The following is a 144,179-nucleotide window of genomic DNA, read 5'->3' on the forward strand; positions in this document are numbered from 1 at the left end:
AACTGAAATGCAAATATATTTATGATAGGCATGGAATAAACCACAGAAGTGAATGCGTTGGTTTAAAATGAAGAGTTATAATTTGAGTCCACCAGAAAGAACTGTGTTTATTTTCTTTATTCATCATTGTAAAAGCTGCAATCTACAATTTTTAGTATCAATTCAAGTGGATCTGATGAAAAAAGATCTGTTGGGCAAATTTTTGGGGATTTAGCTGGAAATGCTTTATCATACACAAATAGAAACACAGAATAAAAACAATGAAACTGGAAAGACTATTAAAGGTTCGTTTTTTATTTTCTAAATAGGTTCCTATAAGCTAGTGCATTGTTGGTTCACTTACCTTTTCCTTCGAGTTCCCTTCTAAATTATTTTTTCCTTTGTCTGAATTTCTCACTTCCTGTTCCTCCTCGGTAAGATTTCCCCCATCATCCGAGCCGTTCTTGCTGGTGGTTAGTCATCCAGAACAGCTTACTGAGGAGAAACCGGAAGTGAGAAATTCAGACAAAGAAAAAAAAAAGAAAACATTTAGAAGGGAAATTGAAGGAAAAGGTAAGTGAACCAACAATGCACTAGCTTAAAGGAACCTATTAAGAAAATAAAAAAACAAACCTTTACAACCCCTTTAAGCACTTCAATACTGGGCACTTTTACCCTTCCTGCCCAATACAATTTTCAGTTTTCAGTGCTGTCACACCTACTATGCAGTCATGAAACCCCTTACCCAAATTACATTTTAGCATTTCCCCCCCCCACACACACACACACACACACACACACACACACACACAAATGGAGCTTTCATTTGGTGGCATTTAATTACCACTGGGCTTTTTATTTTTTACAAAAAAATATTAAAAAGACAGAAAATTGTAAAAAACGTTTTTTTTTGTTATACAATTTTGCAAATAAGTTTAATAAAATCTCTTGTCCGCCTATTTTTTTCTATATCTCATTAAAATATATTTTCTTTTGCATACATTGTGAGGCTTGTGAAAAGGTTGTGTATGTCATAGACAGTATGTGTCAACTAAGTTTCTCACCTACACGTAATGAGGGTCTCTTGGGTTTATGGCAGAAAACAGTTTATTTTCTCAGATTTAAAGTTTTGATCTACTGTATGTCCTGGAGCCCAGAGGCCTTGTAGAGCTTTGGGTGAATTAAAGGGGTTGTAAAGGATTTTTTTTTTTTTCATAATAAGCATCCTTTACCTGCAGACATTCCTCTTTTCACTTCCTCATTGTTCGTTTTTGCTCAGAAGTTGCTCTATTTCTTCTCTGTTCACTTCCTGCTTGTCCGATTGTAACTCACCACAGTGAAGGGAGGCTTTACTGCGGTGGTCAGTGACGTGCTCGCCCCCTCCTGGGAACTACATCTGTGCGGCAGGACGTTCTCTATGTGTAAAGGTGCAATTATAATAGATGGTCACTAGATGGTGCTACCCCTTCTATAATAAAAAAAATAAAATAAAACTACCTGTAGTTTCAATTGAAATTACTAAAATGAAAATTTTCACAAAAAAAAAAAAAAAAAAAAAAAAAAACTTCAGAAGGTCCAACTCTCATAAACAGAGCTCATCGAAGGCCCCCTACAATCAGCACAAATACAAACTAAAGTGTGTTTCTTTAGTACTACATTTGTGCTGTAAAAATTTACATTTGTGCTGCTTTTATTTTTAACATATTAGCAATTGTTTTTTCCAGACTATGACATCACCTAGCCCCCCTGCAACAGCCAAATGGCACAAAACCAGGCTGGTTGGTTAGTGCCACATTTGTGCTTTTAAATAATTAACAAAGCCCTTCTGTGTACGGAGATATAGCTCCTACACTGAAAACAGACATAACAGTGTGAGAATATTTCATGTGTCCACATACTTAGAACCTTCCTATATATAATAACCTACATTTACTCTAAAGGCACAACATCATATAATGATCAATGGTGTTTTGTAAGCTGGCCCTAAACTGTGTAATCTAGCAATCTACAGTTGAGTTCATAAGTTTACATACCCTGGCAGAATGTATGATTTCTTGGCCATTTATATGAATGCCAACACAAAAACATTTTTCACTCATGGTTAGTGATTGGCTGAAGGCATTTATTATCAATCAACTGTGTTTACTCTTTTTCATAATGGCAACAGAAACTACCCAAATGACCCTGATCAGGACTGGTGCAAGGATTCTTGACACCCTAGGCCAGGGGTGTCAAAACTTTTTTCCAAGAGGGCCAGATTTGATGAAGTGAACATGCATGAGGGGCGACCATTTTGCCTGACATTCAAACCATTAAAATAAATGCAAATTAACTAATACACTGCCCAAAAAGAATTCTCTTGCCTTTGTGGCTGTGTGTGGTAAAGAGTCCAAGGTTGAGCTCAGGCATGTTATTTGGATATACCGTATAACAAGCACTTTCACTTTAAGAAGGCCATTTCAGGAAAAATATAACATTTTGAATAGAGAACTGTGAAGCAAAATAAGGGTTAGTGCCCATCAATGCAGCCTTATCAGTGCCCATCTGCATCCTTACCATTGCCATGAATTCAGCCTCTGAATTCAGCCTCACCACTGCCATGAATGCAGCCTCTGAATTCAGCCTCACCACTGCCATGAATGTAGCCTCACCATTGCCATGAATGCAGCCTCACCATTGCCATGAATGCAGCCTCTGAATTCAGCCTCACCATTGCCATCAGTGCAGCCTGATCCATGCCCATTTGCAGCCTAGGAGGGGACAGGGAGTGGGGCGAGATGAGCGCCAAAAGATTACATACAGGAGCATCTCCTGTTTACATGGCGGCCTCTTTAATACAAAGTCCAGCCTCCTATGATCGACAGAACAGTCGTCCAATGCCAGCCCAGGAGGTAGGACTTCCTATTACAGAGGCCATCCAGTAAACAGGAGATTCTCCTGTATGTAATCTGACGGCACTCGTCCTGTCCCCTCCGAGGCTGCAAGAACGATAAATACGGTATATATGTTTTGAGGCACAAAAGATTATATATATATCCAAATTACCAGTGGGGCCACATTAAACCGAAACGCGGGCCGCAATTGGCCCCCGGGCCGGACTTTGGACATGCCTGCCCATGTAAACCCCAACTTTTTAATGAAGTGTCCATCAAATGCAGCCTCACCAGGGGCCATCAATGCAGCCATACCAGCACCCATTAAATGCAGCCTCACCAGCACCCATCAGCAGTGCCCATCAATGCAGCGTAACCAGCGCCCATTAATGCAGCCTCAGCAGTGCCTATCAATGCAGCCTCACCAGCGCCCATCAAATGCAGCCTCACCAGCGCCCATCAAATGCAGCCTGACCAGCGCCCATCAAATGCAGCCTCACCAGCGCCCATCAAATGCAGCCTCACCAGCGCCCATCAAATGCAGCCTCACCAGCGCCCATCAATGAATGTTTGCATGCTTCCATTCATTAGGGAGTCGGGACATAGACAGTCCTCCGCCACCTCTGCGCTTCTGACACTATGTGCAAATGGAGTGGCGGCTGCCTGACGATGCTGAGACTTAGTTGCTTGCTACAGAGAGAAGAGAGTTGGAACACCAGTGTCCGGGCGCCTTAGGCAGCAAGAGCGCCCTAGGTGACTCCCTAGTTTGCCTAGTGGTAGCACCGGCCCTGACCCTGATCAAAAGTATACCTACCCAAGTGATTTTGACCTGATAACATGGACACAAGTTGACACAAAAGGGGTTTGAATAGCAATTAATGGTAACCATCCGCACCTGTGATCCAACAGTGAACACAGAAATAAAAGTACAAGTTCCAACTGTATGTTGCTAAATGGCTCCCTCTAGAGTGCAGTTCAGAGTGATACACAATTGTATAGCAGTAAAGCCTTGTGAAAGAATAGAGTATTGAAAGTTCCTCCAGTTCCAGTTTTCTTGTCTTCAGCTAGCTTAACCACTTAAGGACTGGACCAATGTGCTGCTACATGACCCAAGGGGTTTTTACAATTCGGCACTGCGTCGCTTTAACAGACAATTGCGGGTCCTTTTTTCCCCACAAATAGAGCTTTCTTTTGGTGGTATTTGATCACCTTTGCGGTTTTTATTTTTTGCGCTATAAACAAAAATAGAGCGACAATTTTGAAAAAAATGCAATATTTTTTACTTTTTGCTATAATAAATATTCCCCAAAAACATATATAAAAATTTTTTTTCTCAGTTTAGGCCGATACGTATTCTTCTACCTATTTTTGGTAAAAAAAAAAAAATCGCAATAAGCGTTTATCGGTTGGTTTGCGCAAAATTTATAGCGTTTACAAAATAGGGGATAGTTTTATTGCATTTTTATAAAAAAAAATTTTTTACTACTAATGGCGGCGATCAGCGATTTTTTTCGTGACTGCGACATTATGGCGGACACTTCGGACAATTTTTGGGACCATTGTAATTTTCACAGCAAAAAATGCATTTAAATTGCATTGTTTATTGTGAAAATGACAGTTGCAGTTTGGGAGTTAACCACAGGGGGCGCTGTAGGATTTAGTGTTCACTTAGTGTGTGTTTACAACTGTAGGGGGGTGTGGCTGTAGAAATGACGTCATTGATCGAGCCTCCCTATATAAGGGATTACACGATCGATGCAGCGCCATAGTGAAGCACGGGGAAGCCGTGTTTACATACGGCTCTCCCCGTTCTTCAGCTCCGGGGAGCAAACGCGACGGAGCGGCTATAAACAAATAGCCGCGCCGTCGTCCCGGATCGCTCCCCGAGGGAACCCGACCGCCGCATGTAGCGGGGGGGGGGGGGGGGGGGTACCGATCGGACCCACGTCTAGGCAGGGACGTACAGGTACGCCAATGTGCCTGTACGTGCCATTCTGCCGACGTATATGTACATGCGGCGGTCGGGAAGTGGTTAAAGGGGTTGTAAAACGAAAAAAAATAAAATGTTTCCCTAAATAGCTTCCTTTACCTTAGTGCAGTCCTCCTTCACTTACCTCATCCTTCCATTTTGCTTTTAAAATGTCCTTATTTCTTCTGAGAAATGCTCACTTCCTGTTCTTCTGTCTGTAACTACACACCGTAATGCAAGGCTTTCTCCCTGGTGTGGAGAAAGCCTCTTGAGGGGGGGGGGGGGGGGGGAGCTGGCAAGTCAGGACACTCTCTACTTTGCAGATAGAGAAAGGAGCTGTGTGTTAGTGGGCATCCAGGGAGAAAGTCTTGCATTACTGTGTGGAGTTACAGACAGAAGAACAGGAAGTGAGCATTTCTCAGAAGAAATAAGGACATTTAAAAGCAAAATCGAAGGATGAGGTAAGTGATGGAGGACTACACTAAGGTAAAGGAAGCTATTTAGGTTTTTTTTTTTTTTTCTTTTACAACCCCTTTAATTATACTGCAGTGTGAGGAGGTGCACATATTTGTAATCCAAAATAGCAAAGGAAACACTAAACACTAACTTGCAGCATGGGGAAAAGGAAACAGTGCCGCTCCTCCCGGTATGCTGGAAGGCCGGTGGCTTCAAAAGCTCTGAAGCGCTGGCTGGTTCTCCTGCTCGATCAGCAGGGCTGCTCACAAGGATCCCTCTGAGGCAGGTGATCCACTCTCTGCTGTAGGCCGCAGGCTCTCCCAGCCCTGGGCACACACACACACAGGCCTATTGCTGGTTGTTGAATAGCCTGTGTGAAATGGGCCTTGGCTGGCTCCTAGATTCACAGCAAATGTGCCAAGCCCTGCTGTGCCTGATTGGTGTAAACATACATTGTCCGATCTGCTTCATACCTGGAATATACATACCCCTAAACTTTTTGAGATGGGAATGAGGGACACCTATTAGAAAAAGTAGCATAGGACACACCCCCTGCCACACCCCCTTAAAAGGAGAATAATACAAAAAAATTACTTAAAGCGATTTTAAACATGAGCTCAATCATATACTGCTAAGTGTAACACAAGTTAAAACGGATGTTCCCCCCCCCCCCCCAATCTGTACAGTACCTTACTGTAGGCATCGTTTCCTGTCTGCACAAGCTGCGGGTATTCTGCAGGTAGTGAGTCACTTCCCGTACCCACAGTGTGCCCTGGGAGCTTCTGTCATAGCTCCTGTTATTCATTGCGGAGCCTTGCTATGAAATATCGCGTGACTTTGTAAACCGGAAGTGACGCGAGACATAAACAAACTAAGGAGGGCGTTTCAAAAGACACCATTAGCAGCAGGTATATTTACATCACAACGGGCGGTAACTTTACATAACGCCGCCGCCCGTTGGGATAGCAACACGGAAGTTAAAGTCCCTGCTCGCCGTTACAACGGAGCATGCGCGGGATCGAGCGGTGAATGCTGGGACATCAGCATTCACTGCAACAAGGAAGTGACTGCTTGTGGGCTTCTACTGCCCACAAGTAAAATGGAACCAGCGCTACTACTAGAATACAAATTATCATTGCACACAAAATCGGAAAGCAGAGGACTTTCAACAGCTAACTAGTGAGTACATTTTAAGTATGCTAGAAACAATTGAATGACCAAAAATAAATAAAAAAAATTTGGACGTGGGAGATCCGCTTTAAGGAGTTGTAAACCCTCGTGTTTTTTCACCTTAATGCATCCTATGTATTAAGGCATAGCTCAGCCATTGGCTCCCGCTGCTGTCAAATACAATGATGCGGGCGCTGGGCCAAGCCCGGCATTCGTGTCTATGAATGCCGAATGCTGGACACGGGAGTGCGCCCGCAAGGTAAGCCCCCCGGGAGATCGCTTTGCCTAGGGGGGTTATCTGATGCGGGGGAGGAGCTGCGAGAGCCACAGAGGGACCCCAGAAGATGTGGATCGGGGCCACTCTGTGCAAAACGAGCTGCACAGTGGAGGTATGTGTGATATGTTTGTTATTTAAAAATAAATAAAAATGTTTACAATCACTTTAACCACTTAACATCTGCCCGCCATCAAATGACGGCGGGCGGAATGCTCTATTGTTCCGACAGGACGTCATATGATGTCCTGTCATTTAAAGCCTCTAGGGCGCGATGGCCGCCAGGCACCCACGTTTGCCCAGTAACTGAGCAGGGACGTGGAGCTCTGTGTGTAAACACAGAGCTCCACATCCTGTCAGGGAGAGAGGAGACCGATCTGTGTCTCTTGTACATAGGGACACAGATCGGTCACCTCCCCCAGTCACCCCCTCCCCCCACAGTTAGAACACACCCAGGATACACATTTAACCCCTTCCTCGCCCCCTAGTGGTTAACCCCTTTCCTGCCAGTCACATTTATACAGTAATCAATGCATATTTATAGCACTGTTCACTGTATAAATGTGAATGGTCCCAAAAATGTGTCAAAAGTGTCCGCTATAATGTCGCAGTCCCAAAAAAAAATGCGGATCACCGCCATTCCTAGTAAAAAAAATCAAAAAAAAATCATTATGTCCCCTATTTTGTAGGCAATATAACTTTTGCTCAAACCAGGTTATTGCGATTTTTTTTTTTACTAAAAATATGTAGAAGAATACGTATCGGCCTAAACTGAGAAAAAAAAAATATATTTTTGAAAAAAATGGGATATTTATTATAGCAAAAAAAATAGTGTTTTTTTTCAAAATTGACGCTTTTTTTTGTTTATAGCCCAAAAAATAAAAACCGCACAGGCGATCAAATACCACGAAAGGAAAGCTCTATTTGTGGGGAAAAAAAGGATGTCAATTTTGTTTGGAAGACCATATCGCATGACTGCGCAATTGTCAGTTAAAGCGGCACAGTGCCGGAAGCTAAAATCTCGTCTGGGCAGGAAGGGGGTGTATGTGCACAGTAGGCGAGTGGTTAAACCCACAAGTGCTTCTTTTTACCATTACTATTCCTTTATATTGGCTTTTGAAATTTACAAATGCAGCAATTTAGAAATCAGATGAAAGGTTTAGCACCGTAAAACACTAAAAGATAAATAGTTTATTTAATATACAATAATATAAATCAAACCATAGGCGTGCACACAGGGTGTGCCAGGAGTGCCTGGGCACACCCTAATCACCCTGTGGAATGCAGATTTTCATGGCAGCTACAGAGAAAGCGACTGGGAAATCTCTGTCCTCAGTCCCTTTCTTTGCTATTTCACCAGTGCCCCTCAATGGGGCTCCTAATATATATATATATATATTTGTTTTTATTAATTTTGTTTGTTTTTTTTTCAATTTTTTAAAAATATTTTTTTCATAATTTTTATGATAAAATAAAAAAAATAACAAAATAAAATACAAACGAAAAACTTCTGACACCAATCTCATCCCGACTAACACTATCCACTGCTCTATTGCGCATTTGTGTTTGAACTTTGGGGTCCCCCTCTCAATGCAATAGGCTGCGCACACCTATGGATCAGACACAAATGAGGGACACACAAGGAAGAAAAAGGGACATTGCTAAGAATCAGGGACAGTTGGAAGCTATGTGATGTATATAGTAAGAAGCAGAGCTTTTTTTCTCAGAAAATAGGTGCAGGAACCACGACCCTGTTCAGATTTCACAAACAGTAGAAGGGTCTTAAAGGGTCTTAAAGGGGCATTGAATACCAGGATTGAATTACATACAGAATACAGAGTTCAGGTGGTTACACACAGAGCGCCAAGCTGTCACTTGTAAACACAGAAACCAGACTTCTGTGTTTACAAGTGATTGTGGTGAGCAGGCACCAAAGGGTCTGAGCCAGAGGTGGTGGAACTGAGTTCCCCCTGAAAAAAAGCCCTGGTAAGAAGAACCCAGAAGCTATACAATATAATCTAATAATACATGAATGATAAGCACCCCGTGCACACAGCAGTCAGCCTTCTGCTCTCCATCATACAGCCTTTGACCTAGATCAGACCGAAATAAATCAACACAAATCCGGATCCACGCCCGTAACACTCAACAGAGCCAGTGACCCGACAGAACGCCGCGTTCAGCAAGGTGTGTTCTCTATACTCTGATAACCTGAGCTCCGCCCCCATCCGGCATCATTCCAGCATCCCTCTACTAATACAGAGGCGTGGCCGTATTCGTGATGGGCGGGGCTACAGTCAAAGCGCTCCAGCTGGGGACACGCGTCTGGAGGGGGCGGGGCCGGATCCCGGAAGTGTTGGTTGTCAGGCTATGCCAGGACAGGAGCTGAGTGGTACTGAGTGAGTATATACCCTGTCCTTGTCCTAGAGTCAGTGTACGGTGCCAGGCTGTGTGTAGTCCTCCCTCCGCCGTGTATGTGCCTTCTATATACTTCTCACAGTGAGAGGAGAGCTGGGTGTCATGGCTGTGGCTGGGCAGCAATGATTTATAATGAAGTGTAATGTGTAGCTGGACCTACAACCACCTTTGCTTGGTGCTGTATAGACTGGGGGAAGTGTTGGAACCCCTGGCAGGGTTTTATTGGTGTCTGTAGACTCTCCCTCTTCATATGTCCTAGTTATTGTTGACATTGGAGGAACTATCCATTGTTTTGAGATGTCACCAGAACAGGAATAAAAGGAAAAGTCTTCCAATGGGGACACTTGACAGCCAATCACATCTGGCTACCCAAAGTAAACATGCCAGTGCCTAGAGGAGGTGACTTAGAGAGGGCAGTGCTGGATCCCTGGACAGGTAAGTGTCTTGGTATTAAAGGGGTTGTAAACCTTTGTGTTTTTTCAGCTTAATGCTTATTATGGATTAAGGTGAAAAAACACCTTGCAGTGTCCGGCCCCCCAGCCCCCCCGTTTTACTTACCTGAGTCCCAAATTTCCATGGGTGCTGCTATCCCGTGTCGCTCTCTCCACGGCTTCTTGGCTCTTCATTGGATAGATTGATAGCAGAGCAGCCATTGGCTCCCGCTGCTGTCAATCAAATCCAATGACGCGGCGAGTCATACACCAACTGTATGACACGGGAGCCCGTCCGCAAGGTGACCCCCTCGGGAGAGCGCTTCCCAGAGGGGGTCATCCATTTCAGGAAGGAGCTGCGAGAACCGCTGTGGGACCCCAGAAGAGGAGGATCGGAGCCACTCTTCCAAACGAACTGCACAGTGGAGGTAAGTGTGACATATTTGTAATTAAAAAAAAAAAAACATTTTTGCCTTTTACCTACAGGTAAGCCTATAATAAGGCTTACCTGTAGGAATAAAGAATATTTCCTAAACCTGTACGGTTTAGTCCCCATTCACATCTAGGCGTTTTGTCGCCTGTAGTGCGACGCCGCTGCCGCCAGAGGGATGAAAAGACATTGCCCTCTATGGAGATGGTTCACATCTCCACGCCGAACACCTGCCGCCTGTCGCCTGCCGCCTGAAAAAAGGTCCCGGACTGGGTCCCGGACCTTTTTTTCAGGCGGCTTTCGGCGTTCGTGAACCATCTCCATAGAGGGGCACATCTAGGCGGACAATCGCAGCGTTTTGTCGCCGCAAATCGCGGTACAAAACGCTGCTATTTGCCGCCGCAATTCGCGGGACAAAACGCCGCAAATTTGTCTGCCTAGATGTGAATGGAGCCTTAGGAGATATTCCCCCCGCAATGTGCCGCTGATTGTAGCGGCGCATGCGCAGCGGGATCCTCGGCTAAAGGACCGGCAGCCGCCGGACCTTGCCGAATTGAAGTCTCCCGCGCACATGCGTCATCGCCGATCCAGCCAATCACAGCGCTGGAGCGACGATACCCGGAAGATACGCCGAGTCAAGATGATATCTCGCTCGGCGTGGACCAGGTAAGTACCTCGTTCTGAGGTAAGTATTTCATAATGAGCTAATATGCGGTGCATACTAGCTCATTATGACTTTTGCCTTTCAGGTGAAAAAATAAATAAATAAAAAATTATCGCGGGTTTACAACCGCTTTAAGCAAAATCACTGCAATTCTGCCTGGAATCTCAAATCGCTTTATAATCACAAAACGCACGTTTAGCTACCATTCATTTTCAATGGCACCTAAAATGCAACAGTGTTTTGCTGCGATTATCCTGTCAAGCTGCAAAGTGCGAAGCTTGTCACCCACCTGACTTATATGGGTTGTAAACCCTCAGGGTTCTTCACCTTAATGCATTAAGGTGAAAAACCTCCTGTGCTGCAGCTGCCCCCCTTTTTCTTTCCTGAACTCGATCTTTCCAGCGATGGTGACGAGCACACCAGCTCCAGCCGCTGTCTCTGGTCCTGATTGGATAGATTGATAGCGGCAGGAGCCATTGGCTCCCACTGCTGTCAATCAAATCCAATGATGCAGGGGGTGGGGCCGAGCCCTGATGTCTGTGTCAATGGACACAGCAGCAGGTCTCGGGAACGCAACTGCAGGAGTGCCCCCAGGGAAAGCGCTTCTCCGGGGCACTCGAGAAGAGGAGGAGCCAGAAACGCCACGGAGGGACCCCAGATGAGGAGGATTGGGGCCCCTATGTACTTCCTTTGCACAGAGGAGGTAAGTATGACATGTTTGTTATTTAAGAACAAAAAAAAAAGTGACTTTACAACCCTTTGAAACCACATGCCGACCGTAATACCTGTATATAGTTGTCAAGTAGTTTACCCATATTATGGCTGACGATATTAGCCATAACACCAGTATTATTTTTTTACAGCTGGCGGCTGGCTTTTTCATGAAAGCGGTTGGAATGCTTTCAGAAGCTCGCCAGTTCACCCGAGAAATGATCCGACAGTGCCGCCGGTTGGCCATACAGGCGATCAAACAGTAGATCTTTTTTGATCTCCTCTATGGCCTTGGAGGACCCGAGTGACATCACTTTCGGTCCAGGCTGGAACAAAACACTTTTTTAAGCAAAAGATTAAAAAAAAACGAGCAAGATGTCAGACATCGCATGTGATTTGCACCACACTGCTGTGCAGATCGCATGCAATGTCTGTGCGATGCAAATTCAGCCATACAGATTGTATGGTTGAATTTGCATTGCATTCTAACCAAAAATTGTGCCAGACTTTTTTTTTTTTTTTACCCGTCATGAGTTTTTGGACTCAACAAAAGATGGATGTGCTGCCATGTTTGGTGTGCCATTAACAATTAATGGTACCAAAAGTGCAACTAGTTCATTTTAGGTGTATAAAGGTGGCCATATGCTACATGATCTGATTGGACAATTTCCTTTAGATTTACCAAAACAATACAATATCCAATCCAATCATTCTGTATCCAATCAGACAGGCCCTTACACTACATAGTTGATGGTAGATCTAAAGAAGATTGTACAATCAGATTGTGTAGTGCAGTGATCTGCAAACTGTGGTCAACAGGCTGGATGCTGCCCTTCGCTTGCATTTACCTAGCCCTTGGGGCACTCTTCCTCCCGCTGACGCTAGTCATGGGGCACTCTTCCTCCCGCTGATGCTAGGGATGGGGCACTCTTCTTCTCGCTGACACTAGGGATGGGGCACTCTTCTTCCCGCTGACGCTAGCAATGGGGCACTGTTGGGGGCTCATATGAGCTGTTTTCTGCCAATAGAAGGGAGTGTTTTTACTCTGCATGTGTTTCCTCTCATGCTGGATTTGATTAGCCAACTTGAACACTAAAGCCCCATTCACACTAGAACACGGTGCACAAAATCTGTGATGAATGCACGTTTCCTGCACCACGTTTAAATCGCATTGCCCTTGCAATCTGCAGCGGGTGTCAGTTCCGCGTTAATGACTTCTTAAACGTAGGTTGCAAAGCAGTGTATTTGCCTGCACTGGATTGCACGGTACAAAGCGACCAAGTGCGTTTCTAAAATTTGCGCATGTCCTACTTTTGTACAATGCGGTGCAATTTGAGGCCATTTAAAATGAGGCAGAAAAACGCAGTAAGACATTATTTCTTGATTACAGGGCCTTTAAATTTGTTGTAAACCCCGTTACACCCCTTGTACCTACAGGTAAGCCTATAATAAAGCTTACCTGTAGGTACTGTAAATATTTCCTAAAGCTCCACGGTTCAGCATATATTTACCATATATGCTTGCGCCAATGTCATCAGCGTATGCGCTCTGAAAAAAAAAAAAAACGGCTTGATCGTGAAGTTTCTAAAGTGCCTGTGTCTTGACCGGCGGCTCCGACGTGCATGCACGGGAGTGACATCATTGCGGCTCTGGCCAATCACAGCGCCGGAGACAGCGAACCCGGAAATTACTCCGGGAGCCATGTCAAAGGTCACAACGCTGTACGGGGACCCCTGCAACGGCTTTGTTCTAAGAAGTATTTCATAATGATAACGATGCATACTAGCTCATTGTGCCTTTGTCTTGCAGGTTGGTGTTTTTTTTTATATATATATATATATATATATATATATATATATATATATATATATATATATATATATATATATATATATATATATATATATATCATTTTTATTTATATATGAGGGTTTACAGCCACTTTAAATGTCACTTTAATGATTAGCTATACTATAATTTCTTTTTTCTTGTGGTATCAATATCCAGAGTTTGTAACTTGTTTCTCATTATATGTTGCTTGTAAATATGTTCTGCTAGCATACTGTCTTTACTTTAAGTTGGAGAGTAATGACGTGTCAGTATTGGAAGCTTTGCTAAGGTATGATGTGTAAGAGGATAAAGAGGTTTGTGATAAAAGCAGCAGATCAGGAAGTACAACTTTCTTTTATTGGTGTAACAAAAGGTGGGTGTGTGGTGTTTTTTTTTTCTTTTCTTCCCCCGTCTTCCTCATTGGCCTTGGTGACAAATTTATTTTACTACAGAAATAATTGTACCATATTATTTTAATTACATTTTATACATTTTTAGTCATTAGACATTTTATCAAATTGTGCATGTGTATTAACATGTTTGTATTATTATCATTGTTAATTTGTGATCATTAATTACTATTTATTTCTTGCCCAAAAAAATAAAAAAAGTATTCTTTTGTTTTATTTTGGATGATTTTTTAGCAATTTGCGTATGTGTTGTGTTAATTAAAGGCTTGTACACGCTTTAAAAAAATCGGACAAGCATTTTATTCCAAGGAACAATTGTGGGATTTTTTGATTGTGTGTACACAACTTTCAACAGGTGATTCCGACCTTTTAAATGAAAATTTCTGGAGGGAAATTTCAATATTTCTGATACGGAACCAAATGAACAGTTTTTGTATGAGAAAGATCAGAAACGAAAGACTGCGCATGATTGGAAACAATAAACCACAAACAAAAACGCCTTTGTTGTACGAGAATTTGTACATTATCCTGCCTTGGTTCCAACTTGCTGTGAGGCAATGAAAAAATCGGACGGCAGTTCACCCGATTTTAATAGTGTGTCCCCTCACTTAAAGGGGTGTTCCAGCCTTTTTTTAAGTTCATTAAAAGTCAGCAGCTACAAAAAGTGTAGCTGCTGGCTTTTAATAATCAGACACTTACCTGCTCCACGGCTCCAGCGACGCGCCGGCCGGGGCTCCGCTCCTCGCCCCCCCTCGCCGGCCGGCATCTTCATTCCTAGTGTGGGCAACCGGCAGTGACGGCTTTCGGCTTCATGGCCGGGCACCCACTGCGCCGTCCGATTGCACAGGCGCTCGCCTACAGGGAGGGGCTGCAATAAGGCGAATAAGCTAATCGCCTTACCAGCTCCTCGGCGGAAGGAGGAAGTGGCACAGGAAGTCCCCTTCTCCTGAAGCCCCCACTCCCCCCCCCCAAAAAAATTACATGTAAGGGGGTGAGGAGTGGGTTAAGCAGGAGTTCCATTTTTAGGTGGAACTCCGCTTTAAAGGAAAGTCCATCAAAAAAATCCAGAAATGTACGTATATTTGAAGGAGAAAAAGTACATTTATTTTCACAGGAGCCTGCTACGCTTTGCACCCTCAATCAGCAGAATCTTCTCCAGCTGCCTGCTTGTACCTTCATACAGACCTTCAGTTAAGCTTAGTACACACGGGCCGAATGTCGGGCGGCATCGGCTGGTTTAATAGAAACCAGCCGGCATTTGCCCATATATACTGCTGCCAGTCTGATAGAAGCCAGCTTCTGTCGAAGGGGCATGACCGAAATGGGTCCGCCGATCGGTTCTGATCAGCGATCTCAGCCAATGGCGTCCACATTCGCCCTCCCAGAAAAGTAAGCCTGTGCTTTAGCCGTCATTGGAAGAGGAGGATCCAACATTGACCAGAAGAAAACTGGTTGCTTCTTTTGGGAGACTTCAGATGTGGTTTTGCAAAATATAGCCAGGCTTGGATGTTTTTCAGATATTCCTGCAGCTCCTTTAATGTTGCTGTAGGCCTCTTGGCAGCCTCCCTGACCAGTTTTGTTCTCGTCTTTTCATCAATTTTGGAGGGATGTCCAGTCCTTTGTAATGTCACTGTTGTGCCAAATTTTCTCCACTTGATGATAACTGTCTTCACTGTGTTCCATGGGATATCTAATGCCTTGGAAATTCTTTTGTACCCTTCTCCTGACTGATATAAGAGCCACCTGATGCTTTGGAAGTTCTTTGAGGACCATAGCGTTTGCTGTAAGATGCGACTAAGTGCTAGTTCACACCAGACGCAGTTCCGTTCAGTTCCGTGTGCTTTTTTTTCTGCACAATATGCATGCACAGTGTTTTCCATGTATTCCAATGGCTCTAGTTCACACCATGCTGTCAGTTTCTGCCCCGGAAACTGTCTGCATACAGTTTTGTGCGCATTTTTTCTGCACTAAAAATGCATGCACAGTGTTTTCCATGTATTCCAATGGCTCTAGTTGGCTCTCGTTCACACCATGCAGTCAGTTTCCGTTGCAGAAACTGACTGCATGGTGTGAATTAGAACAATTGGAATACGTAGATGCATTTTGTGCAGAAAAAAAGCACACGGAACTGCGTCTGTGAATTAGCACTAAGAAAATATCAGGAAAGACCTACTAGAACAGCTGAACTTTATTTGGGGTTAATCAGAGGCATATTAAATGATGATGTGTGTACTGACCAATTTAATATGAGTTTGAATGTGATTTCTTAACCACTTAAGGACCGCCGCACGACTATATACATTGACAGAATGGCACGGCTGGGCACATGGACATATATATATATATATATATATATGTGTGTCCCCTTTAAGAGCCCTGCCGTGGGTCGCGCTCGTGACCCAGTCCGAAGCTCCGGGACCTGATCGCCGCGGGTGTCCTGTGATCGGGTCACAGGAGCTGAAAAACGGGGAGAGGTGAGTGTAAACACACCTTCCACGTTCTTCTCTATGGCAATGTCAGTGATCGTTTGTTCCCTGATATAGGGCAAGACAATCACTGATGTCACACGTCCAACCCAGCCCCCCTACAGTAAGAAACACACATGAGGTCACACTTAACCTCTACAGCGCCCCCCTAGTGGTTAAACCCTTCACTGCCATTGTCATTTTCACATTAATCATTGTAATTTTAATAGCACTTTTCGCTGTGAAAATTACAATGGTACCAAAAATGTGTCAAACGTGTGCGATGTGTCTGCCATAATGTTGCAGTCACGAAAAAAATCGCTGATCGCCGCCATTAGTAGTTAAAAAAAAAAAATAAAAAAAAAAATATATATTAATAAAAATGCCATTTTTTCCTATTTTGTAAACGCTATAAATTTTGCGCAAACCAATCGATAAACGCTTATTGCAATTTTGTTTACCAAAAATAGGTAGAAGAATACGTATCGGCCTAAACTGAGGAAAAAAAAATTTTTTTTTTTATATCTTTTTTTTGGGGATATTTATTATAGCAAAAAGTAAAAAATATTGAATTTTTTTCAAAATTGTTGCTCTATTTTTGTTTATAGTGCAAAAAATAAAAACCTGCAGAGGTGATCAAATACCACCAAAGAAAGCTCTATTTGTGGGGAAAAAAAGTATGCCAATGTTGTTTGGGAGCCACGTCGCATGACTGCGCAATTGTCAGTTAAAGCGACGCAGTGCCGAATCCCAAAAAGGGGCCAGGTCCTTTACCTGCATAATGGTCCGGGTGAATTCTGGACACAGCTACATCACCATTTATAAGAGGGTGTGCACACTTATGGCCCGTACACATGATCCGAATATCGTACGGCAGTTTTTTTGCTTACTAGTCGCAAGTAGAAATTTAATAGGTTACTAAAGTCACAAATTCTCGTACGACAGAAAAGAAAAATCGAAAGTGATGTCATGTGTTGTAATGTATTTGTATTGTATTTTTGACTATACTGACTAAACAAAAATTGTATGATCTGATATCGTACGAGGAAAATCTTTGTGCTTGTCCGATTGAATAATATCAGATGAACTGTCCTGAGTAGTGTACACACGATCCAATTATCATACGATTCTTCCTCGCACGACAGATTTCGTCCGACATTCGGATCGTGTATACGGGCCATTGTGCAACCACATTATTTTTTTTCTTTATTATTATTTTTACCCCCCCAATAGATTTCAGTTTATTTTTCAATTGAGTTGTACAGTTTATCTGTCACATTAAAGGTGGAAAAAGTTCTGAATTGTATCTTTTTGTCTCTCTTATTTTTTATTTTTTTTTTCTCACAGAAACCTGACCGTTTTACAGGGGTGTGTAGAGTTTTTCTATCCATTGTATGCTGCATACAGTTTGTAAGAAATTGCAGCGTAAATACCTTTTTTACGTTTCTTCCGTGTGACCACAAAATATAAATGTGCCGCTACTACAGTTGGCGGGAGGAAACTCTTCTCCCCCAGCAATGTGTCACAACTCTGTGTAATTCAGTCCTGTTGGCTCACACGTTTTCACAAGGTATCTGGAACTTTGTGGGCACTTGACCGCTTAGAAGATTATTTATTGAAAGCATGTATAAGGCTCGGGTCACACATCTGCGATGGCAAAGTAGTGGGGTGGAAACTTGGTAAACATGGGTTATTTTAGCTTTTTTGTTCCCCTGCCTTTAGGATCAGTTCCCACTGCTGCGTGGTGCGAGATTGCATGTGATTTGCGAATTCAGCCATACAGATAGTACTACCAAACTCGCACAGGACCCTTTTTTTGGTCCGCAGCAGAATAGGATCGCATGGGTGTTCACATCCATGTGAGCTGATTATTTTTATTTTTATTTTTTCTGTCCGATTTTTGCAGATCGCACTGCAATATGCAAACTGATTTGGGGTGTCTCATTAACTTTTTTTGACATTCCCAGCAGCTCGCAAAGGGCAGTGTGAACAAAAAATGAAAATTGTGAGGGGGAAAAAAAGTGTTTTTCTTTGTTATAACATTTTACAAATAATCTTTTAGGTAGATTCAGGTACCTATGCCTAACTTTGCAGGGGCGTAGCTTAAAGCGGGGGTTCACCCTATCGACAGGAAAAAAAAATTTTTTTTTCTTTTACCTTTAAATCAGGCACTGTAGCGCGAGCTACAGTATGCCTGTCCCGAATTTTTTTCCCCCCATACTCACCTTGTAGTCGTCCATCGAAGATACCGGGGAATGGGCGTGCCTCTGGAGACGGAGGATGATTGACGGCCGGCTCTGGCGCGTCACGCTTCTCCGGAAATAGCCGAAATAGGCTTGGTCTTCACGACGCGTGCGCATAGCCTGTGCGCACGCGCCGTGAAGAGCCGAGACCTACTCCGGCTGTCTTCGGGGAGAGTGACGTGCCAGGGCCGGCCGTCAATCATCCTTCCCTCTCCATAGGCACGCCCATTCCCGCGGGAGCCGAAATCTACGATGGACGACTACGAGGTGAGTACGGGGTTAAAAAAAATCGGGACAGGCATACTGTAGCTCGCGCTACAATGCCTGTCTCGATGGTAACATCAAGTACGAGAGGGTGAACTACCGCTTTAAGGCATTTAAGCTACGCTGCCGTAAGTAAGCTAGGCAAGTACATGAATCACAATGTACTTACCTGCTAAGTTACGGCGGCGTAGCCTAAATCGGCGGGCGTAAGGGCGCCTAATTCAAATGTGTTTGAGGGGGGCGTGTTGTATGTTAATGGGGCTTGACCTTACGGTTTTTGCGAACTGCGCATGCGCCGGGCGCCTACATTTCCCAGTGTGCATTGCGGCCAAGTACGCTGCACGGGCCTATTGATTTTGACGTGGACGTAAACCCCGATTCACGGACGACTTACGCAAATGACCTAAAAAATTCGAATTTCGACGCAGAGCGGTGACCATACTTGACATTACTATTCCACTAGGGCCTAGCTCTAACTTTACGCGGCCTATCTCTTATGTAAACGGCGTAAAAGTACTGCGTCGGCCAGGCGTACGTTCGTGAATCGGCGTATCTACTCATTTACATATTCTACACCGACCGCAATGGAAGCGCCACCTAGCGGCCATCCAAAATATTGCAATCTAAGATAGGATGGCGCAAGCCGTCCTATCTTAGATATGTTTAAGCGTATCTCTGTTTGAGCATACACTTAAACATAAGTTGGCGTAGATTCTGAGTTAGGTCGGCTTATCTACTGATAAGCTGGCCTAACTCTTTCTGAATCTACCTATTTCTTCATAAATTTAGGCCAACATGTATACTGCTACATTTCTTTGAAAATAACCCAAATCTGTGTATTTTATTTAGTCTGTAGAAAGACTAGTCCAAAAACAATATGGTGTGTGTGTGTGTTTCAGGCTGGGTTCACACTATACTACACAACACTTTCATCCTACTTTGCGCTGCTACATTGGTCCGACATCCATCCGACTTTCATGAACAGGATACTACTTTGATCCGACTTTGTGATAGTCTGACTTGTTCTTTGACCAATCAAAACAATCCCAGAGTGAGATAAATTCCTTTTACTGCTGCTGTAATCACAATGTCAGATGTCAAAAGTCGGATGGTTAGGACAAGGCTCCTACCTTGGTCCGACTTCAATGATATTCAATGGGCTGAAGTAGATCAATGTCGGACCAAAGTAGTACAAGGAGCATTTTCAAAGTCGGACCGACTTGTGTCGGACCAGTTAGGACGGCTCTCATAGGGAAACATTGATTTTCACACGTCATGCGACATGAGCTCCTAATGTCGGAGCGTTTGTCGGACAAGTGTGAACCCGGCCTTAAGCAGGGATATGCAATTAGCGGACCTCCAGCTGTTGCAGAACTACAAGTCCCATGAGGCTTAGCAAGACTCTGACAGCCACAAGCATGACACCCAGAGGCAGAAGCATGATGGGACTTGTAGTTTTGCAACAGCTGGAGGTCCGCTAATTGCATATTCCTGGTATAAAAGGTCAATGAGTTTCTAGACTGCTGACAGACCCTTGCACCTTTCATCCAGTGCTGCACTGACGTTTCTGGATTCTGAGTGAAAAAAGATTTTATCATTCATTCTCTGAAAAATGGCCAAGAAGTCATAACTTCTGCCAGGGTATGTAAACTTATGAGCACAACTGTGTGTGTATGTATATGGGTGTGTGTATAGGTTAGGGCTGCAACGTTTTTCGGATCCCCACCATATATAGTTCCCACTGTAATGTCCACATCTCCCCCACTGTAATGTCCCCCACATCTCCCCCGTCAGTGCGCCGCTTTAGGGAGCTCCCCTAGGCTGCCGCCGGGTGTACCAAGATGGCTGCTGCTCCGGAGCTAGGCCGAAGCCTCAATCTGCGGATCGCGTGGTGTGCCGATCCGTAGGCGTTGACCCGTTCGGATCACGGATCAATGACGATCCGTTGCACCCCTAGTATAGATAGTGAGACAGGATATGGCTTCAGGTATGCTTGGGACAAACATAAACCTATACTCTGAGATGACTAGTTCACACTAGATGCAGTCCAGTGTGTTTTTTGATGTAAAAAAACAAAAATGCATACACCGGGTTTTCCATGTATTCCAATTGCCCTAGTTCCCGCAAGCGCAGTTTCCAGTAGGGGTTGTCCCGATACCACTTTTTTAGGACCGAGTACAAGTACCGATACTTTTTTCCATGTACTCGCCGATACCGAATACTGATACTTTTTTTTAAATGCAGCCTTGTGTCCCCAAATGCAGCCTTGTGTCCCCAAATGCAGCCTTGTGTCCCCAAATGCAGCCTTGTGTCCCCAAATGCAGCCATGTGTCCCTAAATTGAGCCATATCCCTTAATTCAGCCATGTCCCTAATGCAGCCTTATGTCCCCTAAGGCCCCATACACACGAGAGGATCCATCCGCTGGAATTGATCCGCGGACCGGCTCCAGCGGATAGATCCCCTGGTGTTTACGATCCAGCGGATCTGTTTCCGCAGATTTTTATCCCCTGGGATGGATTTCCAGCGGATAAAAATTTGAAGACATGCTTTAAAATCTATCCGCTTGAATCCATCCCAACGGATTGATCCGCTGGTCTGTACAGACTCACCGGATCAATCCGTCCGAATCAATCCCCCGCATGCGTCGTAATGATTCGACGCATTCGTGGAATTCCTTATATGACAGCGTCGCGCACGTCGCCGCGTCATCATCGCGGCAACGGCGCGACACGTCATCGCGATGGGATTTCGGCACGGATTTCAATCCGATGGTGAGTACACTCCATCGGATCAAAATCCTCGAGAGGATTTATCCGCGGAAACGGTCCGGTGGACCGTATCCGCGGATAAATCCTCTCGTGTGTATGGGGCCTAAGACAAAGCCAAGTCAATCCTCCCCCCGCTGCTGCCGACATCTAGTTACTATGCGCTGGGGGAACACAACAGTTGTCATTTGCATTTGAATAGCTGTTGTGTTCCCCCGCCGCGCCGTCATGTATAGCCCCTCCTCCTTGTCCAGAAACTTTGATAGACAGGTCACCCGTCGGACGGGTGACCTGTCTATCAAAGTGCTCGGGCAAGGGGAGGGGCTATACATGACGGCGCAGCGGGGGAACACAACAGCTATTCAAATGCAAATGACAACTGTTGTGTTTCCCCAGCGCATAGTAACTAGATGTCGGCAGCGGCGGGGGGAGGGGGGGGGATTGACTTGGCTTTGTCTAAGGCGGCAGCAGCTCTCCTCTCTCCTCTCCCCCATACGAGGACTGCTCTGCTCCGCTCTCCACCCCCTCTCCACCCGCACTCGGGAAAAAAAAAGTATTCTACCAGGCATCGGGAGTATTTGCGCGAGTACAAGTACTAGCGCAAATACTCGGTATTGGTCCCGATACCGATACTAGTATCGATATCGGGACAACCCTAGTTTCCAGTGCAGAAAAAAAAGTAGAACTGTACTGAAACATAGCAAAACACACAAAAAAAAAAACTGTAACCAAAAAAGTATCCAGTGTGTGGTGTGAACTGTAAGCAAAAATGTATCCGGTACTGCTTTATGTACAACAGGCTGAATTTATGCTCCTAATATATCATATGCTAATGACGTCTTTCACTGGCAATTATAATTTCATCATACTCTATTCTTTTTTCTAATAAAAAATAAATAAAAATCAGAGTACAAATTACAGCCAGGGTACCTTAGTACCACACAATAGTACATAGTCAAAACATGTCGAATACATACTCTGAAAGTAAGCAACTTTTATATCTTATAACAAAGAAAAGTAAAGGGAAACATCACTATCTAGGATATTACCCGCTACTAGCTAATGCTAAGAAAAAAGGAAAGAAAGCAATTATAATTTCCTATTGTCCTTTATGTACTCTGTACCTATGCCAAGTTTTTCAATTAAGGAACATTCTCATTGTTTGTTTAAAAAAAAAAAAAAAAAAAGTAAAAGTATCTGGATTAGGGTTGCCACGTCATTCCTTTAATCCAGGACACACATTAATTACACCGGTTCTGTGGCTGAATGAGGTGGTAATTATCTGCATTAAATCGGCCTGTAATTAATGTGTGTCCTGGATTAACCCCAATCTGGAGTGCTTTTTTGTGGCGTGAACTGACCCTAGAATGGTTTACAAGCAAACTTATTTAGTTTTATTCCAACATTTTTAGTTGTGTTTTCTGATTTTGGTACAATAAATTAAAACTCTTCTAAATCTGATGCATAAATCCTTGTGTGTACAGTGTACACCATTCTGCTCATCAAGGCTTCCTGCTGCAATGACTCCAAATTTTTGGAGCCAACAGCTCTGCCCACTCAGTAGACCAGGGATTGCTGATCATGGTCTTTTGACCAAGGGTGGCCATACATGGGCACATTTCTCAATAATAGCATGATAAAATGATATATTTGTCATCAAAAACATTGCATAATTAGACATACATTGAAAGACTACATGCAAGGAATATACAGTATGTTGGGAATTCTCAGAGAGCAGCAGTTGGCGATTTAACCACTTGCACACCGGGCACTTTCACCCCCTTCCCGACCAGGCCAGTTTTTAGATTTCAGCACTGTTGAATGACAATTGTGCAGTCATAAAAGACTGTACATAAATGAAATGTATTTATTATTTTTATCACACAAATAGAGCGTTCTTTTGGTGGTATTTAATCTCCACTGGATTCTTAATTTTTTGCTAAATTAAACAAATAAAGACCAAAAGTTTTGCGCTGATGGGCACTGGTAGGCGGCACTAATGGGTGACATTGATGAGGAGACATTGGTGGTCATTGATTGGAAGCAGTGGTAGGCACAGACTGGCAGAAGCTGATTATTGGCTCCTTTCTCCTCTTCCATACGCAAACAGCGTGAGAAGGAGCAGTGAAGAAACTGGCAACTGGTTTCTGTTGACCTCGTGATCAGCTGTGATTGGACACAGCTGAGCACATGGTAAAGAGCTGCTGAATGTCTCTGCTGATTGTCGCTTCTCTGCAAAATTCCCAGCTGCAGTGGGGACATGGACAAAAGGGGGCGATAGAGAATAGAAGGATCAACCAGTTTTTTTTTTTTTCAAAATATGGGACGACGCTCTCGAGGCCGCAGATGAAGGAGAATCTTGTCTTCTGGTTCTGTTGGACCTGAGCGCAGCCTTCGACACAGTAGACCACAAGCTTTTATTGACTCGGCTAGCTGAAGTAGCCAGAGTCGCAGAAGGCGATTTATCTTGGTTCTCCTCTTTTTTGGAAAACCGATCGCAAATAGTGAAGTTAGGACCTTTCACTTCTGAGAAACGCACGGTATCGTGCGGAGTCCCTCAAGGATCCCCCCTGTCGCCGGTGTTATTCAACATCTATCTTCGCCCTCTTTTTGAGATTATTAACAGTCAAAAACTGCTCTACCACTCATATGCAGACGACACGCAACTATATTTCCGCATTTGCAATAAAAAGGATCATCACCTCAATCTAGAGACATGCCTCTCTTTGATAGAGGACTGGATGACAAAGAGTTATCTTAAACTCAACGGAGAGAAAACAGAACTTCTCCTGTTTCACGCCAAGCGTATGAATCAACCTACAACAACTTGGACCCCCCCGCCCATTCTGGGCAAAATCATCACCCCTAGCGCCAAAGTCAAAAGTCTCGGGGTCATCTTTGACTCTCACATGACATTGGACGCACAAATAGGGTCAGTAGTCAGCGGATCTCACCATCTGCTGCGCCTACTACGCAGACTTACTCCTTTTATTCCCAAGGAAGACATAGCGGTCGTGGTGGGAGCTATTGTAAACTCAAGATTGGACTATGCAAATGCCCTTTACCTCGGACTCCCCAAGTACCAAATCGCTCGTCTACAAGTCGTTCAAAATACGGCCGCTAGACTTGTGACTGGGAAAAAACCTTGGGAATCAATCTCACCTTCACTGAGAGCCCTTCACTGGTTACCAGTAAAAGACAGAATCACTTTTAAAGCACTCTGTCTAACGCATAGATGTATCTATGGGAATGCTCCCCGTTATCTATGCGAAAAAATAAAAGCTCATAATCCCAATCGCGTTCTGCGATCCACCAATCAAAATTTCCTCCAGATACCCAAAGCCAGATACAAGTCCAAAGGAGAAAGGAGATTCGCGGTCCAAGGGCCTAGACTATGGAACGCTTTACCAACCAGCATTCGGTTGGAGGAGAATCACTTAGCGTTCAGGAGAAAGATCAAGACTCATCTCTTTTGATACCAAAGGAGACAGGAACAACAAGCGCCCAGAGGTGATTAAGTTCGCATGTGCTGCGCTATATAAGTTTTCATTCATTCATTCATAATACGGGAAACAAGTGACAGTATGAAAAGCATGTAATCCGTGTTTATTTTGACTAAAATGCCATTTTGGCTTTAGTCCCATTTTAGTCATCTGCAATTGTTTTAGTCCTATTAAGGGGAATAAAACCTTCAGTACATTATAGTTGACTAAAATCTAATGTGTTTAGTTAGAGACAAATATATTTTTTTATTATACATAAAAATAAGAGAACAAACAAGGTAAATCCTCATATCCATCTTTACGTTGTATAGTACAAATTATGTATCGAAAAGATGTATAACCTAATCCTAGGTAGCGTACCAGAAAAGGTATATACCCCAGGCAAAATAAGAATATAAACATATAACCTAGGGTAAGGAGGGCCAAAACCTGAGGGTGGCACGTTCGAATATGTCAAGGGGAACAGAAAAAAGGAGAAGAAAGAAAAGGAAGAGAAGAGCAAAAGATCCCGATGAGGTCAGGGGGAAGGAGTGAGAAGAGGATTTGAGCGAACCTTGGAGGGATAACCTATAAGTAGTGGTAAGGGTGTGGTATCTAATGTGTTTAGTTAAATTAATGTGTAATGCATTATTTAACGTGTTTGTTAACCCAAAGGGTTCAAATAAAGATCCTGTTCCCTAAAGCATCTTGTACAGCACAGTGCTTGTGCTGTGTCATTTGGTCCCCTCTATCACCTGTAATACCTGACCTGATCCTGCCAGTTTCTATCCTCCCCTCTCTGCTGTGACTCCCTTGTAGCAGGGCTTTAGGCTGGATTCACACCTATGCAGGTTTAGTGCTTTTTGCATTTTGTACACATTCTGTAGTGCAAAAAGCACTAAAAATGCATAAGTGTGATTCCAGCCTAATGCCTTGTACACACGATTGGAATTTCCGATGGAAAAATTCCGACTGACTTTTCCATCAGATATTCCGATCGTGTGCAGCCCCATGTGAGTTTTTTCATCGGAAATTCAGATGAATTCCATCGGAGTTTAGATATAGAACATGTTCTATTTTTCTCCGATGGAATTCCGTCGAGATTTGGCCGGGCAAAAGCCTGATCGTGTGTATGCGGCATTAGAGTCCTGACACTGTAGTGTGTGTGTGTGTCTTGTCATACGCAGCCTGCTCTGCTCCTCCCCCTCTCTGCCTGACTGCTCTGTGTCTGCGCCGCCCCCTCATGTCCGGCCGCTCAATTTACTGTCTTTAGAATACAATCCTAGCTTAGTGGTTAGCACTTTCACCTAGCAGCAAAAGGGTCACTGGTTCGAATCCCGACCATGACACCATCTGCTTGGAGTTTGCATGTTCTCCCTGTGTCTGCGTGGGTTTCCTCCGGGTACTCCGGTTTCCTCCCACACTCCAAAGACATGCCGATAGGTTAATTGGATCCTGGCCAAATTGGCCCAGTATATATATGTGTGCACGACTGTGTGTCCCAAGCGTGTCAAGATCCTACTGGGTAAATGACCACACCAGCCAGGAAGACACTGGCTGCAAAAAGCGCCTAGAGGCGATTCAGTTTGCATGTGTAGCGCTATACAAGTCATTCATTCGTTCATTCAATCCTTTGTTTATTCCTGTACTGTTCCCCTTTGACTGCTTTATGAAAAGAACGCTGTATATACCTGGTATATTGAGCCCTGATCAGCGCTGATTGACCCACCGCTTCTCTCCTCCCATGGCCCAACAGATGCAGCGGGCGGGGCCACCTCTCTGCTCCTCCCCTCCTGACTGACGTCATTGGGAAATCCTTGGCCCTGCCCACTGCTTGGGAAGAGAGAGGAGAGAAGCGTGGGTCAATCAGCGCTGATTAGCACTCAATATACAAGGTATATACAGCGTTCTTTTCATAAAGCACAGTCCGGGAATAAACAGAGGATAATAAAAATAAGATTGGTGGGTTAACAACCACTTTAAGCATTTCTCTAGAATTTCAAAACTCATACACTCCTGGAGTAAAAAAATCTAATATGTTATCTATGGTAAGGTTTAAACAAACTACACAGACACATACTTAGCTGATATATACAGTATCTCACAAAAGTGAGTACACCCTTTTACATTTTTGTAAATATTTTATTATATCTTTTCATGTGACAACACTGAAGAAATCACACTTTGCTACAATGTAAAGTAGTGAGTGCACAGTTTGTATAACAGTGTAAATTTGGTATGCCCTTTAAAATATCTCAACACACAGGAATTAATGTCTCTATACCGCTGGCAATAAAAGTGAGTACAGTACACCCCTAAGTGAAAATGTCTGAATTGGGCCCAATTAGCCATTTTATGTCATGTGACTCAATTGTTTTACAAGGTTTCGGGTGTGAATGGGGGGAGCAGGTGTGTTAAATTTGGTGTTATCATTCTCACAGGTTCACACTGGGCTGCGGGAGTGAAGCCGTGTGAGTTCAGCTTAAAGCGGGAGTTCACCCGAATTTTTTTTTTTAACATTAGATTCATGCTCATTTTGTCAAGGGGAATCGGGTAGTTTTTTTTAAAAACAAAGCAGTACTTACCGTTTTAGAGAGCGATCTTCTCCGCCGCTTCCGGGTATGGTCTTCAGGACTGGGCGTTCCTATTTGATTGACAGTCTTCCGACAGGCTTCCGACTGTCGCATCTATCGCGTCACGAGTAGCCGAAAGAAGCCGAACGTCGGTGCGGCTCTATACGGCGCCTGCGCACCGACGTTCGGCTACTTTCGGAAAATCGTGATGCGATAGATGCGACCGTCGGAAGACTGTCAATCAAATAGGAACGCCCAGTTCCGCAGCCCATACCCAGAAGCGGCGGCGAAGATCGCTCTCTAAAAAGTACTGCTTTGTTTTTAAAAAAACTACCCGATTCCCCTTGACAAAATGAGCATTAATCTAATGTTAAAAATTTACATTTCCGGGTGAACCTCCACTTTAACTTGCACGATTTCACTCCCGCTGGCAGTCCCAATTTCGGCCACGATTTCAGAGACATCTGTGCAGGTTTCTGCACAGATGTCAATGTAAATCGTGGCCTGAAATCTCAAAAAGTAGTACAGGAACTACTTTTTGAAATTGGTGCAGCCCTGCAGATGTGGCGTCGCACCGATTAGGACGGTGCAAATGCCGCCGATTTGAGATGCGATTTGACATCTCAAATCGTATCAGTGTGAACCAGGCCTTATACTGGTCACTGGAAGTTCAACATGGCACCTCATGGCAAAAAAACTTAGGATCTGAAAAAAATAATTATTGCTCTACATAAAGATGGCCTAGGCTATAAGAAGATTGCCATGACTGGGAAACTGAGCTTTAGCACGGTGGCCAAGACCATACAGCTGTTTACCAGGCCAGGTTCCACTCGGAACAGGCCTCGCCATGGTTGACCAAAGAAGTTGAGTGCACGTACTCAGCGTCATATCCAGAGGTTGTCTTTGGGAAATAGACATATGATTGCTGCCTGCATTGCTGCAGAGGTTGAAGGGGTGGGGGGGGGGGGGGTCAGCCTGTCAGACCATACACCGCACACTGCATCAAATTGGTCTGCATGGCTGTCGTCCCAGAAGGAAGCCTATTCTAAAGATCATGCAAAAGAAAGCCCACCGTTTTCTAAAGACAAGCATACTAAGGACATGGATTACTGGAATTGTGTCCCATGGTCTGATGAAACCAAGATAAACTTATTTGGTTCAGATGGTGTCAAGCGTATGTGGCGGCAACCCGGTGAGGAGTACAAAGACAAGTGTGTCTTGCCTACATAGTGGTGGGAGTGTCATGGTCTGGGGCTGCATAAGTGCTGCCGGCACTGGGGAGCTACAGTTCATTGCGGGAACCATGAATGCCAACATGTACTGTGACGTACTGAAATCAAGCATGAACCCCCTCTCTTCGGATACTGGCCCGCAGGGCAGTAATTCAACATAATGACCCCAAACACTCTTCTAAGATGACCATTGCCTTGCTAAAGAAGCTGAGGGTAAAGGTGATGGACTGGCCAAGCATGTCTCCAGACCTAAACCCTATTGAGCATCTGTGGGGCATCCTCAAAGGGAAGGTGGAGGAGCGCAAGGTCTCTAACATCCACCAGATGGAGCAGTGGAAGAGGACTCCAGTCAGTGTCAACCTGTAAAGCTCTGGTGAACTCCATTCTCAAGAGGATGAAGGCAGTTCTGGAAAATAATGGTGGCCACACAAAATATAGACACTTTGGGTCCAATTTGGACATTTTCACTTTAGGTTGTTCTCCCTTTTGTTGCCAGCGGTTTAGACATTAAAGCGGTGGTTCACCCATAAAAACGACTTCCCCCTATTACACTGCCCCCCCCGCATTACAATACGAATATGCCATTAATTTTTTTTTGGCTGCTGTACATACCTGGGTACAGCTATTCAAACCGTGTCCTCCGGGTTGCAAGTCCTGTGGGAGTGGGCGTTCCTACCATGGCGATGATGGACGTTTTGACTAAAAAACGAGCTCCCCCCGTCGCGTAAGCAGCGTCACGATTGGCGGAAGGAGCCGAACGGCGAGTCGGCGCTATACTGCGCCTGCGCATCGCAGTTCGGCTCCTTTCGCCAGTCGTGACGCGGCTTACGCGACGGGGGGGAGCTCATTTTTTTGTCAAAACGTCAATCACCGCCATGGTAGGAACGCCCACTCCCGCGGGACTCGCAACCCGGGGGGGGACGGGTGAATAGCTGTACCCAGGTATGTACAGCAGCCAAAAAAAAATTAATGGCATATTCGTATTGTAATGCGGGGGGGCAGTGTAATAGGGGGAAGTCGTTTTTTATGGGTGAACCACCGCTTTAATGACTTTGTGTTGAATTATTTTGAGGGGACAGAAAATGTACACTGTTATACAAGCTGTACACTCACTACTTTACATTGTAGCAAAGTGTCATTTCTTCAGTGTTGTCACATGAAAAGATATAATAAAATATTTACAAAAATGTAAGGGGTGTACTCACTTTTGTGCTATACTGTATTTATATTTTTACTCTGTAAAACCAGGTTTTGTTACAAAATATTGCTTTCTTGAATCACAGCTATATTCCTTGCTATAAGTGCATGCTACTTTTCTGTTGCTGATTGAACAAAATAAACCTGAACACATATATGTTGTTGACCCTTGAACAAGTAGCCCACCCGCACACTGCATAGTCAGTTAATCACTGTGGACACATGGCTGTGTGGGGCATACGTAAAGCCCCATACACATGGCAGAATGTCAAGACATTTGCTGGTTAAAAAAAAATAAGTCAGACGTTTTGCCCGTGTATGTTGGTCTGTCCCCCAGAAGCTGGCCTTTCAGCTGGCTTCTGTCGGACTTACATGCTGGAAAACCAGCAGCCGACTGACTTCCGATCAGCACTCTCAGCCAATGGCAGAGAGCGCTGATCGGAGTGTTCTGGTGTCCCCCTGTCAGAAGACAACAGCGGAGGGGGATTGCTGAACTAACCTTGAAGTGTTAGTACAGCGGTTTCCGACCTGTCTTTTTTTTTTTTTTTTTTTTTTATGCAACCCCCGCGGGGGGGGGTTGGGGAAATAAAAATAAAAAACAATTAATATGTACCTGGCTTTAGACTAAGAGGAGGATCCCTTTTTTTTTTAATGTTTGTGTATATGTTGTTATTGACGTATTTTCCGGCGTATAAGACAACCTTTTACACTGCCAAAAATCGGAGGTCGTCTTATACGCCAGGTGAAGCAGCTGCCCGATGGATATCGGCCCGCCGGGTGCTCTGTAAAGCTGTATGTATTCTGTATATGCGGCGCTCAGCCAATCCCGGCGAGCGATGCACTCTGTTGATGAGTAGAGCGTGCTCGGATTGAAGTAACAACTTCTGCCAATCCGAGCACGGTACATTATGTAGCCTGCTCGGATTGGCAGAGGTTGTTGCTCCAATCCGAGCACGCTTGGCATGCTCTGTAGTCATCAACAGAGTGCATCGCCCACTGGGATTGGCTGAACGGCACATATACAGAATACATACAGCTTTACAGAGCACCTGGCGGGCTGCGGCCTCTTTGTTTTTTGTATAACGCATTACTACCGCACAAGGGGGGCGTCTTATACAGTGAGTAGAGCACAAAACCACAGTTTTAAGCTGAATATTAGGGGGTCGTCTTATATGCCCAGCCGCCTTATGCGCCGGCAAATACAATTGAATCTCGGATGACGAGCATAATCCGTTCCAGGAGTGTGCTCTTAATCCAAAGTACTCGCATATCAAAGCGAGTTATCCCATTGAAGTCAATGAAATCGAAAATAATTTGTTCCGCATTGACTTTAATGGGATGCAATACCGAATGCGGCCAGAGGTGGGGGCGCCAAAAACGGCCGACATGGCCTGAGGACACTTCGGCTCGTTTCCAACGCGCCCCCGTACCTCAGGCCAAATGAGGTAATGCAGGCCAATGTTTGGCTTTTCTCGGCTCCTGCGCCCCCTTACCTCAGGCCAAATTGGGTACTGCAGGCCTATTTAGCTTGAATTCTGCTCGTCTTGCGAGTCAACACTCGTAAACTGAGTCAGAAGTAAAAAAAAATAAAAAATAAGCTTGCAAATCAAAACGCTCTCAAGCCAAGTTACTCTTAAACCGAGGTTTCACTGTACGGTATTTGTAGATGTTTATAATGCTTGTTATGTTGTATCGATGATGATATGTTTAAAAAAAATAGAGATACATTTCAGAATTTGCTTTGGATTGACCTTACATGATATTTTGGAAATAAGGAATTTATATATTTAATAGTGAGCTCAGTACTATACTCTCCAATAAGAATCTGGTCTGTAATGATGAAAACTTTTAATAAAGAAAAAAATAATAATAATTATATATAATCTCTATCATTAAAAAAAGAGGATCCTAAGGCCTCATGCACACTGGAGTTTTTTTTTTTTAACGTTTTTACAGCAGCTGTTTTTGGCTGTAGGCATTTTTTTTCCTACAGTCATTAATTTCTCCATCATGTTATCCTATGTGTCAATGCACACATAGGCTGTTATCAGCAGTTTTGAACAGTAAAAAAATAAATAAAAATAGTGGGTACCGAGAGGTTTTTCAGCTGTAAACGCTGATAAATGTCGATAAACTCGGCTCACCCACATTTTCGGACGTTTTTGATCCATTTAAAAAAAATAAGTTAAAGTGGAGGTTCACCCTCAAAAAAATTCTGACATCACACGGAGTCGAGCCATCCTACCGACAGAATGCCGGTGTTTTTTTTTTTTTTTTTTCTCAGCACATACCTCGTTATCCTGATTTTCACCTCACGGCAATCCCGCGGGAGTGGGCGTTCCCAAGCACTGCCTGTGATTGACAGGCTTCCGAACAGCGCATACTGCGCGTCACAGGTTGCCGAAAAAACCCGAACGTCGGTGCGGCTCTATACGGCACCTGCGCACCGACGTTCGGGTTCTGTCGGCAACCTGTGACACGCAGTATGCGCCGTTCGGAAGCCTGTCAATTGCCGGATTGCCGTGAGGTGAAAATCAGAATAACGAGGTATGTGCTGAGAAAAGAAAAAAAAAAACACTGGCATTCTGTCGTGGAAAAATGATAATAAACGCTGTTGAAAAACTCACTGCAAAGCTACTGGAGTTTTTATAACGCTATTTTAACGTCCAGTGTGCATGAGGCCTTATGCCTTGTACACATGAGCGGAATTTCCGACGGAAAAAGTCAGACGGAAGCTTTTCATCAGATATTCCGTCCGTTTGTATGCGCCGTTGGACTTTTTCCAGCAGAAATTTTCGATGAAATTAGATAGGGAACATGTTCCTTAATCGGAATTTCCGTTCATCTGGATGCAATTCTGACGGACTAAAAACCGCGCATGCTCAGAATCAAGTCGACGTATGCTCAGAAGCATTAAACTCAGCTCGTCGTAGTGTTGTACGTCACTGCGTTCTTGACGGTCGGAATTTGGTGTGACCGTGTATATGCAAGACGGCTTGAGCGGAATTCCATTGGAAAACCACCAAAGTTTATTCCAACGGGAAAACCAGTCGTGTGTACAGGTCGTTATAACAGACAATAGGAGTAATAAGGTGGCAGAATTTAAACACACCGCAGCAGTGAAACCACCCAGCTCTAGTGAGGAAGACTCCCCCATGACAGAAAGTGGTTTATTTACTAAAGCTAAAGAGTGAAAAATCTGTTCCACTTCTAAATAGAAACCAATTGGCTTCCAGGTTTTATTGCCAAAGCTTAATTGAACAAGCTGAGGTTAGAAGTGTGACTAATTTTGCCCTCTTTAGATTTAGTAAATAAACCCCAAAGTGACTGTGAGACTGAGCCCAAAATTGATGATCTGCAGTGAGACATTTTTATTCTTTTACATGATGAAAGTCAATTATCACATCGTTATGAGATGACTGATTTTGGGGCTTCTTTACTGGTGTATCTGTTATTTTTCCACTTTATTTGTATCTTCTATAAAACTATTCCCATAAGCAGGGCTGGGGAAAAAATCAATTTGAATCGAGTTCGGAGGTCAAATCGATTCAGATTTTGACCAAATCAATTTTTTATTTTTTTTTCATAGGACCGGCGCTTCGCGGACTAGGCCAAAGCCGCGACCTCGCCGCAGCGATCCTGGGAGAAACGCACAAAGCCAGACACCGTGGACTAGGCCTAGTTCTCGGCCTTTACCCAGGATCGAGGCGAGCTGCGGGCAGGATTTTTTAGGCGAGGCTTCGGCCTTTTCTCAGGATCGCAGTGGACTAGGCCAAAGCTGCGGCCTCGCCTAAAAACTCTTGCCCGCAGCTCCTTGGGACCAGCGCGGTGTCCGTCCAGAAAAAAAAACTTGATTCGGATAACAAACACTTTAATTTGCATTGTGAACGCTCTTATACAACGCCTTGTAGAAGGACTAGCCATTCTTGATAAAAAGGTGCTGCCACAAGTGAGGTCTGAATTGATACTCTATTATAAGAAAGCCGTATAGGAAAGGTGATAAGATAAGCAAAACAAGAGAATGGCTCCATTTTCCATTCTCTGCATACAGTGCTTGAAAGTCACATGCTGATTACCCTTAGTACCGTTTGTGCATGAAATGTGACTACTTCTTTTCTACACCGAGGACAACCAAGAAGTGATGTTTAGCCTGAGACCTTTCAAGCAGTAGCCAAAACCATTGATAGCAGGTATTTGTTGTGGTCTTGTCGGTGATATGTCGCACTACAGGTGCACAATATATTTGTGTCTGTCTGTATACCTCCAGGCCCCCCCCCCTTTTTTTTTTTTACACTTTTGTAAAAATCGTATTTTTTGCTAGAAAATTAGTTAGAACCCAAGGGCACTGACTGGAACTGACAGATGGCACTGGCAGGTGGCATTGGCTTGGAACTGGTAGATGGCACTGGCTGGCGGTGGTAGGTGGCACTGACAGATGGCACTGATTGGCAGTGGCACTGACAGGTGGCAGTGGCAGGTTTCACACTGAGCCGAGTGTAACTAACTGTGTGAAACTGACAAGTAACAGAGAGGAGAGAGAGAGCTGTCAGAATTTAGCTTGATGTGGGTGTGGGCAGGACCCGGCCAGGTTGGGCGTGACCCAGCAGATATATTACACCAGCCAATGATTGGGCTGCTTAAGAAAGGGGGCGGGCTACATACACATAGCAGCCAAACACCATCTCATTGGCTGGTGTTTGGCTGCTGGGTCCCGGCTACCCCGGCCGGGTCCAGCCCACCCCGACATCTCACTTACTCAGCGCGGCGCTTGATGCTTGCCAGAGCTGCTGAGTGTGGAGGAGGAATGGCGGCTTTATCGGTCGGCCTCTATTTTATATGGTACCATTCTTTAGAGTGGATGATCGGCTTTCGCTTTCTTGTAATAACAATTGATGCGGCTAAGCAGCAGCTCAGCCGTTATCACAAGTAACAGGAGTGAATGTCCTGCCACCACGCCGATTGCTTTGTTCGGGTCTCAGGTCTAGTAACCCGAAAATTCATGTCATGACATCACTTCCGTATTATTATCACCCTAAAGGCGCCAGTTTTAAAAAAATGGAAAGTATTCAAAAATGCAGATATTGGCATTTTTAATAATTTTAAGCACAGTGGGGTGTTTGGGGTCTTATAGACCCCAGATCCCTCCATAAAGAGTACCTGTCACTGCCTATGTCACAATATATGTAACGGGACAGTGTAAAAATAAAAACTTTAAGGGCTGGTTCACACCACAAAAAATGCACTCCAGATTCGTTCCAGATGCGTTTCTCGTGCGCGTTTTTGATGCGTTTCCGGATGCTTTCCAGGTGCTCTTCTCTTCCTGTTGTTGTTTTTTTTTTTTTCACAATACTAGCGTCCAGTGCGTGTTTTATTGTGTTCCAGTGCAGGAAAAATGCAGAATGTTCTATTTGTTTTTTTCTTGAACTGAAAAGCCCTGGAACTGACTGCACTGGTGTGAATTATGCCATTGAAAACCATATAACCTTCTTTCCACGAGTTCTTGATGCACAACAAAAATGCACTGGACTGAATGTGGTGTGAACTCTCCCTAAATTTACAGAATATCAGTACCTGATATAGACCATCTGCCTTAAAGGCAGACAAAAAATCTGTATCGGCCCTGAAAAAATATTGGTCGACCCCTAATCTTAACGCTCGCTAAACTAGATCAAGCCCGGATCTATTTAATCTTTCCTCCAGTTCTCGATCATTAGAATGAGACCTGTTGGTGACAGCTTGTCCTCGGTGCTGGGAGCACATGAATGAAAGCCCACTTCATGGAAGCCACATATGTGTTAGGTGGCCTTAAATAGTTTAGGATTTTTTGTACAGTAAAAAGAATCACAATCAGCAGTTAGTATTGTTAAGTTATACTGCATATAACCTTTGTATGAGTGGTCTGTAGAGTCTTTAAATGGGGTTACTTTTTTGGTTTGGGCTTATGGAGGACCACACATCATTGGTAATGAAACAAATGATGTTGCAGTGTACGAAAACACTTGTCAATGAACACAAATGCATTCATTGCACAAATCCAGCTTATGGGGGGCAAGTTTGAGGACTTGGCCTTTCTGAGACCCTGTGACACTGAACATTCATCTGTATAAGTTGGGGTTCGACGAAACCCAGGCGCCAGGTCGCAATTGCGACTAGAATTGGCAACCTGGGGCGGCACAGCTGGTGTATCCTGCGTCTCCGTGCGCCCCCACCTCCCCCACTATTGTGGTTCTTCTGTTCATGCTTTGCTGCTATCCTGCCTTTTTGCTTTTTTTTCCTTCCATCATTGTCTTCAAGTGTGACTGAATCACTATAATTAATAACCTGTATTTACAGCCCCTATTACAGGATACATATTATTTCATTGTGCTATTTCCATAGTGTCTGATGCCAATTATGCTTGTTATTTAGATGAGCCCTTGTGCACAGCTTTCAACATACTGCTCTTTATTATTCCCTATAGGGGACCTGGTCAACCTAATTGGTTGATCCAATTCTATTGCAGTCTAACCAACTGGAATCCCTTTTACAGCTGGTCATTCTGCTTGAGTACTGCATGCATGCACCCTGTGATCTAGTTGTGCTTTTAATAAAGACAACGTTGTCTTATTCATTTTATTGATATACTGATGGTGTAGGGTTTTGAGTGCCTTTTTATGAATATGATTTTGCATTTTTTTCTACCAATAAATTCCATTTTTCTATATGACATGGTCCGCTCGTGGCCTCTTTATCCAGGGAGGGTTCTCTTTCTGTTCTTCCCAGGGCTGTTTTTGCATTGTTCATAGGCCCACGAAGACCGCACCCTAATGGTGAGTTCGTAATTCATGGGACACTGTGCAAGGTTTTCATAGCCTGCCCAGTAGTTTGATATTTAGTGAGCAGAGGACCTACCCTTTTCTCTTTCGCATGTTTTGAGTTACAGGGCTAGAATTATTGCTCTCGCTCTACCAGTCGTGGCAATGCCTCGCAAACACCGCTTTCATATGCGGGCGATACTCACGTATGTGTTCGCTTCAGCGCGCAAGCTCGGCGGGACGGGGCGCATTCCTGGCTCCTAACTTTTTTAGCTGGCTCCTAGATTCCAAGCAAATTTGTCAAGCCCTGGTGTCTTTCGCGCTACTTTTGAGTAAAAGATGAAAGTCAATAAATAAAGTGTGAGTGAGATAATATACCAAAACTGCAAAATCTATAGTGTTCACTGTACACAAAATATAAAATAAAAATGAAAGTGATCTTGCGCTAAGGAAAACACTCTAAAACCACCCTAATAAAATCGTGCACAACAAGTGACTATAAGATAAAATAAAGTAAATAGGTGAGCAATAAAAAAGCTGGTGCACATAAACATCAATAGGAATGGATGATGGAAAGTCCACTTATAATGAATATAGACAGATGGTCCTAGGAAAGGGATGGCTATCTGAATAAGTGTGTATCCCAAGGATGGTTCCCTTGGGGATATTCCAATGGGGATGATGGATCAGGGAGAAAGGATAATGAATAAATGCAGAATCCTCTGACTAGTCTCTCAGAACTCTCACCTCTATTCTAGTATGTATACATGTATATTGGTGACCTTGTACACTAGCCTCGAATGTTACGCTCTCCCATTTCTCTCCTTTTTCTTCTCCAATGGTAGATATGAATATAACCGTTACCTCCTTCCACACCCGTGGGTCACCCGGTGTCTCTGTTATTAAAACGTTCGAAATGGAGGGACATAAGAATAGGAGAAAGAGAGGGGAAGAAGAGGCCTCCAATGGTGCATATACCGTTAAAATAGTAACGTTTATTGAATGCTAAAAGGTGGACTCGTACATATGAAAGATGAGTGATATGAAAAACAGCATTCTGGACGCCTTCTCACATAGATTCCGGCCACTTTGCGTCAGCCTTGCGTGCCCTACGTCGTTGCGTCACGCACCTCGTGACTTCATCAGGGGGCGCTGTTTTTCATTTGTTTTGCATATCACTCATCTTTCATATGTAAAAGTCCACCTTTTAGCATTCAATAAAAGTTGCTATTTTAATGGTACTGCACCATTGGAGACCTCTTCTTCCCCTCTCTTTCTCCTATTCTTATGTCCCTCCATTTGGAACGTTTTATTAACGGAGACACCGGGTGACCCACGGGTGAGGAAGGAGGTAACGGTTATATTCATATCTACCATTGGAGAAGAAGAAGGAGAGAAATGGGAGTGGGTAACATTCGAGGCTGGTGTGCATGGTCACCAATATACATGTATACCTACTAGAATAGAGGTGAGAGTTCTGAGAGACTAGTCGGAGGATTCTGCATTTATTTATTATCTTTTCTCCTCAAAGCGGTGGTTCACCCTAAATAAAAAGTTTCTACCTTGCCATTCAGCATACTAGCGTCAGCTAAAGTATGCCTTTATTTTTTTTTCTTGCGCCGTACTCACAGTTTAATCCCCTAGTTAAATTTCAGACACCCGCGGGGAATGGGCGTTCCTATGCAGAGGGGAACATGATTGACGGCCGGCTATGGCGCGTCACGCTTCCTGAGAAGAGCCGGAGTAGGACTCGGAAGAGCCAAGTCCTATTTTGGCTATTTTCGGGAAGCGTGACGCGCCATAGCCGGCCGTCAATCATCTTCCCCTCTGCCTAGGAACGCCTACTCCCCGTGGGGAGTCTGAAACTTAACTAAGGGATTAAACTGTGAGTACTGCGCCAAAAAAATAAATAAAGGCATACTGTAGCTCGCGCTAGTATGCTGGATAGCATGGTAGAAATGTTTTTATTTTTTTAGGGTGAACCCCTGCTTTAATTCATCATCCCCATTGGGATACTTGCTTTTTCAGATAGCCATCCTTTTTTATAGGACTATTTGTCTATATTCATTATAAGTAGACTTTCTATCATCCATTCCTATTGATGTTTATATGCACCAGCACTTTATGGTTATTTATTGCTCACCTATTTACTTTATTTTATCTTATAGTCACTTGTTTTGCACAATTTTATTAGGGTGGTTTTAGAGTGTTTTCTTTAGCGCAAGAATACTTTAATTTTTACTGAACATTCATCGAAATCTAAAGAATGGGGTATCAAACAATGCGCCCTGCTAATAACCCACTACTGCGCCTGTCTGGAAAGGAAAATAAAGCGAACCTAGCTGCTGTTTAAATAAATAATAGATAGAAAAAAGAAATAAGTACTTAATCTTAAACACCAAGTGTCAGTACAAATTCACAGCGCTGATAGAATATACTAATACTCTACTCCAGGTGCACCTATGTGCACAGTGTACATAATCATAAATTAATCAAAAAAAACTTATACGTGAATATAAACTTATAAATATATCACAAACATGCGATTGGATGAATGAAAGCATCCGTGATACTACTAAAGGACGTGAAATAATAGAAAAAAGTTCATATATGTGTAAGCAGTAATTGATCCACTCTTCAAGGACTTCCACCACACCTCAGTGTTCAGTGCTCCAGTCACCCATCAAAATGGCCACTCACCGCAACAATATGCCTCACACTCTCGTGCTTGGCTAACGAGCATATACCCCAAATATCTCCGATTTGTCACCAATTTATATAATCCAGTGTTGAGGTCCACAAGTTTTAAACTATATCAAATTGTAGGCATTGTATGACAGCAGATATCTGTACACTTCAAATCCTTAGCTGACAAATGGTGGTCACGGCGGACCCACGATCAACCAGTCCTTGGTAGAAAAACGGTACTTCAAACGTTGATTCGGCCACACCCCGACATGTTTCATCACTTCCTGACTTATTCACTTCCATGAATAAGTCAGGAAGTGACGAAACATGTCGGGGCGTGGCCTAATCAACGTTTGAAGTACCGTTTTTCTACCAAGGACTACTAGTAGCTACTTTTGGGCTTTTTTGGATTTTCGAGCAAGCAGGTGTCGTTCGAGTGGGGTGCTGTGCCAAGTTTGCGGTGAGAGTGTCTGGTTGATCGTGGGTCCGCCGTGACCACCATTTGTCAGCTAAGGATTTGAAGTGTACAGATATCTGCTGTCATACAATGCCTACAATTTGATTTCGTTTAAAACTTGTGGACCTCAACACTGGATTATATAAATTGGTGACACATCGGAGATATTTGGGGTATATGCTCGTTAGCCAAGCACGAGAGTGTGAGGCATATTGTTGCGGTGAGTGGCCATTTTGATGGGTGACTGGAACACTGAGGTGTGGTGGAAGTCCTTGAAGAGTGAATCAATTACTGCTTACACATATATGAACTTTTTTCTATTATTTCACGTCCTTTAGTAGTATCACGGATTCTTTCATTCATCCAATCGCATGTTTGTGATATATTTATAAGTTTATATTCACTTATAAGTTTTTTTTGATTAATTTATGATTATGTACACTGTGCACATAGGTGCACCTGGAGTAGAGTATTAGTATATTCTATCAGTGCTGTGAATTTGTACTGACACTTGGTGTTTAAGATTAAGTACTTATTTCTTTTTTCTATTCATCGAAATCTGATGGATAAAATGGCTAAAAAGCGTGCCATTTGCTGAAGTTTATGGTTTTATAGTGATTTTCGGATTTGTCTTTTGAGCTTTAACAACAATCCATGTGGCTTGACAACACTGATCTTTGACGATTTTAAGGCTAATTTAGCCCATTGGATTTTCCCAGAAGCACAAGCTTTAATTGTCATTACTCATCATTCAGCTTATGTATAATTCATGTACCTCCAGCTGTAAATTGGTACATTTCTGAAGACGCCCTCTAGGTAACACCCAGAGACTGATTTTCCTGAATGGCCACATTGCATACATGTTTATCTCATCTTTTCTCCTTCTCTTACACATAGTTCTACAGATCTTTTGTTGCAGTCGCTGTTAAGTCTCTTGCAGACTGAAGTAGGAGAGGTCTGTGTCGGTACGTTGTTGACCTGTGAGTGGATTCTGTATACAAAGAGCTGCTGTTTGCTCTGGCTTTTCTACTGCCAGCATGAAGCTCGGTGGAGGAGGCATGCTCTGCATCCTGGAACAGTGTGCTGCTGTAAACAGATCCCTGGATTAATGCTCCATCCTCCAGAGAGCAAATATGCACCATCCAGGCTTCTATGTTAGCTTGTGAGGTCATCATCTCCTGCATACAGTGATCTCTCACATACATGGTTTTGGTGACTTGGCAGTACACTTCCAGAGCGGCTCCTCCTGTTGCACACTTTGAGTCTTTACTATAGAAGCAGGAAACTTGTCATCCGTAGCCTGGATGATGCCACAAAACAGCAAGACAGACTACAGGACTGGAAAGGAATCTAAACTCAAACACACTTTTCACACAGGAGAAAACGTAATCTAGCTATGTCTCACCATGAGAAAGAGGAGGAGGCATTGCCTAAAAGTACCCCGTCCGTATGTATAGACTTTTTCTTTATGTAGAAACTTATAGACATATTTAATCGAAAAATGTTTAACGCTCAGTTCACACTGCAGCGACATGGGATCCAACTTGCGAGACCTCCAAGTTGCATGACATGTCATATTCAATGTTTTCCTTTTTAACCACTTAAGGACTGGACCAATATGCTGCTAAATGACCCAAGGGGTTTTTACAATTCGGCACTGCGTCGCTTTAACAGACAATTGCGCGACGTGGCTCCCAAACAAAATTGGCGTCCTTTTTTCCCCACAAATAGCGCTTTCTTTTGGTGGTATTTGATCACCTCTGCGGTTTTTATTTTTTGCGCTATAAACAAAAATAGAGCGACAATTTGCAATATCTTTTACTTTTTGCTATAATAAATATCCCCCAAAAACATATATAACATTTTTTTTTTCCTCAGTTTAGGCCGATACGTAATCTTCTACCTATTTTTGGTAAAAACAATTGCAATAAGCGTTTATCGATTGGTTTGCGCAAAATGTATAGCTTTTTCAAAATAGGGGATAGTTTTATTATTTTTTTTTTTTTTTACTACTAATGGCGGCGATCAGCGAATTTTTTTTCGTGACTGCGACATTATGGCGGACACTTCGGACAATTTTGACACATTTTTGGAACAATTGTCATTTTCACAGCAAAAAAATGCATTTAAATTGCATTGTTTATTGTGAAAATGACAGTTGCAGTTTGGGAGTTAACCACAGGGGGCGCTGTAGGAGTTAGGGTTCACCTAGTGTGTGTTTACAACTGTAGAGGGGTGTGGCTGTAGGAGTGATGTCATCGATCGAGTCTCCCTATAAAAGGGATCACTCGATCGATGCAGCCGCCACAGTGAAGCACAGGGAAGCCGTGTTTACATACGGCTCTCCTCGTTCTTCAGCTCCGGGGAGCGATTGCGACGGGGCGGCTATAAACAAATAGCCGCGCCGTCGTCCCGGATCGCTCCTGAAGCCACGGGAACCGTCGCATGTACCGGGGGGGGGGGGGGTCCCGATCGGACCCCCGACCCACGTCAAGCAGAGCACGTCAGGTACGCCAATGTGCCTGTCCGTGCCATTCTGCCGACGTATATGTACATGCGGCGGTCCGGAAGTGGTTAAAGTGGTTGTAAACCCTCTCTGATCGCTTGCACCTACAGGTAAGCCTAGATTAAAGCCGCGTACACACGACCATTTTTAATGTTCTAAAACAAAACAACGTTTTTTTCAACGTGATTCTTGTCAAGCCTGCCTTGCATACACACGATCGTGGAAAAAAAATGCTCGAGCAAAGCGCGGTGACGTACAACACGTACGATGGGACTATAAAGGGGAAGTTACATTCAGATGGCGCCACCCTTTGGGCTGCTTTTGCTGATTTCGTGTTGGTAAAAGTTTGGTGAAAGGCGATTCGCGCTTTTCAGTCTTCTTGCTTTTCAGTCTGTTACAGCGTGACGAATGTGCCTTCTCCATTACAAACGCTAGTTTTACCAGAACGAGTGCTCCCGTCTCATAACTTGCTTCTGAGCATGCACATTTTTTTCCTGTCGTTAAAGCCTACACACGACCGTTTCTCACGACGTGAAAAACAACGAGAAAAATTAGAGCATGTTCGAAATTTTTAATGCCCATTTTTCACGTCGAGAAAAATGCTCTGGAGCCCACACACGGCCGTTTTTAATGACCATTTTAAAAAATTGCGTGTGTACGCGGCATTAAGGCTTACCTGTAGGTAACATCTCCTTAACCATGTAGGTTAAGGAGATATTTGCAGAGAAAATTACACCGCTGTCTACGGCGCAGGCGCACTGGGAATGGCGGTTTTTAGAATGGATAATGCCGGCTTTGACATCATCGCTGCTCCGGCCAATCGTAGCGCCGATACCCGGAAGTAACCTCTGGAGAGATGTCTGCAGCCGGAGGGGGACATGAGGACAGCTTCGGGGGCTTCGATCTAAGGTAAGTAATTCATAATGAGCTAGTATGCTAGTCATACTAACTCACTATGCCTTTGTTTTGCATGTTTTTTTATTTATTTTTTTTTATTTAATTTTTTGGGGGGTTTACAACCGCTTAAACTGATACTACACAAGTCGCTCCGACTTCAGAAAAGGTTCCTGCTCTGCTTTGGTCTGACTTGCGTAGAATTTCAGCCATTGTACAGGCTCCAATATAGCAAGTCGGAAGAAAGTCGCAGGCGTACAACTTTGCCATCGCAGCTCTTTGAACGGAGCCTTGCAGGTATAACTCTGCTAATTGTACATGGATAACTATGCTTATTTGTTTTTTAGCCTCTTCCAATACACCATGGCGAGTATTTCCAATAAAAATGGAATTAAAGTGACTGTATCAATAATATAGCAAAAACACCATACAAATATCCCGTTTGTTTTTATTTTTTTTATCTACAGTATAACACATGGTCCCTTTATCCTAGATCAGCCTTTCTCAACCCTTTCAACACAGGGGAATGCTTGAAATGACTTTCCAGTCTTATGCCCTGTACACACAATCAGAGTTTCCATCAGAATAAACTCCGACGGGTTTTTCCGATGGAATTCCATTCAAGCTGTCCTGCATACACACGGACACACCAAATTCCGACCATCAAGAACACCGTGACGTACAACACTATGACGAGCCGAGAAAAATTACGTTTTATGCTTCTGAGCATGCGTCAAATTGTTTCCGAGCATACGTGTTTTTTCTCCGTCGGAGTTCCATACAGACGAACGGAATTTCCGATATAATTTTTTTCCGTTGGGGGAAAAAGAGACATGTTCTCTTTCTAACTCTTTGAGGTTTAAAAAAAAAAAAAAAAAGTTTTTATTCTCATTAAGTCTATTTTTTTTTTTTTTTAGCCACCTAGTATATATTTGATTATTGCCCATTTTGAAAACTTTAGTCCTACTATAAAAGTTATACAGTTTTTATTTTGTTTTACTGACGAACACATATATGAGCTCACAAGAACAAAACACATTATTGTTGTAATAACTGAAGAGAAATGTTTTAAATAAAAGATAAAATGAAAGGTAATGGCATAAATGCTGCAAGCTTGCAATATTTGCGGAGCATATTTGCAGAGAAAAAAGAATGTGCTTTTTTTTTGTTCCATTTGAAATGCTCTGTTTGTATGAAACTGTTTGCATTCCAGTATTCATGACTGATTTTCTTAAAGCGGTTGTACACCCGCTGAACTTTTTTTTTTTTTTTTAACCCTGTAAAGCAAAAGGGATACTAGCTCATTATGAAATACTTACCTTAGAGTGAGGTGTTGGTACGCTACCTGGTCTGCACAGAGGGAGATTACATTTCCCCTCGGCGTGTCTTCTGGGTATCGCTGCTCCAGCGCTGTGAGTGGCTGGAGCCGCCATGACGTCATTCCCGGCAAGGTCCGGCGTCTGCCAAGCCTTAAGCCGAAAATCCCCTGTGCACATGCGCCGGCTTATTGCGAGGGGAATATCTCCTAAACCGTAAAGGTTTAGGAGATTTTTTTACCTACAGGTAAGCCTTATTATAGGCTTACCTGTAGGTAAAAATTGAAAAAAATCACTATACAACTGCTTTAACTAGGGGAGTGTCGGGTACAGTGCTATACAGATTACCCTAGGAGACTGAATACTAGTTGCTATAAATTATTTTTGCATTTATTTTTTTTGTGTGTGAAAGATAGATAGATTATTTTCTTTAAAAAAAAAAAAAAAACGTAATTCTTCAGGGCATTTAGATGCCAGTGACTGGACTGGAACAGCCAGAATCTGGAGCAGCCGTGCATGCAAAGCTGTACCCATTTATTTGCCACCCTCTTTTCTCCATGGCCTTCTAAAACACACCTATCAAAGGCTGTTTCTGAGCTGGCAGGATCGGGAATCTGGCATCACACACTGCACAGCATTAAGAGGAGTGCTGAGTGTAAACTGAGACCTGAGTGGAGGGAATAAACACACTTCCACACATACAGTCTCCTAGGGAAACATGCACAGCTAGGGAGTGTTGGGGAGGGGAGAGATCAGAGTTCTCTCCTCATATTCTTAGGTGTCGGAATAACCTGTCAGTGAGTAATGCAGATAGCAAAGAGAGGAGAGAGAGGAAAGAAATCACACTTTGGATTGAGGCCTGTACACACTATAGAGGGATATGCACAATTTGTTTATAATTTTAGAGGTTTACAAACACTTTACCTGAACATGTTAAAGTTAGAAGCTGTTAATATGTAAGGGGAGAAATTGGGGGTGGAGAGCTGCTGTTTGAGCAGAAAAAGTGTGACAAAACACTCACAAATTTTCCGGGTTTTTCCATTAAAGTCCATGGGGCCAAAAATGCTTGGAATCTGCCAAAAATAAGCTACTGTCCTTTTTTGAGCAAAACTGCTAAATACACAATTGGAATGCATACATGTTTACAGATATATACTTACCAATTTGTTGGTTTGTCATTTTTTAGCCAGTGATTTAACCACTTCAGCCCCCGGACCATTTTGCTGGTCAATGACCGGGCCACTTTTTGCGATTCGGCACTGCGTTGCTTTAACTGACAATTGCGCGGTCGTGCGACGTGACTCCCTAACAAAATTGCCGTCCTTTTTTTCCCACTAATAGAGCTTTCTTTTGGTGGTATTTGATCACCTGCAAGACGGCTTGAACAGAATTCCAACAGAAAATTCGGATTTTATTCCATCGGATTTTATTGACTATACCCTGATGCAGGACAGCATGTTGCGTTAAAGGAGTTGGTCACTAAGCCTTCTGTGTGCAGCAACCACCCCAGCACCCCCTTACCTGAGCCCCAGCGATGTCCATGATTGTCTCGACCCCCTGAGACTATCCATCCTGATTGGCTGAGACACAGCAGTGGCGACATAGCCTCCCGCTGCTGTCAATCAGAGCCAGTCAGCCAATCGGGAGAGAGGTGGGGCGGGCCGCAATTCCATCTCTGAATGGACACAGGGAGCTGTGATTTGGTTTGGGTGCCTCCATAGCAAGCTGCTTGCTGTAGGGGCACTCGACAGGACGGAGGGGCCAGGAGCAGCGAAGAGGCACCCGAGAAGAGGAGAATCCCGGCTGCTCTGTACAAATCCACTACACCAGGGGTACTGAATTAAAATTCACGAAGGTCCGGTCGGAAAAAAAATTCTTCCAGCAGAGGTCCGAGTGTCATATTGGTGCTATGACACATGAAATCCTCCACATCTCAGCCTCCCGTGCACATCACAGCGCCCCCCCCCCCCCCCCCCACACACACATCACACTTTGTGCTTTTTTTCTTTCAACTTTATTGAAATGTAAAAATACATTTCATTCATTTTTATGCACTGCAGCTCAGTTGCGGTGCATAAAAACGAATCGATTAATCGACAACTAATCGATTATTGAAAATAGTTGTCAACTATTTTCATAATCGATTGATTAATCGGCCAGTTGATTAGTTGGCCTGCATATAGAATGCATTATTTGTTTACATATCAGGAAATACAGTGCAGCACACATACAGCTCAGTACACCATCCATACATGTAACTAAGTGCCTGAGAATTTGTGAATGTGAAAGTGAGGAGCAATGCCTCATGGGACATGTAGTCCTGGGCAAGAAGTGAGTGGTTCTCACCCGGTTCTAAAGACAGAAGTTTTTTTTACCTTGCTATAGCGGGCGCTCTATACTATACTTTGCAGCTTGCTATTGAGGTACTCTGAAGGCAGGAGGAGCCAGAAACATCATTGAGGGACCCCAGAAAAGTTATCCTCTATTGCATTTAGTGGCCAGTACCACCCGCAGAATGCATTCAAGTGAATTGAGACACACTGCAACTGCCCCTTGGCTGCGTGCAATGCATGCATTTTCTGTGCGGTGGTGCTGGATTTTAGGGGTTAAAACGGGCAGTAAGGAGGCGACATTTTGCCTGCTAAACGCCCTCTGAAAAATGATCCACTACAGATAGCTCTTCAGAGGGCAGAGCTTGTGTAAACCTTTCCAGGGCATTGACAGACCCAACACACACAGTTCTTTTCCTGCTGCAGCAAACTGTACTGATCCCTTTCTTAAGCTTGAAAACTTGCAGGGATGGACGAAATGTCGCTGCTGTGATATGTTCGTGTGAGCAATAAAGCTCTCCTTTGTTCTGCAACACGTTTCGCTTAGTTTGTTTGTGGTGGTTATGGGGACCTACCTGGTTGTGTTCTGTCAATGACGCCGTTTACCTTTTATTAATATTGTGTACCAGAAGATTAGTATATAGCCACAAACCTATGTACACAAATATCCTGGGTCCCAGCAAAGTATTAGAAATGACTTATGAGAAAAGTCTGCCAAGAAATGTCTGAAATCAATAAGAACCATATATCAGATTTGTGCCGTTTTGCATGCAATTTTTTGTCATAAAAAGCTGTAGTAAACCGCCAACGTTTTTTTTTTTTAACCTGCAAGGTAATGTGCTAGTTTGCATTGCATACTAGCACATTATGTGAAACTTGTCTTGGAATGAAGCACTTCCAGCGGGCTGGAATGGCTTCCATCTTCATGTCGTCGTCCTTCCAGGTTCACAGACTCTGGCTGTGTGACTGGCCAGAGCCGCAATGACATCACTCGCGCGCACACGCATAGGAATTGGAAGGAACGGTCCGGGTGGCCGTTCCTTCAGAGCGCATTCGCCAGTGATGTCAGCAGTTGCATGTACAGAATTAGGAGATATTTACAGTGCCTATAGGTAAGCCTTATTGGGTAAAATGCATGTATGGGAGTTTACATCCCATATGGAACGTGTGAGAAAAGACTTGCCATAGTATAGACCAGCCATTCTCAACCAGGGTTCTGTGAAATGGAGGGTTCCTCCAGGGGTTGCTAGGGGTTCCTACAGCTGTGGCTGATTGACCTCTCATATGATGGTGCCTGTCTAATTCCCAGCGAAAGTGCTATTTGGAAAAACCAGTAGCACAACATTGTTATCTCTTCAGCTATGTCTTTGGTCGCATTGAATTGGTTTTTGAAATCATGCAACTTGAAGCCGCACGATTTCAAAGCCACATGTCAATGCATCTTCAAGTGCGACTTGGAAGACATCTGTGCGATGACTATGCAAGTCGCACCTGAACTTGCATAGAGTAGTGCAAGAACTACTTTCAAAATCAGTGCAACTCCTATGGAGTTGGAGTCGCACCGATTTTACCGCTTCCATTGCGGACAATAGAGTGACATTTTTTTTGTTTTTTTTCATGCAATTTTCATATCAAATCACATGGCAAGTCACACCAGTGTGACCGAGACTAAGGTTTGCTTTCCTTCCTGCTGACCACCAATGTAAGGACCATTTCCCTTATAACACCTAGGGGTGCAACGGATCAAAAAACTCACGGATCGGATCGATCCTCGGATCAGGAGTCACGGATCGGATCATTTTCGGATCAGCAAAAAAAAAAAAAGGGTCCGTTTTTTCATTGGTCCAAATATATATATATATATTAAAATATTTTTTTTTTTTTGGACCAATTAAAAAAAGGAACCTTTTTTTTTTTTTTTTTTTTTTGCTGATCCGAAAAAAGAGCACAATAGCAATTCACAGGGGTGGATTAAAGAGGAAGCAGGTGAGGCTGTTTGGGACTTAAAGTACAATCTTGATGTTTTTACAGCAATATATATATATATATATATATATATATATATATATTTTTTTTTTTGCTGTAAAAACATCAAGATTGTACTTTAAGTCCCAAACAGCCTCACCTGCTTCCTCTTTAATCCACCCCTGTGAATTGCTATAGTGCTCTTTTTTCCCCCTTTCCCCCCCCCCCTCCTCTCACACCAGTGCTTCACTCCTAACATTCCCATTCAGCTTGCTAGAGCCCAGTGCACAGCGTGACACGCCTCCCCGGGGAGGCGGGGAGGCGTGTCACGCTGGGCTCTGGCAAGCAGACTGGCCGCCGCTCCGGAGCTAGGCCGAAGCCGGGGACTTTCCTAGGCCTAGGCTCCGGAGCGCTCCGCGGATCGCGGGGTGTGCCGATCCGAACGGGGTGGCCCGTTCGGATCACGGATCGGTGACGATCCGTTACACCCCTAATAACACCTAATAAATTTGATGTAGTAGCGGTTCCTGAAGACCTGAAAATTTTGCCTACTTGCCACACAATCATGTACATATATGTCATTGAATGAATGAATGACTTGTATAGTGCTACTCATGCGAACTGAATCGCCTCTGGGCGCTTTTTCCAGCCAGTGTCTGCTTGGCTGGTGCGGTCATTTTACCCCGTAGGATCGTGACACGCTTGGGACACACAGTCATACACACAGATATACATATATATACTGGGCCAATTTGGGCAAGATCCAATTTACCTACCAGCATGTCATTGTCTTCAAGTTGCTCTACCTGGGCCATTGCTGCTACTGTCAGCCGTAACTCTGGTATTAAAATTCTCAGACGCCGATTCCCAAACCTGTAAAAGTGATCCAGCAGCTGATTAGCTGCTGGATCACTTTTACAACTCCCCGCCCCTGCAAGTTCTCTTTCTGGACTTTGCTGTACAATCCGCTTCCTCTGGTTGGCTGAGTGGGAGGGACAGGCTGATGTCACACTCTAACTCTACCAATGAAAAGCTGCCTATGAATGGCTGAGTCCCACTCAAACTGTTTTGTTCCGTGTGTGAGATGGGAGGTCTCTGTCCCACAGTACTGGTTTCCAGCTGTATGTAGCTGAAGTTACATGCAGTACAGTACATACAGTGCTTAGAGACAATGCAGAACCTGGTGAAGCAAATGGTTAATTTGGACCAGCTTGGTCCCAAATGAACTATTTTTAAAGTGACCTGAAACATGGACATCAGCTTAAATATTGTGAATATGCATTACTTTAAGTTGCCTTTTCTTCAGGAATATTTACTCTACAAATGGTGATTCTCGCCTTCATCAGGTATACTAAGTGGCTTTCCTCTGCAATTAATTTGCCAATATTTAAGATCTGTTTTTAATTGTTTACAATGGTGTTCTACCAAGGACTCTATACTCTGAATTACAGTAATTTATTAGTGTGACTTAAGTGTGACTTAAAGAAGTTGTAAAGGCAGACGTTTTTTTATTTTAATGCATTAAAGTGGATGTAAACCCAATTTTTTTTTATTTATTTTTTTATGTCACAATGTACAGTATAAGATTTCCTATCATCTGTGCCCAGTCTTGCCACACAGTTAATCCAGCTCTGAGCAATCCTCTTTTATTGTTCAGTGAAAGAAAACGGACTTGCAGAGAAAAACCTTGGTCCGTTCCGCCCCCTTGCTGTGAATGACAGGTTATTTACATATCTCATGCAGTAGCCTGGAGACAGGATTTTTTTTTTTTGTTAATTCCCAACCCCACTCCTTTTCTGAAGCCATGTGGTTATTTTTCTGGATTTTGACTGGATGTTAGTGATCATAGCAGAATTTAGTGTAAGGAATACATAGGGAAAAAATGCATGTTGACAAGGGGAGTGTAGAGGAGGGTGGGGAGTCTACTGACATCACGACTCAACCCACAGAGCTCCAGAATTTTGCCATCATATAGTTTTTGCCCAGAGGTCAAAATTTCCCCAAGATCATGACCTGTGAGCAAGTGCTGGTCTTCCATATAAGGAAAAGTCTGCGCTTTCCATGAATGAGAAGTTACCCTTTTCCCTGTTTGCTGCTGTGAAAAAAAGACTGGGTGCTGGTGCACTCCTTACTTTGTTCATTTAACACCTTCCCGCCCGGCCGTCATTTTACTATAGGCCGGGCAGGAAGGGGTTTCATTGTTCTGACTGGACATCATATGACCTCCTTCAGAACAAGCTGTTTGTATGCGCCGATCGGTGGTGCGGTGTGTCGCTCACACACACTGCATCTCCGATCATGGTAAAGAGCCTATGACAGGGGTCCTCAAACTACGGCCCTCCAGTTGTTCAGGAACTACAATTCCCATCATGCCTAGTCATGTCTGTGAATGTCAGAGTTTTACAATGCCTCATGGGACTTGTAGTTCCACAACAGCTGGTGGGCCGGAGTTTGAAGATCCCTGGCCTATGACTTAGGCTTATTACCATGTGATCAGCTGTGTCCAATCACAATGTAAATTGGAAGTGCTGGTTACCAGCATTCCTCTACTCACGCTGACAGCTGATAATGAGTGCATTGATTATGATTGCAGTCCCTAATTAGAAAGGAAAGCCTGGGGCTGCCCCAAACATGCCCCTGGCACAAAATGGAAGATGGAGTATGTCGGTACCCAAGGATTTCACAATGATTAGAAATAAGAAATAACAATTTATTGATACAAAAATTGCAGTCCCATCAGCGATGCCTGCCAGTGATGTCTTTCAGTGCTGCATCTCCGTGCCCATCAGTGCTGCATATCCGTGCCCATCAGTTCCGCCTCATCAGTGGAACAAGAGCGGTCAGTCCAGCCTGACAGCTAACAGCACTGCAGTGTCGGGGCTGCTAGCACTACAGATTACCTTTCCTTTGCTCCCTGCCTTGCCATTCAGTGCTTAGAGGGAAGAAAGACAGCCCTGTGTAAGCTCTAGGTTGCTCTAGCCCACAGGACCGAGGATGATACTTATGCCTGTGTGACAGCATTGGACTGATTTCCTGAAATACAAAGCTGTGCTTTAGGTTCCTGTGCCACAAATCCTGTTGGGTGTTTTGTTTGTTGATTGGGAGCTACTTTGAAGAAATTGACGCCGCCTTGTTCTCTGCGTGTAGCTAATAAATAATAATTAAAAAGGGGTGTCTAATAACCTTTACATTAAAATTGTCATTAAAATATCAGGTAAATAGTGTATGAAAGTATTTTTATTTCAGATTACTGTTTTTTTGTTTGTTTTTTCATTGGGTTACTTTATTTGATGTCAGTGTTATTGACCTTCCCGATCACCTTTTATGTGCAGCGTTTATTGATCTTGTGACATTCATTGGACTTCTATGAGTTTAATTTTCCTCCTTTATCACTTGTGATAAAGCAACACTCCATGCCTGGATTGTGGAGAAATGTCTTGCAGTAAATAGTTCTAACATTGATGCTGTGCCAGAATCTTGCACTAAACACACTGGTAACCGAAAATAAATGTATTTATTTTCCCAATGAAATGAGTAATTTCTTAGAACATTGTATTTTTCCTTTCTTGTAGGTCTCTCCAGAAAGCACAATGACATCCCATCTCAAGTACATCTCTTTAGGCATCCTGGTGTTTCAGACGACCAGCCTGGTTCTCACTATGCGCTACTCCCGCACGCTTAAGGAGGAGGGTCCTCGCTACTTGTCTTCTACTGCCGTAGTGGCTGCTGAGGTGCTGAAGATTGTAGCATGCATCATTCTGGTCTATAAGGACAACAGTAAGCAGATTCATTCATCCTTTTTTTTTTTTTTTTTTATAATACGATAGAACAAGAAGCTAATGGCCAGAGTGCATAGACAAAGACATGACAGTAGCATCTAGTATCAAAAAAGGGGAAGTACTTCCCCATAGAATTTCATCCTTAGGGTTCCACTAAGGCCGCGTACACACGGTCGTTCCAAACCGATGAGAATGGTATGACGGGCCATTTCCATCGGTTCACCGCTGAAGTGGCCTGATGGTCTGATGTGTGTACACACCATCGTTCCAAAAAACTATCGGGTCAGAACGCAGTGACGTCAAACACACGACGTGCTGAATAAAACAAAGTTCAATGCTTCCAAGCATGCGTCGACTTGATTCTGAGCATGTGCAGGTTTTGAACCGATGCTTTTCTGTACTAACCATCGGTTTGGACCGATCAGGCAGCGGTACTTCGGTTCGATTTTAAAGCATGTTTTAAAATTTTGGACCGAAGGACAACAGACCGATGGGCTATACACACGCTCGGTTTGGACCGATGAAACTAAACCTCGGTCCATTCTCATCGGTTTTGTCCGACCGTGTGTACGCAGCCTTAGACTTCAGACAGTACAGGGGGTCCCCGACTTAAGAACGCCTGACTTACGAACTACTCCTACTTACGAACGGGACGCTGCGCGGACCATCTGCCGTTCTGCGCATGCACGGCCAGACGGAGCCTTGGAAAATGTCAGAAATGTCCGTAATTGGCTGCGCATGCGCAGAACAGCATTCGACGGAACATCGGAAAACACCGGAAATGTCCGTAATTGTCTTTCTACGCATGCGCGGCTCAACTTGCGAACATTTCCGGATTACAAACGGGAAAGTCCCCAACTCGTTCGTAAGTCGGCGACCCCCTGTATCCATGGAATATCCTTTAGTACAGGCAGTCCCCGACTTGCATACATCTGACTTACATACGACTCCTACTTACAAACGGAGGGAGACAACAGTAAGTGAGAGGAAATCTACCCCTAGGAAGGGAAATTCACTCTTGTAATAGTTATCATGGGAAAAAAAGTGTCTCCACTGAAGCTTTATCACCAAGACATGTTTCCGCGACACCCCAAAAAATTTTAAATCCAGTTGTCACAGGGACAAAGTGAGGTGAAAGCTTCTGAACAGGGCAGTGTTCATTTTGTTGACAAAACATTTTAGTCTACTAAATGAATACTATTTTAGTCGACTAAAATACGACTTAAATTAAAACCATTGAGATGACTAAAACTAAAATGGCATTTTAGTTAAAAGACAAATGCCGCCTACACACGACCGTTTAAAAAAAAAAATATTTTTTAATGGTCTAGAAAAAACAATGTTTTTTTTTCAACCCGATTATTGTTAAACCGGCCTTGCCTACACACGATCGTGAAAAATGCTCTAGCAAAGCGCGGTGACGTACAACACGTACGACGGCACTATAAGGGGAAGTTCCATTTGGATGGCGTTACCCTTGGGGCTGCTTTTGCTGATTTTGTGTTAGTAAAAGACGATTCGCGCTTTTCAGTCTGTTACAGCGTGTTGAATATGCTTACTCCATTACGAACAGTAGTTTTACCAGAACGAGCACTCCCGTCTCATAACTTGCTTCTGAGCATGCGCGTTTTTTCACGTCGTTAAAGCCCACACACACGACCATTTTTTACGAAGTCAAAAATGACAACGTTAAAAACAACGTGAAAAATTACAGCATGTTCTAAATTTTTAATGTCCATTTTTACGTCATGAAAAATGCTCTGGAGCCCACATATGATCGTTTTTAATGACATTTAAAAAAAACGTAATTTTTTACAACCCGAGAAAAAACGGTCGTGTGTACGCAGCATAAGACTAAAACTAAATTTAAATTTGACTTCAAAATTAACATTGGTCTGTAATGCATGTTCATACCTCAATTCCATAAATAATAACATATGACATTTTTCACTCCAGCAGTATATAATGAGTTTCTCTACAATTTCCAGTTTTAGTCAACTAAAATGTACTGAAGATTTTAGTCGACTAAATACGACTAAAACTAAAACAATTGTGGAAGACTAAAATGGGACTAAAACTAAAATGCCATTTTAGTCCTGAGGCTAAAACTAAATCGAAATTTGCTGCCCAAATTAACACAGACAGCAAAACAAACGTTGCACTAAAAACAAAAAAAAAACAAAAAAAAAAGGCCCTATTTCAACTTGCATTTCAATTTCAACCTAAGACCAAACCTACAGAACCTTGGGCCAGATTCAGATACAATTACGTTGCTCCACGGCAGCGTAACGTATCTGATTTACGTTACACTGCCGCAGGTTTACAGCGTAAGTGCCCGATTCTCCAAACTCTTACCTGTAAACTTGCGGCAGTGTAACGTAAATGCGCTCGGCGCAAGCCCGCCCAATTCAAATGGGGCGGGCACCATTTAAATTAGGCGCGTTCCCGCGCCGACCGTACTGCGCATGCTCCGTCGGGTAAATTACCCGACGTGCATTGCGCTAAATGACGTCGCACGGACGTCATTTGTTTAGACGTTAACGTAAATGGCGTCCAGCGCCATTCACGGACGACTTACGCAAACGACGTGTTTTTTTAAATTTCGACGCGGGAACGACGGCCATACTTAACATGGCCTAATTTTACGCGGCGTAACTCGACGTAAAGTTAGATCGACGGGCAGCGCGGACGTTCGGGAATCGGCGTAACTAGTCATTTGCATATTCTACGCTGACCGCAATGGCCTCGCCACCTAGCGGCCGGCCTAGAATTGCATCCTTAAAGCGGGGGTTCACCCTATCGACGGGAAAAAAACATTTTTTTTTTCTTTTACCTTAAAATCAGGCATTGTAGCGCGAGCTACAGTATGCCTGTCCCGTTTTTTTTAGCCCCATACTCACCTTGTAGTCGTCCATCGAAGATACCGGGGAATGGGCGTGCCTATGGAGACGGAGGATGATTGACGGCCGGCTCTGGCGCGTCACGCTTCTCCGGAAATAACCGAAATAGGCTTGGTCTTCACGACGCGTGCGCATAGCCTGTGCGCAGGCGCCGTGAAGAGCCGAGACCTACTCCGGCTGTCTTCGGAGAGAGTGACGTGCCAGGGCCGGCCGTCAATCATCCTCCCTCTCCATAGGCACGCCCATTCCCCGCGGGAGACGAAATCTACGATGGACGACTACAAGGTGAGTACGGGGTTAAAAAAATCGGGACAGGCATACTGTAGCTCGCGCTACAATGCCTGTCTCGATGGTAAAATGTGTCGGGGGGGGGGGGGGGTGAACTACCGCTTTAAGATCCGACGGTGTAATTCAATTACACCTGTCGGATCTTAGGGCTATCTATGCGTAACTGATTCTATGAATCAGTCGCATAGTTAGGACGGCTGTAACACAGAGATACGACGGCGTATCAGGAGATACGCCGTCGTATCTCTTCTGTGAATCTGGCCCCTTGTTTGTAACCTGGAGACTGCCTGTAATGTATAAGGAGAACAGAAAAAGAAAATGTTTGAACCATCGCGTTCATCCATTCCTCACTGGGCGTGCTGCTCGTCATGCTTTCCAAACACTTAGTGAGAAAAGAGGAAAAGGGGCGTGTGATCTAACGCATGGATCAAATGGATACAGTTTATTAAAACCAAATAGATAAATAAAAAGAACTTACTACGTAATCATAGAGACTAGGTTACAAAATGTTCATTTAAAATGAGTTGTGCCCATGCAAGGGCAGATGCTTAGTGGTAGGCTGACACGTTTCGAGGGGTTCCCTCTTCATCAGAGCCTTGGAGAATGAGAACAAATGTCTGCATAGTGTAATTGATTTATAGATTCATATATAGAAGAGCGACTGATTGGGAGTTGTATCACATAATGGATATTAAATTCTCCTTTGCTTAAAAGGTGTCCACATCCCAGCGCTCTAAATGAGATAAAAAACAAATGTGTGTGTGTATATGTGAGTGAGTGAAAAACGTATATAGCGCATCACATGCAAACTAAATCGCCTCTGGGCGCTCGTTTGTCCATTTCTCCTTTGAACTCAAAAGAGATGGGTTTTGATCTTTCTCCTAAAGGTCAAGTGATTCTCCTCCAACCGAATGCTGGTTGGTAAAGCGTTCCATAGTCTGGGACCCTGGAGCGCAAATCTTCGTTCTCCCTTGGACTTGTATCTGGCTTTAGGTATTTGGAGTAGATTTTGATTGGTGCATCGCAGAACGCGATTGGGGTTATGGGCTTTTAGTTTTTCGCATAGATATTGGGGGCATTTCCTTGAACACATTTATGCGTCAGACAGAGTGTTTGTTTTAAAAGTGATTCTGTCTTTCACTGGCAACCAATGAAGGGTTCTCAGTGAAGGAGAGATTGATTCCCATGTTTTTTTCCCAGTCACCAGTCTAGCAGCCGTATTTTGAACTACTTGCAGACGAGTGATTTTGTACTTTGGGAGTCCGAGGTAAAGGGCATTTGCATAGTCCAGTCTGGAGTTAACAATTGTTCCCACCACGACTGTTATGTCCTCTTTAGGAATAAATGGAATAAGTCTGCGTAGTAGGCGCAGCAGATGGTGAGATCCGATGACTACTGACCCTATTTGTGCATCCATTGTCATGTAGGTGTTGAAGATGACTCAGAGACTTTTGACTTTGGTGCTAGGGGTGATGATTTGGCCCAGAATGGGCGTGGGTGTCCAAGTTGTTGCAAGTTGATTCTTTCGATTGGCGTGAAACAGGAGAAGTTCTGTTTTCGATCCGTTGAGTTTAAGTTAACTCTTTGTCATCCAGTTTTCTATCAAAGAGAGGGATTTCTCTAGATCTAGATGATGATCCTTTTTGTTGCGGATGCGAAAGTACAGTTATGTGTCGTCTGCATAAGAGTGGTAAAGTAGCTTTTGGCTACTGATGATTTCAAAGAGAGGGCGGAGGTAGATATTGAACAGCACCGGCGACAGGGGGGATCCTTGAGGGACCCCGCATGACACTGTGCGTTTTTCAGAAGTGAAAGGTCCCAGTTTCACTATTTGTGATCGGTTTTCCAAAAAGGAGGAGAACCAGGATAAATCACCTTCCGCGACTCTTGCTACTTCAGCTAGCCGAGTCGGTAGTAGCTGCACTTGCGTCCAACAGTACTAGAAGACAAGATTATCCTTCGTCTGCGACCTCTAGAGCATCATCCCATATTTTGAGCAGTGCTGTTTCTGTCCCGTGACCGGGACGGAAACCTGATTGAAAAGGATCGAGCAAATTATGGGTATCTAGATGCTGTTGCAGCTGTTGTGCCACTACTTTCTCCATTACCTTGGAGAAGACATTTAGGCCTGTTATGTTTATATGTGTGTGTGTGTGTATATAAAAAAAAAAAAATATATATATATATATATATATATATATATATATTGTGTGTGTGTGTGTGTGTGTGTGTGTGTGTGTGTAAAATATGTGTGTGTTTGTGTGTATATAAAATGTGTGTGTCTATATATACACGCTTAAATGCATGGATGTAGTTGTAGATGGAAAACTCGCATATAAAAAATCTATAAAATCTATATCAAAGTTGCATATTATTACTACAGACAGGAGACGTGAAATAGAAGAAGTATTAAAACTTTTTGAAGCATTACAGCATTAGATCATTGAATCATTAAACTGCAGAACGTTAAAATATTACAGCATTAAAAACTTTGAGAGTATTAGAGTAAACCATTATAGTACTGAAGCCAAATAAAAATTGAAAAATTAATAAGATTTAATTAAAAAAAAAAAAATTAATTGTGTGTGTGTGTATATATATATATATATATATATATATATATATATATATATATATATATATATATATATATATATATATATATATAATGTGTTTTTTGGATGCACTTTGCTGTGTTCCTGTACAGTTCCTTTTAGAAATAATGCAACATGTTCTACTGTTGTTGACTGTACTGGAACGGACTGCAATGGTGTGAACGGGCCCTCAATCCCAATTTGGAGCAGGTAAAAAAAATATCCCTTGCTGTGGGATACACTGTGCCTACATTGCAAGGGTTTATTGCTTGTTTTGTCTAGGGGAGAGGAGAAACTGCTTTACTTACCTGTTCCTCCTGTCCTCTGGCAGGTGGCACTCCCCCACTATCTGGTGGTGGACTGTCACTTGGTATCCCCATGTCCTGAGCAGGGCTGTGGATCCTGCTGTTATCTTAATGATGTCAGGACCCTAGACAAGTGGAGCATTGACATTCAGAAACTGCAGGGATCGGTCTAACTGTTGGAAGGAGCACAGGATCAGGTAAGTAAATCTCCTCCTTTTTATCTGCTTCCGGACCACCCACTGCAGATATACTGCGGCAGGTTGGCTCCCCTGTTCAAGCCTTCGTAGCTGTACGTTGGCCTTTTTAAGACACCTCCGGTGGCACGTGCGTCCAAAGCGTGTCTCCAGAGCCTATGTGAGTGCCTGGCAGGTGTGATGACCACCGGGCACCCACGATCACTCTTGACAGAGCGAGAACTGGGATCTGTGTGTGTAAATACACAAATCCCAGTTCTCTCAGAGGAGAGGAGACAGATCGTGTGTTCATACTAAGTATGAACACTGATCTCTCTTCTCCCCTAGTCTGTCTCGCCCCCGCCCAGTTAGAACACACCTACGGAACACATTTAAAACCTTGATCGCCCCCTAGTGTTAACCCCTTCCCTTCCAGTGACATTTATACAGTAATCGGTGCATTTTTCTAGCACTGAACGCGGTATAAATTTCACTGGTCCCAAACGTGTCAAAAGTTTGTCCGCCGCAATATCGCAGTCACAATAAAAATCACTGATCGCCACCATTACTAGTAAACAATAAATAAATAATAAATGCCATAAATATATCCCCTATTTTGCAGACGCTATAACTTTTGCACAAACCAATCAATATATGCTTATCGAGGGGAAAAATAAATGAATTAATTAAATGTGGGATATTTATTATAGCAAAAAGTAAAAGCTATTGTGTTGTATTTTTTTTTTTTTAAATTGTCGCTCTTTTGTTTATAGCACAAAAAAATAAACCGCAGAGGTGATCAAATACCAAAAAAACAAAAGAAAGCTCTATTTGTGGGGGGAAAATTATGCAAATTTTGTTTGGATACACCATTGCACGACCACACAATTGTCAGTTAAAGCGACGCAGTGCCGTGTCGCAAAAAATGGCCTGGGCAGGAAGGGGGTAAATTCTTCCGGGGCTGAAGTGGTTATGGGTAGATTCACACCAGGTGTGGTGGGACTGTGTTGGGTGGCTATTCCAGCATAGCCCCACCGCACCTCCACCACAAGGCAAAACGCCTTGTCTACAGTTTGGCCAGTTCACACCACTATCTTGGGGTGGTGTGCAGGCGATGTGTGCTGAAAAAGTACGGCCATACTTTACAAAAAGTGAACAGTGCACTGGACCAGGATCAGCGCATCTGCAATGCTTGCACACTATCCGCTGCGTTGTAACACAGTGGCTGATGTGAATGGACCCTTTTTTTTCCCCTAAGCAGAAACGGGCAATTAACCCTTGCAGTGCTCTACTGCAAGGGATAGTTTGCCTATTGTTGTTGTTATTATTATTATTATTAATAATAATAATAATAATTATAATATTATGGAGATTTCCCTTCCCATAGATGCAACAGAAAGTGAGAGGAAATCTCTAATAGATGGGGGGGGGCCTTCTTAGAAAATAATAACAGGGGTTTCAATCCTTCCACACGCCATCCAAAACTAAAAGGAAAAAAAAAACTGTCTATACATGCTCTTTAATAGTGCTATAACCTAAAATGAAAAAAATGTGTCAGCCACACTTCACTTTTAGCTCCTGCATATCACAATATCTCCACCTGGGAACCAATCTTCCTTGATGCATTTCACCACTCCTGTCCTGCTATCCCTGTGAGCAAACCAGGAGTGGTGAAATGCGTCAAGGAAAGTTGGTTCCCAAGTGGAGATATTGTTGTATGCAGTCACTTTGACAACTAATAAATATGTCAAAAAGAGCAACGAGTGGCGTGCGGCTGATACACTTTTTTTTTTTTTTTTTTTTTTTTTTTTTTTTAAGGTTTCTGATGGGAAGTAGATACAGACTATAGTAGTTGGCACCCACATTGTCCATGTACAGGAGGGGCGAGTCTTTTTGTCATATATTCTAAAATGCTTTGTGTTTTATTAATATTGGGGTTTTCCCCTTTCGTCTTCCAGGACAGCCTTGAGATGCATGGCTTCTCCCTCCGGGACAGGAAACGCACGCACCTAATCCATAAAAGGTGGTCCTCCAGGCCTCCTCCTCAGTTTTTTGTGTTTCCTGCCAGACGGGAAGGAGCCCATGAAGGAACATTGTTGTTGGGAAAGCTCCGTATCTCAGGGCGGTCCTGGGAGAGCCCCTGGTTGAACCCAGTTCCCTGCAGCACCCCTCTGTCCTGTTGGGAGGAGAAGGTGGCTGAGTTACTACCGCCGTTAGGCTCAGAGAGAGCCGGTCCCTGGATGGTTTCCTGTCGGCGCATGGGGACTAGCAGGACGAACAGAGCGATGGACAGGCCCAGAGAGACTGAGGCAATCACCAAGAACCATGGAGGGTGCATAGGCGGAAACGGACTCCGGTTCTACAGGCTCCGGTGCCTCTCGGGTAAGCTTGGTGAGAGCAGACCATAGCTTACTCTGGGAGGTTAGGGCTATAGGCCTAATTACCCTCACTAGGTGGGGAGCCAGTGGTGATGGGTCGGGCACTTCTAAGTTTTTTCCATACACAGTGGTGGTGGGCACAGGGCTGTGGAGTGACTGGGTTATTTCTCTGATTTACAGGTTAAAGCCCACGACAGAACTCGGATGCAGCCGCCTAGAAAAAAGTGTGCCGTATGTGGGACAAAGTTGGGGTCCAATTGGAATAAGCCATTATGTCCAGAATGTGTCAGTAACCTGGTAAAGGATGATTCTGTGGCAGCTTGTCTCAAGATACTGTCCTCCGTAAAAGATGAAATTGCATCAACTTTCCAGTCGTTTAAGGGGCTAATGGACAGGATGCAGGGTCCCTCTTCATCCCTACCTAGAGCTTCTAGTATGCCTTCCCTTTTACAGGTAGAGGAAGCGGATAGGGAGAGGGCTCCTAGGTCGGTTGCATCCTCTCAGGCAGGATCAGCATCCGATTCGGATGGAGAGGAGGATTCCTCCAGAGTTTCCAGATATAAGTTATATTTGGATGACTTGGCGGACTTGCTAAAAGCAATCTACGACACATTAGAGATTTGTGAGGAACAGGTTCAACTCTCAAAGCACGACCTAATGTACCAGGGGTCTAGTGCAACCAAAACCAGGGTATTTCCCGTTCACAGATCTTTGATTGATTCAATTCTGCTGGAGTGGGAACAACCTGAAAGGAGACCTTTCTTCTTGGGTAAACTCAAACGCAGATTTCCGTTTGAAGCGGACGCGTCTCACCCCTGGAACAAGGTTCCTAAGATAGATGCGCCTTTAGCTGAGATATCAAAGAAGACGGATCTGGCTTTTGATGATCTTGGCTCCCTCAAAGATGCGATGGATAAAAGAGGGGATTTTCTGTTATAGAGGGCCTTGGATGCCTCTTCTATAGGATTGAAACTTATAGGAAGAAGGCATTTCCTGAGAAGAAGAAAAAAACGGAGGGAAAACTTTTCTTTCGTGGTTTCAGGCAACAGAACCAGCAGTAGGAGGGACAACCCAAGAAACATTGGACGGGTCACAAGAGGCGTGGAAGGGGAGGAATCCTATTCAATCCTCCTCAAACCACCCCAAAAACTCAGTGACGCCTGCGTCCCGGTGGGAGGAAGATTGGGGCAGTTCCTCCCACAATGGACCAGGTCGACTTCAAGCCTGTACATACTGGACATAATAAAAAACGGGTACAAATTGGAGTTTGAGTCAATGCCCCCTTTAAGTTTTGTGGTTACACAACTACCCAGAGACAGAGAGAAAGCAGAAGCTCTAAGTTTATAGCTGGGGGAATTGGTGGATCAAAAAGTTCTGGTTCAGGTGCCCCAGAAGGAGCAAGGTCAGGGAATGTACTCCCATGTGTTTGTGGAAAAGAAGCCATCGGGAAGGTTCAGGTTAATCCTGAACCTCCGGCCTCTGAACAGGTTTGTGAAATACAAGCGGTTCAGGATGGAGTCAATATTTACAGTTGCAAAGCTCCTGTTCCCAGGGTGTCACATGGCTACTCTGGATCTCAGAGATGCCTATTTACACATCCCGATTCCTCCAGAATTCCAAAAATACCTCAGGGTGGCAGTCAGGATGAATTCAGAGTTACGGCACTTCCAGTTCCGAGCTCTTCCATTTGGTCTGTCCTCCTCACCCAGAATTTTCCAGAAGGTTCTGGCAGAAGCCTTAGCCCCGTTAAGACTCAGAGCCATTACAGTGATTCCATATTTGGACAACCTCCTGTTTGTGGCCAAATCGGTTCAGCAACTAGAGAAAGACTTGCGGGAGGTGCAAAGTTTCCTCTCTTCTCTCGGGTGGCTAATCAACAGGGACAAATCTCAGCTGATCCCGTCTCAGGAAGTCCTGTACCTGGGGTAGAGGGTTTCTTCAGTGGAGAAGAAGTTCTTTCTCCCCGAAGAAAACATTTCAAGAGTGGATCAAGCAGTTGCTCAGCTGCAGTGCAACCAGGTAGCCACGGTCAGAGAGGTAATGAGGGTGCTGGGTCTGATGACGGCATGCTTCCCAGAGATTCCATCAGCATCCTTTACAGGGTCTTATGCTCCGTTATTGGAACGGCAGAAGACCGGATCTAGATATCCAGATGCCTATTTCTTGCAGGGTCAAGAAGACTCTGTGGTGGTGGTGAGCACATCACAACCTAGACAAAGGTTTAGCTTGGACCCAACCTACGGCCACAGTGGTGACTACCGACGCCAGTGCCTGGGGGTGGGGAGCCCATCTGGAGGAAGCCGTAGCCCGAGGGCATGGTCTCCGGTAAAGGCAAGTCGGTCCTCAAACCAAAGAGAGCTTTTGGCAATCCTGAGGACAATAGAGACATTCCAGGCAAGGATAGAAGGACTACATCTGCAGGTCCGTACAGACAACGCGGCAGCTGCCGCGTATTTGAACCAGCAGGGAGGGACCAGAATCCCTGCTCTACAGGACATAGCCAATAAAATTCTATCCTGGGCAGAGACAAACTTGTCCTCTCTGACAGCCGTCCATCTAAAGGGCACTCAAAACTCGCTGGCAGATTTCCTGATTCGTCAGCAGGTGAGGCAGGACGAATGGGCTCTCAACGAGGAGGTATTCACAAAGATCGTGCAGGAATGGGGACAACCGCAGGTGGACCTTTTCGCCTCCGAGAAGAACAGGAAGGTAGCTCAGTTTATCTTGGTCAATCCATGGGATCAGGCCAGAGGTATAGACGCATAGGCCAGCCCTTGGCAATTCAACCTCTGCTATGCCTTCCCTCCAGTGAGATTGATTGCAGCAGCCCTTCAAAAGTTTCTGACCGAAGAGACGGACCTGATCTTGATCACACCCTTTTGGCCAAGGAGACCTTGGTTCGCCAGCTTAAAGAGGTTGGCCATTCTCCCACCATTCCGTCTGCCAATCAGGAAAGATTTGATTTCTCAAGGCCCCATCCTTCATCCTCGGGTGGAGAGGCTGAGTCTAACAGCTTGGTATCTGAGGAACAGCTGCTGAGGTATCAGGGTTTCTCAGAGAGAGTGATATAAACTCTTCTGGAATGCCGAAAACCAGTGACCAGAGCAATCTATGCCAAGATCTGGAAAAGATTAAATTCTTGGTTGGAGGAGCAAGGGCTCGATCATCCAGGGATTCCAGCTATACTGGATTTTTTTGCAAGCAGGTGTGGAATTGGGGCTTTCCCCTAGTACCCTGAAGGTACAGGTGGCAGCACTAAGTGTCTTCCTTCAGACTTCCCTGCAGCAGAATCTATTTGTTAAAAAAAAATTCAAGGCCCTGGCAAAGTCTATGCCGGTGAGGGTGACGACCTGTCCTACCTGGGATCTCTCTTTAGTTCTCAAAGCCCTGACGGGTAGTCCCTTTGAACCTTTGGAGGAATCTCTCTTAAAATGGGTAGTACTAAAAACGTTTTTTTTGGTAGCGATCACATCAGCCAGAAGGGTGAGTGATCTGCAGGCACTCTCGATAATGGAACCTTTTCTGTTGATTTTAGAAGACAGACCCCAGTTTTCTTCCCAAGGTAGCGTCTACTTTTCATAGGACGCAGGACATTGTCCTACCGACTTTTTGTTCCACCTCAGATGTAGAGGAAGCATCGTTGAACTTAGACGTTAGAAGATGCCTTTTAGTTTACTTAAAAGTCACCAGTAGCTTCAGAAATTCAGACTCTCTTTTCATTCATTTTGCGGGGGTCCGCAAATGACAGAAGGCCTCCAAATCTTCCATTGCCAGATGGATTAGGATGGCAATTGTGGAAGCTTATGAGTTAGAAGGAGTTCAGGCTCCTTTTAGTTAAGGCACACTCGACTAGGGCAGTTTCGAGTTCATGGACTGAGAGGGCTGGCGCCTCGCCGGAGGAGATCTGCAAGGCAGCAACATGGTCCAGTTACTCTACATTGTCCAAACATTATCGCCTGGATCTGATGTCTGAAAAGGAAGACATTTGGCCGAAAGGTCCTCCAGGCAGTGATCCCACCCTAACAAAGTAAGTTCATTGCTTATCATCTCAAGGCTGTCCTGGAAGACGAAAGGGGAAAACCGGAGTTAGACTCACCGGCAACTCTTTTTCTAGGAGTCTTCCAGGACAGCCTGGTTTCCCACCCGGTCTTTATATTGGTAACAGGAGTTGGATGTGTGTACTGACGTGTTAGTATGCTATGTCTTTTCAGAGCCTTCAGGAATTCTTGGTTAAACTGAGGAGGAGGCCTGGAGGACCACATTTTATGGATTGGGTGCTTGTGTTTCCTGTCCTGGAGGGAGGAGCCATGTATCTCAAGGCTGTCCTGGAAGACTCCTAGAAAAAGAGTTACCGGTAAGTCTAACTCCGGTTTTCTTACATGTAATTAGTGTGTGTGTCAGTAGAACAAAAAAAAAGAAATCTAGACCCCGCATTAAAATTAGCCTGACAACAATCAACCGTGCCAACCTGTCCAACCTGTGTTTCTTCAGTCCATGTTGCTGATCAAGAGTTTTTGGTTGGTTTCTATGAGCAGCAAGATTTTTATTTTTTTTGTGTAGTATGGTTTTCCTGCATCTGTTTTATCTTAAAAATGTTTTTCCTGGTATAGGTTATAAAATTGCTTCCTCATCTGACTTATAACGTAGGTGGTCTAAGTAACTTGGTCAGAACCGTTTACACAAGGTACATGTTTCTGTTCCTTAAAGTTTGTTTTGTTGGGCAGCCCATTGATTTTGAATAAGCCCACAAAGCATCCCAATGTAAGAAAAATTGGTCCTGCACTTTTTGTACAATGCGGTGCACCATGCTAACAAACACTGATTAAAGTGGTATTAAACCCCAGAGCAAACCTTTATTGTATACAGTATATTTTTACCTGGTGATTCTACCAGTAAGCCTGTTTTTTTTTTTTGTTTTGTTTTTTTTCTTATTGTTTTCAACAGAACAAGCTGTCCTACACATGTAGCATGTAGAGGGTTGAGACAAAATATATTCTGACAGTGGTGCTTACAATGGTCAGCTGTTATTTATGTAAAATCTCAACCACAAACAGACAAAAAACTGTTGCTGTAACTGATTAAAAAGTGTTAGCTTTAGTCTGGCTTCAATTTGTTGGTGTATCCAAATCTTTTAGTTCATCTAACCCTCCCCCCAGAGTGACAATTCTACTATACAAAGGTGTCTCTTTCTCCGTCATCCAGAGTGTAGGCAAACTGATACCAAGGGTGGGTTACTGGCTGGATTACTAGGAAAAAGACGGGGGGGGGGGGGGGGGACTAAAAGAAAACATTTTAGTTACCACATCTAAGGCTTGGTAAGGTTCAATTTGTTAAATTTTTGGTTTTGGGTTTAACTACTTCTCGCCTGTCCCATAGCCAGAAGACGGCTACAGCACGAGCTTCCAGTTTTGGGAAGGTGTCCATGGACTTCTTCCCATAACCCCGCCTCCCGCGCACCCCCTGGGAAGCTCACCCAGCGTGCTCTGTGACTGTTGTATCCTTCATACACACACGGCAAGGGCCAATCACAGCAGCCCTTTACCATGTGATCAGCTGTGTCTGATCACATGTAAACAGACTTGTCAGTTATGGGCAGTCCTTTCCTTTCACGCTGTGTCTGTGTGAGGAAAGGAGAGCTGTTAACCGGAAAGGCTGCCAGCACATTGTTTACACTGATCAGTGCCCTGATTTATCAGTGCAGCTCAATTGGTGCCCATCGGTGAAACCTTATCAGCACACATCAGGGAAGGACCAAAAATTACTAATTTGCAGAATTTTTAAACCAAACCTTTTTTTATTTTTATTTTTTATTTTATTTTTTTCTATGTCTTGCAAAAAAAAAAAAAAAAAAAAACAGTATTAATTAAATACCACCAAAAAGGAAATCTTTATCCGTCTCAAAAAATTCACATGGGTACAGTGTTGCATGACTGCGCAATTGTAGTTCAAAGTGCGACAGCACTGGAAGCTGAACATTGGCCTGAACAGGAAGGGGGTGGAAGTGCCCAGTATTTAAGTGATTAATAATGTTTTTATTGCATTGTGTAGCCCTCACAGAATATGGTTCATTGGCTGGAAGTATAAAGTATTAAAGCGGAACTCCAGGCAGATATAAAAGGCACACATTTAATGCAGCTCTGTAATCATTATAATGCCACTAAGTGTATTTTTTAATGAATAAGTTAACCTTTCTAAAAAAATAAATAAGAATAAGGCTCGATTCACACCTTTGCATGTTGCTTTTAAACGTTTTTGCATTGCTTTTTGCGGTGCTTGCTGCACAGGTAAACAAAAAAAACCGCAAACCGCGGCAAAATCACTGTAAAAACACGTTACTTGCGTTTTGGATGCAGGTCCATTGAATTCTGTTGCATGCAAAATGATGCTTTTTGCAGGAAAAAAAGTCCCCGGCCCTTTCCAAAAACGCAGAGGCACAAAAAAGCATTGATGTGAACATGTTCCATAGGAAATCATGTTAAAAAAATTCCCTGCATTTCTGCAAAATGCATTAAATAACGCATTAGTGTGAATAGAGCATAAAAACAAATGCACTTTTTTTTTATCTAAAAAAAAAAAAAGTGCATTTATCTTTTTTCTAAGGAGCCTGCAACACATTGCAGCCTCAATCCGCAGATTGTAGGTGCAATCTTGGGGCTCCTGCATACTCTCGGCATACCTGTCTGCTCATACATCGTACAGGCAGGCAGTTACCCGAGAGTAGGAAGAATCAATGAACTGCTAGAGTGCTCACTAGCGCCATCCTAGTTCATTGAGAACTACAAGCCATCAGCCGGATTGGCTGCCGATACTTGTAGGCATTCATTCACAAGAAGTTGTGAATGAATGATGTGGCCCTATGGGCAGAGCCCCACACAGCCACATTGTTTTCAAAATGTGACAGTGAAAAGAGAATCCCGGGCTGCCTGCTGTCACAGGGAGGGAGGATTGAGGAGGTTGTGAGAGGCTGCAGATGCCGAAACATGTTACCTGTTCCACCCTAAAAACGGGCAGAACATGTAAAATGTTCCAAAGACGAGCTTATCCTTTAATTTCAAGCAGATTAAATATCTGGATTTAAATTGGTATTGACCTCTTGGAGTCCCTGTACAGCAGAGAAAGGAAAAGACGAGGAGATTTGCCTGATGTCCTACTGTTTCAGTCCACACCAGTGCCCTGCATTGCTGTGAACTGAAAAAAAAAAAAAGTAGGACGGGATGTGCGATGCTTATCTATGCTCGACATTGTACTACAGCGCTCTGCGAAGCGTAAAGTTGCATTAAATGACATTTTGTGACATTTCAATAACAAAAAAAGGGGGGAGGGATGGGGGTAAACCATTCAATGTTTTGTAACAATGCATTGCACTGGCTTATCGCAGCGCACATCAGTGGAATATACAGAGCACCTGGCAGTGTGAATGGGACCTGAAAGTTTCATTGTGCATTTTTTGCTTCCTTATGTCAGTTGCCTTGTTTCGCATTCATATATTTATTTTCTAATGTGAAGTATGGTAGCTGCGCTGTGGGGGAGGGAATGGGAAGGTGGAAGTGAAAAGGGAATGCAAAGTAAAGGGATCGTGGGTGAACTTAAACAGTGAAATAAAAAAAAAATTAAGGTATCTGATGATACTACAATGAACAATACAGATGAAAGTGAACAAACACCTATAATCCTGTAAAGATTTAACAGTGAAAATACAAAGTAAAATGGCTACTACATATACAAACACCAAAAATAGCATAAAATAAGTGTGTGTGTGGGGGGGGGGGGATATGTGCAAAACTATCAAAAATCACACATGTGATAAAGTCCTGTCCATAAATAAGGATCAAATCTAGCAGTCCAATAATTCCTCCACAGTACAGTGTCTAGATAAAACACCTCCACCAAAATTGCAATGTGCACAAATTAAATCTTCAGTGATGACACCTCTGATGTGCTAGCAGCTCACCTCACGGCTGCTTATCCAAACAGCTAACCAAGATCCTGATCGCAGCTGGATGTGTGGGCTGATAAAACACCTCCTTCTGACTCCTAAGACAGCTCTCAATGTGTGTCATGGAAAAGAGAAGATATATGCAATGCATATAGCGTGACACTGTGAGGGTACCTCGAACAGGTAAAGATTTGAGAAAATGCACTCACATGAATGAAAGGACAGCGGGCATAAATCCACGAGTGTCGAACTTGTATCCCCCCTCAGAGTGTCAGCTATACAGGCAGGGCCGTTTGAAGCAATTTGGGGGCCCCAAGCAAAATGGACATAGAGGCCCCCCCCCCCTGCATGCACACAAAGCCTACAGGAACCGGTGGTCGGCCTCCTCCTGGTGGCTCCGGATTGTGAGGGAGGGAGGAGGAGGGGAGAGGGAGCCAGGCAGGACACGAGACCGACGGTAGCGGTGATCTTACCGAAGGCCGGGACAGACTCGTGTGTGGTGCGCCCAGGGGTGTATTTAGGTTTTGTGCTGCCCTAGGCCTGGTGAAACTCGGGCACCCCTTCCTTTTTAAGACTCGTCCTGTCATTTTAATGGGATGAGTGCACAGGGTGGGATGAGCACAGGGTGGGATGAGGACAGGGTGGGATGGGGACAGGGTGGGATGGGGACAGGGTGGGATAAGCACAGGGTTGGATGAGGACAGGGTGGGATGGGGACAGGGTGGGATGGGGACAGGGTGGGATGAGGACAGGGTGGGATGGGGACAGGGTGGGATGGGGACAGGGTGGGATGAGGACAGGGTGGGATGGGGACAGGGTGGGATGAGGACAGGGTGGGATAAGCACAGGGTGGGATGGGGACAGGGTGGGATGAGGACAGGGTGGGATGAGGACAGGGTGGGATGAGGACAGGGTGGGATGAGGACAGGGTGGGATGAGCACAGGGTGGGATGAGGACAGGGTGGGATAAGCACAGGGTGGGATAAGCACAGGGTGGGATGGGGACAGGGTGGGATGGGGACAGGGTGGGATAAGCACAGGGTTGGATGAGGACAGGGTGGGATGGGGACAGGGTGGGATAAGCACAGGGTGGGATGGGGACAGGGTGGGATGAGGACAGGGTGGGATGAGGACAGGGTGGGATGAGGACAGGGTGGGATGAGGACAGGGTGGGATAAGACAGGGTGGGATGGGGACAGGGTGGGATGAGGACAGGGTGGGATGGGGACAGGGTGGGATGGGGACAGGGTGGGATGAGGACAGGGTGGGATGGGGACAGGGTGGGATGGGGACAGGGTGGGATGGGGACAGGGTGGGATGAGGACAGGGTGGGATGAGGACAGGGTGGGATGAGGACAGGGTGGGATGAGGACAGGGTGGGATGAGGACAGGGTGGGATGGGGACAGGGTGGGATGAGGACAGGGTGGGATAAGCGCAGGGTGGGATGGGGACAGGGTGGGATAAGCGCAGGGTGGGATGGGGACAGGGTGGGATAAGCACAGGGGGACAGAGCATCTTTTAATTTGGGGGGAGAGGGTGGTATGGGGATATGTGCTGGGGAGTGATTTGAGAGGGAAGATGATATGTGCTAGTGGGGGGGGGGGGAATCGGACCCCCCCCCCCACACACACACACACACTAGCACATATCATCTTCCCTCTCAAATCACTCCCCAGCACATATCCCCATAACACCCTCTCCCCCCACATCACTTCATTCGTTCACCTCGAATCTGCTCCCCCCCTTACCTCCTGTTTACTGTGTGCACTGTGCAGCACGGCTCTCACTCGTGTCTCTCCTTGGCTCCTCCTCCTGGCTGTGTACAGTACACATTGAGCCATGAGGGGGGGAGGAGCCGAAGTGTGACTGTATTGCAGTCAGTGGAGAGAGAGGGACGGCTGCACTGTCCCGGGTGACCTCGCCACTTTGGGGGCCCCCCCCCGCGAGCCCCCCTCCTCCCGCACAGCTAAATCCTGGAGTTCAGTGCAACTGCACGCTTCGGCACTGAACTCCAGGATTCAGCTGTGCGGCTCTCCGTGCGGGAGGAGGGGGGCTCGCGGGGAGCCTGTGAATATAGCAGCAGGCAGACAGACGAGCCAGCTTGGGGGCCCCCTACTAGCTCGGGGCCCCAAGCAATTGCTTGCCTTGCCTGTCCTGTTGCGACGGGCCTGTATACAGGTGAAAGTGTGAGCTGATCCTCATACGTCCAAATGGCAAGGCTCAATGTATCATAGGAGCATTAGGAAGAGCGAAAAAGAGACCATAGCGTGACTCCATATAATGGATAAATTTAATAAAAAAACAAATAAAAAAACTCACATTTTAGGTAGTGAAGTAGAATAAAACATCCACGAGCGCCGAACTCGTATTAAAACTTCAGACTCTGTCTGTACCCGGTGTTCCAATCCCTACGTATCGTCACATCACGTGACTTCATCCCCCCTATTTGTTTTTTATTAAATTTATCCATTATATAGAGTCACGCTATGGTCTCTTTTTCGCTCTTCTTAATGCTCCCATGATACATTGAGCCTTACCATTTGGACGTTTGAGGATCAGATCACACTCTCACCTGTATAGCTGTTCGAGGTACCCTCACAGTGTCACGCTATATGCATTGCATATATCATATATATTACATATATCTTCTCTTTTCCATGGCTTAGGAGTCAGGAGGAGGTGTTTTATCAGCCCACACATCCAGCTGCGATCAGGATCTCAGTTAGCTGTTTGGATAAGCAGCCGTGAGGTGAGCTGCCAGCACATCAGAGGTGTCATCACTGAACATTTAGATTGTGCACATTGCAATTTTGGTGGAGGTGTTTTATCTAGACACTGTTCTGTGGAGGAATTACTGGACTGCTAGATTTGATCCTTATTTATGGACAGGACTTTATCACATGTGTGATTTTTGATAGTTTTGCACATTTTTTTTTTATGCTATTTTTGGTGTTTGGATATGTAGTAGCCATTTTACTTTGTATTTTCTCTGTTACATCTTTACAGGATTATAGGTGTTTGTTCACTTTCATCTGTATTGTTCATTGTAGTATCATCAGATACTTTAAAAAAAAATGTATTTCACTGTTAAGTTCACCCACGATCCCTTTACTTTGCATTCCCTTTTCACTTCCACCTTCCCATTCCCTCCCCCACAGCGCAGCTACCATACTTCACATTATACATTATTATCACTTTTTCTGTTAGGATCAGATCCACAGATGCTGCTGCAGTCCCCCCCCCCCCCAGTCCATCAGACAGCGCCGGAGTTCTCTATTTCTATATATTTATTTTCTGTTCCTTCTCTCAAGGCCTAGATCCAATTTGTTAATCAAATGCGTAGAAATAATTTGCCACATAAGTAAATGGCTAATGCAAACGCCTATAATGCAAACAAATGAGCATAGCCTTAATCAATTTGTCCTTCACTATTAGCACAACAATGTCAACATTTAATCAGCCAGGGCTTGCAAATTACATAGATTCCCTGACTGCGTTGCTTCCATAATCTGTATTATACTGGAATCCTTTACTTATACAGATGAATAAAGATTTGCTGACAACCTCTGATTGCTATAAAAGTCAGCAGATGTTTGCTGGTAGGGTGCCGAACTCATGGATAAGAAGTTATATGATCTTTGACTGTGTAAAGGCACCTTACAGTTCACATTCGGGATAGTCCTTTCTGTTTTTAACCCCAAATGCCGCGTACATATGATCGGATATTCCGACAAGAAAACCTTGGATTTTTTTTCCGATGGAAGTTTGGCTCCAACTTGTCTTGCATACACACGGTCACACAAAATTCCCACCATCAAGAACGCAGTGACGTACAACACGACGAGCCTAGGAAAATAAAGTTCAATGCTTCCGAGCATGCATCGACTTGATTCCCGAGAACCAGCTAAATTTCGACAGAAAAAGTCTGATGGGGCCTACGGACGGTCAGAATTTCCGACCGAAAGCTCACATCGAACTTTTCTTGTTGAAAATTCCGATTGTGTGTATGCGGAAAAACTAAAAGGAATTGCTCTTCAAGTCTATTGTTCTATATAGTTTGGCAGGGCTCAAAATTCCAAGTCCTGAGCTACTAGCCAGGCCTTAAGAGTTACTCGCCACCTGTTGCCCCATCCAAACCTTACCTTGCCCCGCCCCCAATTCCACCTCTAAACACACCCTTGTAAATTATATCATAAAATTACACTATTAAATGTTTTTTTTTCAGAATTAAGTTTCAAAAATAAATATTAACAGCAACAACAACTTTAACAATGTTATTCTAAAACAATTTAAACATAAAAGGGAAATGATCCCCCCCCCCACTTTGATCATACCTGTGACTTCAATTCTACCGCCCCCCCCCCCCTCTCAATTCTATCATAGCTAGGCCTCCAATTCCACCCCCCCCCCATCTATCATATGGAATGATAGAGTGGGGGAGTGGAATTGGAGGCATAGGTATGATAGAATTGAGAGGGGGGGGGATGGAATTGGAGGCCTAGCTATGATAGATTGGGGGGAGGGGGCATGGCAGGCCATTTTTTGCGATACTGCCTTGCGTTACTTTAACTGACAATTGTGCTGTCATACAACGCTGTATCCAAATTAAATCTTCTTCTTTTTTCACACAAATAGAGCTTTCATTTGGTGGTAGTTGATCGGCACTGTGTTTTTTTTTTTTTGCATTATAAACAAAAGACAGACAATTTTGAAAATATATTTTACGTTCTGCTATAAAGCACAGCCATTAAAAATTTGAGCCAATATGTATTCTGCTACATATTTTTGGTAAAAAAATCCCAATAAGCGTATATTGATTGGTTTGCGCAAAAGTTATAGCATCTACACACGATGGGATATATACTGGATTTTTTTTTCCATACTAGTAATGGTGGCGATCAGCGACTTGTATTGGGACTGCGGTGGGTATTTTGACACTAACTGACGTTTTGTGGAAACCAGTGACACTATTTCAGTAATAGGTGCTAATAATATGCACTGCCACTATACTAATGACACTGGCTGTGAAGGGGTAAAACGGCTAGGGCAGTCAAAGAGTTAAATGTGTGACTAGCCAGTGTTCGTGTATACTGTGTGGTGCTTTTACTATAGGAAGTGATGAATTCTATTTCCTCTGACAGAACAGAGCTCGACCTTGTTTACATAGGCAGAGCTCTGTTCTGTGCATCTCCAGGCTGATTGGCCTGTGGTGCGCGCCCCTTGCCCAAAAGTACCGAATTATGTACTAGGTAGGTAGGTGATCCAGAGCAGAGCGGCCGCCCTCAATGTATGGGGCCCGGTCCACAAGCGGTGAGGGCACTGGTAAGCATGAGTTGACCTACAATCCGCTCAGGGAAAGTTGGGGAGAGGGTTTCACTATTTGGCTTGGTTCACACCTATGCATTTATGTGGGCACAGATCTAAACAAATTGATGGGGTGGGCAACTACATGGCAAATGAGGTTTAATGTAGAAAAATTAAACATTTTCGGTGGCAAAAATATGAATGCAATCTATACACTGGGGGGAAAACCTCTGGGAGGAATCTAGAATGAAAAAGGACCTGGGGGTCCTAGTAGATGATAGGCTCAGCAATAGCATGCAATGCCAAGCTGCTGCTAACAAAGCAATCAGAATATTGGCATGCATTAAAAAGGGGATTAACTCAAGAGAAAAAACAATAATTATCCCACTCTACAAGACTCTGGTCCGGCCTCACCTGGAGTATGCTGTCCAGTTCTGGGCACCAGTCCTCAGAAAGGATGTACTGGAAATGGAGAGCGTACAAAGAAGGGCAACAAATATAATAAAGGGTCTGGAGGATATTCGTTATGAGGAAAGGTTGCAAGCACTGAACTTATTCCCTCTGGAGAAGAGACACTTGAGAGGGGATATAATTAAAATTTACAAATTCCGTACTGGTGAACACACAATAGGGATAAAACTTTTTTGCGGAAGCAAGTTTAACAAGACACGTGGCCACTCATTAAAATTAGAAGAAAAGAGGTTTAACCTTAAACTACGTAAAGGGTTCTTTACTGTAAGAGCGGCAAGAATGTGGAATTCCCTTCCACAGGTGGTGGTCTCAGCGGGAGGCATTGATGGTTTTAAAAAACTATTAGCTAAGCACCTGAACGACCACAACATACAGGGATCTACAATGTAATACTTACATGTAATCACGCACATAGGTTGGACTTGATGGACTTGTGTCTTTTTTTTTTTAACTCACCTACTATGTAACTATGTAACCCGCACAAGTGTAAACTTAGTCTTGAGAGGAAACGTAGGTATTATAAAAGCACACTCCAAAACAAAGTTTAAATAATGCATAGCCCCTCACTGCATGTAAATAAAATACATATCAAGCCAATAAAACAATACATACTGTATATAATAGTACTAAAACCAGCCCTCAAAAAATCCACTCGCCTGCTCGCATTTTGCAAGTGGATTTTGAGTGCTGGCTGCTTGTGGGCGGGGCACCGCCGGCAGCGTGGGGTTTGTCAGACTCGGAGCAATAGTGGGGAAGGAGAAAGGAGAGGAGAGACTGGTTGATCAGCGCGCAGGGAACAGCTTTCATTTCAATAGCTGTGTTCCCCGCCGCACGCTGTCATATACAGCCCCCTCTCCTGTCCATGCACTTTGATAGACAGATCACCCGTCCCAGGATTGGATGGGTGATCTGTCTATCAAAGTGCCTGGACAAGGGGGAGGGGCTGTATATCTCGGCGTGCGGCTGGGAACACAGCTATTAAAATGAAAGCTGTTCCCTGTGCGCTGATCAACCAGGCGGCATCGTCTCTCCTCTTCTTTCTCCTTCCCTACGGGCCTACACAGGACACAGGGCTGCATTGGGGACACAGGGCTGCATTGGGGGACACAGAGCTGCACTACACCGTGTACGGTGACAGACGTTTTACTGCATTGTAAGACGCCTGTCACCAAAAGGAAACAATTGTTTCCTATGTGTCCCATTCACACTGCAATGCAGCCTATGGCTACGATGAGATGCAGACAAGCTGCATTTTATCATAGCATACCGTGCCGGATCACAGGGCAATGCCTTAAAGGGGTTGTAAAGGTAAAAAAAAAAATCCCTAAATGGCTTCCTTTACCTTAGTGCAGTCCTCCTTCACTTACCTCATTCTTCGATTTTGCTTTTTAATGTCCTTATTTCTTCTGAGAAATCCTCACTTCCTGTTCTTCTGTCTGTAACTCCACACAGTAATGCAAGGCTTTCTCCCTGGTGTGGAGAAAGCCTCTTGAGGGGGCAAGCAGGAATGTCAGGACGCCCACTAACACACAGCTCCTTTCTCTATCTGCAAAGTAGAGAGCGTCCTGACCCTCCTGCTCGTCCCCTCCCCCAAGAGGCTTTCTCCACACCATGGAGAAAGCCTTGCATTACGCGTGTAGTTACAGACAGAAGAACAGGAAGTGAGGATTTATCAGAAGAAATAAGGACATTTAAAAGCAAAATGGAAGGATGAGGTAAGTGAAGGAGGACTGCACTAAGGAAAAGGAAGCTATTTAGGGAAATTTTTACCTTTACAAACCCTTTAATATTTAGGGGAGGACTGGGCAGTGTAGGGATGTCCAAAGGGACACATAAGAAGTGCTTCATAAGGACCACACAGACTGGTGCTCAGTGACCTCTGCACACACCATTCATCAGGCTTATTTTTTATGGTAGAATATAGAAAGGTGAAGATTCATAAAATGACGTAACAATTGGCAACAGACCAAACTGAAAGATTGTAAAAGAACAAGATGAGGAAATCTTTCTGAGTTACTTGTATTATTTTTTCATGTGATTTTGTTTTATAGGTTGTAGCCTACGAGCCTTGAATCGGGTGCTTCATGATGAAATTATCAATAAACCAATGGATACGCTAAAGCTTGCCATACCTTCTGGGATCTACACCCTGCAAAATAACCTCCTGTATGTCGCACTGTCAAATCTTGATGCAGCAACTTATCAGGTAGAGTCATTGTAAAGTCTGTATGTACATACAGTCATGGGGGGGGGGGGGGGAATATGCCCCATAGAAATTGTTACTTTTTCAACATATTTGAGCAGGCAAATATTTTAGTCATTTAGGCAAGGTCTACAGAAAAAGGCGATGTACAGGGCCGATCCTAGGGTCACAGGCGCCTGGGTGCAGAAATATTTCTGGCGCCCCACAAAGGGGGCGTGGTCATCTTACCAACTTCTCCCCTTTACAAATGTTTCTATGGCAATGACTCAAACACAGAGCTGCTCCCCTAAGAAGTCTTTGTTACCCTGGGATCCTCCCATGATCTTTTAACAATAAAGAAAATACTGGAAGAGCGTACACTAATAAGACCTGGAGGGGAACCTCTCTGAAACTGTTAGAAAGTGCCCCAGACATAGTACAGGAGATGGTCAGAGACTGTAGACATTATACAAGAGATGGTCAGAGACTGCAATCATAGTACAGGAGATGGTCAGAGACTGCAGACATATTCCAGGAGACAGTCAGAGACTGCAGTTCCTATTGACATAAGTAGATACATGCTCCACACGAACAAGGAGAGGAGAAGAATTGAGGGAAGCACTCTGGCACTTCAGCGCCCCCACCTCTGTGGCGCCTGTGTGCACTGCACCCAGTGCACCCCGGGTAGGATCGGCCCTGGCGATGTACTTTAACGTTTAGTATTAGTACAAAGGTAGGCATAGTTGGCACTTTTTGACAAGCATTTGTGACAGCTCCAGCAGCTTGTATTGGCCCCCTCAGCTGTAATCTGTGATTGAGAGGGGAAGAAGGTTTCAACAAATGTAGCAGCCCCCAGCTCATTCAATGCAAGTACCATCCCTGGTTCTTTATTTTTAAGCCCCCCTCCCCAAAAAAGTTTAGTCCCTTAAGCTGTGAGCATAAGTATACATTTTTTATTTAAAAAATTGTAAAAAATGAAAGTTACGGCTAAGCATATAATCCCCCCATATATAGTTGTGGCCTCCCCACGTATATAAATGTACGAATGTAAACGCACACGTCGGGGGGGGGAGGGAGGGGAGCGGTTCCTACGCATTGTGATACACATTGCATATTGCAGCGCACGTCGGAGTGCGAGCAATCTTTCTAGCACCAGACCTTCTCTATAAGCTAAACTGATGACCTATAAGAGGCTTTTATAGCGTCGTCTATGGAAAATACAGGGTACTGAAGTTTGCCGCCATTTCACGGGCACAGGCAAATTTTAAAGTTTGACGTTTTGGGTATCTACTTACTCGGTGGGTGCAACCTCATATTTTTTTTGTGTGTACTAGGCCTAAGCATGTTCTAATTATATGCACCTAATCTGTAGCACATGATTGTACTTGAAGTGGTGATAAATGAAGGGGTGTACTTTTTTAGCCATGACAAACCAGGGATTGGGGGGGGGGGGGGTTGCGCCTGTGCTGCAACTTATCAGGTAGAGTCATTGTAAAGTCTGTATGTACATACAGTCATGGGGGGGGGGGATTTTAAGTTTATCTCATCAGACCACATGACATGGTTCCAGTAACCCATGTCCTTAGTCTACCTGTCTTCAGCAAACTGGGCTTTCTTGTGCACCCTCTTTAGAAGAGGCATCCTTCTGGGGGTGTGATTCACGTGTGTGTGTGTGTGTGTGTGTGTGTATCTATATATATATTGTGTGTGTGTGTGTGTGTGTGTGTGTGTGTGTGTGTGTGTGTGTATATATATATATATATATATATATATATATATATACCGTATTGCACGCTCCGGCCTATAGCGCGCACCCCTAAAGTGGACCCGACATTCCTGTAAAAAAAGATTTTTGTACTTACAGTTTTGGTGTCTTGCGCGGCGTCCATCGGCGGCCTCGTCGGGTTCGGGTGTCCTCTTCGTCGGGTCCGGCGTCGTCCTCCCCGCTCGATCCTCGCTTTCCCGCGCCGAATTTGAATACGGCGCCGGCGTATATACCGAGCGCAGTACACTCACGTATAGTCGGCAATGCTCGGCTACTCTCACGCTCACGTCCTGTACGTCCAGGACGTGAGCGCCAGAGGAGCCGTGCCTGCCCGACTATACACGAGTGTACTGCGCTCGGTATATGCCGGCGCAGTATTCAAACTCAGCGCGAGAAAGCGGGGTATCGGCGTATATCGCGCACCCACGATTTTGCCCTGATTTTCAGGGCAAAAAGGTGCGTGGTATACGCCGATAAATACGGTGTGTATGTATATATGTGTGTATATATAATATAATATCAGGGCTCGACGAACACAGAAGGGTCACATTTACAACTAGAATTGGCAACCTGGTGCCTGGGGGGGCACAGCTGGGGGTATCCTGTCTCCGTGCGCACGACCCAAACCCCCCCCAGGCACAGGCGATCTGGTCGGTAATTGAGGCCACAGCTTTGCGGCCTTCTGCAGTCCTATGCTTCCTTCTGGAATCTGGTGCCCTATGCCTGTTTTCACTGCCCGCCCATTTCCTTCCCAAAGTGGAGAAGAGAAGGAAGTGATTAATCTGTGTAAATTTAAGATTGGTTAACTTTTATATTGAAAATAAAGCTTTGTCGGTCGTTAAAAAAAAAAAACCTGGCTCCTAACTTTTTTAGCTGGCTTCCAAGCAAATTTGTCAAGACGCACGCACACACACACACACACACACACACGTGTCACCCTGTAGCAGTAAAACTGCTATAGGCAGGGCGGCCATCAGGAATTATGGGGCCCCTTACACAGCTTCAGGCATGGGCCCCCTGGAGCAGAGAAAACAGGGGGGGGGGGGGGGTGCTGTTGCCTGAAATTAAGAAGCGGGGGGGGGCTGCCGTGAATTGAGAAGCGGGGGGGGCCCTTTACAAAAAGAATAAATAAAAAAAGGGGGGTAGCCTGGGGCCCTTTAATAAAATATATATATATATATATATATATATATATATATATATATATATATATACCGTATACAAATTATTATTTTTTTTTTTATAAAAAGAAATTACAAAAAAGGGGGGTTGCCATCCGGGGGGATTGGGGACCTCTGGCCTCTTTAATAATAATTATATATATATGAAATAAAAACTATATATTTAAAAAATAAAAATGTTATAAAAAAAGTGGGGATGTCATCCGGGGCCCTGGGGACCCCCATACCGCTAAAAAAAAAAAAATGCCCTTTAATAAAAAATAAAATAAAAATATATTAGAAAAAATATATATTTTTTTTATAAAAAAAAGGGGGGGTTGCCATCCGGGGGACCCTGGGGACCTCCAGACCTCTAAAAAAAAAAAAAAAAAAAAAAATGTCCCTTTAATAAAAACTAAAATAAAAATATATTAAAAATGTTTTTTTTTTTATAAAAAATAAATAAAAAAAGGGGGAGTTGCCATCTGGGGACCTCCGGACCCCTTAATTATTTTTTTTTTTTTATAGGGGGTTGCCATCCGGGCCCCTGGGGACCTCCGGGCCCCTTACAGGTGTACTGCCTGTACCCCCCCCCCCCCCCCTGATGGCGGCCCTGGCTATAGGGTAGACCTAAAGCAGTTAAACAAGCATTTATGGAAGGATTTCCTGCTCCAGCTTCCCTAATCTGCATACTTGCTCTAGCTGGATATTGCAGAAGCAATGCAGCCAGAGGACCAGCATAACAGCCAAGCAATAAACGTTTTTAGAAATGGGTCGGCAATCGCAGCCCCCACATTTCTCTCATGGCAGGTGTACTTGAGGCAGTACAGTATTAACACATTGTTTTCACTGCAGAATACTCTAACCTAAGATAATAATAAGAGATTGGGTAACAATGTGAAAAGAACCGATCAATGATGGTTTTATACATAATTGGGGGTGTTTGTGTGGGAGGAGCAAGGGCCAAGGAAATGGTCTAATGGGATTCTGGGTGGGGATCAGTAATTGCCCTCATATGACGCTACTGCTGCTACTCCATTTTTGTATACCATTAGAAATCAATTGTAACGGCCACAAACATTTTACTAAATAAAACTGTATGTGTATGTGTGTGTATATATATATATATATATATATATATATATATATATATATATATATATATATATATTAGGGCTGTTACTGATCAAAATTTTTGTGTTCGATTAATCGATTTTTTTTTAATCGATTAATTGACTAATTTCGATTAATTATAACGCACATACAGATCCAACTACTTTTAGCTGATCTCCTTTCAGGCCGATTCCCAGTGCAGCTACCAACCACTGGAAAAATAGATAGCAGGATTCAAAAAACACACAAAGGCAGCGCTCAATGGGAATAGCATTAAAACTTTTATAGTCTTCAAGTAGGTAACAAAATAAATATTGCAGTGGAGATAAAATCGATGTAGCTACATAAACTGTAAAAATGGTGCGGGTAATACCAAACGGTAGCAAAAGCAGTCATAAAAACATGTAGCTAAGTATGATACTGGTATAAAATGTGTACAACAATACCACTGCTGAATCCAGATGAGGAGAAGTTAACATCAGTCCGTCGGCATGTAGATGTCCCGTGAAGGGAACTATCACAACTCCCAGTGGATGGCTGTAGAATCCCAGGTTGATAGAGGGAAGTGTAACAGCCCTTGCGTGTGGCAGATAGTAAGGCCCCGCCGACATGCAGATATGAAGACACCGCAAAGGAGCCCTTCAGATGGACACGGCACGACAAGCCCCACCGGAACTCCCTGAAGGCCCGGAAGCCGGTGGAGAGGTGAGTACCAATCAAAATAATTTTGGTCGATCAAAAAAATTAAAGATTAATCGATGAATTAATAGTTAATTTCCACAGCCCTAATATATATATATATATATATATATATATATATATATATATATATATATATATTGTTAATTACTGGGAATAAACTATACAGGGAGTGCAGAATTATTAGGCAAATGAGTATTTTGACCACATCATTCTCTTTATGCATGTTGTCTTACTCCAAGCTGTATAGGCTCGAAAGCCTACTACCAATTAGGCATATTAGGTGATGTGCATCTCTGTAATGAGAAGGGGTGTGGTCTAATGACATCAACACCCTATATCAGGTGTGCATAATTATTAGGCAACTTCCTTTCCTTTGGCAAAATGGGTCAAAAGAAGGACTTGACAGGTTCAGAAAAGTCAAAAATAGTGAGATATCTTGCAGAGGGATGCAGCACTCTTAAAATTGCAAAGCTTCTGAAGCGTGATCATCGAACAATCAAGCGTTTCATTCAAAATCGTCAACAGGGTCGCAAGAAGCGTGTGGAAAAACCAAGGCGCAAAATAACTGCCCATGAACTGAGAAAAGTCAAGCGTGCAGCTGCCAAGATGCCACTTGCCACCAGTTTGGCCATATTTCAGAGCTGCAACATGACTGGAGTGCCCAAAAGCACAAGGTGTGCAATACTCAGAGACATGGCCAAGGTAAGAAAGGCTGAAAGACGACCACCACTGAACAAGACACACAAGCTGAAACGTCAAGACTGGGCCAAGAAATATCTCAAGACTGATTTTTCTAAGGTTTTATGGACTGATGAAATGAGAGTGAGTCTTGATGGGCCCGTGGCTGGATTGGTAAAGGGCAGAGAGCTCCAGTCCGATTTAGACGCCAGCAAGGTGGAGGTGGAGTACTGGTTTGGGCTGGTATCATCAAAGATGAGCTTGTGGGGCCTTTTCGGGTTGAGGATGGAGTCAAGCTCAACTCCCAGTCCTACTGCCAGTTTCTGGAAGACACCTTCTTCGAGCAGTGGTACAGGAAGAAGTCTGCATCCTTCAAGAAAAACATGATTTTCATGCAGGACAATGCTCCATCACACGCGTCCAAGTACTCCACAGCGTGGCTGGCAAGGAAGGGTATAAAAGAAGAAAAACTAATGACATGGCCTCCTTGTTCACCTGATCTGAACCCCATTGAGAACCTGTGGTCCATCATCAAATGTGAGATTTACAAGGAGGGAAAACAGTACACCTCTCTGAACAGTGTCTGGGAGGCTGTGGTTGCTGCTGCGTGCAATGTTGATGGTGAACAGATCAAAACACTGACAGAATCCATGGATGGCAGGCTTTTGAGTGTCCTTGCAAAGAAAGGTGGCTATATTGGTCACTGATTTGTTTTTGTTTTGTTTTTGAATGTCAGAAATGTATATTTGTGAATGTTGAGATGTTATATTGGTTTCACTGGTAAAAATAAATAATTGAAATGGGTATATATTTGTTTTTTGTTAAGTTGCCTAATAATTATGCACAGTAATAGTCACCTGCACACACAGATATCCCCCTAAAATAGCTAAAACTAAAAACAAACTAAAAACTACTTCCAAAAATATTCAGCTTTGATATTAATGAGTTTTTTGGGTTCATTGAGAACATGGTTGTTGTTCAATAATAAAATTAATCCTCAAAAATACAACTTGCCTAATAACTCTGCACTCCCTGTATTTTGCATTTATTTCTGATATTGATATTTGTTTCTCTGTTCTCCTCCAGGTGACCTATCAGCTTAAAATCCTTACTACTGCTCTCTTCTCAGTGTCTATGCTTCAGAAAAAGCTGACTAAATATCAGTGGCTTTCCTTGTTAATCCTAATGGCAGGAGTAACCCTAGTCCAGGTAAATGCATAATATGTTTCATCTGTTAATCTATGCTTTAGTCAACAAGGGAAGTCTCCTGCTGATTTGGTTGTCTTGCAGCTTCCTTTGTCAAGAGCCTGTCTTTAAGATGTATTTCCACTTCCAATTTGAGAAACCCACATTTATCTTTGTGTTCCCACACACACAATATACCTAAAAGTAACATTTCTTGCCTTGTTTCTTTGGAGCAGAATTACACATAACACTGTAGGCCTGCAAACTATGTTGAACATGTTCAGATGGGCAATGTAGGAGTTCACTTCCCCTCATTAACACACAATGCAGGTGTTAATCCCCTTGTTAAGACAGCATTGGTATCTAATTTACCACCGATAATAAGATCTTGCAGCATTGTACAGGTAGGGTTAATTATAGTTAACATTAACTCCACAGCCCCCTCCTTACATTATGTATAAGGAAACTTAGGTAGTTTTAAGCAAGTAAAAAAGTTTTAGTAAATCAAGTGTCTTTTCTGTTTGCTGCCTCGTTCCTCTGCTATCAGTATGAGTCACTTCTGACAAGTTTTCCTGACACCAAGAAGAAAAAAGGTGACGGGAGGGACCTCTAGCTGACTGACATTATCCCTGATTATCTGTGCAGCCCCAACAGGGCAAATCAGTGCTGCCCATCAGTAGTGCCATATATCAGTGCCACTGCATCAGTATCCATCAATGCAGCATATCCATGTAGCCTCATCAGCACACATCAATGAATGAGAAAAAGTACCTTCAGTATTTGCAAAATGTTATAACAGAAACTAAGAAAAAAAATATATATATTTTTTTCCAATATTTTCAGTCTTCTTTTGTTAAAGCGGGGGTTCACCCTATTAATAATAAAAAAAACATTTTTTTTCCTCTAGCATAAAATGAGGCATAGTAGCGCGAGCTACAGTATGCCTGTCTTTATTTTTTTATCCCCGTACTCACTGTGTAATCGTAGAGACAAGATTCCGACTCCCCTCGGGGAATGGGCGTTCCTATGGAGAGGGAAGGTGATTGACGGCCGTCTCTGGCACGTCACGCTTCTCCGAAATAGGACTTGGCGCTTCACGGCGCCTGCGCATAGTCTGTGCGCAGGCGCCGTATAGCGCCGTGAAGAGCCGAGACCTGTTCCGGCTGTCTTCGGGGAGCGTGACGTGCCAGAGCCGGCCGTCAATCACCTTCCCTCTCCATAGGAACGCCCATTCCCCGCGGGGAGTCGAAATCTTGTCTCTACGATTACACAGTGAGTACGGGGATAAAGACAGGCATACTGTAGCTCGCGCTACTATGCCGAATTTTATGCTAAAATGTTGTCATGGAGGGTGAACCACCGCTTTAAGCAAAAAATCAAAAACCCAGTGCTGATTAGCCACTTCAGCCCTTGAAGGATTTACCCACATAATGACCAGGCCGTTTGTTCCCCCCCCCCCACAAATAGAGCTTTCTTTTGGTGGTATTTGATCACTAACTTTGGTATCATTTGATTTCTAACTGTGGGGGGAGTGGACTGACTGGGAGTATAGAGAGATTGCTATTCCTGTACACTAGGAGTAGACAATCTCTCTCTACCGCCCTTACAGCACACGGATCTGTTTGTTTACATTGACAGATCCTAGAGCTGCACGATTCTGGCTAAAATGAGAATCAGGATTTTTTTGCTTGGAAGATAGATCACGATTCTCTCACGATTCTTGCGGCGTAACATCATCTTTCACATTAAAACAAAAAAATTGGGCTAACTTTACTGTTTCATTTATTTTTTTATTTATTTTTTATTCATTGTATTTTTTCCCCAAAAAATTGCATTTGAAAGACCGCTGGGCAGATACAGTGTGACATAAAATATTGCAGCAATTATTCCCTAGGGTCTCTGCTAAAATATATATAATGTTTGGGGGTTCCAAGTAATTTTCTAGCAAAAAATATTGATTTTAACTTAAAGGGGTTGTAAAGGTTAAATTTTTTTCCCCCTAAATAGCTTCCTTTACCTTAGCGCAGTCCGCCTTCACTTACCTAATCCTTCAATTTTGCTTTTAAATGTCCTTATTTCTTCTGATAAATCCTCACTTCCTGTTCTTCTGTCTGTAACTCCACACAGTAATGCAAGGCTTTCTCCCTGGTGTGGAGTGTCCTGCTCGCCCCCTCCCCTTTAAGAAACGTGTGTCAGAAAAAGATTTGAACTTTAAGTGGTTAAACTTCCTGCATTTACACACAGAAGTTTTCTCTAAGAAGGAAGTTAGTTACAATGTTTCATGTTGTTACAAACTTGGCAGACTGCCCGATTTTTATTTTTTTTATTTTTACACACACAGAAGTTTATCCCTTTTGATCTAAGAAGGAAGCATTAGTTACAATGTTTCCTGTTTAAAAACGTGGCAGATTTTTTATTTTGACAGCTGAGTGAGCAGATAAGTCTCTCCACTTGTTATATGAAAGAATCAGCAAACTCTGCATTGGAGATCATCAGGGGGGTTAAATCGAGATCACGATTTTTTACAGATTAATTGTGCAGCTCTAACAGATCCCCCATTTTGGCTCTTTTTATGGAGTGATTGCGGGTGGCTGGCGGACATTGCGGCGTGCCAACTGTATCTATTGCACAATAGAGCCAACGTGCCGCAGTATGACGGCAGCTAGTTGGCAAGTGGTTAAAAACCATCCAAAAAAAGCTCCATCTGTGTGAAAAAAAATGTCACATGGGTACAGTGTTGCATGACCGCGCAATTGTCATTCAAAGTGCCTCACTGCTGAAAGATGAAAATTGGCCTGGGCAGGAAGGTGGTGAAAGTGCCTAGTAGGCAAGTGGTTAAACAAATTAGTGTCATCATCCACATACAGAAATTGTTTTAGCATTACTTTAAATGTTTTAATTGTGTGCATGGTACCAGAAGAAGAACTTTTTATTGCCTAATCCCCTACTTGTGCATGCTCCCTCCAGGCTGAAAGACCAGCATTGTCCCCCTCTTCTCTCCTATGCTCCACTTGTTGCTTGCCCTCTGTATTGGACATGATGACACCAAGGGACATTCTACAAGCAAGAGCATAGAGGAGACAAGGAGAGCGCTGGCTGCCAGAAGAGTGAGGATCCGGTAATTAAAATATAGGTGAAGCACCACAAGGGAGGATTTTTAGATTCCCCAGAGATGGGCTTTGTGGGCCAGATTCACGTACAATAGCGCCGGTGTAACGTAAGCCGTTTACGTTACACCGCCGCAAGTTTTCAGTTTTAGTGCCCGATCCACAAAGCACTTACCTGGAAACTTGCGGCGGTGTATCGTAAAGACGTCCGGCGCAAGGCGGGCCAATTCAAATGGGCGTGTGCCATTTAAATTAGGCGCGCTCCCGCGCCGGACCTACTGCGCATGCTCCGTTTCGCAATTCCCATCGTGCTTTGCACGCAGTGACGTAATTTTTTCGAACGGCGACGCGCGTAGCGTAATTCCGTATTCCCGGACGGCTTACGCAAACGACGTTCATTTTTTAATTTTGACGCGGGAACGACGGCCATACTTTATACAGCAATACGATTGCTGTGTAAAGTTAGGGCACCTAAAACGACGACTAACTTTGCGACGGGAAACTAGACTAGCGGCGATGTAGCGAACGCGAAAATCCATCGTGGTTCGCCGTAACTCCTAATTTGCATACCCGACGCTGGTTTACGACGCAAACTCCCTCCAGCGGCGGCCGCGGTACTGCATCCTAAGATCCGACAGTGTAAAACAATTACACCTGCCGGATCCTATGGATATCTATGCGTAACTGATTCTATGAATCAGTCGCATAGATAGAAACAGAGATACGACGGCGTATCAGGAGATACGCCGTCGTATCTCTTTTGTGAATCTGGCCCTAAGTTTTCAGGGATGCTTGATTTGGCCAACCGCTCCTCTTTGATTTCTGCTATCACTGCACATCATTTTTTAACCACTTCATCCCCTAAAAGGTTTTACCCCCTTAATGACCAGACCATTATTTGCGATACAACACTGCGTTACTTTAACTGACAATTGCACGGTCGTGCGACAATGTACCCAAATAAAATTAATGTCTATTTTTTTTTTTCAAACCCCAATAAATGGAGATTTCTTTTGGTGGTATTTTGTAATTTCTTCATCAGTTTAGGTCAATATGTATTTTTCTACCTATTTTTTGTAAAAAAAATAATAATCCCAATAAGCGTATATTGATTGGTTTGCACAAAATTTATAGCGTCTACAAAATAGGGGATAGATTTTTGTATTTTTATTTATTTTACTAGTAATGGCAGCGATCAGCTTTTTTTTTTTTTTGCTGTATGTATGATAAATCAAAATAATTTATTTTAGAAATAATCTTATTTTATGTATATCTTTTCTGTGATTTTTACTTTTTTAGTGGCCATCGGATACTCTTAGTTCTCCTTCAAAAGAAGTATCTGTGGGTTCGCGGTTTGTTGGGCTTATGGCTGTCCTCACTGCTTGCTTTTCAAGCGGGTTTGCTGGTGTCTACTTCGAAAAGATCCTTAAGGAGACTAAGCAGTCAGTATGGATTAGGAATATACAGCTTGGTAAGTTCCCAGCAATTGTAATGTTAAATGTGCACACCTACCTACACATACCAACCTTTCAGCCATAGTAGCAGAGCTGTTGCAAGTGATAGTTCTGATCAGACAATATTTATTCTATATTGCTTAACCCTTTTTGCATGCATTAAAAAAATAAATAAAAATTAGGTCTGAAGATTAAAACCCTAAGGGTCCTTTCACACGTGCGGACCGTTTTTTAGATCAGTTTTTTATCATCAGTTGATCCGTTTTTCATCAGTTGTCATCCGTTTTTCATCCGTTTTTTCATCCGTTTTTTTTTTTTTTGTTAGAACTTTATTTTTATTACATATTTTAATGAAAAACGGATGTTAGCGGATCGGATGTTAAACGGATCGTCCGCTAACATCCGTTTTTCGTCCGTTCCGTTTTTTTGACGGAAGAAAAATAGGGTTTTCTTCCGCTCAAAAAACTGAGCTTAACGGAGACGGATGTTAACGGACGTTAGCGGATGCTCATCCGCTAACGTACGCTATCCCATTGGAAAGCATTGCAGTCCGTAAACGGACGTATGAAAAAATGGACGAACGGTCCGCACGTGTGAAAGGATCCTAAAACATATATTTTCTGAAAGCCGACATCCTGTAGAATAAAATAGTGGTAGTTCCAATTTTTTTTTGCACAATTTTAATGCAATGGTAATTCCAAGGATGAGGGCGCACCAAGTAAATGGATACACATCATGTCAAGCTTTAAAATTGTGCATGCCCATGAAATGGCAACTCATTTCCATAGTCGGTGCTTTAAAGTTTTATGAGGGACGCTTTAGTTTGGTGAGAGATGATTCACACTTTTCAGTCTTCGTGCTTTTCAGTCCGTTACAGCGTGACGAATGTGCTTTCTCCATTACAAACGCTAATTTTGCCAGAACGAGTGCTCCCGTCTCATACTTGATTCTGAGCATGCACATTTTTTTCAACTCGGAAAGGCATACACACGTTTTTCGCAACGAGAAAAAGACTGATGTGAAACACGACGAGAAAAAAGAGCTGGTTTCAATTTTTTTTGCGGCCAGTTTTTTCGTTGAGAAAACAGCTAGGGAGCATACATACGATCATGTGTTCAAGGCATTAGCATTTGAGGAGGGAAAGAGCAGAGAGCTGCTGCTCTCATGCATAGTGCTGAATCAAGATCGGTCTCATTTAAAGGGGTTGTAAAGGAATTTTTTTTTTCCCTAAATCGCTTCCTTTACCTTAGTGCAGTCCTCCTTCACTTACCTCATCCTTCCATTTTGCTTTTAAATGTCCTTATTTCTTCTGAGAAATGCTCACTTCCTGTTCTTCTGTCTAACTACACACCGTATTGCGAGGCTTTCTTCCTGGTGTGGAGAAAGCCTCTTGAGGGGGGAGGGGGCGAGCAGGAGTGTCAGGACACTCTCTACTTTGCAGATGAAGAAAGGAGCTGTGTGTTGGTGGGCATCCTGACACTCCTGCTCGCCCCCTTCCCCCTCAAGAGGCTTTCTCCACACCAGGAGGAAAGCCTCGCAATACGGTGTGTAGTTAGAAAGAAGAACAGGAAGTGAGCATTTCTCAGAAGAAATAAGGACATTTAAAAGCAAAATCGGATGAGGTAAGTGAAGGACGACTGCACTAAGGTAAAGGAATCTATTTAGGGAAAAAAATGTCCTTTACAACCCCTTTAAGTATAGGGGGGTCTGCACTCAGGTTTTTTACCTTCATACAGAGAATACATTAAGGTAAAAAAACATTAGATGTTGAGGCCTTTTTCCCTTTTTTATTTTCACTTGGTGATCTGGTCAGTAACAGACCTCCTATATTAGCGTGCTCCCACCCTGGATGAAGAAGCAACAGTGAAATCTTTGGACAGCAACATTGCCGGTCTGTGGGGAGGGGAGTGTTAATTGTATTGGCAGATTTTAATACACAAACAAAGGTTTCATGTAAATACATAAAATCTGACCATTAGAAGAACCCCTATTAGTGTTAAATAGATAGTCTCAACCCTCTAACTGCTATATCTGAAGGACCGCTTGTTCTGTTTAACCACCTGCCATCCGGCCGCCGACTCTTTACAGCCACAAGGTGGCTCTAATCTGCCATGCGCGTGCCTGTCGGCCGCGATGTCCGACAGGCACCCGCGATCGTCAGTCACAGAGCCAGGGACGTGGATCTCTGTGTGTAAACACAGAGATCCACGTCCTGTTAGGGAGAGGAGACCAATGGTGTGTTCCTTGTACATAGGGACAACCATCGGTCACCTCCCACAGTTAGTCCCCTCACAGTAAGTATCACCTAGCAGGGAACATATTTAACCCCTTGATCGCCCCCTAGTGTTAACCCCTTCCCTGCCAGTCACATTTATACAGTAATCGGTGCATTTTTATAGCACTGTTCCAAAAATGTGTCAAAAGTGTCCGATGTGTCTGCCGTAATATAGCAGACGTGACACAAATTGCCGCCATTACTAGTAAAAAAGAAAAATAATAATTCTATCCCCTATTTTGTAGGCATTATAACGTTTGTGCAAACCAATCACTATACGCTTATTGCGATTTATTTTTTTATTTTTTTACCAAAAATATGTAGAAGAATACATATCGTACTTAACTGAAAAAAAATAGTTTTTTTTTTTTGTTTTAAATGGGATATTTATAATAGCAAAAAGTAAAACATATTGTATTTTTTTTCAAAATTGTCGCTCTATTTTTGTTTATAGCGCAAAAAAAACCTGCACAGGTGATCAAATACCACCAAAAGAAAGCTCTATTTGTGGGAAAAAATGGACGTCATTTTTTTTTGGGAGCCACGTCGCACGACCGCGCAATTGTCATTCAAAGCATGACAGTGTCGAAAGCTTAAAATTTCACCTTGGCAGGAAGGGGGTATATGTGCCCAATAAGCAAGTGGTAAAAAAGAACAGGCTTACTAGCCAGATCCCAGGTGAAAATTAAAGAAAGAAAGCCTTAAAAAGCAAACTTCAATATGCAATTGGATGCAGTTATGACAGCAATGCATTCTCCATTCTACTGTCTCACTGAGTTTTAGGGGGCTTGATAAACCTTTGGGTACCTCGGGCACAATATATGCAAATTTCTAGTCAATTTCTTTGTTAGATCATCTAAATTGCTGTATAATTTTTTGGATCTCATGTTTGCCTCCCTTATAGGTTTCTTTGGCGGGATATTTGGTCTGATGGGAGTATTTATTTATGACGGTGATCGGGTTTCAAAGGAAGGCTTCTTTCAGGGCTACAATAACCTGACCTGGACAGTCGTAGCCCTTCAGGTAGTAGATCGCACTTTTGCTTTCATTGTCATAGTTGTGAATCATCCAGCTGTGTGTGAATGTCACAGATCGGTGTACAAAGCGGCAAATCATTTTTGTTCAAATATATATCCATGATTTAAATTGCAGCAGAACACCACAGCAACCAATCAGAGTTTAAATCACTGCTTTAATAAATCCTCATTAGTTCCTATGAAATGCTACACTTTCTGTACTGTAACTCCAAATTGCTCTTTTCAACGTCTTCTTGAAACGGTTGTAGTGTCAGACAGGACTCTTCATTGTCAGAGCTCACAAATCCTATGTTCTTGAAACTTTATGTGTAGTAATCTGAAATCTCATCCAAATGTATCTACTTTCAAACTGTGATCTGTTGTATTACTTTGGCGCTGCTCAAAGTAGAGGGGTCCCAGAGCATGGGGTGCAGGCCTATCCTAATACCAATCCAGAGGGCTAATAAATGTAAAGAGGAAAGTATCGCCGCCACTCCTGACCAGCCCAGGTGAACAAACGATAAGAAGCGGCCTCAGCCAACATGTCTCCACCACATCACACACCCTGATGCATTTTGCCCCGCCCAGCGGGGGTTTAGTCCTACAGTAGAACTAAGATTCAGTGGGCGGGGTGAAATGCATCGGGGTGTGTGGTGGAGAAATGTTGGCTGAGGCCGATTTTTATCGTTTGTTCACCTGAGCTGGTCGGGAGTTGCGGCCATCCTTTGCTCTTTACATATCAACTTTCCAAGCAATCTTTTGTTATGTAATAGAGGGGAGGGGGAGGTGTTTGTGGTCCAATCGTCAGGTGACAACACTGCTTCACCATAGAATACAGTACAGTGAGTGAGCATTAAAATATCAAAAACACTCATGCACTGTATTTACCTCTAAAGTAATAAAATTGGTGGATTAACCACTTAAGACCCGGACCAAAATGCAGCTAAAGGACCTTGCCCCTTTTTGCGATTCGGCACTGCGTCGCTTTAACTGACAATTGCGCGGTCGTGCGACGTGGCTCCCAAACAAAATTGACGTCCTTTTTTTCCCACAAATAGAGTTTTATTTTGGTGGTATTTGATCACCTCTGCGTTTTTTATTTTTTGTGCTATAAACAAAAATAGAGCGACAATTTTAAAAAAATCAAAATTTTTTACTTTTTGCTATAATAAATATCCCCAAAAAATATATAAAAATATTTTTCTTTTCCTCAGTTTAGGCCGATACGTATTCTTCTACCTATTCTACTAATAAGCGTTTATCGGTTGCTTTGCGAAAAATTTATAGCGTTTACAAAAAAGGGGATAGTTTTATTGCATTTTTATAAAAAAAACATTTTTTACTACTAATGGCGGCGATTAGCGATTTTTTTCGTGACTGCGACATTATGGCGGACACTTCGGACAATTTTGACACATATTTGGGACCATTGTCATTTTCACAGCAAAAAATGCATTTAAAATGCATTGTTTATTGTGATAATGACAATTGCAGTTTGGGAGTTAACCACAGGGGGTGCTGATGGGGTTATGTGTGACCTCAAGTGTGTTTACAACTGTAGGGGGGTGTGGCTGTAGGTGTGACGTCATCGATTGTGTCCCCCTATAAAAGGGATCACACGATCGATGACGCCGCCACAGTGAAGAACGGGGAAGCCGTGTTTACACACGGCTCTCCCCGTTCTTCAGCTCCGGGGACCGATCGCAGGACTCCAGCGGCAATCGGGTCCGCGGTCACGGAGCTTCGGACCGGGTCGCGGGAGCTCTCTGCGGGCGCGCGACCCCATGGCTGGGTTTAAAGGGCAACGTACATATACGTTGATGTGCCCAGCCATGCCATTCTGCTGACGTATATCGCGTGAAGGGGTCCTTAAGTGGTTAAAGAAGAAAAGAAAATCATAAAAGAAGAAAAAACAAACACAGAGGTGCTTCATATATCTGTGTTCCTACATCTAATCAAAACATCATACAGATACACCTAATTTAAAGAGGAAGTAAACCCTCTCTAAAAAATAAAATAAAACACCCTGCAAGACAAAGGCATAATGAGCTAGTATGTATAGCATACTAGCTCATTATGAATTACTTACCTGAAATCGAAAGCCCATGAAGCGTTCTTTGGTCACCTTCTCTGTCACCGCTATGATACCCGGAGTGACTTCCGGGTATTGCTGCTCCGGCGCTGTGACTGGCCAGAGCACTCGCGCGGGTGACGCCACTAACCGCATGATCGCCGTTGGAAGCGGCACTCTGTGTGCCTGCGCCCGATGTCTACGGTACATGCGCCATAGACATCGGTGCCGCCATTTCTGCAAATATCTCCTAAACCTTTTAGGTTTGGGAGATAGTTCTTGCACCTACAAGTAAGCTTTAATCTAGGCTTATCTGTAGGTTAAAGTGGTTGTAATGAGTTTACAACCACTTTATTGATTTACCTGTTTAACGATCGCTCGGATTTACGACCAGCTCTCCCCACCCGAACGACCTACAGTACAGAATTGTTGTTTGTGTTCTGTACTTATGCAAATTATAACAACGTCATTAAGCTGGAGTTTTGTGTTTAGATCTTTTTTTTCACAATACAGTACAGTAGTTAAGAATGCTTAAAATATTGATTACCGTATATACTCGAGTATAAGCCGAGGTACCTAATTGTACCCCAAAAAACTGGGAAAACGTATTGACTCAAGTATAAGCCTAGGGTGAGAATGCAGCAGCCACTGTAAGCTGAAAAGAGGGTCAACAATTCCCATTTGCATGCCTTACTGTTTCCATTGCCACCTCACTGTGCCCATTGCCACTGTGCCCATTGCAGCCTCCCTGTGCCGGAGTCATGTACCTGAGATTTTTACAGGCTGCGGGCGTCCATTCATTGTTTTAAAGTCGCGATCTCCTTCTGGTCCGTTCCATGATAGGCGTTTCCCAGCAGCCTATCACGGACGTCTTCTCATCCTTGAACTCGGTTTCCCAGCAGACACTGGGCCGGATTCAGGTAGGAGATACGACGGCGTATCTCCAGATACGCCGTCGTATCTATGCGCCTGATTCATAGAATCAGTTACGCATAGATTTCCCTAAGATCCGACTGTTGTAAGTGTCTTACAACATCGTATCTTAGGCTGCATATGTACACTGGCCGCTAGGTGGCGCTTCCGTCGATTTACACAAGGAATATGCTAATTAGGTAGATACGCCGATTCACAAACGTACGTACGCCCGTCGCTATTTTGTTACGTCGTTTACGTTAGGCTTTTTCGGCGTAAGGTTGCTCCTGCTCTTATGAGGCGTACGCAATGTTAAGTATGGACGTCGTTCCCGTGTCTAATTTAGAAATTTTTACGTCATTTGCGTAAGTCTTTCGCGAATAGGGCTGTACGTAAGTTACGTTCACGTCTAAAGCATTGACGATTTGCGGCGGAATTTCGAGCATGCGCACTGGGATTTTTTCACGAACGGCGCATGCGCCGTTCACAAAAAACGTCAAATACGCGGGGTCATGTTAAATTTAGATAAAACACGCCCGCAACATCCCCATTTGAATTAGGCGGGCTTACGCCGGCCCACGTACGTTAAGCCGCCGTAACTTAGGGCGCAAGTTCTTTCTGAATACGGAACTTGCGCCCAAATTTACGGCGGCGTAACGTATCTGAGATACGTTACGCCAGCCGAAAGATCCGCTGATCTTTCTGAATCCAGTGTTCCACCTATCAGTGTTCCACCTATCACGGACGTTCTCTTGTCCGAGGATGAAAAGACGTCCGTGATTGGCAGAACACTGAACACGGTGTCTGCTGGGGAACGCCTATCACGGAAGGGACCAGGGGGAAGCCGCGACTTTTAAACAATGGACGCTCGTGGCCCTTCAGGTACACTGACTCGAGTATAAGCAGAGGGGTGTATTTTCAGCCCTAAAAAAAGGGCTAAAAAACTCTGCTTATGTATGTGTGTATGTGTGTATATATATGTATGTGTGTATATATATATATATATATATATATATATATATATATATATATATATATATATATATATATATATATATATATATATATATATATATATAAAAAATATATTATATGGTAGTTGTGGCTCCTTGTTTAACGACTAATTAGTTGGAACGAAACCTGGTCGTTAAGTGAGGAGAGCCTGTATATGATTCAGCGTTGTGCTACTTCTACCATAACCTATATATACTCTGTGCCAAATACCCAATCATTTATGTGTAAAAAGAAATATATATATATATAGTAGACAAATCATAAAAACTGCTACTGGTTATAATATAAGATATAATACTACTGATCCTAAAGACTTAATAAATATATGTAGTACCAAGCAACCATAGTGGGCCTGATGTATAAATGACATATCTTTTCTTGTTTCCTTTTTCTTCAGGCTCTAGGCGGATTGGTCATTGCCGCTGTTATTAAATATGCTGATAACATCCTGAAGGGCTTCGCCACATCTCTCTCAATCATACTTTCAACACTAATTTCTTATTTTTGGCTTCAAGACTTTGTACCCACAAGGTATAGTCACATTTTTATAACTCTCAGGGATCAAATTATAAAGCGGCCATGCTGCTGCTTAAAAAAAAATATATATATAATAATAAAAACTGAAGTGGGTGTTAAAGCTGGGAACAGGAAAACCTGGTCATGTGACTCGTCAGCCTCTCCTGCAGCTTTTCAATGCCATGATTGAAGGAGAAGCCAGTCACATGATTTTGACAGGTCATGTGGGACGTAACCCTGCAGTGTCCAGCAGATGGCAGTATCTGGTCTCCCTAGGACCCTTAGAATTGTGAAGCATCAGCTTGTGTCATGGGGGATCCAGGTTGGGCTGGGGGTTAGTCAGTATGCTCGCCCCCTCCCTTGGGACTACATCCTTGCGGGGAGACACTGTAAATGTTCACTGCAGGGATGTAGTCCCAAAGGAGGGGGCGAGCACACTGACTAACCCCCAGAAATTCAGACAAAGGAAAAAAAAAAACATTTAGAAGGGAAATCGAAGGAAAAGGTAAGTGAACCAACAATGCACTAGCTTAAAGGAACTAAGAAAAATAAAAAACAAACCTTTTACAACCCCTTTAATCTCAGTCTCCGACAATCTCCTGTATAGTAGTATGCTGCTGGAAGAAAAAGGGAAACATTTTAGGCCAATTATGTGTTCTGCATGTGTACAGTATATGCCGACAAGGAATATGGGAAGGGCCACACTGGTCTCTTTCTCAGGAAGACTCTTGGGTCATCTATGGGACATTAAAGCATACCTATGTTCAGAGTGTAAAATCATATTCATCACATTCATTGTATTTCAGTTATTTCTAGCCAACTCCTATTAATCTGAATGATATTGAAGATCTCCACAAATGTACTTCATTTAATTCTGTGACACATAATCACTGTGCCCTGTTGTGTCGCACATTTCACAGAGCTATCACAGCAATCCAGTGGCCCAGGATGGACAGTCCCAGGTCAGATTGTTCATATGAGACCCAGAGCTCTTGGTGAGAGCCCGGTCTCTGTGCTGGGAGCGCAGAGCTCCCACCAAGAACCCCGGGTCTCGTACTAAAAATCGGGACCAGGGACTATCTATACTGGGTCACCGGATCGCTGTGATAGCCTCTGATGATTGGCTGTCACAGTGATCAATCACTGTGAGCCTACACCTTTTGTTTATTTCCTCTTCTGAATGAAAAAGATACATTGTATCTTCTAGGGTTGCAGGAGAAGAAAATGTAAACAAACCAAAGTGTGTGTAAAAAAAATAAATGTGTATATAATATAATAACATTTTTAAATAAAGAAAAAATATCCAGATCAAGGTTTACCAAGGTCAGGAGCCAAAGGTCACAGAGGAGATATTTTGGGTAAAATTTATATTTTTATTATTGCTATCAGTGTCTGTCGGGTTGATTTTGCTAAAACTGGAGAGTGCAAAATCGGATGTAGCTCTGCATCAGCTTCAGCCTTTTCAATTAAGCTTTGACAAAAAGAACCTGGGATCTGATTGGTTTCTGTACAGAGCTGCACCAGATTTTGCACTCTCCAGTTTTAGTAAATCGACCCTTAAGTGTCGATGTGTTTTAGGCAGAATAAGCAAGTAAAATGCGCACCATTGTTTCTGGGCTGGTATGTGGTATTGCTGCGATCGTCAGGAGCAGGATAATTTATTTTTGGAGTGTTTTTTGGTAAATTATGATATTGTAAGAAATATAAAACTACATTTTAAGTTTTCTTTTTTGATAATGATAAAAGGAAAAAAAAATCAGATATCCATTACCATTTGCCACCAAAAGAAAGCCCAATTTGTACTGAAAAAAACTGCTACAATCCACCTAGATACACTAAGTAGTTGTGACCATATGTACAGTTTTGCTAACACACATCGGTTGCTAAATTGTGTTTAGGCATGTTGGTTTTGTTTTACCCTTGGGCGTGAAGGGGTTAGGCACCCTTTAGGCTCCAGTTTTGCAATGTTAAATACATGTTAACGGGACTGCTGACTGTCACTTTTAAGGTGAAGCCTGCTAGCCAATTGTTTAACCACTTAACCCCCGGACCATATTGCTGCCCAAAGACCAGAGCACTTTTTGCGATTTGGGACTGCGTCGCTTTAACTCACAATTGCGCGGTCGTGCTACGTGGCTCCCGAACAAAATTGCCGTCCTTTTTCCCCCACAAATAGAGCTTTCTTTTGGTGGTATTTGATCACCTCCTGCGGTTTTAATTTTTTGCGCTATAAACAAAAATAGAGCGACAATTTTGAAAAAAAATAATATTTTTTACTTTTTGCTGTAATAAATATCCTCCAAAAATATATAAAAAAAACGTTTTTTTCCTCAGTTTAGGCCGATACGTATTCTTCTACATATTTTTCGTCAAAAAATCGCAATAAGCGTTTATTGATTGGTTTGCGCAAAAGTTATAGCGTTTACAAAATAGGGGGTATTTTTATGGCATTTTTATTAATATTTTTTTTTTACTAGTAATGGCGGCGATCAGCGGTTTTTTTCGGTACTGCGACATTATGGCGGACACTTCGGACACTTTTGACACATTTTTGGGACCATTGGCATTTTTATAGCGATCAGTGCTATAAAAATGCATTGGATTACTATAAAAATGCCACTGGCAGGGAAGGGGTTAACACTAGAGGGCGGGGAAGGGGTTAAGTATGTTCCCTGGGTGTGTTCTTACTGTGGGGGGGGGGGGGGTGGCCTCACTAGGGGAAATCACTGATCTTCTGTTCTGTACATCTGTACGATGTATGAACAGAGGATCAGCATTTCCCCCCCTGACAGGACCGGGAGCTGTGTGTTTACACCCACAGCTCCCGGTCCCCGCTCTGTAACGAGCAATCGCGGGTGCCCTGCGGCGATCGCGCCCGCCGAGCATGGGACTCGGGGGCGAGCGCGCGCCCCTAGTATCCTGCTAGAGAGCCGACGTAGAGCTACGGGCTCTCGTGCAGGGGAGCCAACCTGCCGCCGTAAAACGACGGTGGCAGGTCGGCAAGTAGTTAAAGTGACAGCACTGCGATTTAAGATGGTGCTTTAAAATTGCTGTTTACACTACTCTTGTACAAGTTGGAACATGTGTGAACTAGGCCTAAAGCTGCTCAAACACTAGTAGGTTTTCAAACGAATGTTCATACAAAATTTCTCATCTACACGTTGAATGACATTATTAAGAATAAGTTTGCTTTTAACCACATCCTGTCTGGCCTATAGCAGAATGACGGCCGGGCAAGGGATCAGTTATCCTAACTGGGTGACCTATGATGTCCAGCAGGATAATTGGCTTGCGCGTGCCCCCAGGGGCTCTGAGGCACCGCATCTTGATCTCCATAAAGAGCCTATGACGTAGGCTGTTTACCACGTGATCAGCTGTGACTAATCACAGCGGTAACCAGGAAGGCATGAGCAAAGGAGAGCCAATCGGCGGCTCTCCTGACAGGGGTGAGTCTGCGCTGATAATCAGCGCATTGATTATCAGCTCAGCCCTATCAGAGGTGCCCACCTCTGATGCCAATCGGTGCCTATCACAGATGCTACTCAGTGCCAATATCAAATGACAATCAGTACCCATCAGTAATGCCTTAGTGTCGCCCATTAGTGTTCATAATTGCCCATCAGTGCTGCATATTAGTGCCTGCCCATCATTGGGAAGAAAACATACTTATTTACAACATTTTATAACCAAAAAAAACCCAATTTTTTTTTCAAAAATGCTGGTCTTTTTTTTAAATTTGTCTAGCAAAAAATAACCATAAGCTCTATTTGTGTGTGTGTGTGTGTGTGTGTGTGTGTGTGTGTGTGTGTGTGGGGGGGGGGGGGGGGGTCTTTTGGGTACCGCGCAGTTGTCATTCAAAGTGTGGCAGCGCTGAAAGCTGAAAATTGACCTGGGCAGGAAGGGGGTAAAAGTGCCCTGTATTGAAGTGGTTAACATTCAGTTTTGGAGTGAATGGATTTTCCATCCCGCTCGTTCACATTTTCTCTGTGATTGAAAACCAACATCAGTTTGACCACATTAACAATTCTATAACTTAACAAACCTTGCAATTAAAATTTTTGGTTTGATATTCTTTGTCTGGCCAATTTTAAATGTTAACAATAAATGGTTAAAATGACTTATTGGAGTGCCGGTGACTTCTTATTGTATGTTCTGGACGTTCATGATGCCATCTGTCATGGAATAAGCACTCCTAAATGCTGCTGAGGAAAGTCAGGTGTTCAATATGTATTCAGCTCATTCTTCAGAATGCAGGGATATAATATAAATAGGTGGATTCAGGTAGGCGGGCGCATAGTTGCGGCGGCGTAGCGTATGGCATTTACACTACGCCGCCGTAAGTTAGCGAGGCAAGTACATGATTCACAAAGTACTTGCCTGCTAAGTTAGGGCGGCGTAGCGTAAATCGGGCAGGCGTAAGTGCGCATAATTCAAATTCAGCTGAGGGGGCATGTTTTATGCTAATGGAGCGTGACCTGACGTGATTGACATATTTTACGAACGGCGCATGCGCCGTCCGTGTACATATCTCAGTGTGCATTGCGGCAAAGTACGCTGCATTGTCCTATTGGTTTCAACGTGGACGTAAATTACGTCCAGCTCTATTCACGGACGACTTACGCAAACAACGTAAAGTTTTCAAATTTCGACGCAGGAACGACGGCCATACTTAACATTACTATTCCAGCTATTTGATGGAATAACTTTAGGCCTGAAAGTGCGTTACGTAAACGGCGTATCTTTACTGCGTCATGCAAGCGTACGTTCGTGAATCTGCGTATCTACGCATTTACATATTCTAGGCCGACCGCAATGGAAGTGTCACCTAGCGGTCAGCCTAAAAAGTACACTTTAGGATAGGACGGTGTAAGACACTCACGCCGCTCGTATCTGAGCCTAATTTAAGTGTATCTGGTTACCAGAATATGCTTAAATTTGCGTCGGCGCAGATTCAGACTTAGGCTGGCGTATCTACTGATACGCCAGCCTAAGTCTATCTGAATCCACCTAAAAGTGTATAGTTTATAAAGAGTATTGGGGCTCATGCAGATGGGCGCATTTCTCCTTACAATGTTAACGCCTTATGTACTTTGCTGCCAGAGAGCTCATAGATATGAATGGGTGTAGGCGGCTGTAGGCAGGTTAATGCCTTAGACTGGCCATACAACTATAGATTATCTGCAGATTTTCTATGGTCAGATGGAAAAAGTGCAACAGATTCCTCCATCTACACTGAACTGTGTGGATGGAAGAATCTCCCACTGGCCCAAGCTTCCATATCTTGCTAGTCAGCCCCGTTGGCTCTCACAATACCCTAACATCCTGATTGGGTGCAGGCATTGTTTAGGTTGAGAGCCAGCGGGGCCGACTAGCAAGATACTGAAGCTTGGCCCAGTGGGAGATTCCTCCATCCACACAGTTTAGAGTACATCTTTTTCCATCTAACCATAGGAAATCTGCAGATAATCTATAGGTGTCAGATGAATATTGTATATACACATAAGCTACTAGTGGGAATTTTTCAGCTGTTTTGGATTTAATAATTGAGAGATATTATTTTAGGTTAACACATTGAAATAAAGGTGTAGTGCTGTAACCATTTGGATATAGGTTTGTACCACTATTTATGTATAGTAGTGCATGAGTATAGAAGTAAGGCTCCATGCACACGGGACGTTTTTACAACTGCTCCTGAACGATTTAACTTGACAGATAGTAAGTCACGCGTTTACATGCTGCGTTTTGCGTTTAGAAGCGTTTCAAAAAATGCTTTTTTTTTTAAATGGCCAAAAAACGGCTATAAACGAAACGCTGCTAAACGCCGGTTACCGCGTTTAGTCACGTTTGGCATCTGAAACGTGGAAATCTTCGGTGTCTGAACCCATTTTTTGGCTTTCAAAGAAACTCTGTTAAACGCAACTGCCTAAAAACGTCAATAAACGAGACTGTGTACAAGGTCACATAGGATAACATTGAATGAGTTCAGGGGCAGTTGAAAAAGCATCCAACTGCCTCTGAATGTACTTTTAGCAGTGTCCCGTGTACATAGGGCCTAAGCCTCAGAACAATCTGCATTCAGGATCTTATGCCTGTATACATGCGTCTGGAGCACCGGGGGCTCATTGGAACCAAATTGGCAGTATGTTTAGGCTGTAAGGGGGAATGTGCCCATGTGCATGAGCCCCTACATGGTCTTAAAGGATCACTAAAGATATATATATTTTTTTTTAAATAACAAACTTGTTATACTTACCTCCTGCAGCTCGTTTTGCACAGAGTGGCCCCAAACCTGGTCTTCTGGGGTCCCTTGGCGGCTGTCTCGGCTCCTCCCCGCAAGAACTCAACACATTCATGCGAGCGAGCTCGCATGGTGTTGAGTTCTTGCGGGCGCGCTCCCGTGATACAGCTGGCGGCCATAGCTGCTCACTGTATCACTAGGCCCTGCCCCCCGGCGCGCCGCGTCATTGGATGTGATTGACAGCAGCGCGAGCCAATGGCTGCGCTGCTTTCAATCCATCCACTGTAACCAATCAACAGCCAGGCTGAGCGGCGAAAAGGATGTCGGGGGCGATCGCGGGACTTTCGAGCGGTCAGGTAAGTATAAGGGAGGGATGGGGGCGGTCGGTATTGTAGAATGCATTAAGGTGAAAAAAAACATTTACTTTTACAACCCCTTTAAGATCATGCTCAACCTGAGGCCCTCCAGACATTGCAAAACTACAAGTCCCATCATACCTCTGCCTTTGGGAGTCATGCTTGTACCTGTTAGCCTTGCCTCATGGGACTTCTACCTGTCAGGATTGCAATTGTGGGATTTGTAGTTCCACAACAGCTGGAGGGCCACAGGTTAAGCACCCATGCTTTAGGTCATTTTTTTAACAAGTTTTAATTGTTTTCCTTTTCATCCAGGTCTTCTAAGATGATAACACATTCTGTTTTAAACAAATTTTTTTGCCTAAAACATTTATTTTTTTTCCCCACAGTGTGTTCTTCTTTGGAGCAATGTTTGTGATTTCAGCGACGTTCTTGTATGGATATGACCCAAAGCCATCTGTGAACGCAAGTAAAGCATGAAGTGCAGGACTCAGTAAAAGTATTGTGCTAGAGCGCCCCCTAGTGGCTGCAGAAGGACAGTGCTGGATGAGGAGGTCAAAGAGATATGCTGCTGAGAACTGACTGCAGAACAAAACACTGCTGCTCTTTTTTTGTGAAGGACCTAATATTATTTTATATAAGAGAGGCGCTATATATTTTGTTAATACTTGAACTTGGAGGCATTTTTTTTTTTTTTGCTGCACACCTCTCCTTATCAAGTCTAGAAAATTGCATTATCTTCTATGGAGAATGTTTAATCTGTGCAAATGGATTTTTAATGTGGTGGTAATCGACCTGAGATACTTGCCTATTTCTGACCTCTATTAATTCAAAAGTGCAGCTTGAACTAAAAGCCGGATAATGCTTCATGACAATTTTATACAGAAGAGACGAATAATGAATAATTTGTATATAGTTGAATGTTTCACTGTCTTTGCAAGTGGGAATGTTGCATAATGTTTAAACTAAAACAAGGGGAATTAAAAACATTTTACCAGATTTGGATTCTCATTTTGTGCTTCTTAGTACAGCTGGTATTGTTCTAATGATGGGATGGACTAAAAACGTTAACACTTTGAAGTGTGTAGTAGTAGTAGACACATTTCAGAGGCACTACCCCTTTCTCCAGCCTGTTTTTCTAGCTGTGTAAAAGGCTATATAAAACACTGACAAATCAATTCCTATTGGAAACTACTTTAGAAATAAAAAACTTAATAAAACATACCAATGCATTCAGTATTACTAACCTATACCAAGTTTTTACAAGTCATATGCCGCGTACACACGGCCGTTTTTCAGGTTCTAAAAAATTACGTTTTTAATGGTCTAGAAAAACAACCCGATCATTAAAACGGCCTTGCCTACACACGATCGTGAAAAAAAAATGCTCTAGCAAAGCGCGGTGACGTACGGTGGCACTATAAAGGGGAAGTTCCATTCGGATGGCGCCACCCTTGGGGCTGCTTTTGCTGATTTCATGTTAGTTAAAGACGATTCGTGCTTTTCAGTCTGTTACAGCGTGATGAATGTGCTCACTCCATTACGATCGGTAGTTTTACCAGAACGAGCACTCCCGTCTCATAACTTGCTTCTGAGCATGCACAGTTTTTTCACGTTGTTAAAGCCCACACACGACCATTTTTTACAGCCTTAAAAACGACAACGTTAAAAACATTGTCAAAAAATAGAGCATGTTCGAAATTTTTAATGCCCATTTTTTTTAGATCGTGAAAAATGCTCTGGAGCCCACACACGATCGTTTTTAATGACATACAAAAAAACGTAATTTTTTAGAACCCGAAAAACAGTCGTGTGTACGCGGCATTAGTGTTCCAAAACTAAAATAATTTTAATTATGTTTCGTAATTGTGTATAATTTTTTTTAAACCATTTTCATTTTCCAATTCACCACAAGATGGAGACCTATTACCAAAAATAGGTGAAGAATGACAGTGGTGGGGTATGTATAGAAAATGTAATAATTTTACCATCTAGTGTGCAAAACAAGCTAACAATGATACTTGTTACTGATACAGAAGACAGTATCAGAAACCTATAGATGCATAGAAATTAAGTTACTCAAATTGCTACTAAAGGACAAATTATTTAATATATCTGTATTGTAAGCAACCGGTATCTAAGAGCCCTGGGGCCATCATTCTTCCTCTTCTTCCTCCTCTTCCTCCTCCCTTTGAAAGTCCAAATTGTTTATTTATTTTTTTCAAACTCAGAATTCTGTAAAAAAAAAATTTATGATGGCTCCAGGGGCTCCTACACTTGAAGAGATGTCATATTTGTCCTTACAGTTCGCTGCATCCCAATTGACATGAATGGGACTACCTGCACAGAGCACCTGTGCATCCCTGTGTGGGTAAACACGACTCTCCATATGGCAAGGCGGGTGATCGACTTGCAATCACCTGTCTAACGTGCAGCGCAAAAAGAGTTCCAAGGCACATGAGGACAGATGAGCTAGCCTTGCAGGGACAGATTGAAATAGACATTTCAAGGGGGGACTGTAATGGATGTGATTAAGGTATCATGATATGTCAATAGTTGTCAACATTGTCAAAAATGTACAGGGACACTTTGTAGGCAGGGTCTTATAATTTGGGGGTGGGGCATTCAGTTAAAGGTGTGTCATAGCAGGGAGGAGAAAAATGTGGCGTGCGAAGCGGCAAAAAATGGGCGGGTTCAAGCTAAATGGTGGTCGTAGCTTAAATGGGCATTGTTAATAGGGGGTGTGGTTTGAGTCCGAGATGAATGAGGGATGGAGAAAAAAAAAGAAAGAAAAATAGGGAGGGAAGGAGAGAGAAGGAAGGAAAGGAGGGGTAAAGGGACAGCAGAATACACCACAATAGAAATATGTGTATTTCAGAACATTTAATAATCAGCAGATAAAGATACGCCAAACACCTGGTGTTTGCTCTTCAATCATCATCATAAGGAAGATTGAAGCGCATTATATTATTACATTGTAATATTAAATAAAATAGTTCAACTCACCATAATGCCGAATCAATGGGAGTCCTGAGTGTGTCACTTGCCACGTAGCCTGCCACCAGATGGCATCAGGTGCCCCCAGCAGAGTCCCTCCTTACACCAGGTGCCCCCAGCAGAGTCTCTCCTTACACCAGGTGGCCCCAGAAGAGTCCCTTCTTACATCAGACATTCCCAGCAGAGTCCCTTCTTACATCAGCTGTCCCCAGTAGCGTCCCTTCTTACACCAGGTGTCCACAGTTACCAGTGGCGTCACTAGGGTTGGTGTCACCCGGTGCTGAAAAACATGGTGTCACCCTACCCACTATAGTCCTCCGTCAGTACAGACCCCCCCTCGCTCAGTGCAGACACCCCCCTTTAGTGCAGACCCTCCTCCATTAGTATAGACCCCCCTCAGGATAAACCACCCCTCTCCATCAGTATAGACCCCCTTTAGTACAGACCCTCCTCCATCAGTATAGACCTCCCTCAGGGAAGACCCACCTGCATCAGTATAGACCCCCTTAGGATAAATCACCCCCCTCCTCCATCAGTACATACCCCCCTGGACAAACCACCCCTGCCCCCATTAGTACAGACCCCCTTAGGACAAACCACCCCCACCTCCCATTAGTACAGACCCCCTTAGGACAAGCCACCCCCCTCCATCTGTACAGACCCCCCAGGACCACCCACCCCCCATCAGTGCAACCCCATTAGGACAACCCACCCCCCATTAGTACAACCCCCCCAGGACAACTCCAGGATTCAGCGTGCAGCTGCCTGTAGTGTTGCTTTCTCATACTGTCACTGACGCTCCGGGCGGCGTGCTTGGGACAGGAGGCAGCCAGTGAGAGTGAGACAGAGCAGTCACACTCAGAGATAGCGCAGTGCCTCAGGCCTCGGCGCCGCTCAGGATGGTGTGTTGGTCTCTGCGCCATTTGCAGAACCAAGAGGCGGAGCCAGGGTTGCAAGAAAGCGTCTGCCAATAGAAAAGCTCCAGCTGGTCTTCTGTAAAATGGCGAACGTGCCAGAATTGACCAGTGCCGCAGACCTCTAGCGGTTGTGGAGGAAAACAAAATCGAGATTTCCCAGGAAACAGGAAAAGAGGTCTAAATCCCAGGGAATGCCCTGAGAAATTCGGGACAGTTGGCAAGTATTACTTTGCCCAGTTACTTTAAGACAATAATGAAGATCTCTTCTCTATTAAAGTCTAATAGCCAGATTCACATAGGCGGGCGCAACGTTAGGCAGGCGTAGCGTATCGCATATACGCTATGCCGCCGTAAGTCAGAGAGGCAAGTGCTGTATTCACAAAGCACTTGCCTACTAAGTTATGGTGGCGTAGCGTGAATGGGCCTGCGTAAGCGCGCCTAATTCAAATGAGGAACAGGGGGGCTTGTTTTATGTAAATTACTCGTGACCCGACGTGATTGACATTTTTTTCGAACGGCGCATGCGCCGTCCGTGGACATATCCCAGTGTGCATTGCTCCAAAGTACGCCGCAAGGACATATTGGTTTCAACGTGAACGTAAATTACGTCCAGCCCCATTCACGGACGACTTACGCAAACAACGTACAATTTTTAAATTTCGACGCGGGAACGACGGCCATACTTAACATTGACTAGGCCAGCTATTTGTTCGACTAACTTTACGCCGGAAAACGCCTTACGTAAACGACGTATCTTTACTGCGACGGGCGCACGTACGTTTGTGAATCGGCGCATCTCGCTGATTTACGCATTCTAGGCGTAAATCAGCGTTCATGCCCCTAGCAGCCGGCGGAACTAGACAGCTAAGATACGACGGCACAGGCCGTCGTATCTTAGCTAGGTTTAAGTGTATCTCAGTTTGAGCATACACTTAAACATACGACGGCTTAGATTCCGAGTTACGACGGCGTATCTACTGATACGCCGGCTTAACTCTTTGTGAATCTGGCTATAAATCACCAACATTTCCCCCTAGATCCAGGTATAATAACTGAATGATGGTAATCGGAAGGGAGTAAGAGGTTGTATATAAGACTGAGGATTAGGGATTGTGTATATGCCTACCAGGGAAATGGGGGGGAACTAGAACTCTACTTATGGCTGAAAATGTTACGATGCCTACAAGTACATTCATGCAGAAATGAGCAAGAACAAAATAATTGCTGTACATAAGGACAAGTGCCTGTGGTGTTTATTTTATACTATTTACTGTACACATTAAGTTAACAAGAAGATTAAAGAACCCAAAGTTATTTCCTGGTTCTGTTTGGCAGATTCAAAAGAAAATCAGCATTCCTAATAGATTATTACTTACAAACACTGAAGCGCAAAGCAAAGGGAACATATTTTATATTGAAAAGGGGCTTGAAAAAAAAGAAATGGTATAAACATTCCAAGAATAACCAAAATGTTTTTATTATTGCAGAAATCTTTAAAAAATTGCTTTAGAAAATAGAAAGGAAAGCAGGAGTTATATGTGCATTTTTAAATACACAGATCTCTGTGCTGTCCTCTCTGACTCGTGATTTTCAAAAAGTTGTGCAGGGAGCTTAGCGGTGCCGTGAGTTCTGAGCTCCCGATTCATGATCACTTTATTTTTGCTTTCTGCTGTTTGTTGCTGCAAGACAAAGACATCCACTGAATTAACAAATTACATTTATAAAATACTGCAGTAGTGCTGATTCTCTGATCTCAGAAATTCACAAAACAATTATATACGTGTGTAGCACTACCCCCCTGAGGGCTGCTGGATTTAAAAAGGTTCACCCAGGCGGGAGGCATTTCAGCCCGACAGCCAAGGAACCAGCATTTGTAACAGTCACTCGCAGTCAGAGAACAGTCAATAGAATTATTGTTTTTGTATTTATTAGGGGATTGTAACTTGGATAGGGTATGGGAAAAGTCCAGGATGCCATTAATCCATTAACTTTGTACATTGAGGAAAATTGTCACTTTAAAGCAGAGGCCCACCAATTTTTTTTTTTTTAAGTCGGCAGTTACAAATACTGCAACTGCTGACTTTTAAAATAAGGACACTTACCTGTCCAGGGTGCCCGCGATGTCGCTTGGCTCTCGGGTGCTGCCGCCGCCATCTTCGGTAAAGGAATCAGGAAGTGAAGCCTTTCAGCTTCACTTCCTGGTTCCCTACTGAGCATGTGCAAGTCGCGCTACGCGGTCTGAATGGTCCCTGCTGTCCTCTGGGACCTGTGTGGGGGGGAGTGGCGTAGATACCTGCAGAAAATGCAGCTATCTATGCCCGGGAAGTGGGAGCAAATACCTGTATTAAACAGGTATCTGCTCCCCCTTGAAAGGTGCCAAATGTGACACCAGAGGGGGGGGAGGGGATTCCGAAAAGCGTAAGTAAAATTTTTGGGTGGAACTCCGCTTTAAGTGATTTTCAGACTGCCCAAGAGAAGCCTTTCTTGTGTGGTACAGTCTCTTCCACAGCAGAACTTCACATACGCTGCAGAAACTGTATTTCCACTCCTCTTCACTTCCCCACAGTCTCACATTGCAGTATCTCACAGCAGGGCTGGACTGTGACAAAAATTTGGTCCCAGACTTCATCCAGACCGGCCCACTTGAATTTTGCAAACATGCACTAAAACAGTATATAAACTATACGCAATTGCGCAAAAAAAAAAAGGTAAAAACATTCCACTGTAAGTATAAACGTTTTTTTTTTTTTTTAAAGTCTTTATTGACCACTTAACCCCCGTACCATATTGCTGGTCAAAGACCAGAGCACTTTTTGCGATTCGGCACTGCGTCGCTTTAACTGACAATTGCGCGGTCGTTGCGACGTGGCTCCCAAACAAAATTGGCGTCCTTTCTTCCCACAAATAGAGCTTTCTTTTGGTGGTATTTGATCACCTCTGCGGTTTTTAGTTTTTGCGCTTAAGTGGCCCTCGCTCTTCAAAAGGTTGGGCACCCCTGCTATTATAAGGGCTCTCCTGCCTCCCTCTCTTTTTTGATGGAAAATCCTTCGACCCATGATTTACCACCACACCCCAGACCTTATATCCTACAATAAATAAGTTATATATTGCTACTTTTTTATTCATGACTATTAAGGGCTCATGTTATGAGAGAGGTTAGAAAGGCAAGATTAACATTTTTAGGCCTCATGCACATAGGACTTTTTTTTACAGCTGCTGTTTTTGGCACCAGGACTTTTTTCTGCAGCCAGTAAACTCCCCAGCATGTTACTCTTTGGCCCGGATTCACAAAGCACTTGCGCCGACGTATCTCCAGATACGCAGCGTAAGTGCAAATATGCGCCGTTGTATCTGTGCGCCATACCCACAAACTAATGCCCCGTACACACCATCACTTTATGTGATGAAAAAAAATGACGTTTTTAAAAACGTCACTTTAATTGACCGTGTGTGGGGGAAAACTTTGTTTTATGTCTTCTAAAAAACGACCAAAAAAAATTGAAGCATGCTTCAATTTTATGTGTCGTTTTTCAAAATGTCAACTTTTACTTCACAGAAATTGACCGTGTGTAGTAAAAAACGTCGTTTAAAACAACGTTTTTTTCACCCGCGCATGCCCAGAAGCTACTTATGAAGCAAGCTTCAATGGAAAAAGTGGTGAGAACGTAACCTCGCTTTGCTAGAACATTGTGAGAAGCGCACATTTACGCTGGCAGCATGGTGGCGCTGCCATTGATTAGCCATTCAAATATGCAAATTAGGAAAATACAGCGATTCACGAAAATACGCCCGCCAGACGCAGGCTACGAGACGTGCGCTTAAGTTGTACGTCCAGCGTAAAGTTAAGCTTCATAAAGGAGGTGTAACTCAGCAGCAGACATGTAAAGGTCTGCATTAGGGAACAGAAGTCGGCGGTTTTTACGGAGTTTACGTTGGACGTGTGTCTGGATGGGCGTAGATTACGTTCATGGCGTAGGCAGTGATCCGGCGTATCTTAGGTAGTTGTTCCGACGTGGTTATGAGCATGCGCACGGGGATGCGTCCACGACACGACGCATGCGCAGTTCGTTCAACGTACTTGTCTGGCTCTCAAACCATAATTTGCATGGAGTCACGCCTCATTTGCATGGGGCAAGCCCAATTCCGCCTGCGCCATCGAAATCTACGCCACGCCGACGCAGCTTTGGGAGCACTGGCTTCCTGAATTCCATGCTTGCCTCTCTGCGCTGTGTCGGCGTAGCATACATTGAGATGCGCTACGGCGGCGTAATGTGCGCCCATTCTCTGTGAATCCGGGCCTATGTGTCCATGCACACATAGGCTGTAGCAGTTTTTGGTTGGAAATAAACCCCAGAACTAGTAGATTTTGAGTTGTTTAGCTGTAAAAACGGTCTAACTAAAAAAAAAAGCTTAAAAACACCATAAAAAATAAAATAAAAACATGCTGAAAAAGTTGGCTATTTAACGTTTATCGGCATTCTTGAGCCATAGATTTTTGTGGGAGTATAATTTTGCTAAAAAATGCAGAAAAACGCTACTACAAAAATGCTGAAAAACTCATTCTACAGCTTATGATACTGCCTTCAGTGTACATGAGACCTTACATTTAAATTTAAGGTAATTCAATGATATCAGGTAGTATGTGCAAATCTTATAACAATACCTTTTACTAAAAGCACCAGAACTACGCTATGCCACATAATGAACTTTGGGCCAGATTCAGGTACCTGCGCCACTGCGTAACGTATCCCGTTTGTTACACCGCCGCAAGTTTTCAGCGTAAGTGCTTGATTCACAAAGCACTTGCCTGTAAACTTACGGCGGTGTAACGTAAAGGCGTCCGGCGCAAGCCCGCCTAATTCAAATGGGGCGTGTACCATTTAAATTAGGCGCGCTCCCGCGCCGGACGTACTGCGCATGCTCCGTTTTGAAATTCCCGCCGTGCTTTGCGCAAAGTGACGTCATTTTTATGAACGGCGACGTGCGTAACGTACTTTCGTATTCCCGGACGTCTTCCGCAAAAAAAAAAAAAATTGAAATTCGACGCGGGAACGACGGCCATACTTTAACATGGCTCGTATAAAGTTATGTCATGTAAAAACAGGCTTAACTTTGCGACGGGAAAAAATGACTAGCGACGACGTAACGAACGCGAAAGCCTTCGTGGATCGCCGTAAAAGCTCATTTGCATACCCGACGCAGGAAAACGACGCGAACTCCACCCAGCGGCGGCCGAAGTATTTCAGCCTAAGATCCGAAGGCGTACGAACCCGTAAGCCTGTCGGTTCTTAGCCAAAAGCCATCGTATCTTGTTTGTGAATCACAAATTAAGATACGACGCGGCAAATTTGAAAATACGCCGGAGTATCAGTATATACTCCGGCGTATTTCCTCTGTGAATCTGGCCCAATATACTTTACATCACATTCAAAATATCCAGGTACAAATCACACAACTGCACACAATTCATTAATTTGAAGGATGTTTAATGATTAGAGAATAAAGATACATATAAATAAAGATTAACTGGAGAAAGTGCAGAGAAGGGCAACCAAACTGATAAGAGGCATGGAGGAGCTCAGCTATGAGGAAAGATTAGAGGAACTGAATTTATTCACTCTTGAGAAGAGGAGAATAAGGGGGGATATGATCAACATGTACAAATATATAAGAGGTCCATACAGTGAACTTGGTGTTGAGTTATTCACTTTACGGTCAACACTGAGGACAAGGGGGCACTCTTTACGTCTAGAGGAAAAGAGATTTCACCTCCAAATACGGAAAGGTTTTTTCACAGTAAGAGCTGTGAAAATGTGGAACAGACTCCCTCCAGAGGTGGTTCTGGCCAGCTCAGTAGATTGCTTTAAGAAAGGCCTGGATTCTTTCCTAAATGTACAGAATATAACTGAGTACTAAGATTTGTAGGTAAAGTTGATCCAGGGTAAATCTGATTGCCTCTCGGGGGATCAGGAAGGAATTTTTTCCCCTGCTGTAGCAAATTGGATCATGCTCTGCTGGGGTTTTTTGCCTTCCTCTGGATCAACTGTGGGTATGGAGTTGGGTGTATAGGATTGTACTGTGTTTTTTATTTTGTTTTTTTGTTTTTTGTGGTTGAACTGGATGGACTTGTGTCTTTTTTCAACCTGACTAACTATGTAACTATGTATATACAATTAAGAGTTTTCTGGTGCATATAAAGAAAAGGTAAGACAATCAGAGAAAAATCAAAAGATACATTTTATGATTTGGTTTTATAATTTTTTTGTATTTTTTATACATGCTGTTCTATTTGCTACATTTGAAGTCCGAAATGCACCTGGAAAATAAATGTAAAAAATCTATATCAATAAGCAATTACAATGCATTCAGAATATTTTATATGTATCTCTTGTCTGCACATAGAAGTTTGAAAAAATATTTAAAGTGTTATGAAAGTCAAAATTTGAAAAACTGCTGACAAGCAGGGTTTTTATAACAGACGAGTCTCTTTTGTCTCTTCTGGCCTGTCAGCCATAATGTAATATGAACCACATATGTGCAGTTTAGACCACATCTACTGTACTGCACCCGCTCTGTGCTGTGGGTAAGTGACTCTCATGTGAATGTGCAGGAGTGATGTAATCGTGATCCTGCCATTTAAATGACCAGAGAGAGGCAGGCAGGCTTGGTGAAGATAAAAGCACCCAGGACCAGTTGGAGTGGTGACAGCACAGTGTCGGGGGGCTTCATTTGACAGGTAAGTCTGCCATAATGTGCTAGTTTGCTGTGCATACTAGCACATTATGACATAAACCTCCAAAATTTCACTTTAAAGTATATACAGATTTAGATCTATGACTCTGGAAAGCTGTTTGGTCAGTAATTGGTTAAGATTAAATGTATTGACAAGCAGACATGTACCACATCTATTCAGGTGAGCTAACATTGAAATATTTGTACCTCTGGAAATTCATGAATAATGCATCCAAATGTCTTGATATTTCACAGCTTGGGGCACTTTTATGTTATGATGGTATTACAATAAATACCATCTCACCAAAGACAGTGGAGACTGGGCATCAGAACACTTGTATGGCAAAGAGAATTTAGGTCAGTTCTCCAGCCCACAGACCCAGCAATTTATGGGGTCTTTGCTTATGGAGACAATGAGGTCTATGCCTTTTTGTTCCTGAAGGTGATGTTGGTAATAAAAAGTCTGATGATATTTGTGTGTGTTGTACAGAGAAATATAGTGGATAGAAAATTGAAAATCATTCCCTGCTGTGGTTTCCTATTCTGATCACCACTCCATAATCATTTCTCCACCCTATGAAGTATTCTCTACTTTCTCTTTTATCATGTAAGTTGCTGTACCTGTTTCTCTGCTCTTCACCCTCAGATGTCTCCTCCCTTTCAATGCCCTGAGGCATCTTAGAATGCATTAAGATAAATAACCCTCTGCCTTTACAATCCCTTTAAGTTTTAACATACATTTTCATTACAGGGGGAACAACTACAAGAGACCCATCCCAATATTATAATATCATTAACATTTTAGGCCCCTTTAACATGATCTGTCTGACCCAATCGGACCTCCATTCATCTTGTGTCGGTTTACACCTGCCTACTTCCAATCAGATCTGCTAAAAAAACAGAAGTGGATCCGTTCCCTTCCATTTGATCACACGAGAGGGCCCATAGAGTAGAGTGGGCTGTGTCTGTGTCTGCTTTGCATACGCAGAGTGGACGTGGACCCAGTGGCGTAGCGTGGGATGTCAGCACCTGGGGCGAGGCAAGTAATTTGCGCCCCCTTGACCCATGGACTTGCCTATTTTCAGCTAGCTCCAGTCTGGTCACATGATCCACTGTGTGAGACAGCAGTGGCTGTAGGGAAGAGGAGAGTGTGCTTGATAATGACTGGTAAAGTCTGGAGTGGTGACATCATGCATATGTTCCTATGTCTCATCTGTTGTTGGTGCTCCCTCCTATCCACACTCGTGACAGCGCCCCTCTAAATTTTGCGTCCGGGGCGGTTTGCCCCCTTGCAACCCCATGCTACGCCACTGCGTGGACCTGTCATCTGCTCATTGTGGCCCGCGACTGGTTACTAAGTCGCTTAAGTGGCTCTCGCTCTTCAAAAGGTTGGGCACCCCTGCTATGATTCTGGTCATCAATTTTTACAGCCGCCAATGGTATTTACTGTACAAGTGTTCTGAGCATCTTTACTGCAGCCCAATCACTTTTACATGGTGTGAAAGGGGAACCCCTCCCACTGCTGCCCACTGGGGAGCCCAGGGGCAGCTATGGCTGGTCGGAAGGGCTTACAATAGAGAAGAAGAGGGAACATCTGTTTGCCCATCTTCTCAATGGTGTATTAAACCAGAAGAGACAAGGATTTTGTCAACAGTTTCAGTTGCTTATTTACTAGTCGTTACCAGCTAGTAAAACAGCCAATCTAATAGACCCCAGATCTCTGAGTAAAGAGTACCTTTTGCTGCCCATACTATCACAAGGGATGTTGTCTATCCCCAGTGATAGCAATAAAGTTACATTTAAAATAAAATAAAGAAACAGTGAAAAAAAATGTAAATAAAAAAAATCAAATAAAAAAATTCAAAAGCCTCCTCCTGCTATGCTCATGCACAAATGAAAACACATATGTAGGTCCCACACGCATATGTAAACAGTAATTGCACCACACATTTGAGGTATCACTGCAAACATCAAAGTTTAACTCTAATTTGGTAACCTGTAAAGGCATTTAAAGGGTCGTCTATTAATAATTTATTGTACCATAGTTTGTTGCCATTCCACAAGAATGCACAATTTTTAAGCATGACATGTTTGGTACCTATTTACTCTGTGTAACATCATCTTTTATATTGTTGGGTATTTTATTGTGTCTGTGTGCACTAAAATTCATTAAAGTTTAATAAACCACTGTGCACATATCACGTGAAAAAAATAGCAAAACCAAAAATCGCCTAAACAATGTCATGGTTAATGAGAAACTAACGGCTGTCCTTTCTGACACGCATGACAAGTTTCTTAGGGTTTGGCAGCCTTGGATCACATACTACCACCCTTCTAGGATTGACGCTGCATTACTGTCAATATAGGACTCCTCTTGCACGCACCCCATGGACCTCCTACTCAATTCCTCTTTTTCTCCCTCCCTTCACCTTCTACTCCTCTTCTCGTTCTGCTCCATTTTCATCTCTTTTTCCATTCTTTTATAGTATCTTCCTTTGCTGTTAACCCTTTCTAGAGGATGCTAACCTTCAGGTTCTCTTGTTGTGTATTGTACACTCATTCTACAGGTTTACAGACAGCCGGGCATGGCCCGGGTTCTAGACCATCTGGTTCTAAGGACTTTTTTCATCTTTCTTTTTATTTGAGTATAGCATAATATCACGGCTCCTGCATCCTTTATGCTGATGAGGGCTTTCGGGTCCGGATTTGCTTAGTATATTGTATGCTATAACACTCTATTGTAAACCTGTACTGTCGGTTTGTATGGCAATAAAACTTTTGTAAAAGAAAAAAATAGCAAAACCACCATTTTATTAACCAGGGCCTTTGCTTTCAGAAAATATCAAATGTTGGTGGATTCTAAGCAATTTTGTAGCAAGATGATATGTATAAGAAATGTCAGAACTGGCCCAGTAGGCAAGTGGTAAAGGGACCGGCTCTGGAGTGGTCACAAATTAGAACAAGCATCTAATTAGTGTAGTGCCCATGGAGGGGACTAAGCTGATGCCAGGACTTTAACCACTTAAGACCCGGACCAATATGCAGGTTAAGGACCTGGCCCCTTTTTGCGATTCGGCACGTCGCTTTAACTGACAATTGCGCGGTCGTGCGACGTGGCTCCCAAACAAAACTGGCGTCCTTTTTTTCCTACAAATAGAGCTTTCTTTTGGTGGTATTTGGTCACCTCTGCGGTTTTTATTTTTTACGCTATAAACAAAAATAGAGCGACAATTTTGAAAAAAAAATCTATATTTTTTTACTTTTTGCTATAATAAATATCCCCCAAAAATATATAAAAAAAACATTTTTTTTCCTCAGTTTAGGCCGATACGTATTCTTCTACTTATTTTTGGTAAAAAAAAAAATCGCATTAAGCGTTTATTGATTGGTTTACGCAAAAGTTATAGCGTTTCCAAAATAGGGGATAGTTTTATGGCATTTTTATTAATACATTTTTTTTACTAGTAATGGAGGCGATCAGCAATTTTTTTTTTTATGACTGAGACATTATGGCGGACACATCGGACACTTTTGACACATTTCTGGGACCATTGTCATTTTCACAGCGAAAAGTGCTATAAAAATGCACTGATTACTGTGAAAATTACAATGGCAGTGAAGGAGTTAACCACTAGGGGGCACTAAGGGGTCAAGTGTGCCCTAAGGGAGTGATTCTTACTGTAGGGGGGCGTGACTGGACGTGTGATGTCACTGATCGTCGTTCCCTATGACAGGGAATAGACGATCAGTGACAGTGCCACAGAGAAGAACGGGGAAGGTGTGTTTACTCTCACCTCTCCCCGTTCTTCAGCTCCTGTGACCCGATCGCAGGACACCGGTGGCGATTGGGTCCGGGGGTCCCGTAGGCGTGGTCACGGAGCTTCAGGTCGGGTCACGGGCGTGACGCCGGCTGGGCTCTTAAAGGGCAACGTACCTGTACGTGCCTGTGCCCAGCCGTGCCATTCTGCTGACGTATATCGGCGTTAGGCGGACCTGAAGTGGTTAATAATGAGAAAACAGTTAACATTGACAGTATGTGGCCTCAGTTTGTCATATCAGTGAATGCATAGGTAGGAACGCGCATAGAGTAGGATGTGTTCCCATAGAGAACTGGTATATGTAGCAGTTTTAGAAGCTGACTGGACTTGGGGCAGAGCACCAGAATTACAATGTAATGCAATTAGTTTAATTTCAAAAGGCTGGACATCCTGCATGTTTGCCCAAGGATAATGATTTACTAGGTAGTGAATCCAGGGTCAGGATATCTGCTCTGGAACCTGAATCTTATATATAAAATCAGCAGTGGGCAGCCCCCACTTTGCTGATCTCACATGAAGCCCTGGTTCACACTGGGTACGATTTGGAACGATTTGAGATGCGATTTGACATGTCAAATCGCATCTCAAATCGGCGGCAATTGTCGGCAATGGCACTGTCCTAATCAGTGCGACGCCGCATCTGCGATTTCAAACAGTAGTTCCTGTACTACTTTTTGCGATTTCGGGCCGCGATTTACATTAAATTGCGGCCGAAATCGCGGTAAAATCGCACATTTTACCGCGATTTTGAATTCGCAGCAGTGTGAACCTAGGCGAAATGTCTGATTTTGATATAGCCCATTTTTTTCTATTTTCTTTGTTTAAAGAAAACTTCTGTGTGGTATGATAGAAAATGTATAATTGTAAACTCACCATATGTATGTTATTGTCATGTTTCCATTCTAACATCTTCCTCATTTCCTTCCCCATATGCCTCCATTATTGATGCCCAGTTGGACATTGGGCTAGGAGGGGAAAACAAATCATATATATATATATATATATATATATATATATATATATATATATATATATATATATAAATTTGTAAGGACATAACAAAATTAGATATAAGGTTTCTTTAACTGTAAATATAAAGGGGCAGATTCACATAGAAATAGATGGGTGCAGCGTATCAGAGATACGCTACGCCGCTGTAACTTACTCTTGGCCGGTTCAAATCCCCAAAGAATTTGCGCTGTAAGTTACGGCAGGGTAGACTAGAGGCGACGTAAGAGAATGCGACGGCCGCGCGTATGTTCGTGGATCGTCGGAAATAGCTAATTTGCATACCCGACGTGGAAAACGACGTGAACGCCACCCAGCGGACGCCGAAGTATTGCATTTTAGATCCGAAGGCGTACGAGGACGTACACCTGTCGGATCTAACCCAGATGCCGTCGTATCTTGGTTTGAGGATTCAAACCAAAGATACGACGTGGGTAATTTGAAAGTACGCCGGCGTACTCGCTCTGAGGATCTGCCCCAAAGTAACTGTATTTTCTCCATTTCAGGTTTGTGATGCTTGAACTATTTAAGTGTAATTAAATATCTTAATTTTATGTGCCTTTCAGAATCAGTCAAATATTGTCTAATTTACCAATATTAATGCACATGGAATATGGATAATGGGGGTGAGTGCATACGCTGTTGAATAAATGATCTTTGTCTAATGATACTGCACTATGGAGCCTATTTCTGTCGTTATGTTCTCCACTGGGGGCTATGCATCCTCACTGTGAGCTTTTAGACATCACCTGTCTGGAGTCCTCAAAGCGATCGATCAGTGGTTTATCTGGTGACCGTGACCGTGAGCTGCTGCCATCTATTATTGGAAGGCTTGTATTTAAGCCAGCTGAGGTGAGAGGCTGGTGAGAACGGGGTCACTTGGAGTGGAGCACCCAGTCAGTTTGCGCTGGATTGATTGTGTCACTATACACCTCAGAAATTTAAATGGACATTTTTTTTGCATGATATTGGACTTTTATTTATTTATTGAGGAGCATTTTTTGAGATTTTCACCTACACAATATTGCATGAAGATTTGGTCAATATTAATTACATTGCACATTTGCACTTAATGGGCCAGATTCACAGAAAAAGTACGCCGGAGTATCTGCTGATACCCCGGCGTACTTTCAAATTTGCCGCGGCGTATCTTTATTTTGAATTCTCAAACAAAGATACAACGACATTTGGCTAAGATCCGGCAGGCGTACGGCTTCGTACGCCTTCGGATCTTAGGATGCAATACTTCGCCGCCCGCTGGGTGGAGTTTGTGTCGTTTTCCGCATCGGGTATGCTAATTAGCTGTTTACGGCGATTCACGAAGGTACGTGCGGTCGTCGCATTCTCTTACGTCGTCGCTAGTCGGCTTTTCCCGTCGTAAAGTTGCGAATGCTATTTAGGTGGTGTAAAAATAGCCATGTTAAAGTATGGCCGTCGTATGATGTTATTGGATGCACTTTATTTATGCACAATATTGCTTTTTCACGTTCTTTAATAATTTATTTGGATTCTATATCCCTATATTTTTTCTGTTCCATTCACACTGGATCTTATTTATTTATTATTGGTTTTAAATTAGTAAGCGTCTCAACACCTCCCATTATTTACAATGCACATGGAATAACGTCAACCGGGAAAGATGGGAAAACTGTGTGATACCTGGTATTGACTAAATATAGGTGTATAATCTAAGATAAAACAGAAACAACTTGCAAAAATAAATGACAAAAAGTAACAATAGGGAATATATACCCCCACAAAATGTGATAAAGTAGAAGTTAAGGCTTGGTTCACACTAGTGTGAATTGGATGTGGATTTTCCCGCATCCAATTCGCACAGCAAGAGATTGTGACTGACTCTCTATGGAGCTGGTTCACACATTGCAGGAACTCTGGTGTGATTTGCACAGAAATGCTGTGCGCCTTTTGCTCCGTTTTAGGTCCGAATTCAGCCCAAAAAAATGTTCATGCTGAAATCAGACATCAAATGGTAAATAAGGATGCACCGGACTGCTGTGAGCTGCTGCGTGCTCACATGTGAACCCAGCCTAATAATTCATCAAAAACCATGGGGCTCACCTTTAGTTCACTGCACCTTACATATGTCAGGTTGTAAATAACACTTCCCTTGGCTTTGTCAATGAAAATTAGAAAGTTTGAGTCTCTGTTTCTTACATGGAGAATGCCTGAGCTGTCTTACAAGCTCTTAGTCTACTCAATTAGCCAGTAAAGTATATCCTTTAAAGGGTTGTATAGTCCCAAAATGTTTTTATTTTTTGTCACCTGTAAGGAAAAATGCATAATGAGCTACTAGTATTCACCGCAAAAAATTTGGGGGGTCCTCTGCTTTAAAAATAACTCAGTGGCAAACAAAATCTTGGGAAGTATAAATAGGGAGATAAAAACAAATGATTATTATATAGTTATTGACCATAGCTAAACAAGATAAAGGACAACTAAGTTTTACGTACAGAATTCGGCAAATAAATGCATAACAGGGATTTAAAATCCGTAGAAATGACAAGCGGACATCTACTGGGAATGGAAGTATGGAGATTTTAGCATCAGTTTAGGAAGAGTTTCTGAACTGTAAGATTGGATAAGTTGGAATTATTTTTTGGAATGACATAGTAAAGACATAAAAACGAAAATAATAAAAAAAAAGGAAGGAATTATATTCTTGCAACTACTCATATTAACCACCTAAAAACCACCATAGTGTGAAAAAAAACACAGTGAATAGGTGAGGAGAGGAACTCCCTAAGACCCCTTTCACACTGAGAAGAACAGGAGAGTTGGCGCTGGTCCTATGGAGCCAAATGCTCCATAGGACTTGCATGAGCTGGCTTACCCTGGATGAATGGAAGATCAGGTGTTGAAGCACATCTTACACTGATAACAGCAACGGACTAGTTCTCTCGTTCCCTATTTAAACCTAGGTGTGGGGTTTTCTTCCGCTGAAGGATTTATGTTGCTAATAGCGTGACACTATTGGTTTTGGTCCTTTATGCATATTAGGAACCTGGCATCATATACTTATATATATTATTTTTTATTTATATAACTGTTTTCTCCTATTTGCACATTGATTGATACCTCCTAACAATTAGGGTGTGTACTAGGTATCATTGGCACTAATTGTACTCACAGCAACAAATGTTGATGTCAGCGCAACACCTAATGTAATAATAAAATCAACATCAAGAGCAATGTTAAGCTCAGTTATGGCAAGGAGGACACTTTGGCTAAAACCCTGGTCAGCTGACTCTTTCTCGAAGTCTAACTCGTGCAAAATCCCATTTGACGGCACAAACCTCTTCGGAGAGAAGTTGGACTCGGCCATTTCAAAGGTCACCGGCGGGAAGTCAGGTCTCATCCCTTCAGACAGAAGGACGAAGCAACAAAGACCACCTACCGCCAGACGAAACCTCCCAGACAGCTATAGGGAAGCTAAGTCATACAGGCCTGGCAGAGAGTACAGAAAGAATTGGAAGAATCCACAATCCTCCTTCCTAAAACTCCAAAAATCTAAGACCCCTGCCACGGGGGAACAGAAGTCCTTTTGAAGGTGCGCCCGCCCAACCAGCCATAGTAGGAGCCAGACTGAAGGACTTCAGGCAGGTTTGGGCCGAGTTAATAAAAGATCCATGGACAGTAGCTACCGTCCAAGATGGACAGAAATGGAGGTTCAAGAATTGTCCTCCCAGAGACCAGTTCGTCTCAACCAGAATCCCAACTTCTCGGGAAAAGAAACTGGTGCTGACAGAATATGTTCAAGACTTAATCCAAAAACAGGCCATAGTGGAAGTACCACTTCCACAAAGGGTGAAAAGGCTTCTACTCGCCTCTGTTCCTGGTAAAGAAAAAGACCGGGGATTTGCGCCCCGTCCTAGATCTGAAAAATCTCAATCCTTTAATTTCTAGTGGAGACATTCAAGATGGAAAGCCTACAATCAATCCTTTATGCCATAAACATTGGCGACTGGATGCTCTCCGTGGATTTGAAGGACGCTTACCTGCACGTTCCTATTCACACCGCTTTCCAGAAGTTTCTCAGTGAATCGTCAACACTTTCAATTTCAAAGCCTTCCGTTCGGGATTTCCACCGCTCCCAGAACCTTCACCAAGGTCCTGCTACCAGTAATAGCTTTACTAAGGGAGCAAGGGTTGAGAGTCCACCATTATCTGGACGACATTCTACTGCTAACATCCACCCTTCAAAAATTTGGGTGGCTGATAAACTGGAGGAAAAGCAATCTCCAACCTACCCAAATAATGGTTTTCCTGGGAGCAGAACTAGATACCTGGCTCAATACCATAGAGCGGGGATAGGCAATTAGCGGACCTCCAGCTGTTGCAAAACTACAATTCCCATGAGGCATAGCAAGACTCTCACAGCCACAAGCATGACACCCAGAGGCAGAGGCATGATGGGACTTGTAGTTTTGCAACAGCTAATTGAGAAGATTCCTGTCTTAGTCCAAAAGGCAAAGAGGTTACTCTTATCCACCACGCTTCCAGCCAGAGAATGTCTCAGCATTCTGGGGTCGCTATCGGCAACCATCCCTATGGTTCAATGGGCCCAGTGGAACACAAGACCTCTCCAGACATCAATCTTGAATCAATGGAATGGCGTATCGATGTCTCAATGAATCATCATCCGAAAGGAGGTCAAACACCTCTAAGAGGTACAAACGTATAGTCACCCCCCCACTCAGGAGGTGATCACTTCGAATGCCAGCAAGTAGGGCTGGGGAGCACACTACCAGCAACTTGCAGTCCAAGGCCATTGGTCTTTCGAGACACTGGACGTAGTGTTGAACGTCCTAGAGATAAAAGCAGCGTTCCAAGCTCTCTTGGATTTCAGTCCTCTCCTGAAAGGGAAAGAAGTCCTGCTGAAGATGGACAACAGAGTGGCAGTAGCCTATATCAACAGGCAAGGAGGCACAAGAAGTCGTTCCATGATGCAGGAAGTCTGCCCAGTTTTCGAATGGGAGCAAGTGAATCTGTCGGGGAGAAGAGCGATGTATGTACTGGGGCCCCAGAATCAGCTGGCCGACACCCTAAGCAGGAGCCTCGTTTCCCACAACGAGTGGGCTCTGAGTTACCAAGCTTTCTCCCTCATAACAGAAACTTGGGGCATGCCGGATGTAGACATGGCAGCAACTCCAGACAATGCGAAGTGCCGGAAGTACCTGACGAGATTCCCCTGCCCGTTAGCGGAGGGGACAGATTGCCTGCAGCTCGAGTGGAACTTCCGTCTAGGGTACATCTTTCCCCCGACACCTCTCAGCCATGGTTCACCACTCTTCTTCAGCTTAACACAGCAAGGCCGTTACTGCTTCCATCAGCAGCAGACCTACTCTCCCAGGGGCAACTTCTTCATCCATCTTCGAAAAGGATGCATGTGACAGCCTGGAGGTTGAAAGGACTAGGTTCCTAAACCAAGGTTGCTCCCAGAAAGTGGTAGAGACGCTTCTTCAAGCCAGAAAATGCACCACCAACCATACAGTGGGTGACCGCAATATTGTGTCAATCTCGCTCCCTTTCTCTGCGAGATTGACCACCTACGAGCCCCATCGCGGGAGCCAGCGCCGAGCTGGCTTGCTGCGATGGAGACAAAGCCGTCATAGAAGCGACGGGGATCCGACTTGGATTCCCGCCAATTCTAGCATCGGCATTTAGTATGCATTCCCGAGAGGGAGAACTCCACGCCAATTTTTAAATAAAAGAACGACATGGGTTCCCCCCCAGGAGCATACCAGGCCCTTAGGTCTGGTATGGGTTGTAAGGAGACCTTCCCTACGCCGAAAAACCGATGTAGGGGGTCCCCCTACAATCCATACCAGACCCTATCCAAAGCACGCTACCCGGCCGGCCAGGAAAGGAGTGGGGACGAGCGAGCGCCCCCCTCCTGAGCCGTACCATGCTGCATGCCCTCAACATGGGGGGGTTGGGTGCTCTGGGGCAGGGGGGTGCACTGCGGGCCCCCCCACCCCAGAGCACCCTGTCCCCATGTTGATAAGGACAGGGCCTCTTCCCGACAACCCTGGCCATTGTTTGTCGGGGTCTGCGGGCGGGGGGCTTATCGGAATCTGTGAGCCCCCTCAAATAAGGGGGCCCCCAGATACCGGCCCCCACCCTAAGTGAATGGATATGGGGTACATCTTACCCCTACCCATTCACCTGGAGGCAAAGTGTTAAAGTTAATACAAAAAATGACACAGGGTTTTTTTAAATAATTTATTAGTCTGCTCCAGAGGCCCCCCTGTCTTCTTTAGCTCTTTTAGCAGGGGGGGCTTCTTCCGCTCTCCGGGGGGTCTTCTGCTCTCCGGGGGGTCTTCTGCTCTCCGGGGGGTCTTCTCCGCTCTCGGGGGGGGGGGTCTTCTTCTATCTTCGCCGCTGTTGACTCGGCGCATCCCGGTTCTTCTCCTTCAGGGCTGGCCGCCCGCTATCTTCGTGTGTTAGCTCAGTTACTAGCAGGCGGCCAGCACGCTCTTCTGTGACGTCTTCTTCTTCTTCTCTTCCCTTCTTCTCCCTTCTTCCGATGTTGACCCGACGTCTCTTCTCGCTGCAATGACAGGTGCACGGCTTGCATCCGACTTATCTAGGCCTAACAGTCCCATCATGCTCCGGTACCTACCCACGTGGATAGGTACCACGTGGGTAGGTACCGGAGCAATGATGGGACTGTGAGGCCTATATAAGTCGGATGCAAGCCACGCACCTGTCATTACAGCGAGAAGTGCCGTCGGGTCAACATCGGAAGAAGAAGAGAAGAAGAAGACGTCACAGAAGAGCGGGCTGGCCGCCTGCTAGTAACTGAGCTAACACACGAAGATAGCGGGCGGCCAGCCCTGAAGGAGAAGAACTGGGTTGCGCCGAGTCAACAGCGGAGAGCGGCGAAGATAGAAGAAGACCCCCCCCCCGAGAGCGGAGAAGACCCCCGGAAAGTGGAGAAGACCACCCGGAGAGCAGAAGACCCCCCGGAGAGTGGAAGAAGAAGCCCCCCCCCTGCTAAAAGAGCTAAAGAAGACAGGGGGGCCTCCGGAGCAGACTAATAAATTATTTTAAAAACCCTGTGTCGTTTTTTTTATTAACTTTAACACTTTGCCTCCAGGTGAATGGGTAGGGGTACGATGTACCCCATATCCATTCACTTAGGGTGGGGGGCCGGTATCTGGGGGCCCCCTTATTTGAGGGGGCTCCCAGATTCCGATAAGCCCCCCGCCCGCAGACCCCGACAACCAACGGTCAGGGTTGTCTGGAAGAGGCCCTGTCCTTATCAACATGGGGACAGGGTGCTCTGGGGTGGGGGGGCCCGCAGTGCGCCCCCCTGCCCCAGAGCACGCAACCCCCCCATGTTGAGGGCATGCGGCCTGGTACGGCTCAGGAGGGGGGGCGCTCGCTCGTCCCCACTCCTTTCCTGGCCGGCCGGGTAGCGTGCTTTGGATACGGGTCTGGTATGGATGGTAGGGGGACCCCCTACATCGGTTTTTTGGCGTAGGGAAGGTCTCCTTACAACCCATACCAGACCTAAGGGCCTGGTATGCTCCTGGGGGGGGACCCATGTCAGTTTTTCATTTAAAAATTGGCGTGGAGTTCTCCCTCTTGGGAATGCATACTAAATGCCGATGCTAGAATTGGCGGGCTCGCTGGAATGTGCTTTGTCTATTCCAGCGAGTGCGAGATGTCGGCACCATGTCGCCGAGAATCAGCGCGATGCTGTCGTGCTAGAAACACATTCTCGGCAACATCCACTGTACCTACAAGAAGATCTGGGAGAAGTTTCTCTCAGTTGCACAACAACAAGATTGGAACCCGTCATCTCCAACAGCTGCTCAAATCCTTGAGTTTCTCCAGTTAGTCCTAGATAAAGGCCTTGGCCCAGATTCAGAAAGATTAGCGTATCTTTCTGCGGGCGTATCGCATCTCATATGCGCTACGCCGCCGTAACTCAGTCAGGCGAGTAGTTTATTCTGAAAGTAATTCAAATGTGGATGATGGGGGGCGTGACCTAGACATGGCCGAGTGAGGAAGCTTGTTCTCTGAGCTCCCGGCCCCAGACCCCTATTTCTGGCAGAAAAACGGACTAAAAAAAGCATGAACTCGTCCAAAAAGTACAGGACAAGAGCAGTAACTAAAGGGACACCCGTGAGCAAACATTCAGGTGAGACCCAGCGGTATTACGCACTTTTTCAAGGAAACTCACCTGGATCGATAGCCACAGCTCCACGAGGCTCTCCACGTGGCACACCGCGAGGAATACGGAACCCAGGTATTGAATCCCCGGCGCATCATCCCTCGGCTCTGTCCGAGTGCTCCGCGCCCGTAGCACCAGTCCATTCACCGGGCGAGATGTCTCTCCAGCTGCTGCGGGATGATAGTCTCCCAGAACACGACATTAGGGCGCTCCTGCAGGCCCTCCCCACACGCTCGGACATCGCAGCCCTCCCTACCCGGACAGACATAGAGTCGCTCATCCTCCGGCTGGAGGAGACTCACAGAAGGGATATACAGGAGGTGCGGGGAGAGATTCGCGTACATAGAACGGGTGACGACAGGCGAGGTATCGGTTACATCGCTGGAGGGCCGAGTGCAGGCCCTAGAGCAATCCCGCGATCAACACCGGGAAACGGCAGTAGCACTACAACTCCACCTGGAAGATATTGAGGACCGGAGCCGCCGTAATAATCTGCGGCTCCGGGGTATACCAGAGGATGTTGGCGTGGAGGATCTGGGCGGAATGGTGGAGGACATCTTCAGAACAGTCTTAGAGGAGCCAGAAGCGGTTGTCTTACTGGACAGGGCGCACAGAGCCCTGGGCCCCAGATCTGACGATCCGACCAGGCCGCGGGACGTGGTGTGCCGGCTCCACCGGTACACGCAGAAAGAAAAACATCTTGCGCCGAGCCTGGGACCGGGGAGCCGTGGAGGTTGAGGGAGCTGAAGTCAAGATCCTTCCGGACCTGTCCAGAGCGACATTGAGGCGCAGGAAAGCTTTCCTGCGCCCCCTCCTGGATCTGGCCCGCCAAAAAGACTTTACATACCGCTGGGGATATCCCTTTGCGGTGACGTTCCGCAAGGAGACGAGAGCCTTCACCCTGCTGTCCCCCGCAGACCTGCCGGCACTGTTCCGCTTTCTGGAGACAGACCCGATACCACTCCCCGATTGGCTGCAGCTTCTCCCGAGGATGACGGGCAGACCGGGAATTTCCAACAACCGTGGACCATTGAGACCCCACCAGCGGAGAGGCGGATGGCGGCAGAGAGCGGCCCCGGGAGACGCACGTGAGTAGGCCCTGGGCCACGCATCCATGCACCCGCCCGGGCGCCCTGCCCTCGCCTCCCCCCCCGCCCTAGCCGCCTGGCCTGCCCGAGGATCACTGCCCTACCACACACGCCCTTGGCGTGGCTGACCGACCGCTGCTTTCCGCTTCATCCCCAGCACCCCCCCCCCTGGTGCGGAACAGAAGTCATGGAGACCCACGGTGACCGGAGGGCACTTCATCACACGGTACACCCTGAGACAGGGCTTTACTCTTTATTTGTTATGCCGCCCTGAGACTTGCGGGGGTCAGCTCGGTCAGTTGCCCAGTACACGTACTGCACACCCCAATTGGCATTGCCTGAGATGTTAGCGCTTCCATGCCTCCCACCCCCCCCTCTCTTCTGACTGCAGGTGGCCAACCTCTCTACGTGTGTCACTGTATGGGAACGAATCCCCCCTCCTGGATTGTTTTTTAGTCCGTTGCAGAGGGACTCTGACCTAACCACCCTGGAGACGTTGGGGACTGTGAGCTGAAGCCCCCTACCCTTTATTCCTGTACCAGGTTTATTGACAGGAAGATCCAGGGGACTGGACCTCCGGAGGGGGAGAGGGTTTTGTCTTGGTGCAGGCCTAAGTTGGAGCCTGACCCCTAACCGCGGGTGGAGGAGGTCTCCCGTACACGGCCGTGCCCCGTGGGCGGGGGAGAGAAACTCCCATTGAACAGGGTGCTTTGATGCAGCGGGGATCCTCTCGGGGGAGGGGGCCGGGATCGGTGTGGGTGGGGGGTGGTGGGCGTTTAGGGATAGCCTGTACCAACCACCACTCGGGGTAGTTATAACTCCGGTGGGGGGTACGCACTGTTTGCACATTTTGTTGTTGCCCTTTTTATTATTATTATGTCTTATTTTCTGTTACCTCTCTCTACACTGCAATTATTACCTTGCCTGTTGATGTCTCTGGTGAATGTACTTAACGAAATGACACGTCATGTTGATTTTGAAACTGTTATGCCTTTACAGGACCGACCATTTTGTTTCTGCCGGGGGTGGGGCAAAGGGGCGGGGGGCTCACCTACGGGCTCTGTCTACCCATCACCCCCATTTAGGACTGCGCTCGGTACCCAGGTACCTCCTGGAGAGCGTCTTAGCCGGAAAAGGCTTCCTTAGTGACCCTTATAGCTACCCACTCTAGGGACAGCTCTCTAGTTTCCTACCTATATTTCGGGGGAGTCCCTCTGGACCCCACCCACTGCCTACACTTGTCTCTTTTCTCCTTCTTTCCCTCCCACTTCACCCCCCCTTCTTGATCCTCACCCCACCCCCTCCCACAGACATGGACGTACTACATGTGGTATCCTTGAATGCCAAGGGCCTGAACATACCGGAAAAACGCAGGATGCTCCTGCACGACATGCGCCGCATGAAGGCGGACAAAGTCCTACTGCAGGAGACCCATTTTAGAGATGGCTCCTTACCTATACTTAAAAACAGATTTTACCCCCATGTTTACCACTCTGCGTATGCGGAGGCGAAATCTAGGGGCGTGTCAATACTCATATCCGCAAGAGTGCCCTGGACGTACAGGGACGCCAAAACGGATTCACAGGGCCGTTTTTTGTTCTTGAAGGGAGAGATCGGGGGGACGCGGATGACCCTGGCGAACCTCTATGCTCCGAATGACCACCAAGACGCCTTTGTGAAACGACACATAGAGCGTCTTACAAAATATAGAGAGGGACAACTGATCGTCGGAGGTGACCTTAATGTACCATTGACGCCGACGGAGGACACATCTTCCGGCGTCTCCTCCACGTCACGGGAGACACGTAGACGTATTTGTGCAGCCTTACACTCTGCCCAATTGGTTGACGCGTGGTGCTTATTGCACCCGGGGGAGAGGGACTACACGTTCCACTCTCGTCCGCATCAGACATACACCCGCCTTGATTACTTCCTGATCCCACACGAACACCTACATGCGGTAAGAGAAACTACCATTGGGTCAATAACATGGTCGGACCATGCCCCGATCACCCTCAGATATGCCATCACTGAAATACGCAAGACACAAAAGCCCCCATGGAGACTGAATGAAGGACTCCTTAACGACCCAGAGGTCCTAACAGATGTAGTTAGAGAGATTCGACACTATTTTGAGACCAACAACACACTAGACAGCGACGGAGGGGTAGTGTGGGAGGCGCACAAGGCGGTAATTAGAGGGGTTCTCATAAAGCACGGCGCTCGCCTTAAACACCTACGGACGGCCCAACTGAACCAACTGCTGCTTAAGCTACAAGGCCTGGAAACAAGCCATAAATTGACACCTACCAGACAACTGGGAACTGAATTGGACCTGGTACGGACGCAGATAACCGACTTGCTGACCTTTAAAGCCAAAGCGGCGCTGCGAATTTGTAAAAAAACAGTTTACGAATCGGGAGACAAATGTGGCAGGCTTTTGGCCCAAACACTACGTACACAGAAACAAGCAACATACATCCCTTTTATTACACCCGCCGGCGGCCAGAAGGCCTCTCTGCCTCAGCAGATCACGGAAGAGTTTAGAAAGTACTACAACTCCTTGTATAACCTAGCCACAACGCCGCCCACATCTGACGCGACAGAGACATACATAGCAGAGTCCCACATGCCCTCCCTGGCGGCCGACGTGAGAGAACTGTTAGAAGACCCCATCACACTACCGGAGCTACAGTTGGCCCTTAAGACCACTAAACCGGGCAAGGCCCCAGGCCCGGACGGCCTTACCACCCCATATTACAAAACACTCCTCCCACACCTAGGTCCACACATGGTGAAATTGTTTAATGACCTTGCCACGGGGAAAACACTGCACAGTTCCACATTACAAGCGCAGATCTCTGTGATCCCTAAAGAGGGCAAAGACCCGGCACAATGCGGTAGTTACCGCCCAATTTCCCTTCTTAATACAGACCTCAAGCTCCTCACCAAGATCATTGCCACTAGGCTACAACAACACCTACCACACTTGGTGCACCTGGACCAGGTGGGCTTTGTCCCGGGCAGAGAGGCTAGGGACAATACTATTAAAGTCCTAAACCTCATACACCTAGCAAACACCAACAAACTACCGTCGATTTTCCTGGGAACAGACGCCGAAAAGGCATTTGATAGGGTGAGATGGGAGTTTATGTTTGCCACCCTAAACCATATAGGGCTGGGGACTAAGATGGTAAATTGGATAACGGCAGCATACTCGGGACCGACGGCCAGGGTCAGAGCGAACGGTGTCCTCTCGGACACCTTTCAGATAACCAACGGTACAAGGCAGGGCTGCCCGCTCTCGCCCCTCCTGTTCGCGTTATCCTTGGAGCCATTCCTTTGCCATGTTAGAGCACGTCCGGATATATCGGGCATTGAGGACGGCGGGAGGCAATACAAAATTTCCGCTTTTGCGGATGACCTGATGTTTTCGCTAACAAACCCAACGATCTCCCTGCCTGCCTTGATGCAGGAATTTGAATTGTACGGACAGGTGTCAAACCTGAAAATTAATTTTAACAAATCGGAGGCGATGGGCATAGGAATTACCCAACCTATACTCGGTAATCTGCAAACACGCTTTCGCCTAAAATGGACTGACTCATCCCTGAAATATCTTGGCACACACGTTCCGGCGAACATCGCAGGCCTCTTTAGGCTTAACTTCCCACCCCTCCTTAAGACAGTCCAGGGGCTACTAGAGCAGTGGAACGGCGGACTCCACTCCTGGTTTGGACGCTGTAGCATCCTTAAAATGTCGATCTTACCCAAGTTCCTTAACTTACTACAGGCCCACCCGATTCAAATACCAGCAAGCTATTTTAAGCAGATACAGGCCGCCTTCATTAAATTTCTGTGGGCGGGGAAAAGACCTCGAATACGCAAACAGATACTGACGATGCCAAAACAACATGGGGGACTAGCTATGCCCGAAATCCGAACCTACTACCACGCAGTGCACCTGAGCAGACTACTAGATTGGTGCCGGCATAGGGAGACTAAGCTGTGGACACAACTAGAACAGGCGCAGAGTGTGGTCCCGCTCCAGAGAGCCCCATGGTGCCTGTCGGCACTGCCACCCGCCCTCACAAGACACCCACTAATAGGCTGCACGATTAAAACATGTGCACGCCTGCTGACGCTTCCCTCGCTCTCGTCCCGAGACTCGGCGTTGAGACCCATCTTAGGCAACCCTCGATTTGCCCCGGGCATGAGAGATAAACCCTTCCAGGCCCTAAAAGATGCGGGCATGCATCAAGCATCCCACTTCGGAACACAGGGACGATGGAGGACAGTGGCGGAGCTCTCGGACCCGGGGGGAATGTATCGTCTAGACTTTATGAGGGCGCTACAGCTTAGTCATTTCCTTACCAGTCTACCCCCTCCCGTAGACACAAGTCGGTCCCCTACGGAGTTTGAGGAACTTTGCACAGAGACAGGAACGCTGCCACATACGCTCTCCCTGACCTATGGTATACTTATCACACCACCAGAGAACTTCCAACCCCCATGCTTTCTTAAGTGGGAACAGGAACTGGACTGCCACTTTACCACTGCTCAGAAACAGAACATATTAAGATTCACACACAAATCCTCCCTATGCACCAAGGCCCAAGAATTGAACTACAAGCTCCTTACACGCTGGTACAGGACACCGGCACTGCTACACAGGTTCTTACCTACAACACCAGATACGTGCTGGCGATGCCAGGAGGAGAGTGGCACTCTCCTACATATCTTTTGGTCTTGCCCCAAGCTCAGGGACTTCTGGGGCGAGGTCCGAAGGATAATTCAACAATTCTCGGACCGAGAGGTTCCGGGAGACCCGGCCTACTTCCTTTTGCACGCTAACAACTCACCTGCACAAGTTTACAAGAACTCAGTTGTACGTCATCTGCTAGATGCAGCAAAATCCTGCATCCCTATCCTGTGGAAGTCCCCTCACCCGCCAACTGTGGCCATGTGGCTGCAGAGGGCGGACGAAATAGGTAGACTGGAAGACCTGATTTTGAGCAACCAAAATAGGCAAGAATTGTACACCAAAACTTGGCAACACTGGAACCTCTGGAAATACTCCAATGAAGGGCAACTTCTGAGGGGAGTGGACCTGACGCTTTGAGCGGCGGAGGAGTTTTTTGCCCCGGATGCGGACTGACTAGAGGGGCCAATATCGGAGCATAATGGACTCCGTGCAGCCCCTGCACGAGACAACCCCTATACACAAATTGACGATACTTCCAGGTGAATGTGGGACTGAGCCCATGTCTGTGGGCCCTGCCACCTAACACCCCCCCCCCTATCCCTCGATGCTTTCCCCTTCTTTTCTCTCTCTCCTTTCTCTCTTCTTCTTTACATCTTCTCTAACCTAGTTTTCACTTCTTTAAAAAAAAAAAAAAAAAACACAGGGATTGGCCCAGACGACCCGCGATGCCACAGTTGGCACTGTTCATCCACACAGGACGCTCAAGATGAGAGACGCCCGTGTTCAACCCGACAAGGGATCTCCCCGACTTTGAAACCCCGATCGGGGAAAGTGATATCAGTTGACCTCGAGGGGGTACTTTTAAAGGGAAGTCAAAACGCTGTAGATTCGGGGACACGCGTGTTTTGTCTCTGTATGTTAACGTTCCTTTGCAAAATGATTGTTTTGTTTTATCAGACTGTACTGATCTGATGTTACTGTTGCGGCTCGTGCGTGAGCCAATTTCCCTGACATAAATAAAAAATTAAAAAAAAAAAAAATGTGGATGATGTGGGCGTGTTTTATTCAAATTACTTGTGACCCCACGTAATTGACGTTTCTTACAAACGGCGCATGCGCCCTCCGTGAACGTTTCCAAGTGCGCATGCTCCAAATTACGCCGCAAACTGTCAATGCTTTCGACGTGAATGTAACTTACGTACAGCCCTATTCGCAAACAACTTACGCAAACAACGTAAAATACGGCGCTGTTCGTAAGTTTCCGACGTCCATACCTAACATGACTTACCCCTGCTTTATGAGGGGTAACTTTACGCCGGAAAAAGCCTTACGTAAACGACGTAAAAAAATGCGCTGGGCGTACGTACGTTTGTGAATCGGCGTATCTACCTAATTTGCATATCCCTTGCGTAAATCTACGGAAGCGCCACCTAGCGGCCAGCGTAAATATGCAACTAAGATACGACGGCATAAGAGGCTTAGGCTAGTCGGATCTTAGCAAAATTCCGGCGTATCTTGTTTTCTGAATACAGAAAAAAGATACGCCGGCGCATCCTAGAAGTTAAGTGAACCTCTCGTCATCCAGTTCCAGAGGCCTACCTAAAGATAAGGCCTCCCAGAAAACCTTCCTTCCCGACCTGGGATCTTTCCATCGTACTGGAAGCTCTAGCGCATGAACCATTCTCTCCATTGGACAACATCTCCCTGTGGGACCGAACGCTCAAGGTCACCTTCTTGATCGCAATAACATCTGCAAAGAGAGTCTCAGAGATGCAAGCCTTACTGGCAAAAGAACCATATTTAAACGTCTATCCAGACAAAGTAGTCCATCCCGAAGGTATCATCCTCCTTCCACTTTCACCAGGAGATCTACCTTCCTGCTCTCTCCACCGATCAAGGGGATCCACATCGAGTAATCCGCGTCGAGTATGCAAATGAGCTATTTACGGCGATCCACGAACGTACGTCGGCCCGTCGCTTTTTTTTCCGTCGTTTGCGTTCGGCTTTTTCCAGCTTATAGTTAAAGCTGCTATACTGAGGCATACTCAATGTTAAGTATGGCCGTCCTTCCCGCGTACAATTTTGAATTTTTTACGTCGTTTGCGTAAGTCGTTCCCGAATAGGAATTTGCGTAGAATGACGTCACCGTCGTAAGCATTGGCGGGTTCCGGTTTAATTTCGAGCATGCGCACTGGGATACCCCCAGGGATGGCGCATGCGCAGTTCCAAAAAAACGTTGTTTACGTCGGGTCACGACGTATTAACATAAAACACGCCCCCATTAGATCCATTTGAATTCCGCGCCCTTACGCCGCGAGAGATACACTACGCCGCCGTAACTTATGGCGCAAATTCGTTGAGGATTCAAACAAAAGCAAAGTAAGTTACAGCGGCGTAGCGTATCTTACATACGCTGCGCCCGGCGCAGATGTATGTGGATCTGCCCCAGGATCTTTTCCTTGTTTATCTTGTATCCAATGCATCTCTATGATTAAAGGTAAATATATTTCACATCCCCACAAAGGTTTTAATATTCCCATTAAGGGATACTACACCTGCCAATCATCGTATGTGGTATATGCTATCAAATGTCCATGTGGATTATTATATATTGGAGAAACCACCCAAAAGGTAAAAGATCGAATAGCCCATCATAAGTATTCAATCAGAGATAAACTAACACAGCTACCACTTGCCCATCATTTTGTAGAAAAAGGACATACTGTCTCACAATTAAAATATATGGTATTAGAAGACATTGAAAGAAACAGGAGATCTGGTGACCGTGAACTTACCTTAAGGAGACGTGAGGTACGTTGGATACATTTTCTTAATACTATCACTCCTAATGGATTAAACACAGATTTGGATTTATATTTATTTTTATGATTCATAATTTTTTGTTCGATACATATGGGTCTACATTTACTTTTTTGTTTTTTCCTTCTGTCTTAATTTTTTCAATATAGATTCTTTCATTGTTTTATATATATATATATATATATATATATATATATATATATATATATATATATATATATATATATATATATACTATGGCCCGGATTCACAAAGTACTTACGCCAACGTATCTCGAGATACACCGTGTAAGTGTAAGTATGCGCCATCGTATCTATGCGCCGTGCCCATAAACTGAGATACGCCTGAAAATAGGCTTCATCCGACCAACGTTGCTTCCCTACGCTGGCGTATCGTGGGCGCATATTTACGCTGGGCGCATTTGCCGCTCCCATTGATTTTCTATGCACATATCCAAATGAGGGAGATACGCCGATTCACGAACGTACTTGCGCCTGGCGCATAATATACGCGGTTTGCGTAAGCCGTACGTCCGGCGTAAAGTTATTCCCCATATAGGAGGTGCAACCCATGCAAAGGTATGGACCAGGGAACACAAGCCGTTGTATCTTTTGCCGTTTACTTTGTACGTGAATATGACTAGGCGTAGGTTACGTTCACGTCGTAGGCAGTGATTCGACGTATCTTAGGCAGTTGTTTCGACGTGATTCTGAGCATGCGGCCTGGGATGCGCCCACGGGACGACGCATGCGCCGTTCATTTTAAGTACTTCTATGGCGCTTGGCCCATCATTTGCATGGGGTCACGCCTCATTAGCATGGCTCACGCCCACTTCCACCTACGCTGGCTTACGCCAAGGAAACCCAGCGTATCTTTAAGAGCGAGTGCTTTGTGAAACCAGTGCTTGCCTCTGTGCGCTGGACCGATGTAGCGTAAAAGAGATACGCTACGGCGGCATAAATATGCGCCGATGTATGTGAATCCGGGCCATACTTTTCAAAAAAATGTTTTTTACACACACACATATATATACATATATATATATATATATATATATATATATATATATATATATATATATATAATATTTTTTTCAGATTGACACTGGGATGGCTCCTGGGGAATTTTGAGACTGTGGCCAGCTGGATTAACCCTTTTTTGTATCTATGGTATGAAATACTTGAAATAATCATGTGGGAATTTGATTGGATTAGTAAGTAGAGTCGAGCGGACACCTGGATGTTCGGGTTCGGACCCGAACCCGAACTTTAAAAAAAAAGTTTGGGTTCGCGAACCAGAACCCGAACTCCGAACCCCATTGAAGTCAATGGGACACGGACTTTTAGTAAAAAAAAAAAAAATGCGCGGAGGTCCCCCCAAATTCAATAACCAGACCCTTTAGGTCTGGTATGGATAATAAGGGGAACCCCGCCGTCAATTTAAAAAAAAAATGACGTAGGGTTCCCCCTAAATATCCATAACCAGACCCTTCAGGTCTGGTGTGAATTTTAAGGGGAACTCCACCCCAAATTTAAAAAAATAAATGGCGTGGAGTTCCCCCTAAAATCCACACCAGACCCCTTATCCGAGCACGTTGACCTGGCCGGCCGCAGAAAAGAGGGGGGGACAGAGTGCGGCCCCCCCCCTCTCCTGAACCGCACCAGGCCACATGCCCTCAACATTGGGAGGGTGCTTTGGGGTGCCCCCCAAAGCACCTTGTCCCCATGTTGATGGGGACAAGGTTCTCATCCCCACAACCCTTGCCCGGTGGTTGTGGGGGTATGCGGGCAGGGGGCTTATCAGAATCTGGAAGACCCCTTTAACAAAGTGGACCCCCAGATCCTGGCCCCCCCTGTGTGAAATGGTAATGGGGTACACTGTACCCCTACCATTTCACGAAGAAAGTGTAAATAGTAGTTTTCAGAAAAAAAAACACACACATCGTAGAACAAATTACTTTATTAATTAAACCAAATAAAAACCCAGCGGTGAAAATAGACGATCGATGCTGCTCGCTGCTCCATCGTTGTCTCTATCCAGCGTTGGGTGGTGATCTCTCCAGCGACGGGTGATGTCTCCAGCGATTGGTCCAGCGATGAGAACATCCATCCATTCAGAGCACAGCTCAGCGAATGACGCGCCGATGCTTTGACGTTTCTTTTATAGGGGAGGCGGCCAACGCGTCACATGACCCTGTCCCCCTCTGACGCACACTCTGCTACGTCACTGGGACAGCCCTTGCATCAGATCGGGATGGGGTCACGTGACGCGCGGCCCGCCTCCCCTATAAAAGAAACGTCAAAGCATCGGCGCGTCAAAAAAACGTCAAAGCACCCTCCCAATGTTGAGGGCATGTGGCCTGGTGCGGTTCAGGAGAGGGGGGGCAGCACTCTGTCCCCCCCTCTTTTCTGCGGCCGGCCAGGTCAACGTGCTCGGATAAGGGGTCTGGTGTGGATTTTAGGGGGAAATCCACGCCATTTTTTTTTTAAATTTGGGGTGGAGTTCCCCTTAAAATCCACACTAGACCTGAAGGGTCTGGTTATGGATATTTAGGGGGAACCCTACGTCATTTTTTTTTTAAATTGACGGTGGGGTTCCCCTTAATATCCATACCAGACCTAAAGGTAAGCCCGAATCAGACATCCACGGACATCCATGTCTGAATATTTTGTATACTTCTTTGGTATGTAACCTTTGCGAGAATATTTGGAAAAATAAAACCATTTTAAGTGCAGCAACTCTTGAACTTTTTCTCATATGTATGTATATATATATATTGGCTTAACGTGAGTTTTCACGGTCTACTAGGGTTCATTTTTACATTCTTTATATACAATTTTTCTTAAATTAATACGTAGAACTTTTCTATGAACATTTTTTCACCACTTATTTTCAACATTTGTAATGATTTCATCCCATCTGACCATGCACACATGTGGTCTCAATTACCAGTTATTTAATTGGACGCTATCCACCAATTGCTATTGATCACATGATGAAATTTAAGCGTATTCTGGAAACCAGATACGCTTAAATTAGGCTAAGATACGAGTGGCGTAAGTCTCCTACGCCGTCGTATCATAGGGTGCAATATTTATGCTGGCCGCTAGGTGGCGATTCCATTGAGTTTGGCGTAGAATATGCAAATGACTAGATACGCCGATTCAGAAACGTACGTGCACCCGGGGCATTTTTTTTACGTCGTTTACGTACGGCTTTTTCCGGTGTAAAGTTAGTCGAACAAATAGCTGGCCTAGTCAATGTTAAGTATGGCCGTCGTTCCCGCGTCTAAATTTGAAATTTTTACGTCGTTTGCGTAAGTCGTCCGTGAATGGGGCTGGATGTCATTTACATTCACGTCGAAACCAATACGTCCTTGCGGCGTACTTTGGAGCAATGCACACTGAAATATGTACACGGACGGCGCATGCGCCGTTCGTAAAAACCGTCAATCACGTCGGGTCACCAATCATTTACATAAAACACGCCCCCCTCATCCTCCTTTGAATTAGGCGCGCTTACGCCGGCCCCATTTCTGCTATGCCGCTGTAACTTAGGAGGCAAGTGCTTTGTGAATACAGCACTTGCCTCTCTGACTTACGACGGTGTAGCGTAAATACGATACGCTACGCCGCCTGAAAGATGCGCCGCCTACCTGAATCTAGCTATAAGCATTAGTGCGAAACGTGTCAACTGTGTGTCCTATTTTTTCTGTTACTTGTAGTGCTTTTATCCTATTTTACCAATAAAGGCAACTCAATACTTTTTTGGAGTGTGGCTGTCCATACATATCCTTTTGTTTTCCCCTTGTCACGATGGGTCTTGATTATGAACGATACCATGAGAATGGAGGAGATACTGGCCCTTGACAACGTCACCTTTGATAAATACAAGGTACTGTGGTCCATCTGGCTCCGCTTCTCCGCCTCTGATACTCTCGCCAACATGACCCTGATATGATCACCCTAACGTACATGGGAAGGGCACATACTTGGGTCCCCCTTCGCTGTCCTCTGGTAACTCCTTTCTACGTATATCTCTACAGTAGGGATGAGCTTCAAGTTCGAGTCGAACATGAGTTCAACTTCAACATCGGCTGTTCGATCATTCGCCGAATTTCGAACATTATGGGCCGTTCACGCCAAATTCGAGCAGCGCATCACGGCCCAAAATGCACTGCGTCATCGCATTGCTGGCTGATGATTGGCCAAGAATGCACTATAACCCGCATGCTTTGGGCAATCACAGCGTCGTCAGCACAGAGAGCCATAATTGGCCAAAGGCTGGATGTCTTTGGCCTATTATGGCTCAGGGGATTAAGTACACACCCCACACTATAAAAGACCACCTGCACATCGGGTTTTGTCCTATTGTTTGGTTTTGTCTCATACACAATGCCCCCATGCAGTCCCCTTATGGGAGCACATAGATATTTTGCTAGACTTTTTTATTAATATATTTTTTTGACATACTTGTTTAAGGAACACTATGCACTCATCGTGCACACATAGTATTTTGGATCAAGCTGTGACCACCGTGTTATGCTCTGGGCACTGTTCTCCGTCTCTGGAGGGTTCCCCCGTCTCAACCCTGTGGAAGACATCATGCCCGTACCCCCGCTGTCCTTGGCAAATACCGGAGCTGGTCTTGAGGCTATACAGTAAGTCTCCAAATTGTCTCCACCTCCGTCCCCCTCTCTCCTGCACCGCCACTGAAACAATAGTGTACATGTACATGTACCTGTGTGACTTCTGATACCTTTCCGGCTTACTCCCTGACTACACTCCTGCCTGCTGTTTGTACCTGATCTGCCTGTCCGTTGCCAAAAGTCTGCCTGTGACCTGACTAACCTTTTGCCTGTTGTTATACCTGATCCGCCTGTCTGTTGTCTACCTGGCTCGTCTGACCCTGCTTCCTGCTGTGCATCCCAGCCGGTTATCTGCCAAGTCTGGCAGTCTATCTGCCATCTCTTCCGCCTGCTGCCAGCCAAGTCTGGCTTTCTGCCTGTGAGTTCCTGGCTACTACCTCTACAGACTGATCCTAGGCACTCTTACCACACCGTGCTCCAGCGCAAGCTGTTTCACTATAGGCATACCTCAAGCCGGAGAAATGTGAGAGGCCTTCTTCCACACGTCAGGTTTACCCACTAGGTACATGACATCATCCTTTCAGCATACACCAGGTCTGTGTCTGTGGATGAATACCTGGAGGTCAGGCAGCAGATTCAGGTAGACACTGAATTAGAGCCCTCCAGGTTGCTGGTATGCAACAGGGCAAGTGGTTTCCAACCCCAGAGCAGCATGCCAGTGAATAACGGGAGTAAGGCCCCGTACACACGACCAAACATGTCTGCTGAAACTGGTCCGCAGACCATTTTCAGCAGACATGTTCGGTCGTGTGTAGTTACGAGCGTACAGAATTTCAGCGTACATTTGCCCGCCGGGCCATTTTTCAGCAGACATTTATTTCCAAACTTGTTTTAAAACCGTCCGCTGAAATCCTGTCTGCTCGGACATGTTCGGTGGTTAGTACACAAAAGCAACGTACAAAAACCCAGCGCATGCTCAGACTAAAGGAGGCCACGGGAGCGCTCGTTCAGGTAAAACTCACGTTTGTTTGGGATATGGCACATTCGTCAATGGAAAGATTAATTCTAGCAATAGAACAATGAAGAAAACGACGCAATGAACAACAGTTGATGGCGTCGTTTTATTCATTGTTCTCTTGCTAGAATAAACCCGTTATCTTGCTGATGCTATTTCAACTGAGTTGTCCCATACTGAAAAGTGACATTTGTTGCTTGGGATGTAGTAATATTTTAGAAATCTTTTCTAGGCCAGACGTAGCATATTTTTTTGGGTCCTTCACATGTATATCTTATTTTAGGTTTTCTTTAATGTTCATAGCCACTTTTTTCCTGTGTTTATAGTTTTTTTTTTTTTTTTTCAAAAGTATTTTATTGAGTGTTTTAACAATACAATAATATAATACATTAATGTAATACAAATGCATAGCAATACATTTTCCAATAACACAATGTAGGTACGAATCATGTGAGTTACAACAAGAGCCATGTTATGTTCTAACAGCAAAATAGTATACATTCCTATCATGGATACAAAGTTTAGGTTAAGAATGTTCAGCATCACTTCAACCCAAAATAAAAGGCGTTCAAGTATATATAAAAAAAAAAAAAAAGGGGACTAAAGTATATATTCCCCCCAACCCACCCACCTCTTAAAGGGAACTATCTGTGAGAGGCGATAGGAGGGAGAGTACAAATCAAATCTCTGGCCTAACCATGAGTAATCTTCCAGGGTTTTGAGCCACTACAACCCATTCCCGCCCTAAAGGGTCCCTTTGGCTACCCTGAGAAAACCTCTGTTCCCACTATGTCCAGAGGAAATCTTTACCCTGAGAGGGGAGAGAAGGATATAGCGAGGGTCAGGAGGGGAAGAAAGCACAGGGTCCGGGATGGAAAGGTGAAAAGTAAACAAGTGACTAAGTAGGTGTAATTCCTGACGTCAAGGATTCTTTGTATTGTAACCAACTAGCCCATGTAAATCTATATTTCTCGTGTATGTCCTTAGCTTGATGTATAAGCCGTTCCACCTCCTCTATTTTGTTGACGCGTGAGTGCCATTCTTCTAGAGTTGGAGGGGTTTTGGATTTCCAATGTAAGGGGATACATTGGGTTGCTGCATTCACAAGATGAAGCGTTAATGAGTTCCGATACTGTGATTTTGGTATGTGAGTATGATGCAGTAGGAATTGCGCTGGAGAGAAAGCAATCTGCATAGTGGTGATCTGTACTATAATATTATGTATCTCCTTCCAAAATTGGGCCAACGAGGGACACTCCCTCCTGTGTTTATAGTTATGTCACCATTTTTAATTTTGTGGTACGTAATTTTTTTATTTAGATTTTGTTTGAATTTTTTCATAGATTTTATTGAAGGTTGTTTCAATTGTCTACCATGTTGGCACACCAAATGCACCCCCCCCCCAAAGGACTTTGTGTCATTTTAAAATGAAACATTGTATTTGTTTTGAATGTTTGATGCCTAAAATAATCCCCACAGTATAACAATCAATAGGCACGTTTTTAAATTAAACAAAAAGCCATTTATTTTGGCAAATGTGAAAAAGTAAATAAAACAGAATGGCAGCACTTGAACAGCTAGCAAAATACATGCAGACTTGCATTTCAAACATGGTGAAGGATAAGCTAGCAAACCTCAGGAGGCACACAAACAAAATTCTGAAGCAGCAGCACATAACCAAAGGAACCCAAGCTGTGGGAGCTGCTGAACGCCACTGGGCCCGGCCTCCTCCTGGCTGCCACTGACCCCTTCGGCCTGGCTGACAGTGACGAGAGGATCTGCCACCTCCTGGCTGGTCTCTTCTTCCTGTGTAAAAAAAGGGACATGTTTTAATATATTTCTAAATCTAATCACTCACATTTTAATGCTTGAATCTCCTTTTTTGGGGCTAATTTAAACTTGAACAGACTCACCCTCTGACCCCTGCAGTTGTCATCCCTGACACCTATTTGTTTGCCCACGACTTTTTAATTTTTTTTCCCAGCTTGTCTTTTATTTTACAATATCAAGTCAATAATCCAACAATAATTATTATTAGTCCAGAAATATTTAGGAAACTACTATACCTCATCATCGTAGAGGCGCATATCTGCGTCTGTCAGCCAGGCCCTCTTTATCCGACTCTGCAGGGCTGTGGTGATCTGGGGAAGTCCCGCTGGAAGGTAGCGTGGAGGGAAGGCTGGGAGGCAGACTTGACATTGATGGCCTGCCCTCCAGTTGATCCCGCAAAAACGACATCTGGTTAAAATACCATAGCTTGGGTTCCTTTGTTGGTCTTGCTGCTGCTCCAGATCTTAGCTGCTTTTGGTGAGCTTTGTACGCTCTCCTATATGTGCCCCTGAGGTTGGCAAGTTTATCCTTCACCATGTTGGCACTGCATTCTGGCACCCATGTTCTCATGTATGCTGCTAGCTGCTCAAGTGCTGCCGCTCGTAGGTCCTTATTGTGGTAAGTGGGCTGCTTGGAATCCCACAGGATGGGCATTTCTCTGAATTTATCCAGCAAGTGCTGGATAATCTCTTGGGTCTGCAGTAGATCCATTCCAAATATTTTTTGTGGCTAATTTTAGTCTAGATTACCAAAAGAAAAAGAAACCAAAACACGATTTAAAAAAGGCTCAGCGTTGACATTGATAGAATATGTGGCACAAAATGTAGGACCTATATAGAAATACAAACACGGTGTCTCTTGTTTCCAAAATGCTGGCCAGCTCTGCCCCATTGGTTGTACCTAACATTGTTTTTATACATGCCGCCCCTTTGGTTCCATTGCAGTAAATAAGTGGAATCTAGAACCATACCCAATTATTACAAATGAGAGCATTCATCAAGGCACTATTTCATGTGTAGATATCCTGCCCCTCAGCATTGATTACATGAAAGTCACTTCCTAATGTCCTCTGTCCAACCAACACAGAACAATACTTGGCCTGATCTGAATACACCCTACATAAATTGTAATGAGGTAGAGCATTTTTCACATCTATATTTTGTGATGTCTACAAAAGCATTTTGGCTCCCAAAATCCCATTGTGGTATCCAAGAGACATAATAGCTTAATAAAAGGGTGCAACCAACAGACCAAACCCCCATCCCATGGCTCTCCATTTTGTAGGCCGCTGCTGATCCCATGTTTAAATTTCTTACCTTCCTCTCTCAAATTGCTTGTTTGTAACGTCGATTAATGACCGCGTAACCTACGTAATCACGGCGTGCGCCTTTTATACACTCCGCGTATGTATGAAACGCCGCCCTCGTCACCTTTGCCATGCCCCTAATCAATGTGAAACGGAAATATGGCGTTAACTGTGTAGGTTCTGGAATCGCGCGAATATTCTCCGCGTAACCTACGTAAACACGTTGTTTGCATTCTCGACACTCCGCATATGCATGAATCCCCGCCCTCATCTCCGCCCAGGACGGGACATTTCCTCGTTTCCACGCCCCTAATCTCTGTGGGAAGGAAAGATGGCGATGTCACACGAGCGGGCACGGAGCTCTCATGGCGCAAGTGAAGGGACAGAGGCAGGACCGTCCCGATCCAGGCCAAAAAGATATAAAGCCACTAATATGGCTTTCGACGAAATGGTGGAGTTAGTTTACATCATGCGTAGGAAGGACTATGATG

General features: G+C 44.4%; 1 protein-coding gene across 2 annotated transcripts; it reads left to right on the plus strand.

Annotated features, from left to right (window-relative positions):
- The first annotated feature begins 9,020 nt into the window (after nt 1–9,020).
- Nucleotides 9,021–103,660, plus strand: SLC35A3 (solute carrier family 35 member A3). Of its 2 annotated transcripts, none has more exons than XM_040360189.1 (8): nt 9,021–9,120; nt 52,361–52,565; nt 76,969–77,123; nt 83,604–83,726; nt 88,109–88,280; nt 91,443–91,561; nt 95,949–96,082; nt 103,051–103,660. In XM_040360189.1, the coding sequence occupies exons 2-8, from the start codon at nt 52,379–52,381 to the stop codon at nt 103,139–103,141; spliced, it is 981 nt and encodes a 326-aa protein (XP_040216123.1). In that variant the 5' UTR covers nt 9,021–9,120; nt 52,361–52,378; the 3' UTR covers nt 103,142–103,660. The 2 variants fall into 2 exon arrangements, with proteins under 2 accessions (XP_040216123.1, XP_040216122.1); XM_040360188.1 differs by lacking the exon at nt 9,021–9,120 and adding an exon at nt 40,653–41,224.
- Nucleotides 103,661–144,179: the final 40,519 nt, after the last annotated feature.

The sequence above is a fragment of the Rana temporaria genome, chromosome 7 (assembly GCF_905171775.1).
Source record: "Rana temporaria chromosome 7, aRanTem1.1, whole genome shotgun sequence".
In the NCBI taxonomy this organism is placed as follows: Eukaryota; Metazoa; Chordata; class Amphibia; order Anura; family Ranidae; genus Rana; species Rana temporaria.

What these genes read in the sequence shown, in the direction of transcription:
- SLC35A3 (XM_040360188.1), top strand. Translation starts at nt 41,174, where the DNA reads ATGTCTCACCATGAGAAAGAGGAGGAGGCATTGCCTAAAAGTACCCCG. An exon ending in TGCCTAAAAGTACCCCGTCC is followed by an intron (nt 41,225 to 52,360) that starts GTATGTATAGAC and finishes CCTTTCTTGTAG; the next exon opens with GTCTCTCCAGAAAGCACAAT. An exon ending in CAGGAGTAACCCTAGTCCAG is followed by an intron (nt 83,727 to 88,108) that starts GTAAATGCATAA and finishes TTACTTTTTTAG; the next exon opens with TGGCCATCGGATACTCTTAG.